This window comes from Vipera ursinii, assembly GCF_947247035.1.
Source record: "Vipera ursinii genome assembly, chromosome: 5".
NCBI classification, from domain to species: Eukaryota; Metazoa; Chordata; class Lepidosauria; order Squamata; family Viperidae; genus Vipera; species Vipera ursinii.
In genome coordinates this window covers 16,598,115-16,742,293 of record NC_139518.1, presented here as the reverse complement: position 1 = coordinate 16,742,293, position 144,179 = coordinate 16,598,115, and the positions used below count along the sequence as shown (strand labels likewise).

General features: G+C 39.8%; 5 protein-coding genes across 13 annotated transcripts in view; 4 read left to right on the top strand and 1 right to left on the bottom strand.

Moving 5' to 3' along the window:
- PHC3 (polyhomeotic homolog 3) overlaps window positions 1-47,599 on the bottom strand; it is a 52,230-nt gene extending 4,631 nt beyond the window's left edge. The window contains exons 1-15 of one of the 5 annotated variants that reach the window (XR_014492625.1): window positions 47,554-47,596; window positions 44,725-44,871; window positions 42,141-42,299; window positions 40,851-40,928; window positions 39,449-39,607; window positions 36,674-36,772; window positions 19,345-19,582; window positions 17,373-18,226; window positions 14,803-14,953; window positions 12,319-12,572; window positions 10,335-10,494; window positions 7,777-7,891; window positions 5,974-6,124; window positions 5,647-5,853; window positions 1-3,741 (exon numbers count right to left, since the gene is read on the bottom strand). The exon at window positions 1-3,741 is cut by the window's left edge and continues 4,631 nt beyond it. Coding sequence is in view for 4 of the 5 variants with exons in the window: in XM_083363521.1 (XP_083219647.1) it covers window positions 3,587-3,741; window positions 5,647-5,878; window positions 5,974-6,124; window positions 7,777-7,891; window positions 10,335-10,494; window positions 12,319-12,572; window positions 14,803-14,953; window positions 17,373-18,226; window positions 19,345-19,582; window positions 36,674-36,772; window positions 39,449-39,607; window positions 40,851-40,928; window positions 42,141-42,299; window positions 44,725-44,850 (2,931 nt within the window). In the remaining variant the exon portion in view is untranslated. Of the gene's footprint in view, window positions 3,742-5,646; window positions 5,879-5,973; window positions 6,125-7,776; window positions 7,892-10,334; window positions 10,495-12,318; window positions 12,573-14,802; window positions 14,954-17,372; window positions 18,227-19,344; window positions 19,583-36,673; window positions 36,773-39,448; window positions 39,608-40,850; window positions 40,929-42,140; window positions 42,300-44,724; window positions 44,872-46,624; window positions 46,733-47,553 lie in introns of those variants that run through there. The other 4 variants (XM_083363521.1, XM_083363520.1, XM_083363523.1 and 1 more) reach the window with 4 other exon arrangements.
- Window positions 24,218-26,614, top strand: LOC310640937 (A-kinase anchor protein 4-like; the record flags this gene model as incomplete). Its single annotated transcript, XM_083363525.1, has 1 exon — window positions 24,218-26,614. The coding sequence occupies one exon, from the start codon at window positions 24,218-24,220 to the stop codon at window positions 26,267-26,269; it is 2,052 nt and encodes a 683-aa protein (XP_083219651.1). The 3' UTR covers window positions 26,270-26,614.
- Window positions 32,390-34,723, top strand: LOC310640936 (A-kinase anchor protein 4-like; the record flags this gene model as incomplete). The annotated part of the gene is made up of 1 exon (XM_083363524.1): window positions 32,390-34,723. The coding sequence occupies one exon, from the start codon at window positions 32,390-32,392 to the stop codon at window positions 34,721-34,723; it is 2,334 nt and encodes a 777-aa protein (XP_083219650.1).
- A 5,048-nt stretch (window positions 47,600-52,647) lies between the features above and the next one.
- On the top strand, window positions 52,648-104,273 carry PRKCI (protein kinase C iota). Its single transcript, XM_083364461.1, has 19 exons — window positions 52,648-52,690; window positions 52,843-53,044; window positions 64,259-64,380; window positions 68,137-68,226; window positions 70,098-70,148; window positions 73,662-73,747; window positions 78,364-78,504; window positions 78,902-78,947; window positions 81,345-81,403; window positions 81,587-81,760; window positions 83,004-83,101; window positions 84,432-84,518; window positions 85,474-85,609; window positions 87,522-87,609; window positions 93,487-93,612; window positions 94,447-94,526; window positions 96,252-96,341; window positions 97,541-97,656; window positions 101,333-104,273. Exons 2-19 carry the CDS (start codon window positions 52,896-52,898, stop codon window positions 101,418-101,420), a joined length of 1,827 nt encoding a protein of 608 aa, XP_083220587.1. The 5' UTR covers window positions 52,648-52,690; window positions 52,843-52,895; the 3' UTR covers window positions 101,421-104,273.
- A 7,165-nt stretch (window positions 104,274-111,438) lies between these two features.
- On the top strand, window positions 111,439-134,017 carry SKIL (SKI like proto-oncogene). Of its 5 annotated transcripts, none has more exons than XM_083363158.1 (8): window positions 111,439-111,463; window positions 116,288-117,393; window positions 126,048-126,145; window positions 128,649-128,754; window positions 128,830-128,896; window positions 128,997-129,235; window positions 131,177-131,401; window positions 132,510-134,017. In XM_083363158.1, exons 1-8 carry the CDS (start codon window positions 111,457-111,459, stop codon window positions 132,663-132,665), a joined length of 2,004 nt encoding a protein of 667 aa, XP_083219284.1. In that variant the 5' UTR covers window positions 111,439-111,456; the 3' UTR covers window positions 132,666-134,017. The 5 variants fall into 5 exon arrangements, with proteins under 5 accessions (XP_083219284.1, XP_083219280.1, XP_083219281.1 ...); XM_083363157.1 differs by lacking the exon at window positions 111,439-111,463 and adding exons at window positions 112,803-112,864; window positions 115,486-115,635 and having other exon boundaries at window positions 128,649-128,896; XM_083363156.1 differs by lacking the exon at window positions 111,439-111,463 and adding exons at window positions 112,844-112,864; window positions 115,567-115,635 and having other exon boundaries at window positions 128,649-128,896.
- Window positions 134,018-144,179: the final 10,162 nt, after the last annotated feature.

Here is a 144,179-nt window from a genome sequence, read left to right as displayed (position 1 = left end):
AATGCAGGGTCTAGCATGCATTCAAATGTTTTGTTGTAGGGTGCAACAGTTCTCATAAAATAATCCTTGTATGTCAAGTTATTCTGCAGACACCCACAGAAGCAGCCTCAGTTTGCCAACATAAAGAAATAACTGATTATCACTTGATGCATTTTTTATGGGGGGAAAAAACTCTGCTGATGCATCATCAAATGAACTTAAGAAATAGAAAACTGTTAGAAAGAGAAGGGGAGGGTGAAATCCCTCAGGCAGACAAAATCTTCTAAAATGTTCCTTCATGCAATTGTCCCCTTTTTGTTTGACAAATCACCTAAAGAAAATTAATAACCCTCCAAATAAGTGTTCTCCCTGTTCGACTGGGTTCAGACAAGTCACCGGGAGTCCAACTTGCACAATTATTTCTATGCAATGTCCAACCAACGCCCAAGGAAACTGCAGTGAAAAATGCTGAAAGCAAACACAAAAGCATCTTAATTGCATGTAGTCCCCAAAAGCTTTCTTCAAGACAGCTCTGTTCCAAGCAGAACGCTGCCTAGTCAGAGGACCACAAATTCTGCCCTTTTGCTAAGCCAGGACTAAACTCTGCATCCAGGGGAAAGTTAGGCTGGGGTTTGGTGGGTTTTTTTGTGTGTGGGTGTTTTTTTTTTGAGCTTTAAGATTATCCCCTCACTCCCATGGATGGCAAGAGGGGAAGGGGAGAATGTATGCAAAAACACAAGGAGTCCTCGACTAATGACCACAACTGAGCCCCAAATTTGTGTTGCTCAGCAAGACTATAGTTAAGTGAGTTTTGTCATATTTTACAACCTTTTTTTGCCAGAGTTGTTAAGTGAATCACTGCAGCTGTTAAGTTAGCAACAAAGCTGTTAAAATCTGGCTTCCCCATTGGTTTTGCTTTTTCAGAAGGTTACAAAAAGTGATTCCACGCCCTGGGACATTGCAACAAATTGTAAATGTGTGCCAATTGTCTGAATTTTGATCACATGACCAGGGGGATGTTGCAACAGTTATGTGTTGTGTGAAAACTGGTTAGAAGTCACTTTTTTCAGGGCCGTTTTAACTTCAGTCACTAAATGAATGGTTTTAAATTGATGACTACCTATATAGTGTCCTCAGTATCTTACAAAAATATTACCCCAATGCAAGAGAATGTCTCAAATTATCCAGATGCCACTCATCTGAATAGTTATGCTTTTGTTCTTTCAGCAGTTGCTTGCAATCACAGACACTGCCCATGTCAAATTGGTTTCTTGGGGATTAAGCAAGAACAAAATCTGTTTTGTGCTTCTCTTCATATCCTGTCTTTTTCAGAGGAACAATACTACTGCTGACTACATAAAAGTAATACCATAATCCTCTTTAGAAAAGTACTGTAAGGCTATACACTGTGCAGCTAATGAAAGTCAAGTATGTATTTGAGAGAAAATATAGAATACTTATCATACTACTATGAATATGAAACCGTGCCCTGCTGATAACTACAGAATATAAAAAAAAATGCTGCAGTATTTAAATACTTAAAAGATAAACATTCAAAGAAAAGTCACTCGCAAAACTAAGTCAACCTGATATTCAACTCAGTAAAATCGAAATCGTTTGCTAAAAGTGATTTACAAATCAGCCTGTGAGTACTCTTAAATAACTCCTTTAAATCCACCCTTAAATTCTTTAAAGTGAATGGGACTGTAGTGGCTTGACCTATTTTTGTTTGAAAGTTCAACATATAGAGTCAGGTTTGTAATTCTGCTTTGGCATAAGTTCCCTTCACAAACCTATCTTTATTTCCAATGTGTTGCTCACAATCTTTGCTTGGCTAAAAACAATTTGTCATTTTGCTATATAGCCCCAAAGCCTTGCTATATGAACAATGCAATCACCCTTTATCTACCATATTTTGATAGATTCCTTCAGTGGAATAACCGTAACCAGGTATCTTTGCTAGTACCAAGGAATTAACTACAGTAGCTTTCTGTAAGTTCTTCCCAAGAAACAAATCTACATTAATTATATTATACTGAAATCGACCTATGTCGGAAATGAATACAGACCTTATGAGACCTTATGGAAGATTTACATTCAATTACGTGAAGGCTTCTCCTAGCCTGGTCATCCTAGCTAGGGCTGAGGGCAAGTTCTGAATTGGAAGAAATCTGCTACAAGGAATTTCTTTTCTACCATAAAAGCTCACCTTTCTCAGTGTTATCTTACACAAGAAAAATTACTGATGTGCCTGGCCGATCAAGCCCTGTCATGGCAACAAGATCTTTTGGTTTATAGTGCAAAATATGAAGCAGATGCAGAGGGCAAACATCTGACCACTTGCTAATAATACTTTGGTGCCAATTAATTTAGGATCCTCATCACTCTGATGAGCAGTTTTCGCAGATAACACTGGGCTGTGAGAAAATGTTAGAGCTGAAACCAATGTCATTTCAACCTGTGCTTCTTCCAATAACATCCCTAACAGCATTCAAGGAAGGAAGGAAGGAAGGAAGGAAGGAAGGAAGGAAGGAAGGAAGGAAGGAAGGAAGGAAGGAAGGAAGGAAGACACAGAAAACAGATGTAAACAAAGAATAGTAGCCATTTTACTTCTTTAAAAACTACTCTATCAGAGTTGCACACTAGCATATGGATGAAGGTGTGCCTCTACTCTAGGGATTGGACAGATGAGCATCAACTCCTTTGGTCTACTTTAACCAGCAACAAAGGGAAAAAGACAGCAACATAATGCCCTCTTCAGTACATAGCGCCATACAGAGATAATGTATGTGCTTTTGTTAACTAGAAACTGCCCTGCAGCTATACTACTGCATGCATCATACTCACTATGAAGCTCCACCCATTCATGCCTCCCCACTGACTAATTTAAGGGGGGGGACTAAACATTGATGGGGGTTCTGCTTAAACTGGCAAGGAGGGCACATGTGATCTGTAAGATCAAAATTTCTAATGGAGGAAGGTTTGCAGAATTCCCAAAATATTCCACGTTTACAGAAAAGCTTCCACACTTAAAGGAAATGGTACAATGGTGGGTGAGCTGTAGGATTAAGAAAGAAGAGAAGGTGAATTACAGGTTCTCTTCAAACCATAGGCTCAAGATTAACTGAAATCCAATGAGCACAATTAAATGCATAGCATTTTACCATAGTCAATGCTTCCACAGACTCTGTGGACTCTTCTGTTAATCCGTATTTGTAAAAGCTTTCTATAAAGGAAAAAAGTGTATAGAAACACAATGTAAAACTGTAATCAAGGTTATATATTCAAAAGAAGCTTAATTCTTGTAATTGCCTTTTTTGGAATAAGCATCACCCATAACATATTACATACACTTCTTAGAGCTTCCCACTGACTCTACCTCACTCAGGTTTTGACTAAATCATTTTAAACCAACCCAGCTTTATGCTTGCTGAACAGCTGGAAAGTTTGGAAGTTCATATTAAAAATGATCCTCCAACAGTTTTTAATGTGGAAAAAAATGCTTAGCAAAGCAAAGCAGAGCAGTAATAGTTGCATCGAACACTGAGATGTTGGCTTGTTACTTTACAAGTCAATTTAAAACTGTGGTTTAAGCCTTGATTTTCCACTACAATTCCTTCAGAGAGTTGATCCGTGCACAGATTTTTAGTGCAGGTCCTAGCTTAATATTCATTGCACTCATGAGATGATCCTCTTTTAATAAGAGAAGAGCCTGCCCATCAATCTCTTGGGCTCGAAATTCATCAGCAATATCTTGACAACCTGCAACAAATAACAAACATTACCAGGAAAGGAAGTCATGGCTGCCTTGAAATTAGGGATTTTCCAGCTTGATTCAGTAACTTTTCGGTACATAAAAAGGATCGTATTTATCAGAATCTAATCTGAATTTAGTAATTGTGCTGAACTTAGTCTGAGTTTATGTTTGCATTTTATAGAATAAATTGCATTTAATTCTTAGGGATTTCCATCCTTTTATGAACTATATAAGAACTGTGGGTGGTGCAGTGGTTAGAATGTGGTATTGCAGGCTAATTCTGCTGATTGCAGACTGCAAGCAGTTTGGCAGTTCGAGACTCACCGGCTCAAAGTTGACTCAGCCTTCAATCCTTCTGAGGTCGGTAAAATGAGGACCCACATTTCTGGGGGTAACATGCTGACTCTGTAAACCACTTAGAAAGGGCTGTAAAACACTGTGAAGTGGTATATAAGTCTAAAGGCTATTCCTATTGCTCTACTTCTATTTCTATCAGTGTACAACTAACTTCTATTTTGATGCTCTCCAGATTTATTAGGACTGCAATTCCTGGAATGTCCAGTGAATTGCAATGTCAATACATCTGTGGAAGGCCAGAGCTGGGGAAGGCTGTCCTAGAATCATCCAAGTGTGGCTTTAGATATAGTGATGATGTATACAATATTATTAAATTTATAACTCAAAGAAAGGCTGAAATAGGCAATTACTGTAGGTGCAACAATGTACTGTTCATCACATATTTCCTGCTAATTAAACTCTGCAGATCTACCTGGTATTCACTTTAAAAAAAATGAAAAACCAGAACCTTGTGTGCTGCAAAGAAAAGCACTAACCTCAAGAACATTTATTTATATATATATATTTCCGCTATACTTTTTGTTTTCCTTCTTATATTCTTAGCTTGCATTAGTTTTTCATCTTTGTGTTTCTAAACTTTAATAAAAAGTTTGTTATTATAAATTATTATATAAAAACAAACAACCTATAATAACGTGCAACCCCATGGGGCTTCACATGGACCACGGACTCATTCTTTTAAAATAAAATGGTGTGGGAATACATTCCAGTGTTTTTGATAAGCCTTACTGTATGGCAGATGAGTTATGACAGAATGCAGAAGATACACACAGTCTGCCATCCTGTTAGGTCACCTGTCACACATGCAAATTATTCTTGTTGAATCTGAGAAAAGAACCAGAAAAAGAGTTTTCATACACAAGCAAGTCTTGTCAAAGTATTCTGAAAATAAATTCTAGATCTATCACATGCAATACGCTGCACATCTGACATTTTCCCAATGTTTCCGCAACAAAGTATGGACCTCATATACAGGTAGTCCTCAACTTACAACACTTCATTTGATGACCGTTCAAAGTTACAACGGCATTGAAAAAGGTAACTTACGACTGTTTTTCATGTTTATGACCCTTGCAGCATCCCCCTGGTCAGGGGTAGGCAACCTTGGCTCTTTTATGACTCATGGACTTCAACTCCCAGGAATTCTGGGAGTTGAAGTCCATGAGTCATAAAAGAGCCAAGGTTGCCTACCCCTGCCCTTGGTCCTATGATCAAAATTCAGACACTTGGCAACTGGCTCATATTTATGACAGTTGCAGTGTCCCGGGGGTCATGTGATCACCCGCTGTGACCTTCTGACAAGCGAAGTCAATGGGGAAGCCGGATTCATTTAACAACCGTGTTACTAACTTAACAACTGCGGTGATTCACTTAACAACTGTGGCGTGAAAAGTCATAAAATGGGGCAAAATTCACTTTAAACAGACGTTTCGCCTAGCCACACAAATTTTGGGCTCAATTGCAATCGTAAGCCGAGGACTACCTGTATTCCCCTCCCAGCATGCCTGCCCTCTATCGTTCTTAGCAAATTGACACGGCTTTCAGCTGCGTACCAGGTAAAGAATGAATGAAGGCCCAGACATCTTCAACGGTCCACCCTGATGGGACCGACTGCATGGCTGGCAACAAATCCATGTTGTCGGCTGTTTTCCGAATTCTCAGTTCCCTAAGCTCACGCTCCCTCTCTCTCTCACTTTGCCTCCGCAGGCGGGTGGTCATGGCAACCGGCACGTTGTCTTCCTGAGAGGCCAAGTCTTCTTCTGCAGATGGATAAGTAATTGGTAGCTGGAAAATGCAGTACAGACAAACCACAGTATAACCATTTTCCTTTGTGACTCGGGTAAAAGGACACCGTGGAGTTCAATTAGCATTCTACAGACCTGTCTAAGGAAGTGTTCCCTTGGAGCTCCATCAGAGCCACTTGGCCGCCTGCCACGCTGCCCAAGACTTGGGTTATCTGGACTACGGCTCCAACGGCTGCTCTTGTCTGAGGTGTACAATCGAAATTTCTTGCCGCAACTCACATTGTACCTAGATGCAAATGGTGAAAGGTGTGCAATCATTATCACATACGCTCACGCTTCTACAATGGACACTATCAAAATGGGGTTAGAAGTGATGGCATAGTGCTTTAGTCTCTTCACAGAAAGATGTTAAGATTCAGAGTAAAACTTATAGTTCAAAGAAATAAATAGTTTGCTTCCAATACTTTGGATGAAATACATACCGACCATTCATAAGCTGGAAGAAATTTACCCTTTAACTATTATGGCTTTAACTGATGTAGTCACTTCATTACAAAATATATTCACAATTTTTTTTAAAAAAGTAAAGATTCGATCTGAAACATTTATATTAAGTGCTGTGTGTGTGCGCGCGCGCGCTCTCATTTCTTTTACAGCTTGCCCAAAGAGTCACTGTGGCTAATACAGTGGTTTTTTATTTTATTCCTGCAATATCCACCCATGAGATAGATTGGGATGAGAGACAGTGACTGGCTGAGGACAAGCTAGAAGATGTATTTCTCCATGCTACTACAATACTACTACAGTTTAAAAATGAGCTGTTTTTTTTTTCCTTTAGTAATTGCTGAGGTTGAACAACCTGCCTCTTTTTTTGTTCTAATTGCTTTTGACTTATAAAGAATCATTTTTCCAATGTATTGAACTTGAGTTCTATTTTCAAAATATTATTTTTCTCTAACGTTTATTGTGTTACACGTTTCTGATTAAATACAGTTGATAAGCAGTTTAAAAATCTGAAGGCACAGAAGAAATCTGAAAAAAAAAATTCAATGTCTGCAAATTCACCTTAGTAAAACGTTGGAGGCAGAAACGAGAGAGGAGAGAGAGAGAGAGAGAGAGAGAGAGAGAGAGAGAGATGAACTATTTTATATAAAGTACAACTTTTTCTTTGAGCTTATACTCCTTTGATACAAGCACAGGTATTAATCTATCTGTTCCAGGGTATAAATAATATTTCTGACTTCCAAGCTTGTCTTAAAATATATATACCCTATCATATTGTTGACATCACCCTGTCAACAAAAGTGCGTATAGTCAAGGCCATGGTCTTCCCAGTTGCAATGTATGACAGTGAAAGCTGGACCATAAGAAAGGCTGAGCGCCAAAGAATTGAGGCCTTTGAACTATGGTGCTGGAGAAGACTCCTGCGAGTCCCTTGGACTGCAAGGCGATCAAACCGGTCAGTCCTAGAGGAGATCAACCCTGACTGCTCTTTAGAAGGCCAGATCCTGAAGCTGAAACTCAAATACTTTGGCCACCTAATGAGAAGGAAGGACTCACTGGAGAAGAGCCTAATGCTGGGAAAGGTTGAGGGCAATAGAAGAATGGGACGAAAGAGAATGAGGTGGCTGGATGGAGTCACTGAAGAAGTAGGCATGAGCTTCAATGGACTCCAGAAGATGGTAGAGGACAGGAAAGCCTGGAGGAACGTTGTCCATAGGGTCGCAATGGGTCGGACACGACTTCGCAACTAACAACAACAACATCATTTAACACCATATCCTTATGGATGGAACCAGCAGATCCTTTACTCAGGATCATCACAGTGAGCACCTATGTTTGGGACTCATTTGACTTAGTACATAAGAATTTGGTTCCAAATCCTGTGCTGTACTCGTGGTTTTTACAATATGTAAAATGATAACTAATGAAGAATACCTCTTAGCACAGGACATGGTGCAGAACCGTTTTGACCTCAGGAATTTGTTCGCATACCCCATTTTCCCACAAAATTCACACTTGAGGAGATCTGTTTCCATCTCATCTAGTCCCTCTAAAGGAAATAGCAGAATAAATGCAGTTAGTTTGAACCATCCCATTGCAGCAAATGTGTTTGAAACTGTCATGTCTTGGGGAATTGTATGCCAAAATGATCTGGTATTTGGCAGCTGTTGGTCATGAGGGAGGCCTTTCTTCATCATTGTACCTTCAGTGATTTTTTTAAAAAACAAGTTTTTTTTAAACAAAGAAAAAAATGAAGTAAATCAAGAACATAGCATCAGTTCTGTCAGATTAAGATCAAATAAAAAGCTATCCATTGTGGACTGCCTCACCTTAGGAACCTCAGCACAATTGTATAATATAGTCACAAATAAAAAAATAAAAATAAAGATCTGATTGAAAATATTTTTGTGCAATCGAAGTATATGACCAGCCCTCCTAGTTCCATCTTCTTAAAATGTCAGTGGCTCAACATCAGAAATACAGATATTACTACGTACTTAATGCTTAATGACAGATATTATTTAATGATACACTAACAACTGTTGGAACTTGCAATACCACTGAACAAGTGGTACTGACAACTTCTTCTCTAAATTCCAGCCGTTGCAGCAATCTTATGATCATACGATCATGATTTGTGACCTTTCCTTCCAACTTTCCAGAAGTAAAATCAATGGAGAAGAGTCAGAAGTTATGATCAAGTGACATCCTCAATTCAACATCCTGTGCAGTCCTCATTCAGCGATGGCAACCAATGACGACTGACATTGTTCAGCAAGGACTACCTGTAACTTCCTATTCGGTAACCAAATGCTTTTAATCTGAAGTTCAAAGTTTTTAATGCCAAGACCATCCATGTCTAGGTTATTCAATTTTACTCTCTAGTGTCTAGTATACAAAAACAGGCACTTTGTGTTGTTCCATGCATTTTAGTTTGAAATTGTACGTCTTTTGATCCTGTAAAAACATATATAATTTAGCAAATAAAAGAGTTCCTACATACCCAGGTTTACAAATTTCAACATTTCGAACTACAGCTCTGTATACAAGGCTCATTAAAATTAAAAATAAGATTGATAACAATATGGCTTGTCCTCCAGATTAATAAATTTAGGACTAATAAGATGTGATATTTTCCAAGTAAACTCCTCAAGAAGTACTCTAATATCAATTTCCATCACTTAAACTACTCAGCCATATATCAAACCTCTGACTTTTATAGAGTGAGGAATAAAACCCTTCCAATACGTAGTAATAACATGGTGGTACCAAATTTAACTATATTATATCCCACAAGCAACTTTAAAATTGAAAATATTCAAAACCTTTAACTCACAGAATTACAGGTAGTCCTCAACCTACAACAGTTCATTAAGTGACCGTTCGAAATTACAAGAGCACCGAAAAAAGTGATATGACCGTTTTTCATACATATGACCATTGCAGCATCCCACTGGTCACATGATCAAAATTTAGATGCTTGGCAACTGACTCATATTTATGACGGTTGCATTGTCCCAGGTTCATGTGATCCCCTTTTGTGACCTGACAAGAAAAGTCAATGGGGAAGCCGTGTTGTTAACTAAACAACAGTAGTGATTCAGTTAACAACTATCGCAAGGTAGGTCATAAAATAAGGCAAAACCCACTTAACAAATGTCTCACTTAACAACAGAAATTAATAATAGTAATAATAATAATAATAATAATAATAATAATAATAATAATAATAATAATAATAATAATAATAAAGTTGGAAGGGACCTAGGAGGTCATCTAGTCCAACCCCCTGCTCAGGCAGGAAACCTTATACTATTTCAGACAAATGGCTGTCCAGTTTCTTCTTAAAAACTTACAGTGTTGGAGCATTCACCACCTCTGGAGGCAGGTTGTTCCACTGGTTAATTGTTCTAACTGTCAGGAAATTAGAGGCTTAATTGTGATTGTAAGTTGATGACTACCTGTATACCATGATAGAATGAATATTGCTTGCCCGTGGTGATAATAATAATAATGTACATTTTAACCTATAAATGTTTGGGTTTTCCACCTTATTCTGTTCAATGCAAGTTGCCAACCACCGTATTTGAATAGATTCTGTTAATATTCAATAAACTCTGGATGAGCTGAAGCATTCACCAGATTACCACTAGCAGGAATTTAACGATGGATTCAAGACACCCATTCATGCAGCCAATGCAACTTTTATTCCCATTTAGTTACAATAGTGCTTCTGATGAAGATGGGGATATACATCTTCTTCCAGAGCCCTTAAATTCATCTAGCATGAAAACCTAAAGGCAGGTATAGAATGTCCCCTTGCAGTTTCACCACTGACACCTTAAAGATGGTTTTGATTTGTAATTTCCTTGAAACAAACTCTCTTGAGAATCTGAAGTCTCAAAAGTTGGAAGGCAACTCAGGATGATATTTAAAGCTCCTGAGAAAATAGAGGAATAAATATTCATACAGATTAAATGAAATACAAAAACCTTCAGTAATTATGTCCTCCAGCTCAGTGTCCGAGGAATTCTCTGCAAGTTTTGCATTGTTCTGAAGCTCTGGTTCGACACACATAATATTCACAACTTGCTCCTCCAACAAGAGTCTCTTTTTTGCAGGTTGGTCAACCAGAAGAGATGAGCAACTTACCTGTTAAGAGAGAAAGATGAAATCATTAACCCCCACCAAAAATATATGGTTTCTCATATCAAGTGTTTGAAGATTTCAGGGCTTTGCTAGTCTAGTTACTGCTACAAGGACGTACAGAGCCATAGATTAGATGCTTCCATCAATTTCAAAGACAGGCACTAATGTAGCCATTTGGGGTCCAGAGGCTATGGGTGAACCAGCATATGGAAGAAAATGTGAAATGAAATATGGAGACATGAAGAGGAAAAATAAAATTTCCATTTGTGGCTTTGTAATGAGATACCACAGGAAAAATAAAAATGTTATTCTGAGCTACTGTTCTATTCCTTTCATAGGAAATGGATTATATTCTGCCATCTCTTTCCAGCCCTGACATACACAGGAAAAACAGAGTGAGAAATACAACTTTTTTGTTATGAAAGAGAGTAACAAACTTTAGGATGAAAGGCCGTAAGTTGAAAACACACATATTTATATTTACAGTGTGTGTGTGTGTGTGTGTGTGTTTGGTATTTTCTATTTGCCTTTGGATGAGCAGCTCTGATGTGCAATTTTGTAAGCTGCGCTGAATGCTTACCGTGCATTTACATTTAATAATACATGTAATAATAAAGGAGTACAAATAATTGCATTTATGAAACAGAATGGTACTGAGCCTTAGTTATATTTGAAAGCTGTCTTCAACAAAAAGGCAGAAGAGTCCATGCTTCCTGCCCAAAGGAAAATGTCACCCTACTTCTACCCTGGTGGCTTATCTTCTTTCAGAAGCAACCTACCCGTGGGAAAGAACTGGTTTTCACTCAGTGAAAAGGACAAACAAAAAATCAACATGAGGAACAACACTTCTCAAACACATGCTGATTATTCCTCAGCTATGGATCTTGTCTCTCTTGAAACCCTGCCTGCAGCATGAGTATTAAAATAAATAAATCTCAAAACAAAAAAACCCTGAAAACAAATCAGTTTTAAATATATTTTAAATGTCACTTAAAAACAGTAAGAGACATTGTTTTTTTTTTAAATCTCCAATCCAAAATTATTGATGGACCAATCCCTGACATCTATGTTGAGGTTATGCATTTTTCTTCCCAGCATCAGCATGGTTTAGAGATTGACAGGGAGTAAATATAGTCATTACTAAGAATTATGGGTTCATCCGAATTTTATTTATCAAATATATTTAGCTATGCAGTTCATCAGAAGTGACTTTGATGAGAATGCTGTTGATGTTCGGGAAAGGAGATTCAGTCTTACGGTTACTCTTAATACACTCAACATGAGCCAAAAGGATGAGGAGTCTTCTCTAAAAAGTTGTATTTTATGATCTCACATATTTTCTTCATTTATGGGGCACCCAACCATCAATGTGGTTAACACATGGATGGTGGGTGCTCCGTAAATGAAGCACATTAATTTCTTATTAATTACCCTATTATCCAATTTGGTGAGTAGGAACATTAACTTTTCCGGCAGAGATTATAGGAAGAGTCTATGATGGCAAATATTCTCGAAGAATCTGGTAGGACCTGTTCCAATCAACAAATTTTATTAAAAGGCATACGTTTTTATGAGTTGTCTCATTTTTTTTTCCTGGCAAAGCTCAGTCTGATTGTAGCCACTAAAGTTCAGAACACTGTTGGGCAGCAAACATAAACTCCACTCACTTCATGAAGACCAGACAATAATTACTAAGAAGACAATTAATCCAAATTATTCAGAATTACAAGGAATAAAGAAACAGAAGCCCCAAATAACCACAGCACATTGCCTTTTAAAAGGAAAATATCACACGTACAAGGTGCAATGATGTATATTTACACTTACAGGAAATGGTTCTAAACCCTCTTGGATCACAAAGCCCTCAATAACATGAGTCAGGATTTGTGGTTTAACGATAGCCTGTGGAAGTTTGTTTTCTATACTAGGGTTTCTATTGGACACTGATGCGCTGTTAGTCCTTGTTGCAATTGCTGGGAGCAAAAGAGGTGGCTGTGGAATAGAGGCATGTGAAGGGTCTGATGGTGATTTAATTACAGATGCGCTGACTGATGAAGCCACTGAAGAATGTCCCTCTTGTTCTGGAAAAAAAGTAATGTATGTTTTTTTAAACAACTCATATATCTTCATAGTTACAGAAAGCATCACTTTTATTCATAACTTGGCTACTACAAAAGTCTCTTCCAATATTTATTGCATGAACTGACATGTAACTTTGGGAAATGAAGTAGGTCTGGGGACCATATGAATGCTTCAGAGAACATACAGTTTCCACACATTAATTCAGCCTGGAGCAGGCAGCCTATGGTTTTATTGGGGCTTTGCTGCCCTCATGAGGCTGCTCATATCTCCCGATTCCTCTCACCTGCTCCAGCAAATTTTATTTACCCATTTGCAGCCACCCCTAGATTTCTGGAAGGTTCTACTTTTGCAAGACCCAACAACTAAATTAGACTTCTTTGACTTGCAAGTCCTGATGAATGTAAAGCATTCTCTGTTACAGATTCTAGAGTATCCAAGGCTCTTGGTTTTGGGCTAAAAGAACTCCATGGTTGTTAGGCTTTGCAAAAGAGGCCTTCAACAAATCAGAAAATCATCAGTGGCTTCGAGATTGACAAGCTAGTAAGGGAGAGCCCAATGTATAAAGAGCAGGATGACTTAATCCCCTTCCATCTAGTAACCTCAGCTCCATCAAGGCTTCCATTATGAATGTACTCTTGACAATCTCCACCCTACCACCAAAGACTTGTATACAGCCCATGTGGACAATAAAGTTTCCCACTACAACTGAGCTACCCTAATGTTCTATCTCTGAAAGCGTTCACCCCTGCTTGCTTTTAAGAAAATGCACAAGGAATAACACAAGTAGTAATTCCCAGCTGGGCACTCTTTATCTACTGCTCTTCTGAGGTTTGCAGAGAGCTTAAGTGAAACAGTTTTGGGACTCAAGTATGCTCTATTAACCTGCACTGCTGTTAGCTTTTCTCCCCCTGTAGCTTAAATATTCCTTGTGTTGAATTCTAAAATAACAGTTCATGACCTCCTTTCCTCTGACATCTCTCTCAATAAAGGAGAATATTTGGAGCTCATGATTGAAATGAGGAGTCCTTGGTGCTTTCTGAGATTGGTGGTTTTCTTGCAGACATTTCATTACCCAAACTAGCTAACATCATCAGTGCTTTTGTCTGAAGGTTACTTACTTTGGGTAATGAAATGTCTGCAGGAAAACAACCAAGCTTGGCAGCAAGGACCACTCTGACATCTCTTCAGGTCTATGAAGAGATCCACTGCATCCCCTCTTAGTCTTCTCTTCTCAAAGCTGACCGTTTCCAGTCCCTTCTCTCTTCCTCGGACTTCATTTCTAGTCCTCTGGTCAGCCTGCCTTTCTCTGATGCTGTTCTAATTTGTCTGAATCCGGCTTCAATTTTAATGTGATGTAATTGCCCCGCGCAAATAAATGCAATAATGGAAGGTTACTTAGCTAACCAAATGAATTAGTGGACTAAAATGGGGGTTGAAATGCAATGTTTGTTGTGGGAATTTAGCAGGCAATGAGAAACAATTAGAGACACACAATATATTTCATGTCAATTACTGACACCTAGCTTGCAGATGATCAGAGTTTTGTAGCTCTAGAAAGTTTTGAAGTTTCAGTTTCTTAATGGTTCCCTTTCATCAGGTAGGGAAAAACCCGCCTCAGGCAATATATATATCTATATAGTCTCATTATTTTCTCTAATTCCTACAGCTCAGCAAGACTCAGTCACCCTACTATCAGTTACTGAGAGCTTTATGTTGTCTTTTCTGTCAGGCTTGCCTCTTACTATTTTCTTCACCTGATTATATGGAGGTTGAGATTACTTTCCAGCTCTGTAGCCCCCATGTAGTTGTTTACATACTACAGCCAGCCCTCTCCTTTGCCTCCAGTATTTTTCAGCTGCAAAAATACAAGTGCCCTATGCCTGAGGTGTCAAGATCAAGACAGATGACATTCTGACATTGGTGACATTCCCCCTCTTCTTTCTGCCTTGCACCAGGGTGACTTTTATGTTCTTAAGACAAGGCAATCTAATCTATGAGGCTCCACATTCTTGCTTTCAATTTACAACAACAAAGCAACAAGCCTGACTTTCAAAATGCCTTCAGCAATTTGCTAAAGCCAAGAAAGAGTTCAGTTATTCAGGACAATGTGTCAGAGTTGTTCCCTTGATCTTACTGCACAGCCCTTAGCTTTAAAGGTGATACGATGAAACAAGAAATCAGAACCAGAAACTAGGCATAGTAACAATACCACAAGGTGTCCTTTTTCACCTGGAAACGAGTCTTCATAAGTAAACTCTTCTCTGCTTCTTAAAGTTATAGCTGGTGGTGACAGCGTTGGTGGGGTGGGAGTCCTAACCATACGGACACCATCTGAGTCCTCAGGCATCTCCTCTTCACATATATCTTGCTCCTGATAAAGCTGCATTGAACAAATCAACCTTCTTTAGAGTCAAGCTTTGTGGGGTATTTTGTTAATTTTGTTAGCTTTCTAGGAAACAATATGAAAAATTATTTAAATGTAAATGCAACTACTGTCAATTTACTATTAAAAACAACTCTCAAGAAATGTATTTAATTTTTAAAGGCAAAACCTTAAAAACAGATTAGATTTGGCAGGCTGGATCAAATTATTAAATAATAATTATTATTTACTAAAGAATATATACATATATGTATGTATGTATGTATGTATGTATATATGTAAGTAAATTTTTTTGGCTTGCTAACAAAGAATAAAGGGAGACCGATATGATCATTTCAAACTTATTTGTTCTCATCAAATAAGTTTGAAATGATCATATCGGTCTCCCTTTGTTAGCAAGCCAAAAAAATTTACACAAATATGAGCTGCCACTGCTGTGGCTACTGCCTGTAGATGGCCTTGGGCTAGGCTGAAACAGGAATAAGATTTGTCCCGTCTCTCTCTCTCTCTCTCTCTCTCTCTGTATGTGTGTGTGTGTATATATATATATATATATATATATATATATATATATATAGAGAGAGAGAGAGAGAGAGAGAGAGAGAGAGAGAGAGAGAGAGAGAGAGAAATAGATAGATAGATAAGATAGATAAGATAGAGATAAAGATAGATAGATGAAGACGTATTGATTTCCAGGACAGAAAATATATTTCACATTGAGCTTTCGTTAGCCGCTGCTAACATTGTCAAAGAGTAAGCTAACATTAGAGAAACATTGTTTTTATAGCCCTTTAACTGTCAATAGTTTAGCCATCGAGTATGTGATAGGTCTGTCGGTTTGCCGCCTGCATGTAATTGGATACACCACCTCCGGCTCAGCTGTATTAGTTAATGTATGCATAACCCTCATTGCCTCGCCCCCCCGCTTTCTAGGCTGTGTGCACCTGTCCCGTGATGTCAAACTGTCAGGCATTATCCCACAATCACTCCCCCTATTGTAGTCCGATTTGCTTCCGCCGCCTGTATTGTCTAAACATGTTTTTTGGAATAAACAAATTAATCAGAAATCTGACATTGCTTTTTAAAATTGGCCACTTTATGTGGAATTATTCTGTGAAGCTGGTTTAGAAGATGAAGAAGCGTCTATTGCAAATCTTTTACAACTGTAATTGTGGTTTTGAGATGTTTGTGTTATTGTTGACTTCTGATCTTATGTTCTGATTATTTAAGAAGCACTGAAGATGCCCACCATCTTGACCTTTCTGTAGAAATAATTTTAGCTAAGGATAATTCTGCAATTTCTTTGATCCTTCCCATCCACCTTGAACATTATTTTACCCTCATGCTTGCCAAATGCTGTTGCTCATGAATTACTTTGTTTTATTTTGTGGGTTTTAAAAATTTAACTCAGACACTGTTGTATTTTTATTATTCCTGCATTTTCTATGCGTGAACCATCCACAGAATCCTGGCAACTCGCTGGACAGAAATATAACAGTACAGAAAAACTATGAATACTGATTATAAACTCTTATTTCTATAAAAAGAAAATACCTAAAACTTATAGGTATATTAAATTTAAATTTGGGATTCATCCCTGATAAAAGTCCCTTGACATTTTAGAAAGGAAACCGTAAACAGACTAAAGAAATCATTCTATCATCAATTACCTCTCAAATAAATAAGTGCTTACTAAGTTTTACTAGGGTTTTGCAAAGCATTAGTAAGGGGGCAATGCCAAGCACACAGGGGCAGGCAAAGGCCTTCTCCTTTAAGCATTAAAATAGCTACTCTCTTTCAGAAGGCTCAGCATAGCTGAAACAATGACGATGAGCTTTCTGAAGGATACAGTTATTTAAACATTTTGAGGAAAGGATTTGCTTCTCCTATGCAAAATGCGCTACCTAAGTCTGCCTTCTATAGCTTTAAAAGGTAAAAGGTAAAGGTTCCCCCGCACATGCGTGCTAGTCGTTTCCGACTCTAGGGGCCGGTGCTCATCTCCGTTTCAAAGCTGAAGAGCCAGCGCTTGTCCGAGGACGTCTCCGTGGTCATGTGGCCGGCATGACTAGACGGCAAAGGCGCATGGAACGCTGTTACCTTCCCACCGGAGTGGTCCCTATTTTTCTACTTGCATTTTTTACGTGCTTTCAAACTCCTAGGTTGGCAGAAGCTGGGACGAGTAACAGGCTGTAACTCTGTTACGCGGCACTCGGGATTTGACCCGCCAAACTGCCGAACTTCTGATCGACAAACTCAGCGTCCTAACAACCCCTATTATAACAGTGCTTACATCGCTTCAAAGCTCTGGTTCCTCAGCAGGAACCTAATGCCAATAAATATTTCGGATTGCTTTGACTTGTCCATCTTTCCCATAGGGTAGTTTTAAAACTAGAAAGGAAGTCGTGCAGAGGCTTACCACTGGGGTGTCAATAGGTACTGCTTGTTGCACTTGGAGGTTGACTGCAACTGTTTGGGGAGGTGGAAGAGTCTGAAGCGGCAGCTGGACCAAAGCTTCAGCAGCAGGAAGCTCCTCTTCAGAAACTAAGGTATTGTGTACCAAAACCTGATCTTGGGACAAAAGTTCAGGCTGGACTTGCAAAGACGGAACAGGAGGAAGGGGCATCTGCTGAGGGTGGGCTAGAGCTGAGGACAGCTGTGAAGCTGCAAGGGGAACCGGCGCTGGCTGCAAAGTTGGGTACTGTTGGTGAGATGATGGCGATGATATCTGCTGGCCGGGAGACAGCACGGAAGGGTGATCTGCGGGTCCCACATGGACTACCGGGGAAGGGGACAACTGGGGAGGAAGAGCAGCGGGCTGGGAGGCTGATTCTGCTGAACGGTTGTCAGCTTGCATGGGGTTATGTTCGGACTGGAGTGTGGACGATGTTAGTGGATGGGACTGAATAAGAGTTTGGGGGTGGATAATTATACTTGGGGACTGGCTGGGCGAAGTGGGCGGTAGTGGGGATACTACAACGGATTGTTGTGGGGATGGGGTTGGGGTTGGGGAAAGTGGAGGAGGGTGGGCATGGACAGGAGTACAGTGCAGGGATGGGGTAATGGCGGGTTCTGGAGTCAGAGGATGGCTCTGAAGGGGGGTACAGTGCTGAGACGGAGTGGCTTCGTGGCTGGGAGGCAGCTGGAGTGTGATTGGTTGAACTTGCTGCTGCTGAAAGATGAGCTGATGGTGAGAGAGCTTGGAAGGTGGTGAGTGAAGAGGGGGCTGCTGATGTTTTAACAGGGAATGAGCTTGCATCGGAGAATATGAGGCTACACAATAAAAACGGGAAAATTTACAGTTAATATCTCTTTAAGAGCACAGAAAGCCATTAAAATATGTTTATTTTCAGAAAAAATATCAATATTTAGGTAGGTAGGTCTACCCATTATATCTGATATGATACCTGAATTTGATAAAGCCTTAAGAGAAAGACATTTGTGATCATGTACAACAAAACTTAGTTTGCATAAAGTAATCCCTAAGATGTTTTGATTTGACTGGTTTTTAAAAATAATTTTAGAAACCTTTAACATAAGAAGCTGTGTCAAAGGATTTATACAGAATTTCCAGGAAAAACAACACATTCAAAGCAAGAAAAAAATCTTGTACCTTAAGTGATATATAATAGATGTCTGGCTTTGAACTTTAACAGCAAGAACTTAAATAAATCCCACTTTATCTTTATTTTATTAAACAATGAAATAAAGCAATGAATATCATTTTTGGGATCCAATGCAGGGCAAGGAAAATATATGTACTGGGTTATTAATGCTGATTGATTTCTACATGTAATTCAAGGGTAGTTTTCAGGTAGAGCTTTGAATCTAACATTTCATGCCCACTAATTTCTGAATTTACTGAATTGTGTACTGAAATACCACATTTCTTCTAATCAGTACAACTAGTTTTGTTAAGTGACAAAACCTTTTCAAATGTTTATACACAGGGGATTTCATTTCTTTCTTAGCTTTCTTTAACAAGTTAAAATATTGTAAATGCTGACTTCCCATATCTAATAATTCAGGCACATCAGATTTCTTCTTTGGAAAAATCTCATCAGTGCTCCTAATATCACAGCTATCTAGTCATTAACAACATCTGAGATACGGGAGAGACAAAGAGACAGCAGAGACTTCAGCTCCCTTTGTCCAAGCGCTTCACATGAAACGAGTTCCCACCAATGAAGAGCCTCCTTTAATTTCATAGAGCTTCAGATTTTGAACCTTAGCCGACGCATTATTGGATGCAAACCAATATGACATAATAATGACTACCGATCAAGTGTTTTTGGTACTTGGTAACTGAGGTGGCAACCAATTGACAAATTCATAACAAAAGTCTGAACTGTAAAAGAACATCCTTAAAAAATGTAATTGGACTGTCCTACCTGGTGCCATTAACTGATGAATACTTGACGTACGGGTAACAGCTGGACTTCGAGGCTCGGCATTTGGGCTGTCTCCTTTCCTTCTGCTTTCTAGATCTGATTGGCTGGCTTTGGCACTGGTTACAGATTTGCTAGGACACACAGCCAACGTCTGGGGTTGACTCGAGCTCTTGGGTGTTCCATTTTGAGAAGCAGACAATACCCCCAGCTTCTGACTACGCAAAGTCAAATTCTGGACCTAAAAAAAAAGAAAAAAAAAGCAAATAAATATTTTTAAAGCTATATTTTCATGTAAATACACGCATTCTCAGTGGCTGTGCCTGCTCTGAGGAACAGTAATTCCTTCCAGAGATTTAGATGGCTTTGATTCTGTCAGCTTTTCATAAGGCTTAGAGGTTGTGATGTGGCTTTTTTGTTTTCAGGGTTATTGTTTTAATCAGGGCATCATGGGGGACATATTGTTAGATGGGTTCAACCTTTGTACGGTGCCCAGAGTTGCTGTTGCGAGATGGGAAGCTCTATGAATCGTTTAAATACACACGCACGTGTACACACCTCTCTGGATTTTTTTTTCTTTATAATACTGGAAAAATTTGGGAAGTTTCAATAAGTGACAGGGAAAAAAAAGCCAGGATCAAGTTTCACAATAACAAGCATTTAATGTCAGACATAGGCCAAATGTTGAAAATAACAAAAGCATTGTCCTAGTCGGGAAAAAGAATATAGTCTAAATTAAACTGACAAGCCTTGCATTGGCAATGGGGAGTGGATTTCACGTAGACAAAGTATACTGGACAGTTTTAAAAAAGCAAACTTTGAAGAACAGGAGAAAAAACTGCAACCAAGACAATGGGCTGGAACAAAACATTTTTCTCAGAAAAATTTAGTGCAAGTCTATTTTTGTGTTTTGTGGCGTTCTGGAAAGAGAGTGAATGCGGAAAAGACAAAAGGAGGAGAAAAAGCAGAGCAGGGCTGGCATGCAGACCTTCTTTCCAAAATGCTTACCACTATGTTAAAAATATAGAAAAACAAATCTGTAGAGAAAAATGTTTCTTGATACAAGGAACATTTTAACACGTTTCATACTTCATTTTTCTCAAGTAGAGGTAGTCCTCGACTTACGACAACAATTGAACCCAGAATTTATGTTGCTGAGTGAGAAATTTGTTAAATGAGTTTTGCTCCATTTTACAACTTTTCTCGCCACATTTGTTAAGTGAATCACTGCAATTGTTAACTTAGTAACACAGTTGTTAAGTGAATCTGGCTTCCCCATCGACTGTGCTTGTTAGAAAGTCGCAAAAGATGGTCACATGACCCTGTGACGCTGCAGCCGTCACAAATACGAACCTGCTGTCAAGCATCTGAATGTGAATCATGTGACCATAGGGATGCTGCGACAGCCATAAGGGCGAAAAATGGTCATTAGTCACTTTTTTAAAATGCCGCTGTAATTCAAACGGTCACTAAATGAACTGTTGTAAGTTGAGGACTACCTGTAGTTTGGGAACGTCTTGGCTCACTGGAAGAGCTAATAGTAGCAAGGAAGAACAAAAGTTCCCTCATGAACTGTTCCAATCAGGCAGTTTGAAGTGGTCCATAAACGATGCAATCTCAGAGAAGGCTCTGTTTTGAGACTGAATAACTTCCAAATCAAAACATTCTGTAATGGAAACTTCCGCATATTCCCCACATGGTATGTGTCATGTTTACAAGAGTTTTTTTTTAAATCTCCTTAAGACTTTCTCAATGTTAATAGATCAAGCCGCAGAGGTGACCTAAGCCCTGTCTATTCACTCCACTGGCGCCAATCACCTCTCTCCACATTTATCAAAATCTCCTACGTTTATAGTTCACTCAAAAGATCTTCTTAGTACATATTCAGTGTTTTTGCTATAATTTGCAGGGTATCTTGTGAAATTTGTCAAAAAAAATAATTGACCAACAAACAAACAGACAGGAAATCCCACTCCCTTCTAGCACTGAAAATTTTACCTATTGGGGGAATGAAATGCCCGTAAGCAAATAACCAAGGACTCCACAAACTACTTTCTGAATTTTTAAACATGAAACTTATTTTAAGTTTCTTTCTGCCTTTCAGATATGCATTTTGAAGTGACTGTTGCCTTGATGCTGTTGGCTATATGTTATCAAATTTATTTATTTATTTATATTTAAATTTATATACCGCCCTATTCCCGTAGGACTCAGGGCGGTTTACAGGGAAAATTTAAAGTTAAAATACATCATATACAATTAAAAATGATTAAAACTAAGATTAAATTAACCCCTGAACTTAACTAAACCCCCATTAATTAAAAATTAAAACCCCTCAGTCTGGGCCAGACAACTCAAAAAACCAAGTTTTCAAGTCCCTATGAAATGAGCGAAGGTCGGGGGCAGTCCTAAGCTCCGTGAGAAGCTGGTTCCAAAGGGCCGGCGCGCCCACAGAGAACGCCCTTCCCCTGGGGATAACCCGCCGGCATTCCTTAACTGGCGGTACCCTAAGAAGGCCCTCCTGTGGGAGCACACAGGACGATGGGAAGTTGATGCTGGCAGCAGGTGTTCCCTTAGATAATCCGGACCCAAGCCATTTAGAGCTTTATAGGTCATTACCAGCAGACCTTTGTAGACATGTTCCCGAAACTAATTTGGTTTAGGTCAAAATCTCATTTATTTAATTGTAATTTATTATTTAAAAACTTCAGACAGCAATGAAACAAACATTAAAAGAAAGAAAAGAGTCTAATCCCCATTCAGAAAAAAGATAAGATTCTTCCACATTGAGATTACAGCTAGTTTTTTTTTAATGATATGGAAATAAATTTGCCAGTGCCTTTTCCTGGGACATTGTCTAATCTTATGGCCTTGGGATTTCTGGGTTCTTTCCTATCCAAATATTAAACGGGTCCGACTCTTTATTTTTGAGAGTAGCTACAACTTACTATGTGCTACAACTTTCTATGGAGCACTATAATTAAAGTATGCCTGATAGATGATTAATTAGACTTACATGAATATAGTCAGTGAAGGATAACCATATTTCTTTGGAAGAGGAGCAAGTGGTTACTGATGCCAGTGTCGAACTTCTGTTTAGTTTTTTTTACTTAAATTTGCCTTCTTACAATTTAATATTATATGTGTTACACTCTTCTACTATAGAGCAGGTCTTGACTGCCATGTATTTGAAAATGTTGTCCCACACTAATATTTTCTTAAAGCTAGATATATCTAGTTCCTTTGCATTTCTTTCTATTAAATTCCTGGCTACTATTTTCAACTTACTGCTCTATTCTATACTATCACTTTTTTTTTATTTCTTCTGGAATATTAGTGATCTCATACACTTTTGGATCATCTACAAATATGATAAACCATTTTTTTTCACCTCTTTGTCCAAATCATTAATTAAAATAGTGAGGAATAGCCCAACTACATTGCCTCCATTTGATACTGAACTTCAGTTTGATGAGAAATCATTGACAAAAACTGAGTACCATTTTTCAAATATTATGTCTAAGCCACGATTAGACATAATATCCAGACCATATTTAACTCCTGGTAGTTGCTAATTAAATTATAATAAAACTATTATACATTTTATGTCAAAATATATTCTACTCAACACCTTCCACAATTTGTACTGGATCTAAAAATGAAATGAGTTGAGTTTTTGACAAATTCATGCTGACTTACAAAAATCGCTGCATCATAATTGAAGAAACCCATTTCTGTTTTGAGTACTTTGGACATCTCAACTGAACAAGTTTTAGCTTTTTTATTAATACCATTTTTACAAACCTGAATTACCTGTATATACCCTTCTTTGAAGATTGGTCCCTCTTATTAACTCCTTTATTTGTCTTTTTATTTTCACTCATTCTGTGTAATAATATTGGCTGTTATTCTTATGATTTGCTGTGATACTGTCATGTTTTATTATTATACTCTTTATGTCTTTTATTCATCCATCTTAGGTTTTTTTCATTCATTTCACCTACCAATTATTTCCAGGTATATAATAATAATAATAATTTTATTTGTATACCGCCCTTCTCCCGAAGGACTCAGGGCGGTGAACAGGGCAAACATATAAAAGTACAGATACAAAAGTTAAAAAAGAATTTAAAAAAATGCCCAAGCTAAAACAATAGGTAAATATCATTATATAAAAGGAAGCAAAGATGATATGAAGAAACTGCAAATGCAAATCATACAAAAACAATAAGAGATAGGAAAAATGAAGATTATAGTACCATAATGGAAAGTGATTCAGGAATAAGTGGGCAGATTTTTAAAACAAGGAAGGCTTAATGGACAAAGTAAGGTTTCCTTTTTTGTTGTAAGGACAGATGTCAAAGACCCTACATTAGAAGAGTTTATGCTTCACTTTTCAAACACATTCAAATCTGCACTATATCAAGCTTCATGAAATGTAATAAAATATAAATTTTGGAGAAATAAAACAACTTTGGGATCAATGTTATTTGGGGGTTTTTTTGATAGCGTTTTAAACAACCATTTATTTAAACAATGTTTAAATACTTTTTCTGTAAATCCTATATCCTTCATAAGATGATTTTATTCCGTTGGTTTTACTCTAGTGCAGGTTAAGCAATGAGAACTACAAAACAATCTACTGTTAACCATGACCAAGGGATGATTGGCTGTTGGATGATGTCACTGCTTTATGATGTCACTGCTGTCATAGAAACAATCTGTGCACACAAATGAATATGCTACCAGCCAGCACAAGAGCATGGAAAGCTAAGAGAGGAGGCAACATCTTGAGTGGGGCAGGGGCAGGGTCAACAAAAACTGAAAGAAGAGCGGTCAATGACCCGGGTTTCAATTCTGGTTCCGTCTAAATAGTATGGCAGATGAGATTGACTGGTTACAAAGTCAATCTGGCCTTTGCAAAGTAGATCTATACAGCCCCGAAGGAGAAAGGGATCAAGACCGTAAAGTTATCTGTTTTGTTGATGTTGCTAACCTTAACATAAAGGATAGAGACAGACGTAAAAGAAGTGCCACTGACCCTTGCCTTGACCTACGTAATCTTGAAGAAAAAGAAGTCATTGTAATTAAGGACAACGAACGCAGTCAGAACAGCAATACCGAAGGAGCGGTCTGCCTTTTCAAACAAGGCTCCTCTGAAGAACTTAACGTTGTGAGCTGGCTCAGCAACGATCTTCAGAAATACTCAGTTGGATTCCAGCACGCGCTAAGGCCCTCAGGCCCTCATAAATCAGCTTACGAAGAATCACCTGCAATTGACAAGATGTCCCAGGGAAGTGACACATCGTTCAGAGGCTCTTGTAGCCAGAGAGGAGATGACCTTTCATATTACGTTAACAAACTTTGTTCCTTAGTAGTTCAAATGGCACACAAAGAAATGAAGGATAAACTTGAAGGCAGTGGAAGATGCATTCGTCAATCAATTAGAGGATCTAATGGCAAGAATGGAGATGACTATGGCAAGCTGTCTCCCAAACCATCCCATGATGACCCCAGAAAGACTTCACTCTTTTATGGTGAGATGTCTAATCAGAGTAAGCAAAATGGCTACAATCAGGGAGCAGACAGACAAATGTTGGAAAGAAAACAGTCAGCACAAGATGATGGTTCTTGTAGCAAAGGACTGATGGTGTATGCAAACCAGGTAGCTTCAGATATGATGTTCTCATTCATGAAAACAATGAAAGTCCAAAAGGGAAAGCATCCTCCACCAGCTTGTGTGGTATTAAAGAAGGTTCTCCTCAAACACACCAGAGACGTCATATCTGACTTAATCGATTCCACCATGAAAAATTTACACAATGTTACAGGAGTGCTCATGACAGATTCAGATTTCATCAATACTGTGAAAAAGAACCTTTTCAACGCTGGGACACAGAAGTCAACTGAGATTCTGGAAGCAATGGTGAAACGCTTATTTAAAGCACTTTCAGGGGACGATAAAAAATCTCAAAGCTTGGCTTTTGCAGCACTCAAAGCTGGTGCTCATTGTGACTCCAGATCTCAAGGACTGCAGTTCGCATCACTTAAGGGTGAGATGCATGGCCCTTTAGGTGGCAGAGGAAATGGCCAGATGAGACCTCTTCCATCCGGAAGCAAGGGTGCAGATAAGCACTGTTCAATGGATGTGTATGCTAAAGACCTTATTGTAACAGCATTAATGTTAATACAGCAACATCTATTAGAAAAAAACAAAGACCAGGGATGCCGGGAGTCAAATACTACATCATTTGGCTATGTCCATGACAGATCTGGTGGCTCCAAATATAATTCAAGGCCAAGTGGAGGAAGGCAGGATAGCCTCGAATCACAAAAATGTGATATCTCAAGTATCCTTTTGTCAATCATCCAGAAAGTACTAAGAGAAGCTGGCTGTTCAGATGAGAGTTTTGACAAAGGCTACAAACAACCTGCTTTCACTGAGAGCAGACCACAAAGGGCCTTACCAAAATCAAATGGATGCCCTGATATGTATGACAATATGGAACAGATCAACAGACAATTTATTGACCAGCTGGTGGAATCTGTGATGAAGTTGTGCATGTTGATGGCTAAAGGCAATGAGTCTGATGGAAGATGCAATGGGAGACCATTAGTAGGTACAGGATCTGAGGTGATTGTGAACAACCAGAACTGCAACAACAGTACACAGAACAGAGAGCTGCAAGCTGTGCTCCAGTGGTTGGTTGCCTCACAATTCAATGTGCCAAACCTGACTTTCATGAATGAGCACAATGGAGAACTAGAAAGACTTCCACAGCTGGCTGATAAAGCAGTCAAGAAAGGCTACAGTGTGGGAGATATTGTTCAGGAAGTAATGAAGTATTACGAGAAACAACAGGTGGATGCCATGTCAGGATGCAGGCCTCAGTGTGGACTGGTCGAATGGCTGCTTGCTAACCTGTAAGAACCAACTCTTCCCTCTCATGTTACTCTCATGTCCCCAGCGTAGGCGCCTAAACCATTCTTTTCTGGCGCTTCAGATACCACCATTGCAACCCAACTGCAAGCAATAATGCACTGAATTGAACCAGGGTAGCTGGGCAAGCTCATCAATAAAAAAAAGAATAAAAAAAAGTGAGGGGGGAGACAGGCTGTTTATTGATCACTTCAAACAAACCTTTACAGATAGCCAAGTCCCAGTTAGCTTTACCATCATATTATCCAAGGATTCCAGAAAACTGCACAATAAATAAACAACTATGCAAAAAAAAAGAGGTGAGGCATGGTTGTAGCCGTTGAGATTTCTCCCATCCCCATAAAGCGGTACTGAAAACTAGAGAAAAGCAAAGAACAAAGAATTGGGGGAAAAAAATCAGGATGATTTTTTTGGGGGGAAGAGGTGCGGTTTATAAATCTACCAGTTGCTACTACTAAAGGTATTCAAATGGTATTATGTTCTATTTAAACTTTGGCAAGCTTTTTGCTTTTAAAAAAGAGTCTGAAAATCCGCAATTGTGGCTATAAGCCATATATTTTTCCAATATGCCTATTTTTCTCTGCAGCTTACATGATTACTCTGATGTATCTTTTTTGCTATAAATTCCCTTAATTTTTTTTTCTTTGCAACTTTCATAATATACTGAATGAAATACCACTTAGATCTAGCATATAATTTGGAATGTGATCTTCCGAACAATAATCTTGTTTATACAACCCTTTCTAGCTCAAAACAATGGGCAACGGAAAACCCGTTGCTACTACATAGCTGTGGCAGAGCATAATATCAAGATCATGGCATTTGAAGATAAATCCACAATAGGTTTTCTATCTTTTAATGGTCTTAATAAGAAAACATTTGAAACTATCCATATCTCCACCACAGCACTTGAGTCAATATAATAATGGTGCCAATCATTTAACAGATTATGTTGAATTGTACAGAGATAGAGAAGCTGTCTTGCGTTCCAAATTAATGGGTCAGGGGAGCCCGCAGGACCCTTCATTTCCTCCCCAATAGTAAAAAAAAGTGTTTTTTTTTTCAGCAGCCTGCAATCATCTGAAGTAGAACTTGTTGTCCTTCAACTGTTATTTTTTGGTTGCCCCATACTTTCCATGATGAGGGGGAGCATAGGACAGCCAAAAATTATCCTCAGAAAAAAGTCCCTTCAAACCATCTTGGCTTCTATCTAGAGCATTTATTTCCAAGCACTTTCATTGGGGACATGGTTTAATCATTTGACTCAATCCCGGTGACATCAGGTGATCCAACGGAAACAGGCTGGAACCAAACCCTGTTGCAGTTTTCCAGTTCCCCACACTGCACCAGTTGCTTAAGAATTTAATTGATAAACCATTAGTCCAGCTATTCATTCTGACATTTAGGAGAAATTTATTCTCGTCTTTACCAAAAGCAAATAGTTTGGCTCCAATCAAACTATAATGGAAAAGATGGAAGAATCATACCGCGTCACATATACTGTAGCTTTTATTCAATCACAGAGGTTATGTTCATTTAACAAATATAAATTAGTAAGAAATTTTCTCAATCATGCACAACCTGAGGAGAAGAAAGAAAGAAAGAAAGAAAACGGGACTTCATCGTGGGAATCATGGACGTTGCTTTCATCAGTCATGGCATCCTGCTTTTAAGCATTAATTTCAAGTGTAAATACCATGAATTAAGATTTCACTGCAGGCTTACCAGGTGAAAGAAGGACTCGATGGCTAGGCTTATACAATGCCGTACACTCTGAATCTGGATTAGCAGAATATAAATGTAGTCATATGAACAGAGCTATCCAGCCCCATTTTATTTAGCGTGTAACACAAAGCTGGTGGTACCTACCAACTCAGCAATAACAATACAATGAGTTAAATTAAGATTACATGAATAGCTACCATGTGCTATGACTAGAACTATGTTAATGCTAAATCTCAACCTAGTAATCTGAATGCCGTTTTTTAGCTTAACACAAACTTTGCATCTGGGTTGCTACAATTAACGGTGGACCTACACCCTAATTATTTTTTGCAGATAGAAAACATTACCAGTTGGAAGAGTTTCACACTTAACCGGGGAGGGGGGGCGGGGGGGGAGGGAGGAGTGCTTCTGTCCTGTAAAATTACCCAGTCTGGCCAACCAATCTGTCTGATGCATTTGTCACAATGCATCTCAACTTTTATATAGAAGGCCAAGATTTTATAATAACATTTGATTTAGTGATTTTGCAATTATAGAAGCATTTTTGCGATACTTAAAAGTATCGGGCAGAATGCAGAACAGAACAAAACCACAAGTTTGTTTGTTCTCACCCCAGGAAGGACACAGAAAGCTAAAGAAAAGCAGATTCTATTTGAATGTAAGGAAATGGCTTCCTAACAGTGAGACAAATTTTACAGCACTTACCAATTACTTAGGTAACAACAGCTAAACATTTCTCCAAAGGCATCAAACTGTTGGCTGCAGAATTATCAGGATTTTTTTAAAATCTGGATTACTATACATGTAGTCCTTGATCTATGAACACAATAGAGCCCAAAATTTCTGTTGTTAAGTGAGACATTTGTTAAGTAAGTTGAGGACTACCTGTATAGATTTAGGCATAATCAGGATAGCCTCAATGGCCCCTTCCCAACTCCATGATTCTATGAAAATGCAGACTTTTCAAGACAAACAGAATTTGCAAGTACCCCTCTCAACTCCTGTATACACACTTTTTATTTGGGATGGAATCCCCACCATCCAGTCAGAGCTGGAGAAGCTTCTCGGATGAGAAGCAAAATGTCTTCAGAGAAAAACAAAGTCCAGTTGCCTCCTGAAAAAGCACTTTGGGCTAAACCAAAAATATTGTACATCTAGAAGGTAGCTGAAATCTATTGAAAGGTGAGTAAAATGTTTTGAGTAGAAGAGTATTTTAAATCATGACATTTTATTTTTGAAATATTTCTATCGTTCTCTGCAAAATTAATGTAAATAAAGGATTACTACCGAGTCTCAGAAATGTTAGGTAGATTAACAATCTTTAAATGACTAATAGATCAGGCATACCCTGAATTCACCTGAGTGGACAATCATTAATACTGAAAGAAAAATACACAGAGTGGATGGGATGTACACTTAAAACACAAGAGAAAGCGAAATAATTAAGAAACCTTGTGAAAAAATATGAAACCACAAGCCTATATTTAAATTTAATTAAAACTGGATGGTGATGCAACTGGAAGACTAGATAGGGAGAGTTGACTGAGCAAATAAATTATATACCAATATAACCTCAACTTTTATTAGATTAAATCTTCCCAAATTTCACATAATGAGATGTATACAGCTTATGTATTCTCTCCCAGTACGAAACTTTTTTTGTGCTAGCTTCAGAGAATATAGTAACATACATAAGGGTGTCAAGCTAAAAGTTTACTACCACCAATTTTTGCTATAGAAAAAGACGCATATGGTATTTATACTACCATGAATTTCTTCAGTGAGAATAAAAAACCTAAGTGAAATCTTCTACATTAATTATTGATTTGTTAGGTTTCCTATCTTTCTTCCAAATGTTCAAAGTTGCTTCCATGGGAATTCATTTCATCCCAAAAACAACTGTGAGGCACATCTGGTTAAGACAGAAAAACTCAACCTGTCACGCTAAAGTCACCCTAATGTTTTAAGGCAGGGGTGTCAAACTCAATTTCATTGAGGGCCGCATCAGCATTGCAGTTGCCCTCAGGGGGCCGGGTGGGTATGGCCTGGGTGGGCGTGGCTAGAGTGCATATGGCCTACTGGGTGGGCATGGCCAGCTCTACATCGTTCGTTATCAAGGGTGCCTATGGGGGCCTGGGCAGGAGTGGGACAGATCTGAGGGTCTCTGGCAAAAGGAGGGTCTCTGGGCCGGGGCCAAGGCAGTGGGGGCCGTTCCCTCACTGTTTCCAGGATGGCTTCGCGGGCCACATGAAACCACTTCGCGGGCCGGATCTGGCCCCCGGGCCTTGTGTTTGACACGTCTGTTTTAAGGGATAAGGATGGATGTGAACCTATCAAACATTCGGATGCAGTCTTTGATATTTTCCCATGGTGTATTTTTCTACTCATATAGTTTTAATTTGTTTTAGTTAATTGAGAAGCAAGAGAATTTGGAGAACCATAAATGCACACCCATTAAAACTTTAAATAAATTAATTGTAACATCAATATTTAGTTCTGGTTTTTCCCCTCTGCTGGTTATTGTTTCTTTTCATTTTGGCATTGTCCCTTTTAAAGTCTGCCCCCATTATATCATCCAAAAGCTGTGTTTCATGATCTCATGAAAGTTCCATGCCTCAAATTTTCAAATTTTATGGCATTTCCAGGTAGGTGATATTTTTGAAATGCTAACAGCACTTAATGTACAGTAAAAGAGAAACTTGAGACAGTATCAGATCTGAAGTTTCAAACATTATATTGGAGGAAAAAAAACCCTTTCCATGCTGATTTTTACTTATCAGGTCATCTATTTTTCTTTCCTCTGAACTTTCAGTGCTCTGTTTATTTTGGTCGGTTCTTAAAAAAAAAATTCATGACTCCTTAAATAAACATCAACTCATAGTATTATTTAATAAGTAGCTGCAGAACTCAGTTGTTGTCCAGTCATTTTTCTATAGTAACACACACACACACACACACACACAATTAAGTGTCTCTGTGTACATATTGCCCTTTGTGTTAGTTGTGTCAGATGCTTGGGAATCTTTTCTTTCCCCACCTCTGTGGCTCTAATACAGGGGTCTTCAAACTTCGCCCTTTTATGACTTGTGGACTTCAATTCCCAGAATTGGGAGTTGGTCCACAAGCCATAAAAGGGCCAAGTTTGAAGACCCCTGCTCTAATACAACTGGTTGTGATTCTCTGTTGATTGACAGGGGCTCCCTTTGGAACCTTGATTGTGGCTGCTCCTGACTGGTTGCTTTATGCTATTCTCCCAAAGAACGGCTGCTCCATGTCCTATAAAGAAAGTAACGCTAGATGGCGTACCTATCAGACTTTTCCACACTTCTGAAGGCTTCCACAGAGCTTAATAGATATTGGTAGAATAACAGCTGCAGGTTGTTCAAAAATAGAAATATAGGTACAATGTACACAGATTATTGGAGAATAAATAACAGAAACATGGGAAGCCATTCCAATACTGTCAGCATCGTTTGACAATGGTTCTTCAAGGTTGCTAACGAGAGGTCCTCCACATTCACCTTGAATGAGCCTGTGACATTCTACTTGCAGTGAAAAATCCTTTACCACTCCATTTCCAAATCTATTAAGGCAGGAGTCTTCCAACTTGGCTCTTTTATGACTTGTGGACTTCAACTCCCAGAATTCCTCAGCCAGGCACACGTGCCTGGCTGAGGAATTCTGGGAGTTGAAGTCCACAAGTCATAAAAGGGCCAGGTTGGAAGACCCCTATGTTAAGGGCTACTAGATAAGCTATCTTTAACTGCCACATAGGGAGTGTCAAAATTTTCACAGACGTCTTCTCTGTATTTTAGTGCTTCTTGCATGTCCCTATTGTGCCAACTGTAGCTCAGCAGCTAAAGATGGCAGGCCTTCCCAACAGATATTTTTTTTTATGTTATGGGAGCTGAGCATGCAGAAAACAACATAAGAATTCCCTAAATGTAAGTGCTTCTTCCACTATTTTAATTTATCACCCTACTTTTGCAGTGCTGTTCTGAAGGACGTTGTAATTAAAAAGCTCCTGTGAGATTTGGTTTAGAAATAAGTTAACTAGTCTTAATTTTCCACTATTATTTCAACAAATGCAACATTAGGGTTTTTTTCCTAATCAAGACAAATTTCTCATAAACCGGGTAGGTGAATGAGAAAAAGTGGCTGAAAAATATATTATCAGAGGGTGATAAGATGCTTCTTTGTGATGTCATTGCTGCCATAGAAACTATGTGTGCACACAAGTGAAAATGACATCTGGCAGCAGAAGAGCATGGAAAGTTGAGAGAGGAGGCAAGATCTTCGGTCTGGCAGGGTCATCAACGCAGTTCAACTGATAAGGAACAACCTTACAGTCTTAGGTACATTTCCACTTCCAAGCCTCAGAAGATGTCTCAGGAAGTTGATTGGTTACACAGCCAAGCAGGTGTGTGTAAGGTAGATCTCTATAATCCTGGAGGAGGAACAGACCAGGAACGCAAAGTGATTTGTTTTGTCGATGTTTCCAGTCTGAACATTAAGCAAACAGATGATACAGATAAAGATGCTGCTGGCCAGTCTAAAAGCAGTGAATCTGCCACAGGACTTGATCTGGGGAAAATGCAGGACAAAGAGGTCATAGTAATAAAAGACAGTGACACGCCAGAACAGTCTAAGACAGAAGGAGCAGTCTGTCTGTTCAAACAAGGCTCAACTGAAGAGCTTAATGTTGTGTCCTGGCTTTTTGACGACCTGCAGAAATATGCATGTGGATTTCAGCATGCACTAACCCCTTCAACTGCCCCTCCTGCACAAAAGCCATCTGCAGCTGACAGGATGTCCCAGAATAACAACAATACAGCTTTCAAAGCTTCTGAAGGACAGAAAGCAGCATCAGATGAAGTAGCAAGCACTGTCCAAAAGCTGTGTACTTTGGTTATGCAGATGGCAAGTAAGGAGATCTCTGAAAATTTGGAAGATGCTGCCAGCAAATGTATACGCCAGGCAATTTATGCTACTAAAGATGGGAAAGCTCTTAATCCCTCTGGTTCTGTAAGTAAGGTTGCATCCAAGATGGTGAATGAGATTATGGAAAATGCTCAAGATTCCAATAAAGATAAGAAAGATGAGGGTAAAGGACTCCCCAAGAAAACATCGCTTTTTTATGGTGAGCTATGTTCCAACGAAAGCGAATCAACACCAGAAGAAGAAGGAAAAACACATGCCCATCTGATACATCCAAGAAAACAGTCGTCTTGCAATGATGGCACTAGTTCTTTTAACAAAGGGCTAATGGTATATGCAAACAAAAATGCTAAGGATATGACGTTTTCATTTGTGAACGCAACCAAGATACACAAAAGGCAACCACTCCCAGCCTGTGTGATTCTGAAGAGAGTGTTTCTCAAACACACAAAGGATGTCATATCAGACTTAATTGACTCTACCATGAAAAATCTGCATAATGTCACTGGAGTCCTCATGACAGACTCAGATTTTGTGACTATGGTGAAGAAAAACCTCTTCAATGCAGGAACTCAGAAGTCAACTGAGATTTTAGAAGCAATGGTATTAAGAATGTATAATGCTTTGATGTCAGATAATAAGGACAGAGGGCATAGTCTTGTATACTCTTTATTGAAAGCAGGATGTTCATTAGACCCCAATTCTCCAAATATGCACTTTGCATCTTTGAAGGGTGGGGTCCACATGAAGGAAAGGGGAAAGCAAGAAGGACAGACATCAGCACAAAGAGTAGGTGAAACGATAATTAAGGATGGAATTAGCATGTTGAGATCAAGAGCAGGAGGCAAAGGTTCAGACAGGGGATGTCATGAGAAGAAGCCAGAAAAAAGTAGCTCTACCACCGAGTTTCTAGCAAAAGACCTCATTTTGACAGCTTTAATGTTGATACAACAACATCTCTTAACGCAGCACAAAGAGCCAGTTTGTGAGTCAAATACGTCTTCATTTGGATTTTATGAAAAGGGAGGCAAACATGGTTCTAAATCTCATAGTTCCAGGAGTGATCCACAACAGCAAGAATACCAGAGGGGGGAAATACAAAGCGCCCTTCTATCAATCATCCAGAAGGTCCTACAAGAGGCTGGTTTCAATGTAGATGAGTGTGAAATAAGCAAGAATCCCAAGCCAAATTCATATGACGACAGATCTAGTCGAAAGCCCCCATCCAGACCGAATGGTTCAGATGTGGATTCTGAAAATATGGAGCAAATAAATAAGAAGTTCATTGATCAGCTGATGGAATCTGTGATGAAGCTCTGTATGTACATGACTAAAAGCCCTGATTTTGTTGTTGAAGATTACTCTGACGAGCAAGGCACGTACATCACAGCAAGGAACAAAGGCATGTCAACTCCAGATTCAATGTCATCCCAGAAACCTCCACGAACTAATATTGGAAAACCGCTTGTGCCGGCTGGTTCTGAGGTGATCGTAAACAACCAGAGCTCTAACACCAGCTCGCAGAACCGAGAACTCCAGGCTGTCCTCCAGTGGATGGCTGCTTCTCATTTCCAAGTGCCCAATCTCACTTTCATGAATGAGAATGATGACGAGCTGAAGAAGCTTCCACAACTGGCTGACAAAGCAGCCAAGAAAGGTGCGAGTGTGGGGGATATTTTGCAGGAGGTAATGAAGTATTTCGAGAAACAACAGGTTGATGCCGCTGTGGGAAATATGCCTCGTTGCGGACTACTTGACTGGTTGCTTGCTAATCTGTAGACAAGTACCAACACCTCCCTCTCATTGCTTTCACCCAGCAAAGTGCCATCTTAATTGTAAGATGGAACAACAATACAGCTCATTTTCCGTAGACAGCGGCTCCACAGGCTGTGATACACAAGCTGGGCAAAATCACCAATAAAAAAATACAAATGTCAATGGTTACTAATTTGTTTATTATTTTTTATGTAGGTACTATAAATAAGTTACAAGAGTAAAATCCTAAAAGTATGTTTTTAATGGATTGTTATAAAAGTAGTTGGTACACTGATGGTATCATTTTTGACTTCTCTTGTGTTTAATGGGCATAGTTAACATCCTTTTACTTCAGGTCTAATTAGAGTTCCTTTGTGCTTTCTTTTTATTACTAACTATAAGCAAATCAAAGTTGGATGTTGACATTGTACTTGCTAGATCTTTTCTTTTGATATTTCCAATTTTTACTGTATTAATCAAAATCAATTAAATTTTAACATCTTCATGAAAATAATTATGCTAATATATTTATTGATATTTAGTCACTCCGTTATATCAGTGCATTGTACTAAAATTAATGAAATATGGTCATTTTTACTATTGACCTGAAAGTTTCATATATGTATTTACAGGTAGGCAAACCATCTCTCTTCCCCTCTTAACACACACACACACACACACACACACACACACACCCCTGTACTGATTTGTCTTTGTTAAAGTTTCTTTTCCTTTTATTTTCTCTCTCTTTGTTGTTTCATTAATGGTCATTTTTAAAAATCCATAATAGTAGTACTAAAGCAAATATATAGAGATATTTTAATCCACAATACAAATTATTATGATTTGTTTCTTCTGAAAACTTTATGTATACCTTTGCAAAATTTGCCATCTCACTCAATCATAAAATCCTTTCTATTTTTCTGATATGAGTTTATTATTTATAATTAATTCAGCCAAAGTTGTGTTGATGTTTGTATAAATAACTGGATTTTACCAATTGTCTATTGCCAATTTTTATCATTTTGATTAAAGACAGAAATATATAGAAACCATGAGAATGGCTCGTGTTACAGGTGATTAGCCAACATTGCTTACTGTGTCAATCTTTAAAAAAAAACGGAGAAAGTTTTTCACATTGGTGTAAAAGACACTCAACCTACTTGTTCTATCACAACTCTTGAACTTGAAGGGGGCTACCGTGAAAGATTATATCACACTGTATACAGTCTATCTCGTTACTATCTAAATGCATGTTTTATTTGCTCAAAGAGGAATTAAAGAAGGCTTAAGAATCTGAACATAAATGATTGCCCTTACTTCTTTTTTCACCTACAGTACAACACACCACCATTGTAACTTTAAATTTTATATCAGGAAAATATGCTAAAGAAAGTTTAAATATTCAGCTGACAGTATTAAACAATGGACAATTTTAGAAAGTAATGCTGTTAGCAGAATACAGATATGTTTTTTAGAATCACAGTCTCTGCATAAATACATTTATTAACTGGGTGCTTAAAAAATGTTAAAAGTTAAAGCAAGTATTCTGCATAACAACTGGTGCATTGTTTCCCAAGTTGTTTTTCTCCCTAAATATGAACTAGCTAAGTGTGACCACATTCATCAGTTCTTTGAGGGCAATCATCCTAAAAAAGAAAAAAAATATATCTCCTAGAAAATACAAATACACAATCTTTACACTATAAAATTTTGCTTATAGATCAAAAATGAACGTGCATCTAGAAACAGTCTGAAGATGTTATATGTGTGTTTGCAAGAGTCTGTTGTCCCCTTAGCATTTAGAACCTCTGGCTTTTTGTGAGGGATTGCACACACAAAAGCACTAATACAATAACATTTTGACAAAAAACAATGCATATAAACACAAAGAGTAAAGTCGCATCCCAGCTGTTCACAATAGTTCTGGGTTACAGGTAGACATACACACGCCCACAATCCATGCAGCCTCACCTGAGTAGCTGCAGACTGACAGGGAAACGAAGATGATGACGACACAACAGGAATGTCAGACTGGACAGCCGCCACAGTGGTAGCAGGCGTAAAAATCAGCTGTGAAGGCAGGAAAAAGAAAAATGAAAGCCACACAAAGCACACATATAGCTGGTCCTCGACTTACAACAGTTCATTTAGCGACCATTCAAAGTTACAGCGGCACTGAAAAAAAGTGACTTATGATCATTCATCTCTGTGGTCATGTGATCAAAATTCAGATGCTTGGCAACTGACTCATATTTATTTTAATTTAATTTTAATTTATTAATATTTCTATACCGCCCTTCTCCCGAAGGACTCAGGGCGGTGTACAGGGCAAGAATAAAACACAGAAATTTACAAAAACTAAAAGATAATTAAATGCATGCCCGATTAAAATACAATTGATACATAGTAAAAAGCCCCGATAAAAATAATAAAAAACCCCACCAATCCCCCCTCAGGCCAGGCCGGCTTGCTCGAACAAGTATGTTTTCAGATCGCGGCGAAAGGAGCTGCAGTCTCGGCATCGTGTGATCACCTTTGCCACCTTCTGACAAGCAAAGTCAAAGGGAAAGGCAGATTCATTCAACAACTGTGTTACTAACTTAACAATTGTAGCGATTCACTTAACAACTGTGACAAGAAAGGTCCTAAAGGAGGGCAAAGCTCACCTAACAAATGTTTCACTTAGCAACAGAAAAACTGGGCTCAATTCTCCTCATAGGTCGAGAACTACCTGTCGTCTGAAAACAAAGCGGCGTGTGTCTTTTCTTTTGGTACAAGACCTACAAATATTTATTCTAATATCTTAGAAAGCACCCTCAGACTTTTTTGAGTCGCTTAGTTATTTCATCTCTTTGAACAAGAATGTCTGCAGCCTGAGGCTTCCCCCAAAATAACATAATTGCATGCTGTTCTTCATTGGTATTTGAAAGTTACTAAAAAGGAAACTGTCAAATAGCCATAAACACCTGGCCAACCTTGGCTGATCTCAGGAGTAGGTACTTGGTTGAGACACCACTAGGAAATATCAGAGTTGAGAACGAGGGTGGGAAAATCAAAGAAATCTCCCAAAAGAAGACAAATCACTTCCATATTATTATCAAAACATGGAAATTGTTTGTCCCTGAGATTTTTCATTAAGTCCTAATTTACTTTCCTCATTTGAGGCCAAATCCTCCACCAAACCAAATATCAATTTGATTAAAGGTATCTAGCATTTGATCTTAGCCTAGATTTTTATCTACCTCAGCACTTAAATTCAAAACCTAGCTATGGCCAAATGTGTTAATACAACAAATATGTACATTTTAAAAGTGTGAACAGTAGCTGTAGTAATGGATAAAGGAAGCCATACCAAAACTTAGAAAAATGAAAAATGTTTCATTGTGTTTTGGGGGGGGGGGAAGTCCTCAACAAGTTGCTGTTTGCATCAGAAAATCAGAGCTGCAGGGAATGTCTACTTCTGGGCACCTTAGGCCTCTAGCTAAACAGCGCAATCCAAAACCTATAAAAAGAGGCAAAGATGCTTCTTCTATACCTATCCAAGGCATTCCTAACAGGAATAGTATTATTCCTATAATAATAGGAATAACACCTCTCCAAACATGTCAAATATAAGAGACCATAAACTTAGAGATGCCACTGTTTGGAGTCAAAGACTATTTATTTATACAGTTTATAGGCCGCCCATCTTGCCTCAAGGTAACTCTGGGCAAATTTTAATCATAAAAAAAAATCGAACGATATAAGTTAAAAAACATAAATAAGTTAATGCAAAATCCAAACCACTACGGCCAATTAAAAGATGGGAAGGGCGAGAGTCGGATGGGGAAGGAGGTGGGATCCGTATTTAATCAACCACCTCCAGTGTGATGCTCCCCAGCTGGAACCCCAAGCTAACTGGGGAGCCAGTAGGATGTTCTAGAACAGACATGTCAAACACAAGGCCCGGGGGCCAGATCCGGCCCGCAAAGTGGTTTCACGTGGCCCGCGAAGCCATCCTGGAAACAGTGAGGGAACGGCCCCCACTGCCTTGGCCCTGGCCCAGAGACCCTCCTCTTGCCAGAGACCCCCAGATCTGTCCCACTCCTGCCCAGGCCCCCAAAGGCACCCTTGATGTGAACGATGTAGAGCTGGCCATGCCCACCCAGTAGGCCATACACACTCTAGCCACGCCCACCCAGTAGGCCACGCCCACCCCGGCCATACCTATCCGGCCCCCTGAGGGCAACCGCAATGCTGATGCGGCCCTCAATGAAATTGAGTTTGACACCCCTGTTCTAGAAGGTCAGAGGGTTGGGGCTGACCTCACACCTGGGGTCAAGACATTCCACAGATGCAGGGCATTTCCTGGATCTTGCCGGTGGGAATAGTCAGGCTGATAAGGGCCCGCAGTTTGTCTCCTCAGCTGGCACGGGTGAGGCAGGCCAATCCCAGTGGGATGAGACAATCCCTCAAGTAGCCTGGACACACAAGATGATTACCAGCACCTTGAATTGCACCTGGAAGCAAGCCTGCAGCCGGTGAAGCTCGTGCAGCAGTGATGTTACATGAGCCATTCTTGGGGCCCTAAGAACTGTCTGTGCGGCAAGCACCCTACCCTGCCCCAGGTATTAGCCTCCGAATGCTCTTCAAGGGTAGCCCCGTATAGAATGCAAGGGCACTTACAACATGCAGCCAAAAGCCATACACAGAGACAGGACAAGACAAAAATCCCCAAAATGGTGACATTAAATTGGCGAGACTTACCATCTGAGCTCGGAGATACATCTGAGCCTGACTAGCAGTGAGATTAGGAGAAGCGCCCCCTAACAGCATGGTCTGCTGCGTAAGACTGCTGCTACTAGTGTTGGAGGTCTGTGAACGGGTTATTAGCTGTGCAGGTGTAGGAGAAGCAGAAAGATTAATCTAGGGAAGAAAAATAAATGATCATTAACTATCTTTATCTCACTCGTCTAAAAACAGCTACACCCAACGATTCTACTCAATGGTCAATGCTACTGAAAACATGAGAGCAGATGCCTAAGTAACGTTCACATTATGCAATGAAATTATATTTTTGTCTACCCTCTCTAGGACAGAGTTTGGATATGATAAAATGCTAAGTCTCAGCTTTCAAAACTATACTTTAGCCTGAAGTCTTTCCTCATCAAAAAGATTACTGGACACAGTCTTACATGTTAACGTTTGCTAACAAAATAATAAGAGAATTTTCCAAGCTTAAACATGGGAATTAAACAGCCATATGTTTGGGGTTTTTTTGCAAGTTTTGCCCATTTTTTTTAGTCAGCTATTTAGAACTGTGGTTCAGTTCTAAACTTGAAAGACTCTGGTTGCAATAAAAGTCCAACGAAAGCACGTAAAAAGGCAAGTAGAAAAATAGGGACCACTACAGTGGGAAGGTAACAGCGTTCCGTGCGCCTTTGGCGTCTAGTCATGCTGGCCACATGACCACGGAGACGTCCTCGGACAAGCGCTGGCTCTTTGGCTTTGACATGGAGATGAGCACCGGCCCCTAGAGTCGGAAACGACTAGCACGCATGTGCGGGGAAACCTTTACCTATACCTTTTTAAATGTTCCTTAGTCTTCAACACTGCCACCAACACTGAAATGTTGCCTAAATAAGCTAATATAAAGGCAGGTTCTCAGCAATTGAAGTCAACCCTCTTAGTGGATTCTTTTCCCCAAGTTCCTATTACCTCTTGTAAATTCTTTCTCCAAAAAAAATCTAGTAAATCCAATATATATCTTCCCCAAAGGTGTGAGCCTCTTTTATCCTTGCATTTAGAGTGAATTCAACCAGGCCATTTGTTCAAAACAAAATAATGTTTAAAGATCTGTATTACAATTTTAATTTTAATTGGGTTTTAGATTTACTTTTGGGGCTTGAATTTAATTAATTGTTTTAATTGATTTTAATTTTTGTATTTTATGGTTTTAACTGCCCTGTAAACCACCCTGAGTCCTACGGGAATAGGGCGGTATACAAATTCAATAAATAAATAAATAAATATTTACAGTATAAGGCACTGAGACTTTAATAGGTCAAGAATTCCATTTTTTTGCTCCTGAAACGTTTTCATAAACAATGTGTAAAGAATAAACATGGAACCTTATAGTTTAAGAGAAATACTTTTGCTAGACACTTACCGAGGTTTCTGACATGCTGGACTGCTGAGTGACACTGCCATTAGGAGAAGCACACTGCCTCCCACCTGAAAGATTTGCCTAAACAGCAAGCACATCTATCAAATGAGTTATTTGCATTGTAAGAAAAGGTGCTTGACTAACAAGAGTATACTCACATTAAACTCAATGGCAGCCCAAAAGCCACAATTCCCAGAATCACTTTTATTTGTGGCCTCCATTCTCTTTAATTCCAGTCAACTTGCTATCTCTTTTGAAAGCTTAGTTAAAGAGTCAGAGGTTACCCTGAACTAACACTCCATCCACCCAGGAAAAATATTTCATAGTGATTTCCTTCAACCAACCAGGTGATGTTGCTGCAATGGTGAGAACAATTTTTGTCCCCTCTTTTTTTCCCCTTTGCTTGGACCTTAACAATAGAAATGAAACAGTAAATCTCTGGGTGGTAAACTGCTCCCATTTGCAAAATTTCCAACCAGGAAAAATTATCCGAAATCATGTTACTGAAGCTCAGCAGCAAAAACATTTTCTTTCATGCACTGTTAACTGCCCGAGTAATGCTGGGAAATGGAAAAATAGGGTTATATTTTCCAAAAAAATAAAAATCAATGAGCTCTAACTTTTTATTGTATTTTGATATGCCACTTTCATTTTTTTTGTTTAATATTGTTGGATGCTTAGAAATCTTCGTAAATGCAATTATTATAGAAAGATATTAAACAAAAAATGATATCAGATTACATTCTCTGATGTGAAAAGAGAGAAATGGAATCCACTGTAAATAACACAAGGGATTAAAATAATCAGATATTCACAATTAAATATTTTGAATTGTTACATTGTTTCAAAATGGAATTCAAATTGGTTCAGTCTCCAGTCTCAGGCTTCTGTTCCTTGATAATAAATTATTTCATTATTATTATTATATATCAACAGACCATTAAATTGCTGGGTTGAAACATTACTTTTTTAAAAAATTACCCCTTCCACATATGAAGATTTCCTTGGCTATCTATAACAGAGGTAGGAAATTTGGGGTCTTTTAATTTTGCCAAGCTACAGCTCCCAGCATGCCACACTACTGCCTATGCTGGTTGAAGCTATTGGCTATTAAAGTTCCACTGCTGTTAGGTACCACATTCTGCTTTAACTACTGTAGACAAATATTTGGGGTCTGGGGAGGAAGGTTGGAAAACTTTCCCTTAAAACCAAATTGTAATATTATATTTTTTATTATTGGAAGAATTAAGGTTAAGTTCCTGATTTTTATTTTCCAATTTACTCCAGACTTACCTGTGGAACACTGGCCAAACTCTGGAACGGAGTACTGCTCAAATGTTGCTGTTGTAAAGCTGCAGTTTGTAACATTAGATGCTGCTGCTGAGCTGCATACATCTGCTGAAGGTACTGTGCAGCTGAGCTGGGGGGACGATGCAAGGCCTGCTGAATGACCTGTGGGGTTTTGAGTAGTGGTAACCAGGCCAAGAACAAGAGATGGGGAAAGATCAGTCCTATCGTAACAGCCATTTAAGCATTAGCAAAGCCTGCACTTCTAAGGAACTACATCATTGCCTTTGTAAAAAGGAACATTTTAGTTCCCTTAAGCAACCCATATCTGAACACTGAGTTCACTGCTAGCTCTATGAACACAGGCTTCCATGTCCAGAATCAGAACATATGGAAGAGATATGTGAGAGATGACGTCCATGGAGGGGGAGTTGGGGGCGGTGAAATGGCAGTTTCTCACAAGAAGAAGGAAGCACATTTCAGAAAGGGAAGGGAGACAAGAGGCAACACAGTCTGGAAAGGAAACAGAGGAAGAGAGTTACAATAGCCACTCTCTAGAATCTCTCTGAATATATCTGTTAGGCTGAAAGCAGTAAGAGTTTAGTCTTGCAAAATTCTGTCCACTATGCGTAAAGAATTAAAGAACTGAACTCTGTCTGAATTGTCCAGTCTCACAAGACATATAAAACAAGTGGAGCCACTGTGCAGTTACCATGACATAAGGCCAAGCACATGTTGTCTTAGTCTGGACCAGGGGTAGGCAACGTTGGCTCTTTTATGACTCGTGGACTTCAACTCCCAGAATTCCTGAGCCAGCATGGCTGGCACAGGAATTCTGGGAGTTGAAGTCCACGAGTCATAAAAGAGCAAAGGTTGCCTACCCCTGGTCTGGACTATCCTATCAGATGCCAACGCTTAAAGTCAATCAACTATATTGATTGTATACTACACGAACCAGAAAGAGGGCTGAGAAAATATCTACAGACCCTTCACATCCTGGTCATAAACTGTTTCAGCTTCTTCCCTCAGGATGCCGCTATAGGGCCTTGCATACCAAAACAAGTAGACACAAAGACAAGTCCCCCTGATGATCTATGTCCTTCCCCTGTAGCCTGACTTATCACTGACCAATTAGAAGCCCCCAAATCTGTGCGGGACCACCACAACACAACGGTGGCTTGCCTGATGTGTCTAGGACTGTGTTTTCAAGCTTGGAAACTTTTAAGAGGTGTGGATCTCACCTCTTAGAATTCCCCAGGCAGCAAGTCTGAAAAGCAATGGTCTAGGCCTCTAGGGCAGGGGTGTCAAACTCACAACGTCACGTGACGTGTCGTGACGTATCAGAGCTTTTTCCCCATTGCTGGAGCTGGGGTAGGGGCGATTTCGGCATGATGCATCTGGCCCGCAGGCTGGCAGTTTGAGATCCCTGGTCTAGGGGGTGGGGAATGTCAAACAGTTGGGAAGGAAGGATTGGAGGGAATTCCCGCCAATAGGATTTTAGCCCATCCCCAGGAGCTTCAGCATCTGAAAGGGCAAAAATTTGCCATGTGAGATTTTGGGCAGTTCAGACAAAATAATATTAGCTCCGCTGCTCAGCGAGGGCCAAATTCTTGGTGCTAGCGCCCTCAGATGAACTTTCATAAATGTGGCTTCTCTCAAATAATTGGAACTGCATTATCTTAAATGGCTTTTCCCCAGTTCTCATTAGTAAGGCATGGGAGTTGCCGTTCCAAGAATTCTCAGCCTCAGGCTATCCTGGCTAAGAATTCTAGATCTAACCCACCTGGAAGGTATCAGGTTACAAAAGACTGTTTCTACTAACATTCCACACAACAGCACAGTATTGTAACCATCAAGCATTTACTTGCCAAACAGAAATAAGCTGTATTAAATAACTTCCAAAATTCTTGATTCTATATGAACCAAATAGGTTACCAGCTGTAAAATTAGGATGAGTTTGGAAGGAGACTGGAAAGAATTAAGAAGGACTGAGACAGAAGTAGAACATTAAAAAAAAAGAAAGTAAGTATGAGATAGGAAAGGATGAGAGAGAGGTATGATGGGGTTTTTAAAAGCTATGCTAGTTACTCTTTACTTTCTCTGGTAAACAGAGGCATCCACACAGAGTCAAAAAAGTCAAGACAACGGCCCCAACCATCCAATAGAAACCCTACCCTATTTTGCATCTATATTCACAGCCACTATCCTGACTTTTTTTTAATCATCCCACTTTAATCATCCCATCTCCCTATAGCTGCCCCTGCTGCTAATTCTGACAAAGGATAGCAAAGGACTTCATTTGGTCTATGCTTTTAATTAATTGAATTAATAGTTCCTAGATTGCTATGTGGATCTGAACACAAATATTCTTAAAACAGCACACTTCCCAAAATAGTTTGCAAGCATTTAATCTCTCCAGAACTCTACACTAGTTGCTAAGTGTGTCTGTGTGTGTGTGTGGGGGGGAACCAAGCAGGAGAAATGGCTGATGAGGTATTATTGAAATAATAGAAGCTGCATTTAATTAGAATCTTTTTAGCAATGATTTTCAATTGTAATACATATCATCAGTGTTTCCTCAGTTAAATACCTGCACAGCATGTCGATCTGAGCCACTGTAGACAGATATCTGGGGTGGTTGTGTACGGGACGGGGACGATGTAGTAGCAATGGTTGTTGTGCTTGTGGAAGAAGTTGTGCTTGATTCATTCTCCATAGTTGTGGAATGATTCTGCCTCTGAACAAAATATTTTTTTTAAAAAAAACATGTCATTCAAATGAATACCATTTTCTTCTACCTCCTAGACTCTAAAAGGAAACATACAGGTTGGTATTATTCTGTATAGAAAACAAGATCAAATTCTACAAAATTCAATAATGCAAGCCCAAATCTCATGCCTGAAGTTTCATACTAGAGAACCAGAATAATAGTCTATCTCAAAATACTGTTGCAGAAATAATTTAAAAAAATAAAGAGAGACTATTTTAGGACTGAAAACAGTGATGTTTCTTTTCTGTTGTAGATGCTCTGCTGTTGCCAATCATAACTTATTTATGCTTTTGTTTTCTATGAAGTTGCCCCTGAAAATTCTGCACAGCTGATGCAAAAGTATGCCAGACATATTAGTACAATTGGGAGCAAACTATACTCAAGATTGCACATGTAGTGTTTTATTTTCAAGGGAATGAAAACAAATGGCCCACATTTAGCAAGTTAATTAAAATGTATGTTTGAGCTGTGATTTGAACTCAAGACCTCCAAGTTTAATAGCAGAAACTGTGCAAATGTACTCAGAATTAAACCCTGCTGTGTTTAATGTTGCTTACTTTCAAAGAAGTGTGCTTGGGATTACAACGTAAGACTAACAATTGTATCTACATCACACTGACCTTTATATCATGGGTATTTAGCTGATACATTTCTCCTGTATATTGTACTATGCAAAATGAACTACCTGAAACAGGAATGTTATAATATCAAATACTTTCAGATAACCCTTATGAGATCAAAAACTGTCCTTTCACAACATTTTAGAGAAAATGTAACTTTTATTCCAGATGGCACATGCTGCTTTACCTGTGAATTGCAAAAATTAGCAGCTATTGTTAAAACAATTGAGACACCTGTTTTATCATTGTCATTTGTCAGATTGCCATCTACCTAGTCATTTTTACATAATCATATTTAACATTTGGATACTTTTAAGGGTTCAGAAACACTTCACCAGCATTATGTATTTTCTATCCTTACTAAAACTCTTGTAAATTGAGTAAAAATTATATCTCCCACATTATAGACAGGAATTGAAGTTGTGATTTTTTTCATAATCTGGATTAGGCTGCAACCCTTTCTATACAAGAGTAGGCCTCATACAGCCATCCAAACGATAATGTCGGGCTCCAAATTCCACCAGCCTAGCCATCATATCAAATGATCAGACATGGCAGGAAATTAAGTCCAATAGCAGGAGCATTGCAGGTTACCTGCTGCTAGCTGATCATATCTGTTCTGCAAAACCCTCTCTACCCTCATGCAAAATTTTGCAATCCAGAAATACCGCAATGGGACTTCTCTAACGGTATTCTCTATACTGGTAATTTCTCAACCTTGGCAGCTTGCAGATGTGTGGACTTCAACTCTAGAACTGAAGGCTGTTGACTCCTACCATTTCAATAACATGTGGCATTGGCATCTTTGCTGGCTAGGGAATTCTGGGAAACTTCCACATATCTTCAAGCTGCCAAGGTTGAGCAACATTGGTCTATACTTTACCTGGGAGGAAATATTATTAAACTCAGTGAGGAGGAGGAGTAATGTCCTGCTCACAATACACCATAATCTAGAGAGAGAGAGAGAGATAGCACTGTGGCATCTTAAAAGATCTTGTGTGTTATTAGGATAGTGAGAGTCAGCAGCCTACAAATTTGACAGACAGTAACAGTAACAATGAATGGTATTTAGGGTGCCACAAGATTTCTTTTTCACTCACCTTGTTACGCCAATAGTTATTTAAACCTAACGGGATCGTAGAAAAAAGCCAGCAAGCGAACAATTTAACTCCATGACCAGCGCAGCAAATATCAATTCAACAGCTGCTTCTTCATCCCATCAGTGAGATTTAGAGAATGAGCCCGATAGGAATTTCAATTTTTAGTCAGCACACACTTCATTTTGATTCCAGGAAAACGAATCAAATCAAATCAGCCTAGCAATTCAGATAAAGGGGTGCACATTGGTGTGTGCAGATTTACCCCCCACCACCACCACCTCTCTCTCTCCCAGGACATCCTACTTTGTTTGGCTAGGTCAGGGGTCGGCAACCTCGGCTCTTTTATGACTCGTGGACTTCAACTCCCAGAATTCCTGAGCCAGCATAGCTGGCTCAGGAATTCTGGGAGTTGAAGTCCACGAGTCATAAAAGAGCCGAGGTTGCCGACCCCTGGGCTAGGTCATTCCACATCAGGCCGTTAAAACAAGGGCAACTTTCATTTTTGGCCCCCCAATACCAGACTTTGTACAGCAGTTGTTTTAAGAAAGGAAACTGAGTACAAGGAAGGGGAAAAAAAACCCGCGGCTCAAGGCATAGCTCTCTACGCGTGTGATTACCCGGGCCAACCTCTGGCCTGGGGTTCACCCTTCACGCAAGGCTGAACCAATGCAACCTTCTCCAGATCGGCGCCTAGGTTAACAGCTCCCGAGTCCGCAAGAGACAGGGAATGCGCGCGCACCCCCGGAGGGCGCCAGGTTGGGGAAAGAGGGGCGAGAGAAGCCCGGGCCCAGCGGCTTCCTCTGCCCGGCCGGCCTGCCATCCCTGCGGCTGGCCGCGTCGAGGATCGCTCTGCGCCAGCCCACTCTCCTTGCCGGCCAGGAACCCCTCCCGCGTCGGGCGGCCGCTCCCCCGCACGAAAGGAAACGCACCCGCTCGCCGTACGAACCCTTCACTCCGCTTCCGCCATCTTCTCGCCTCCCTCATAGGAAGGCAGCGCGCACGCGCCTCGCGGCCGGGAGGTTGCGCTCGACACTTCTGGGGGCGGAATCATGTGTGAATTGGCGGTTCCCGTGTCCTGGTCCTGAATTCTTCCGATTTCTTGTTTTTTTTGGGGGGTGGGGAAGGGGAGAGGGTGTTTTTTTGGTGTTTTTTTTTTGCAGCCCGCTTAGGCTCGTCTTCTTGCAGATGACGGCAAAAGTCACTCCGGGGTGGGGATCTTTTTTCTGGCTCTCTTGGGTTGCTCGGAAGACTGAATAAGGAAAATCCCTCGCGTGTGCTGTCCATCCTGATCTTCTGCCGCAAGATTGGGGAGGGGGAGGCTGCCAGAGGCACGGCATCAGCAGGATTCGGACGTTGCAGGAAACCATGAATAAATCGCGGGTGTCCGGGGTCTTATGCTAAGCCATAAACAATGGTTTTCAAAGAATGGGAAGAAAGCTTTCAAAAACGTTTGCAAGAGACATGGAACCGCAGACCTGCTTTTGGGTATTATACAGTTAGTGATCCCTTTGTGTGAATAGAGACAGTGGGGTTAATTCAATAAAAAAAATCCTGGTGATCTTAACAAGGGATATAAACATATCCTGCACAGGGCTTTTCTTGTAGCCAGAGAACAACATGTTGGATAAAAAGTGGACAACTAGGTTTTTGTTTTCTGTTCAGATGCCTGGACAAGTCCCTGCAGTTTTTCTGGCAACATTTTTCAGAAGTAATCTGCCATTTCTTTCTTTATGGGACTAAGAAAGTGACTGGCCCAAGGTCATCCAATGGCTTTGTGCTTAAGACAGGACTAGACCCTTAGGATTTCCTGATTTCTAGCCTGATGAGTTAAGCACTACCAAACTGGCTCTTGAGTGCTCTTCAAAGTACAATTTTTGTTGAGATTTACATTGTAGCTGAGGATTTAGTTCTATTTAAATTAATCCAGTCCACACATCTTGAAAGTTGTTAAGATTGGGAAACACTGGATTTGAGTGAGTGTTCCTGCTCCTAGTGCAACTATTATGTAGAATTTTAGGGTTTAAGTTTAAGAAAGCATGTTTTGCTTGGAGCCAAAGCAATTTCCTTTGATGTGCAAAAACTAGCTTTCTCAGCAATAAACAATAGGACAGTATTCGAAAGTCCTTGATCAAAGCTAAGAAAGAAACAAACCTGGCTGGGAAAGAAGGAAGTGCTGCATATTTTACAAAAGATAAAAGAGGTTCCTACAACCCACAGCTATCTATCTCTAGACACATACATTTGTCACTTGAGGAATTTTCTCTAAAGTGGTCTTTTCTCACATTTATTAAAAACAAAGCTTTTATTGGCCATCAATGATTTGTTGCTTTTTTAATATCATACACTAAATGTATATAATCATTTGTTTCTGTACTTTATAATAAGCCTTGACTTTCCTTAACATTGTAAACACTTTTTTGTTTTACCGGAAGTTCTTGTGTTTTGTATTACCAGGGAGCTAAAGTTACTTGGCAAAGGTATTGTATTTCTTTCAAATTCTAATTTGGGGAGATATGTTCCTTTTCAGCTCCACACCCAATTTTTATGCCTGAGGTTTTTATACGCAACACAGTATCTTAATCTTCGCACTGGCTTTCATGAGCAGAATCTGATGTGACGCCTGGGACAGCCTCTTGTAATGTTATCTCAACTCTTTGGGGCCTGCAGGGAGGAAGCTCTCCAGTGTGCCCTCTACCATCTAGCTCCAATTGATGCTTTTCTTGGTTCCTTTAGGATAGTAGGGAGACTTAACAGGATCCATTCAAAAGGTGGCAATGCTTCTCAGAGGTGTTACCTCCCGCTGTGAAGGAGATACCTATTGTTGCCCAGTCTCTCACCCTATTTAGGGAAGGTTGTCGAGAATGTGGTGTGGATTCTTAAGAAGAATCCAGACAATGTTTCTTCCAGAACTGGGCATGGGACAGCCAGGAATTTGCAAGTAGAAAAATAGGAACCACTATGGTGGGAAGGTAACAGCGTTCCATGCGCCTTTGGCGTCTAGTCATGCCAGCCACATGACCATGGAGATGTCCTCGGACAAGCGCTGGCTCTTTGGCTTTGAAACGGAGATGAGCACCGGCCCCTAGAGTCGGAAACGACTAGCACGCATGTGCGGGGGAACCTTTACCTTTACCTTTACCATTGGAAGAGTGCACCCCTCCAGTTATCCTTTGACTACTTAGAGGCATGTGAATACTACGGTATCTACTACGGTATCCTCTGAGCAATTTTTAAGACTTGTTAAGAGCAACATGCTTCAGCTGCCCACTGTTTCTTAAGTGGGTTGTTACAGTATCAGTGGGAAAAGAGCAGGCAGCCTAATGGGTGATCTTGTACATGATCCTCTCTCCAGTATTAACATTTGTAAGGGACGCGGTGGCTCAGTGGGTTAGGACGCTGAGCTTGTCGATCAGAAGGTTGGCAGTTTGGCAGGTCGAATCCCGAGGGCCGCATAACAGAGTGAGCGCCTGTTACTCGTCCCAGCTTCTGCCAACCTAGCAGTTCGAAAGCACGTAAAAATGCAAGTAGAAAAATAGGGACCACTATGGTGGGAAGGTAACAGTGTTCCGTGCGCCTTTGGCGTCTAGTCATGCCGGCCACATGACCACGGAGATGTCCTCGGACAAGCGCTGGCTCTTCGGCTTTGAAACGGAGATGAGCACCGGCCCCTAGAGTCGGAAACGACTAGCACGCATGTGCGGGGGAACCTTACCTTTTAGAAACCAATGAGAAAGGTAATCTGTCAGTGCAGGTCATGATACCACAAATACGATGATGATGATGATACACAGCTTGGTATTTGCACTCTAATCTGAGCCATGAAAATGTATTTATTTAAAACAAATTATGTGCTGCCAAGTCAATGTCAAGTCTCAGTGATCATACAGATATGACTTTCCTCTAGAATGATTTATCCTCAAGCTGGTTTTTTAATGTCTTGTAATGTGTGCATCCATTTCTGTTATAATGCAGTTCATTCATCTTGCTGCTGATCATCCTCTTTGTTTCTTCTTTCATTATGGATTTCTCAAGAGATCTGTATCTTCCCAAAATATGATTGAGCCTGATCAATTGTTCCTCAAGTAATAAGTCTGTATTCATTTGTTTTAAAAACTATTTGTTTCCCTGGCTATCAATGGTATTCTCATGAATCTTCTCCAACATCAAACTTCTAAAGCATCAATATTTTTTGTCTGGCTCTTCAAAATCCAATTTTTGCATTCACAGAGTGCTACAAGCAATACTACTGTCTGCACTATTCTAGTAATTTTAGACACAGATAAATCACAGTATTTTGTTCAGGACTTTCATTGCTGGGCTCAAATAACTAGTAAAACAAACAAGTTTACCAAATATGCTACTCTGCTTCAATATATATCATAATTTCCTCAAACCATGTTGTGGTTTAAAGCTCATGGACAGGTGTTTACAATATGCTGAGATAATGGCTGAGTTTCCACAATGCATGGAACTAAACAATCTAATCCCATTTTGGTCTAGTCTAGCATGTTCAGCAACCTTATTACAGGATGCTGCCAGAAGCATCACCATGATGCTAAAAGCCAACGTGCTAACATTTTTTCTTTTTCTTCCTAATGAAAAACAAAACATGGAACCAATAGGGAAAATAAGGTGAATTTCAACATCTGGAACTCTAAACGGGTCAAAATTCCATTAATTCCATGACTAAACGGACAATGAAAAATTCCACATCTAAAATCTACATTCTCATGCAGAAGCAACCTTTTGTTTTTCAGTAAATCACGCTCCCATGTTTTAAAGATCGTGCTTCTGCTACAGCTCACGTGTCGCAGCTTTATTCCTCTACAAAAATATTAAGAGTTTTCGAATTGTGGAAGTACAGAAATGTGAGAAGTACTGTAAGTACAAGGCAGAAATCGATGCCCGTTTGCACAATCTCTGCAGTGCACTGATCCATACTTTGAAGCCTTCTATGCATTCTGCGATTTGTAGCGTTCCCGCTTTAGAAATGCCCAGTTTGTACCAGTAACATGCATCACAGTTTTACACCACGCTTTAGTTTCGTAAGCTGCGATGAACGAAAGCCGCCGGTTCTACCGTCTTTGGCTTTCAGCAACGCTAGGTCTGAGTAAGGCAGGGGTCTTCAAACTTGGCCCTTTTATGACTTGTGGACTTCAACTCCCAGAATTCCTCAGCCAGCCGGGCTTGAGTTTAGGGCTATATTTTTTTTAAAAATAATAATAATAAACCTTTATTGTCAAAGTACAACATGTGTACATTGAGATTAGCTGAGCCTCCCCCCCCTCCCGTGCTCTCTCCCCCCCACAACACAGTGACAACAAACCCTCCATCCCACCACACCGTGTGAGCCAACTACACCACGCACCGGCCTCCCAAGTCAATTCTGCATAAGATTATGTCCCATTTAAAAGCCTAACAGCCCAGGGATAAAAGCTGTTTTTCAGCCTGTTGGTACGGCTGGCTATATTCCTGTATCTCCTACCGGATGGTAGGAGAGTAAAGAGATACCTCTTTGCTTTCTAACCATCTACGCTAGGGGTCTTCAAACTTGGCCGTTTTATGACTTGTGGACTTCAACTCCCAGAATTCCTCAGCCAGCTTTGCTGGCTGAGGAATTCTGGGAGTTGAAGTCCACAAGTCATAAAAGGGCCAAGTTTGAAGACCCCTGGAGTAAGGTTATGCCAAAGTCTCCTCTCTATGATCTATTCGTCAGGTCCGCAGGCAGAAAAAAGGGGGAACGGCAAAAATGCTGACAAGCCATTCACAGCCTCTTTCCTCGAAGGGAAGAATTTGGCGTCCTTCGGCCTTGTGAAAACAACGCCTCGGAGAATTCATCCGTGCGGCCTCTCGCCCGCCGCCCCCCCCCTCTCTCCGCCTGCTTCTTTTGCGCCCTTCGCTCCCCTCTTACGCCCGGAGAAGTGGTTCGCTCCACAGCCGGCACGAGCGCCCCTCCTCTCCCCTGCTCCTTCTACCCTTCCGCTCCGCGACTTCGGCTGGTTCGGCGAAGTCCGACGGCGTACCCTGCCCGCGCGGGCTCGCTTCTAGCGCGCGACCTCGGAGCGGGTGGGAGAGGAGGGGAAGGATCCGGGCGTTCGTTTACAGCGGCGGCGGCTGCCTCTTTGGGGATAGGATAGGCGTGGGAGGGGACGCACGCACGCACGCACGCACGCACAGTCCTCCCTCCTTCCTTCATTCCGCCCCCCCCCTCTTTGCAGGTCCGGGGTGGGGCCGCCAGGGAGGCGGGCGGGCGAGGCACGGCGGAGAGGCGATGCCGACTCAGCGCGAGAGCGGCAGCAACAGCATGTCGCACCCGGGCCCCGGAGGCAGCGGCGGCGGCGGCGGCGGCGGCATCGGCGGCCTCGGTGGCCTCGGAGGGGACGGCGCCCATCAGGTCCGCGTCAAAGCTTATTATAAAGGGTGAGTCGGAGAAGGAAGTGAGCGGGGAAGCCTGCCTTCGGGCTTGGGCGAGAGCGGCGGATGGACGGCGTGCAGCGCGCCGCCGCCGCAGCGGCAGCCTCAGCCGAGAGACAAAAGGAAGGATCGGCTTCCTGGTGGGATCCTCTGCCAGGGCTTCCTAGGAAAGTGGGGCGGGGGAAATGGAACTGCTCTTTCAAGGCCGGCTCCCCCCCCTCGGCAGCGGCGGTCTCGGAACCGACTAAGCTGCCTCCCCTGGCCGCGGCCATCGATTACGCCAGCGTTTCCCAACCTTAGGAACTTGAAGATGCGTGGACTTCAACTCCCAGAATTCCCCAGCCAGCTATGCTGGCTGGGGAATTCTGGGAGTTGAAGTCCACGCATCTTCAAGTTCCTAAGGTTGGGAAACGCTGGATTACGCTAACTCGGGGCGAGCTCGGTTTGCCTGCTGTACTGAGCCAGCCACTGCGATATATATATATATATATATATATATATATATATATATATATATATATATATATATATATATATATATATATATATATATATATATATATATATATATATATATATATATATATGTATGTATGTATACACACACACACACATACGGAGAGAGCAGTTTGTGCACCCAGTCATTACAGGAGGCTGGTTCTTGAGGAGAGGTTGGGTTAAGGGTCAAATTGCTGGGCAGCCTCCTGCTATTCCTGTGCAGGGCCTTAGAAGCTGGCTATCTCGTTGGATCCAGGTTAATATGCTAGCTTGAACTCTGATTCTGCTTCAGAGGAAGCACCCTGATATAATTGCATAAGAAGAAGGGAGAATGGCATGGGCAGAAGATACTCTGCTGGTAGTAGCCCTCCACAGAGAGGTTGGGGAATGGTTGATTACTTTGAGCCATTGAGCTCGTGCTGATTCAGAATGATTCAGATTTATTAAATTTATATGACTTAATTAACTCACCTAGGACAGCCAGTTTGGTACAGTACCAGGCTAGAAACTGGGAGACATGAGTTCTAGTCTTGCTGTGAAGGCACAAAGAAGGAATGCGTAACCTTGGGCCAGTCATTCTTAGCCCAAGGAAGAAGAATGCAGTGGCAAACCATTTCCAAAAATACCTTGTCAGGGACTCAAGTCAAGCAGCTACCAGGAGTTAAGGCTGATTTGAAGGCACAAAAACAAAACCACTCACCTACAGATACCAAATAAAAACAGGCTTTTTCAATGGATGGTGAACAAGGGTTAGTACTGATAAGGGATGTTTATGAGATTGATAGGGAGTTGCAGGCTTAGATGGTTGCATTTTCATACATTCCTTAGCAGCAGTAAGAGGATGGCATCCTCACTGGGCCTTGTGGTTGTAGATGAGATGGGTACTCAGGATTTAATTGTTAAGGGAAGAATGCTGTGGACCTTTGGGAATGGGTAGGGATGAGAAATTTTAATATTCCACACATAGAAGCAAGTAATGATGTTGTGGAACGGCAGCTTTAATAAAGTAAATTAGTGTTCATGGTGTAAAGGAGGAGGGAGAAAAATGTGTGTGGGATGCAAATTCAAGGAATGCCTGTGCTGCTAGGGAAGGGGGCAGGGAGGGAATTCAGGAAGAGAAAGCATGTCAAGGTCAGAATCTCAGGAATGAAGCATAGTGAAAGTTAAGGAATATATATGCAGTGAGACTTCATGAATGATTGGTAAAGCTGAGATTTGAGCTCACTCTTGAAATAAAACAACAAGCATAATAGCAATATGGTCTAAAGTATGTCAAGCCTGAATTACCACTTTATGCATTTTGTGGTTCTTTGTTTATGTTTCATGCCAGTTGCAGATAACTATTTAGATTCATGGGGCGTGATATAGCATTTATTGCATGGAATTAAAACTTGTTTAATGTGTGACACACACATGGTGGGCGAGAGGGAGAGAGCGAGGGAGAGAGCTTTGGATTTAGACAACCATCAAAATTAAGTAAAATGACTAGAAGAAACACTGGCTGATTCTTCAAATATGTATTTTATATATAAAGAGGAATTCTCAGCTTAGTGTTCCTTCAGACAACTTGGACTACAATTACCATCATAGTCAAGTAGGTTTGGTAATTGAAAGGTGATAAGAATTCATAGGCTAGCACATGAAACAGGATCAAGTTGGGGAAACTACAGTAGACCAGGGCTAATAATAGTCCATTGAAAATGAGTTGTGAGAAATTATTTGTTAGGCAAGGATGTAGTTCTGCGAGTGTAGTGTGGATCCCAGATTAATTGAAGAATGTCATTTTGTTTTGCTGGTTTTACACCTGGAGATGTGAAAGAAAGTACTTGGACCTGCCAAAGATACTTGTTCATCATGTTGGACAGAAAGAACTTTACGTTTTGTTTTATTTTCACCCTTGAATCATAACATTTTTTTTAGCAAATGTTGGGCAACTTAGTTGGGGAATTAAGAATTCCTTACAGAATCTTGGTTTGGGGAACTGACAATATTTAAAGAAATATTTATTTGCAATTTGAAATGACTTAAATTATTTATCCAACTTTGTGAAGTATTTAGCAACTAGGGACAGATTAGAGTTAAATACAATATTACCTCTTCTTTTAGATCCCGTTTAAATAGTATCTTACAAAGTCAGTGGGGAAGCCAGATTCACTTAACAACCTTGTTATTAACAGCTGCAGTGATTCATTTAAGAGCGATGGCAAAAATGGCCATACAATAGGGCAAAATTCACTTAGCAACCGTCTCGCCTAGCAACAGAAATTTGGGGCTCAATTGTGGTTGTTAAGTCGAGGACTACCTGTATAAGTTCATGCAACTTCATGTTTATTTGTATCCCACTTTTTATTACTTTTATGAATAACTCAAGGTAGCCAGTATATCCAACATCTCTTTCTCCTCCTGTTTTCTCCACACCAATAACCCTGTGGTGAGTTGGGCTGAGAGTGAATGATTTGGCCCAAGGTCATAACTTATAGATCCTTGTTGAAGGAATTCCATGTAAACATTTCTGTTTGCAAATAATTTGTATGGGAAATTACCAAAGGGAAACCAGGGCTACAACTAGACTAGAAAGTTGAAAAACATGTTGAAAATAACAGACCATTCCATATTCTTGCTAGGGAAAACTGCATGGATATGTCCATAAAATCACCAGGAGTCGAACTTGTATGAAGTGTGATTTTTTACCTAGTAATTTTCAGGGATTTATTTTAAGGCTGTGTTTTATGTTTTCCAGTTTTGAATTAAATGTACTGTTTATTATTAATTAAACAAGTAAAGCAGCATTTCTAAAAAGCGTCCTTTGATTTCATCATAGTGCTTGTATGAATTACACCAGGTATATTTCTTTTTGGAAAAGGAACATCTCTTTTTACTAAGTATAATATTTTAAGTAGTTCCCATTTTCTCATTGGGATGCTTTAGATTTAGTAATCTATAAAGACAAGTCATCGACTTATGATCGGAATTGAATCCAGAATGCCTGTTGCTAAAAAGGTGGTGGTTAAATGAGCCACACCTGATTTTACAACCTTTTTGCCGTGGTTGTTGAGCGAATCACTCTAGTTGTTCATGAATCACAAAGTCACTAAGCGAATCCAGATTCCCTTATTGACTTTGTTGGTTGGAATCCAGTTGGGAAGGTCACAAGTGGCATTCACATAACCCAGGGACATTGCAACCATGCTAGTTTCCAAGCACTTGAATTTTGATCACGGGACTCTGGGATGCTGCAACAGCGTAAATGCAAGGACCAGTTGTAAGACACGGTTTTCAGTGCTGTAACTACAAATGGCCACTAAATGAATGATTGTAAGCTGAGGATATCCTTTATGTGTTAAAACACCCTAATGTTGGACACTTAGAACTGTTTTTATTATGGAATTGGGGGAGGCAGGTACGTGTCTGATAGCATATTTAAAGCTTGAAGAAGAATGTATGTTGGGGAAGGGGGAGACAGCACTCAAAATCAGCTTTCATGGTCTATTTTGAAAAAAACAAAGTGGTTTTCTTCTGAACAGTTAATGACATTTGGTTAGGTTGTATTCAGTGACTCTCTCCTGCCAGTGTCAGGTTTTATCATACTGCTGGTAGAATTACCCAGGGTAAGAGAGAAATAACTAGGTAAATCTTACATTTCTGGTCTTACTAAATAGGCATTTTCCCCAGATTTTTCTATTTTTAATATTTACATTTCCCTTTTCCCAGTGTACTCCAGTGCAGTATCTGTTCTGTCAATCCAAACTAAAATAATAGTGTATGTCTCATTCGCTAATACAGAACTTAATACCGCAGAACCGTGGTGGTGAACCTATGGCAGGCGTGCCACAGGTGGCACGCAGAGCCTTCTCTGTGGGCATACGCACCATCGCCCCAGTTCTAGGCCTTCAGCTGGCTGTTATAAAAATTTTTTGCTTTAGGCCTCTGCCACTGTGTGCAAAAAAAAAGGTTTAATAAATCAACCAATTTCAATTTCTCGCAGGAAAAAAAAAGAACTCACAAAGTTGGAATTGATTGAACTTTTTAATCTCACTCAGTCTTCCATTACCACCGCAGCCACGCCCACCCAATTGGCCACACCCACCCAATGGGCTACAGCCACCCGGCACCCGACAATACATAACTGAGTTTTAGGTTGCAGTTTGGGCACTTGGTCTCTAAAAGGTTTGCCAACATTGCCGTAGAACAAAGTGTTAACACCAAATTGAGAAAACAAGAGAACAGCTAAATATTCTGTTAGTATCTAGTATTTTTGTAGAAAAAAAGGATGCATTCATTGTTCATCTTTTCTGTTTTGTCTTAATGTTTAGACGCCATTTGGAAGCATTACATTTTTAATAATGCATCTTGAGAAAGAACAGAGACATAGGATTGTAAGGGACCTTGGAGGTCTTCTACAGTAATGCAACTCCCTGCCCAGGGCAGAAATCGTCAAACCATTCAAGAAAAATGGTTGGCTATCTTTATTTGAAAATTACTGGTAAAGGACCATCTACTGTTTGTAATAATTCTCAAAGTCAGGAGATTTCTCCTTATTTCGAGGTTTTCTTTGTACAAAGGCTACTGGTTCTTGTTCTGTCCTTGGGACACCGCAGAGAATAAACCCAGAGCCTCTATGACAGCCCTTCAAGTATCAGAAGACTGTTGCATGTTTTCCCTCAGCCTTCTCTTTCACAGGCTAAGCATGCCCAGTTCTTTTAACTTTCCATAGAATGTATCCTTAAAGCCCCTCAATGTCCTTGTTGCTTTTCTCTGTATGCCATCCAGGCCTTCAGTTTCCTTCTTGTATTGTGCTGACCAAAACTGGACACTGTATTCTAGATGCAGTCTGACCAGCACAATCTAAAGTAGAACTATCACTTCTTGTGATCTTGACATTATATGTCTTTTGAGACATTATATGTCTGTTGATTCAGTCCAAGATTGCATTGGTTCTTTTGGCAGCTGCTGGCTTATGCTTAATTTGTGGTCTGCCAGGAAACCGAGAGCTTTTTCAGTAGTACTGTGCCAAACCGCCTGTATAAATGAGGACCCAGATTGTTGGGGGCAATTAAGCTGACTTTGTAATAATGCCGCTTGTGGGGGGGCCGAAAGCCCTAATAAGCAGGCATATACATAGAATGAAGGCTACTGCTAGGCTTGTAAGCCGCCCTGTCTCTTCGGAGAAGGGCGGGATATAAATGGAATTTTTTAAAAAGAATTATACCTGTACATCGGATTTTTCCTGCATGAGTGCAGATTCATTTTTTTTCTCTGTTGAATAGCATTTTGATGGATAGGGCCAAGGATCCTTTTGAACCTTAAGCCAGTCTTCTGAGGTCTTAGCAGTCTACCCCAATTTTGTATCGTATGCAGATTTAATGAGCATCCCTTCTATTTCCTTGTCTAAGTTATTTATAAAAGTATGCAAAAGAATATTATAGGCAGTCTTCACATAACAACTTCACCTGGGGCTGGCAACTCTTGTTGCTAAGCTACAAGGTTGTTAAGTGAAACATCACATGACCACACCTAACTTATGAAGTCAGTTCTGCAGTGGTTATCAGGTGATTCACTGGCAGATATTAAGCCTGAAATGCGAACCAACTTGCAATTGCCTGTTGGCTTCCCCACTGACTTTGCGTTGGGAACCAGCTGTGAAGATCACAGATGGTGATCACATGAGTGCAGCTGCAAAATGCTTGAATTGTGGTCATATGACAGGGTGGTGTAGGGGGAGTGGATGCTGTAATGGCGGTATGTTCAAGCACTGGTCATAAATTTGCTTTTTCAACATTGTAACTTTGAGCAGTAACTGAATAAGTTGTTGTATAGTATGAGCTCTTATAATCAGTGACTGATATAATCAGATTTGATTATATCAGAAAGAGGGTATATAGATGAGCAGTCTTGCAACTGAAGGATAGAAACTGTTTTCAAAATTTAAATCTCCTTCCTTTGACATTGCCTTGTTCAGTTTGGCTATAGGTTCTCAGAAGTGGTCTCCATATCACTAGCCTTTAAAGAACCTTTATTTTTACTATCCTGCTCAGCCTTCCCACTTGTTTGCTGTATATTATTCTTTTGAGTTGACAACAGCTATGGTTCTGCTTCATCTTAGAGATAAATAAAATGTTGTCTGAAACAGTCATAAACAAATGTTCTTTTAGCCATTTGCTACAGAAGTCTAAAAACCAAAACTTTAGGTACAAACTAAATAATTAGAATTTGCTATCATAAATGATATTTCTCTGGTACAGAAAATATCCTGTTTGTACATGTTCAGGCATCCATTGCTGTATTTGTACAAGAGTAAAATCTGACATGTTGAAGAACCTGCAATATTTATTCTGTTCTCTTGATTGACTAAATGAGAAGAGTAACTGCCAGTAGAACATGAAAGGAAAAAAATCTAAATCTATTTGGTTATTAAAAATCTCTTGTGTCCTGTAGATGTTTTCAAAGAAATTCCATTAAATATATCAGGATGTCCAGGTAAAGCTGGAATACATTTTGAAAATACATATTAATCTCATAGAATTCTTGTACATTCTTGCTTCTGAACATAATTCCAGCTTGGTGATAAGCAAAGTAAGTATAGGATGTCCTATTCTTTAATGTTCTTTAAGAACTAAGGTTCAAGATAAAAAACACTGTGTGTAAGAAATCTCAGTCAATGAATTCCTTTTATTGATAGCTAGTTTCTAGTGCTCATAAAAAGATGGTCTCCTAACTTTATTGAAGTAAGTGACATAGGTACAAAACTATTATTCCCTACGCTTTTGGACTGTCTTTCCCAGGTATGGATAGTTGCCTACTTGCCTTCTCTTAACTGATGAAAAGAGAAAAGCAAGTTGTCTCCTGTTTTTAGCTATTGACGCTGAACATAGTTCAGATCAGGTGTGTCGAACCCATGGCCTGAAGGCCATGTCTGGCCCTGGATAGCTAGTAATGCAGCCCCAGAAGAGCATAAAAATATTTTTTTAAAAAGGATATTTTTAATTTATCTACATTAACTATGTTAATATACTTTATATACAACCAAAGACAAAGGTTGGATATCCATGGTTTAGATACTGTTTTAGTATCTAAACTACCCCCCTTTCTAATTAAAACTTAGTATAATTTGCATTTTGGCATAGATCTAACATTTCATATGTATGAGGATCTGTCTAAGGCTAAGCCAGGGGTAGGCAACCTTGGCTCTTTTATGACTCGTGGACTTCAACTCCCAGAATTCCTGAGTCAGCTGGCTCAGGAATTCTGGGAGTTGAAGTCCATGAGTCATAAAAGAGCCAACGTTGCCTACCCCTGGGCTAAGCCATTCCAGCTATTGTGTGTGTTTCATTTAAGAGCAGTGGTGGCACAGTGGTTAGAATGCAATATTGCAGGCTGACTCCATTCACATTGCCAGGAGTTGGATTCCTTTGATACTGACAGGGCTCAAGATTGACTCAACCTTCCATCCTTTTGAAGTCGGTAAAATGAGGACCCAGATTATTGGGGACAATATGCTGACATTGTAAATCGCTTAGAGCAGGAATGTCAAACTGCCAGCCCACGGGCCGGATGGGATACATCACGCGACGACACATGACGTCACGAGTTTGACATGCCTGGCTTAAGAGAGTGCTGTAAAGCACTGTGAAGCAGTATATAAGTCTAAATGCTATTGCTCTTTAAATGTGTGGTGAACTTTATACATTTCAGGGTGATTCTTAAATGTATTGTAAAAAACTGATTGAAGAAATGTTATCATTTGTCCAATAAGGTAGAACGGTGGTCTTGTTCTCTCTGATGCTCTGTTAACTTTTATGTTAATGTTGAAAGTTAATGTGTCTGCAGCTGATTATTACATCTGGAGTTTAAATGAGTCAGAGGGAGTTGTTTCATGATCTGGCATAAACAGGTTAGCTAACTGGAATTACTTAGTCACAATTAAGGTATCATAGCTGTAAAGGTTGAAGACTACCTTTTTCTTTACTCTCCTATTAATTTTTTAGAGAGAAAAAACCACTGTTAAAGTAGACAAACCTTCAATTGCAGAAGAGTATTTGTAATACTTGGGCAGTGGTTGATTAAGAAAAAGAACATTAAAGTTGATTAAGATAAATAACATTGGAAAACATTTTTTTCTACCTAGAAAACGTTATGAGATGTTGTGCTTCTGAAAATCCTTTGGGGGATTAATTTTCTTATTTGTAATAGGTTATTCTTAATTTGAACAGTGAAACAAACATAGGCAGTTTGAAGTTTCTTTCACGAAGGAAATGTCTTTAGCATGTTCAGGTTGGACTGTAAGTCTGTAAGTTGTTTGTATAATCAAGAACATCATTTCTTCTCCTGACTCCTTTTTCCTTGCTTGTTTTTGTTGGCAAGAATAAGCTTTTCTATGTTTAGTGGCCAAATTCTAATATATGGCTACAAAAGTCCAGAAACAATGGGTTAGTTTGGGAGGGATGTTGAGCTGTTTTTTAATTGATTGAAGATTCATTGAGATACTGCTGAGGGAAAGAAGGAATTTAATTCACAATATGTCTGTACAGCTAATGGAAGGAGACTTCCAGATGCAACTAAATGTATTGCTATTGAAAAGACAAAGTAATGTGACGCAAACACCTCCCCCCCAGCATTCCTGTTGCATTATTTGTTGGCTAGGAATCATGAAGAATGTGATAGCTATGTCATAAATCGGATGACGCTTGGTTTTAACCAACTTTTATTGTGATGATTCCATCAATAATAAAGCTTCAGGAAACTTCACCTTAACTGCTGTAGAACCATATTTATCTTCTCGTAAGCATGAGCCTTTTATTACACAGGGCTTTTAAGTAATGGTGGTAATTCAAGTTTAAAAGACTCGTAGCCCGAAGAATTCATTGCAGAGTGGTATATTTCAGAAATATTTCTGAACTCTTTATTAAGTCCTCGTTTAATTTTCTTTTTAAAAAAATCTAACAACATAATCTCAACGTGACTCATGCTCTTGTCATTTTTTTAATTAGATTACTGCACTGTATGGGGTTGCCTTTGTAACCCCCCCCCCCCGGAGGCAGTGGTTAGTGCAGAAGGCAGTGTGGCCTTGTTAGTGGCAGATGTTAACCAACCAAGAGTGCATAATTTTCACCTCAGTCTCTATTCGTAGGGTCCCTGAGGCAAATCAGAGTGCTATTTTTGGTCATAATCCCTTACGGCATGATCCCCAACCCCCAGTCCATGGACTGGTCTGCAGCATGCCAGAAACCGGTCCGTGCAAACAAGTGAAACCCCATCTGTAGGATGCAGGCATCATGCAAAACTATGCCCCATCCAGTTCGCGAAAAAACCCTCTGTCCACGAAACCAGTTCCTGGTGCCCAAAAGTTTGGGGATCTCTGCCTTATGGCCTGGCACCTAGGTACTTGCAGAATCTGCCTTTTACCTCAATCAGCCTGTCCAATAAGTTCTTTTGGTCATGCCCACTGTCACGAGAGGAGAGGAATGAAGACCAGAAATTGTTTCCTGGTTGCTTTTCTCTCATTGTGGGATGCCTGGCCTATAGAATTAAGGCTGGCTCCGTTTCTTTTAACAATCCAAAAATTACTGAAGACAGAACTTCTGCAATACACACACACAAACAAACAAACACACACACACACACACACACACACACACACACACACACACACGGTTGAATAGTTTGTTATCATTACATTTGAATTATCATATTTAATTCCTGCTATTTTTCATTCAAAATTCTTTTATTTATTTTTCATTTTCAGCTGTACTGTAATTTATTCTTGTATGGGCTGTCTTCAACTTTCGATCACAGTTGGGCCGAAAATTTCTGTTGCTAAGTGCGACAGTTGTTAAGTGAATGTTGCTACAGTTGTTAGGTCAATCACTGTAGTTAATAGTATGATTGTTAAATGAATCTGGTTTCCCCCTTGACTTTGTCAGAATGCTGCAACAGTGACTCTGGGACACTGCAACCATCATATATGAACCAGTTGCCAAGCATCTGAATTCCAGATTCAGCCATAGTTTCATTCCATACAGCGTTAACCGTGTGAACTCTCAGGCTTCCTCCTTCTGTTATATATTCAAGATGGACAGTATTTAATATTTTATTTGTTATGTGTATATGTAGGGGTGTGGGTCTATACATATGTTGTATGTAGTATGTTTTAGGTGTGTGTCACGTATGTGTTTCACTTTGAGAGCGGGCATCTAAATTTCATTTTTGTTGTGTGCTGTTATGCCCACAGTAAAAAAATGACAATAAAGGTTATCTTATCTTATCTTTGATTACGTGACCGTGAGGATGCTGCAATGGTCATAAGCATAAAAAATGGTCATTAAGCCACTGTTTCAGTGCTGTTGTAACTTTGATCGGTCACTAAATGAATGACTGCAAGTTGAGGGCTACCTGTATTGTTGAGGATTTGGTTAGTCATTAGTTGTTTTGATATATTTGTGTTTACCATGGAATATTTTAACCGTTATGCATGCTTTTAATGATTGTTTTCTAAACTAGACTGCTTTGATTTGGAGATATATAAAAGGAATAAATAAATAAATCTTGTATACCCTTTGTTTCTGGAGAAAATAGGGGCTCATGCACATTTAAATCAGCATGAAGTTGTTTTAAAGAGTTGAACATACAGGCGGTTTCATGTTAACTGATTAGAAGCAAATAAAATAGATACAATTACAGATGGATTTTCAGCTCTGAATTAATAGTCTGTTGTATTCTTTTCAGGGACATTATGATAACTTATTTTGAGCCTTCTATCTCCTTTGAGGGACTATGTAATGAAGTTCGAGATATGTGCGCCTTTGATAACGAACAGTTATTCACTATGAAATGGATCGATGAAGAAGGTAAGTTAGCACAAAGTAAAACTATTTCATAAATTACTAGAATATTCCATCAAGTGCCTCTGTGACTTTTTGCAGTTGTGTAAAAAGTCACAGAGGCAATTTGTGATTTTGTGGTTTTGGTCTTGACTCTAGATTCAATTTTATAATAGTATAGGGGTTATCAAATGATATTTGCATTGCTTTAGCTTTCATGATCATTGTACGAATGACCTTTTTTATGTTTGAATCTTGAAATATTAGAATTTAGGCTTCTCTGTCTCATAGATTGTTAAGTTGCTTAGTCTTCTTCAGTTTACTTTCGAATTATGTGGGAAATAGATTGAAAAAGAAAACAGGAATTGTTTTAATATATGTGGAAATTTATATTTTTCTTGTTCCTCTCAAATGCTTTTGACTGTGTCTTACTGCATTTCCAGTGGATTCATACAGAAAAGATAGTCCAACAAGCTGGCCAAAACCTCAGAAAATATTAGCTCACGCAGCTGGTACAGTTAAGTTGAAAATATAAGAAATAGTTAACTGTGGAAATAGATGCAAATAAAAGTATTGAACTGGAAAGTGGCAAGACAAGTTCTTTATTGTATTTCATTTCACATGACCTGCAGTGTAAACTTCCTCATATTTAATCTTAATTCAGAAAACTGGATAGGGAATTTTAAAAGTTAATAATATACAGATAGTCCTTGACTTACAACCATTCGTTTAGTGACCATTTGAAGCTACAGTGGCATTGAAAAAAGTGACTTAGGACCATTTTTCACATTTATGACCATTGCAGCATCCCCATGGTCATATGATCAAAATTTAGATGTTTAGCAACTGGCTCATATTTACAATTGTTATAGTGTCCCGGGGTCATGTGATCCACTTTTGCGACCTTCTGACAAGCAGTCAATGGGGAAGCCAGATTCTTTTAACAATCATGTTACTAACTTAAGAAATACAGTGATTCGCTTAACAACTGTACCAAGAAAGGTAAAATGGGGCAAAATTCACTTAACAACTGTCTTGCATAGCAGTGGAAATTTTGGGCTCAATTGTGGTTGCAAGTCGAGGACTGCCTGTACTGCATTTAATTGTTAAAAAGTTACATGGTGATATAGATAGGAATCAGTAGCCTGCTGGCCACTTCCAGCAATCTAATTCTAGATCCACATTTTTTGTGTGTTTTGTATATTGATCATGATTCCTTGTATTCACACTAGAGTTAGAAATCCAGTTTTAGTTATTTCATTGTTCCAGTCTTTTTCCAGCTAATTACATGATGATAGCAGGAAGGACTTTGTAGCGATGGTTAGATAGAACAGGAAAGTTTTTAAAACTTTGGCATGCATAGAAGTATTGTTAAAGAAAATAAACATTAATTCCAGAAGGATTATAGGCATTAAATTCCCTCAGGCATATCTGAGAACATGCCTCTTGGATTAGCACTGTGTTTTTTTAAAATTGCTCTGCAGTTCTGTTTGAAGAAGAACAGGTTTGTTCTCCAAACAAGTCCTAATAAAAGTTCTTTTTTTAAAAAAAATCTGCAATTAATTATGTTATTTGCTTCAGTGCGTGCTTTAGCTGGTCTTGTTTAATTCCTTTTTAAGAGCTTTAAAGAAGGAAATCTAATCCTTGAATTTTGAATGGTAAATATCTTTCAAATGAATATCCAAGTGCTTGTTTAAAAGCAGGAGCCATTTGGATATGTTGGAAGGAAGGAACTCAGGGTATAGGCCTACCCTACCTTCAAACAAAAAAAAAACCCACTAACACCCAAAGAAAACAAAAATGTTTTAACATCCACAAAATATTTCATTTCTTTACGTTATGCCCATGAAATCTGGCAGAGTGGACATTTATTATTTATTTTATTTTAATTCTATTTATATCCCGCCCTTCTCCGAAGACTCAGGGCGGCTTACAAGCTTAGCAGTAGCCTTCATTCTATGTATATGCCTGCTTATTAGGGCTTTTGGCCCCCCCAAGCGGCATTATTACAAAGTCAGCTTAATTGCCCCCAACAATCTGGGTCCTCATTTTACCTACCTCGGAAGGATGGAAGGCTGAGTCAACCTTGAGCCTGGTGGGACTCGAACCTGCACTAATTGCAGGCATGCTTTAGATCCCTGGCATTTTAATCACTAAGCCTAACCTTTTCTTCACTAATGGCCCCTTTTAAATACCCTTTGTGGCCACAGACCATGGCCACTGACCCCCAACACTTAACATTTAAATCATAGCATTTCTTCAAGCCTTCTTGGACCCCATGTGATGACATCGCGGTCCCCAGGGGTCCACGGACCACAGGTTGAGAACCACTCCATTAAGCAACGGTTGCAAACCATAACATTGTGTAACTGCACTGCTTAGTGATGGCAGTTCTAGTACTTTTGGTTGCTGTTGCTAAGTGAGTCCTGCAGAGTTAAGTGCAATAGCCCGGGGTTGCCATTAAGGGCCTCCTGCTATCTTCCTCATAAACTTTGCTTCTCAGAAGCCAGCAGTGAAGGTTGCCAATGGCAATCATGTGACTGGCATTCTGGAATGTCGTAACTGATCTGGGTGCCTGGATCGCGTCATGTGACCGCTGGAATGCTGAGATAGGCAGAACTTTGAGGACCCTAAGTTCTACTTGTCCACCGCTGCTGTAACTTCAATTAGTCACTGAATGAGCAGTTGTTAAAGGAAGACAACAGCTGGTAGCACCAACACTCCAGAGAAGAAGATGTAAGACATCATTGTTACAAAATGGTGAGGAGAAAAGGACCAAGAAAGTAATTATTATGAACAAGAAATATGTGATTCAAATACCGTTTCACTGAAATATGACAAACGATTCTTAAAAATTAAGCAATAAAGACTGTAAAAAAATACTGAAAATTCAAAAACTCAGTTTAATTTGCAAAATTAAAATGATACATTAATAAAAACATTTCTAAATGGTCTGAAAATGTTATGTTTTATGATTTCTTCCCAAGCCAAGAATGAATTAGGGGAAGAGGCTTAGGATTATGTCCCATCTTTTGGAAGGCTAAGTATCCAAAGTCCAAAGAGGTCCGAATGAGGCATAAAAGGGAAAGCTGCCAGAGAAAGATTAAGTTCAAAAATGGACAGGGACTGTGGAGAAAAACAAAATTAAATGTTCATCACCATTATTTACCATGTGGTAAATATTCCTGAGAAGAAGGCTTGCTGGCAAGAGAGATTGCTGATTGTTGAAGAATGAATCTTGTGATCTTTTTGATGGATTTTTCATTCATAATTTCATGCCCATCTTGTGAAATAGATAAAACAGAAACATTAGTATAGCTCTGAGAATTCCTATAAACTTCCTAAATAAAAAAGTGCTGTCATGAGAAGCTGTCATAGAAAATATCCAGTGTGACACATTAATCAATTTATAAAACAAATATAATTGGAGCAACAGGTTGGTGCACATTTATTTTATTCAGAAATAAGGGTGTGTATTGCAATAACAGATTTAACATTGAAGGACAATATTTCTAAAATAAATACTTCATAAATTTCCTTAAGTTGTGCAATTACCCTATGAAATTGCAAGATTAAGAACTTTAAAGAAAGTATATTGATGGAAATTATACTTGTCTGTGGCTATAATAAAGATTGATTTGATTGTTTCTGGAAAAAAAGATAATTTAAAAGCACCTTGATTTAAATTTAGTTGTATCACGAAAGCTTCTCGGAGTTGGGATTGCAGCAGGATATATATGTGGTTAAATAAAAATAACTAAACTTGAATTAACTTTTTTTTAGGGGATCCATGTACTGTTTCTTCCCAGCTGGAACTGGAAGAGGCTTTTCGTCTATATGAATTAAATAAGGATTCTGAACTTCTAATACATGGTAACATGGTATAATCCAAAGATTAAAGAGATGGCGTTGAATATTGTAGATAATTCTTTCTGGAATAGAAAGTGGTTCAAAATGTGGAGATGCTTGAAACCCTTTTCTCTTTAGCAGTAATTCTAGGATTTTATTTACCTTTGTAATAGGGTGTTAGTAGACAGAACATGTACAATTCCTTAATTCTACTATGATGACTGATTTTATTGGATTAACTATGATCCATATAAGGGCTCAAATATATTCTTAAAAAAGAATACTGGAGATTGCTACTTGACATGCAGTGTATATATTATGATCTAGAGCAGATCTAGGCATTTTACGCCCACATCGGGCCCTTTGGCTGTCCCTGTCCAGCCCATGTGGATTGCTTTTATTTTGAAAGCGACTTTTAAAAAATATATAGTATGTGAATGCGTGTGTGAATATGTATTACATGCGTATATGCCTACGCATTTTCATAGCCTTATTGCTTCAGACCTTTACAACCATCCCAGTTTCTCATGCGACCCCATGGGAAAATTAATTGTCCACTCCTGGTCTAGAGCAATGGTCTTCAAACTTGAGATACCTGAGGAACTCTTTTCAGTGTGAAAAATTAGTGTACAATCTACTGATAAATCATTTCATATAATACATTTTATTAAGCAAAATTTTACAGTTAGCATGGCGATAATGCGGTGGCTCAGTGGGTTAGGACGCTGAGCTTGTCGATCAGATGGTCGGCAGTTTGGCGGGTTGAATCCCGAGTGCCGCGTAACAGAGTGAGCGCCTGTTACTCGTCCCAGCTTCTGCCAACCTAGCAGTTCGAAAGCAGGTAAAAATGCAAGTAGAAAAATAGGGACCACTACTGTGGGAAGGTAACAGCGTTCCGTGCGCCTTTGGCGTCTAGTCATGCCAGCCACATGACCACGAAGACGTCCTCGGACAAGCGCTGGCTCTTCGGCTTTGAAATGGAGATGAGCACCGGCCCCTAGAGTCGGAAACGACTAGCACGCATGTGCAGGGGAACCTTTACCTTTACTTTTTTAATAAATTTCACACAGTGTGAACAGCAATTGTCATGTTGAACCCTTGGATGATTCTCACAAAACCTTGGGGTTCCAGTAAACACAGTTTGATACTATCTTGTGTAGAAGGATGTAACTCTAGATCAGGGGTCAGCAACCTGAAACAGTGAAAGAGCCACTCAGAACCGGTTCCCTCACAAAAGGAAAAACTGGGAGCCGCAAAAAATGTGTGCACATGCGCGTACATGCACGCATGCGCAGAACAGGGTTTGACTGAAGAGTGGAGCCAAGGCGAGATATGCACCTACCCTGCATATTTGAATTGGTTGAACTTTTTTAGTCCCACTTTTTTGTTTTTTGGACTGCACATGGCAGAGGACTGGGAGCCGCAGGAGACGGCTGAAGGAGCCGCATGTGGCTCCGGAGCCTCGGGTTGCAGACCTGTGCTCTAAATACTGCAAAGTTTTAAATTGTTTTTCAGATGATTTCTTTCAGTTTCCTGTAGGGGAAAAACTGATTTATAGTTACACAAATTATCTCACAAATCATGCAAGTTTGATCCTCTTTAATGATGCATCAAACCCTGAGCTGTGGTGGCACAGTGATTAGAATGCAGTATTGCAGGCTGACTGCCCATTGCTAGGAGTTTGATTTTGACAGTCTGAAGTTTTACTCAGCGTTCCATCCTTCCGAGGTTGATAAAATGAGGACCCAGATTGTTGGAGGCAATATGCTAAACTGCTTAGAGAAGGCTGTAAAACACTATGAAGCAGTATATAAGTCTAAGTGCTATTGCTATTATTGTTGCTTCCCACATCTTTAAATTAATCACTAATCTAATATTACTACTTTCTTCTCTAGTGTTTCCTTGTGTACCAGAAAGGCCGGGAATGCCCTGTCCGGGGGAAGATAGTAAGTATATTAAAGTTAATAAGTAACACAACTATATCATTTAAATTGATGCTATGATGTAGCCTTTGTAAATGGGTGCATGGCAGCATTATTCTTATAAATTGAAACTACTTATTTTAAATGGAAATAAAAGGATCCTAAAAGTATATCAAACAAAAAGAAAAATAAACAGGTAATCCTCGACTTATGACCGGTTATTTAATGTTTGTTTGAATTTACAGTGGCCATTGTAAAACGTCACACCATGCACACACGTATCTGCGGTCACATGACTGCATTTTGGTGCTTGGCAACCAGCTTGCATTTATGTGATTTGCTCTACGCTTTGTAGGTTTCTGGCAAAAAAATTGCCCATTTCTGAGGATGGATTTGCTTAATGAACGAGTGATTTGCTTAACAGCTATGGGATTCAGACTTAAAATTGCATGATTTGGATTTAACGACTGCCTGATTCATTTAATCAGCATTGTAAAAACAATCAAACACATGGGTGTCTTAATTTATAATCATAATAATTTACGACTGAAATTCCAGTCTGAATTATGGTCATAAGTTAAGAATACCAGGTTTGCCATAGAAAACCTAAAATATAAATAATATTTACCCCCAACCCAACAGAAACACTGGATTTTTTATGGCATCTACAGTCATGGCCGAAATTGTTGGCACCCCAGAAATTTTTCCAGAAAATCAAGTATTTCTCACAGAAAAGTATTGCAGGAACACATGTTTTGCTATACACAGGTTTATTCCCTTTGTGTGTATTGGAACACAACAAAAAAGGGAGGAAAAAAAGCAAATTGGACATAATGTCAAACAAAACTCCAGAAATGGGCTGGACAAAATTATTGGCACCCTTAACTTAATATTTGGTTGCACACCTTTGGAAAAAAATAACTGAAATCAGTCGCTTCCTATAACCATCAATAAGCTTCTTATACCTCTCACCCAGAATTTTGGACCACTCTTCCTTTGCAAACTGCTCCAGGTCTCTCTTATTGGAAGGGTGCATTTTCCCAACAGCAATTTTAAGATCTCTCCACAGGTGTTCAATGGGATTCAGATCTGGACTCATTGCTGGCCACTTCAGAATTCTCCAGCGCTTTCTTGCCATCCATTTCTGGGTGCTTTTTGACATATGTTTGGGGTCATTGTCTTGCTGGAAGACCCAAGATCTCGGACGCAAACCCAGCTTTCTGACACTGGGCTCTACAGTGCGACTCAAAATCCTTTGGTAATCCTCAGATTTCATGATGCCTTGCACACATTCAAGGCACCCAGTGCCAGAGGCAGCAAAACAACCCCAAAACATCATTGAACCTCCACCATATTTCACTGTAGGTACTGTGTTCTTTTCTTTGTAGGCCTCATTTCATTTTTGGTAAACAGTAGAATGATGTGCTTTACCAAAAAGCTCTATCTTGGTCTCATCTGTCCACAAGACGTTTTCCCAGAAGGATTTTAATTTTCTTTTAACTTCTGTATTATTGTATGTTATTGTTGTTAGCCGCCCTGAGTCCTTCGGGAGAAAGGGCGGCATATAATTCCCACTAATAAATAAATAAATAAATAATAAATTTTGGCTTACTCAAGTACATTTTGGCAAACTGTAATCTTGCTTTTTTATGTCTCTGTGTCAGCAGTGGGGTCCTCCTGGGTCTCCTGCCATAGCGTTTCATTTCATTTAAATGTCGACGGATAGTTCGCGCTGACACTGATGCTCCCTGAGCCTGCAGGACAGCTTGCATTCCTTTGGAACTTGTTTGGGGCTGCTTATCCACCATCCAGACTATCCTGCGTTGCAACCTTTCATCAATTTTTCTCTTCTGTCCACGACCAGGGAGATTCGCTACAGTGCCATGGGTTGCAAACTTCTTGATAATGTTGCACACTGTGGACAAAGGCAAATCTAGATCTCTGGAGATGGACTTGTAACCTTGCGATTGTTGATATTTGTCCACAATTTTGGTTCTCAAGTCCTCAGACAGTTCTCTTCTCCTCTTTCTGTTGTCCATGCTTAGTGTGGCACACACAGACACACAATGCAAAGACTAAGTGAACTTCTCTCCTTTTTATCTGCTTTCAGGTGTGATTTTTATATTGCCCACACCTGTTACTTGCCCCAGGTGAGTTTAAAGGAGCATCACATGCTTGAAACAATCTTGTTTACCCACAATTTTGAAAGGGTGCCAATAATTTTGTCCAGCCCTTTTTTGGAGTTTTGTTTGACATTATGTCCAATTTGCTTTTTTTCCTCCCTTTTTGTTGTGTTCCAATACACACAAAGGGAATAAATCTGTGTATAGCAAAACATGTGTTCCTGCAATACTTTTCTGTGAGAAATACTTGATTTTCTGGAAAAATTTCTGGGGTGCCAACAATTTCAGCCATGACTGTATTTTCACGCTTTAGTACAGGAGTGTCAAGCTGCCGGCCCATGGGCCGGTTGTGTCACAACGAAACTGCACCTACCCCATTGCCAGCAATGGGGGAAAAGCTGCATGAGGCCTGTTATGCAACTACTGCATCTTCTGTACATGCCAGTGTTGTTATGGGGCTGGAGATTAGCTAATTTGGGGAGATGTTTCTCTTTGGGTAAATACCCCACTCTTAGAATAATAGAATAATAATGGGGCAAGGATTTATCCTTATTTAACTTAGCTTCCAGTTGCAATGTTTCTGAGAGATACCATATTAAGTTACACTTTCCCATGAGATTGGTATTGTGACTTTGGGTTTCTGCAGTAAAGATTTTCCTAGATATTAGGTGGAAATCCTGCTTAAAAATGACAGAAGATAGTGTTCAAACCTGTTTTAGGTTATTGTTTTTGAATTGGAGGATTAAAGTATTAACTGTTATATAGAATGTGTGGACCTGATCCAAAGCCTGCCTGTTTTTCTGTCAAGATAATCTCCTAAAATATTATCTCAGAGGTGAAGACTCGTCTCCCACTTGGAAGGTTGAGAATTCAATCTTAGGCAGCAACAGACGTTTCTATAGCAGGGTGCAAAGAGAAAATATCTGCTGCAAACTCCATGTAAGCGTCAGGAAGGATATACAGCCAGGAAAAGCTCAGCTTCATTCAGTTGTCCTAACTCCAGCCCAAATTATTAGATTTATGGGGTTATAAAAAGAGGGGAAAAAATCTCCTAAAAAATTATCTGAGCTGTTTAAGCTAGTTTTTAAATATATATATATATATATATATATATATATATATATATATATATATATATATATATATATATATATATATATATATATATATATATATATAAAAACAGGAAAAGCCCATGTTAATGAAGACATTGTTTTCAGTATATCTGTTCTTTTGTTTCTTAGTATATGCAAATTGTTCTCATTTACCTGACTTGTTCAGTCTTTGTGAAATCTATATATAAACGCTTGATTTGTGCAGTTTTTGAACAAGGGCTCAGCTTAATTACAAGATTGTGATGAAACGTACACTTTGTTATAATTACTAGTTTAATTTATTTATTTTTTTCCTTTAGAATCTATTTATCGTAGGGGTGCACGGAGATGGAGAAAGCTCTATTTTGCAAATGGTCATACGTTTCAAGCCAAGCGTTTTAACAGAGTGAGTGCTAATAAATTATTTCATTGCTGCCTTCACTTTTCACAATTGGACTTTGATCTTTTGTGGTGTCACATAACTATTTCTTTTTATTCAAGTACTGATGCTAAGAAAATAGGGTTTAAAAGCTTACATTTACTTTATCAGCTTTTAACTCAGAAATTATTTACATTCACTATAATACAACTTTATCAGTAAGACTTTCCTTTTGATAACCTTTCAATTTTCAACCAACGGCATTACTTCCAAATTATCCTTTGTCCTTAAAAGGGAAGAAATACCTTGCAAGTAGCCTACAGTTGTCCTTAGCAGCTATAAACCACAAAATGGGTGGGAAATTTTCTCAAGAGACCACATGAGAAACTGGAACTGGAGGACCGAATCAACAGACTGAACTTAATTCTGCTCAATATTATCACTTAATATAAAGCAGAAAATTATGCGGCTTTGATTAGCTGCTACTGGTAAGAATACACGCCATATCTTACATTTGATTTCTAATTTCCGGTTGATTTCAAGCAGGCTGGATAGGGACAGCCAAAGGATCAGATGTGGCCCAGAGGTGGTAAAATGCCCAGTTCTGTCATGAAGGATTGTGGCAACTAAAAACATACAATGCTTTGGAAGTATCAAACTGCTTCATGTAGAGTGATTGCATATGGATTGCTTATTTGTTCATGCTGTTTGCTCCCGCCTTTGCAACACGAGCAATCAGATCAGGAAGCTTTTAGTAGTATTTTTTGCCAAATTGTTCCATACCATGTTAATCAATTCAATTAAAAAACAACACCATAATAGTCAACTGAACTTATAATTGAACATCATAAGCTGGGAAGTATAACTTCCTGCTTTGGAACATTATGGCAAAGTGGTTAATTGGAGATTTATTTATTTAAAATATTTACCTAGCTGCCCATCTTTTAACCAGTTCTGGGTGGCTCCCACTCAAAACTTAAACCAACATATAAAATCATATTAAAACTATAACACTAAACAGATTAAAACATTAAAAGTCAAACTTCTAATGTGCAATTATCCAATTCTATCCTCACTGGGGGAAAAGCCAGGTCTTCAAAGCTTTATGAAAGGCTCAGAGGATAGAGGCCTGCTGAACTTCAAGGGGCAGAGTGTTCCATAGGGCAGGGGCTGCCATGGAAAAGACATACTTCCTAGGTCCTGTAAAATGGCAGCATTTAAGGGAAGGGACCAGAAGCCTGCCCACTTTATCTGACTGGTAGGATAGGTAGATGCCCTTAGAAAGACGGGCGATAGCCTGGCCGTGTATCATCTAGGGTTTAAAGGTGATGACCAGGACCTTGAATTGTACCAGGAAAGAAACTGGAAGCCAGTGCATCTTGCAAAACAGAGGTAGCATATGGGCAAACCTAAGATCTCCATTACTGTGTGCCTTGCTGCATTTTGGATCAGTTGAAGTTCTCGGCAGGTTTATATAGAGAGCATTGCAGTAATCCAAAACTTTATCTTAAGAAGGACCTTTTTGGTTCAAACAAAAGAATTTTTCTAGCCTATCATCCTATTCTGAGAATATTCCATCTTCTAGTTCAGAGGTCCCCAACCTTTGGGGCACCAGGGACCAGTTCCGTGGAGAAAAGTTTTTCCACGGACTGGAGAGTGCATGGTTTTGTGTGCTGCCTGCATCCCACAGATGGGTCTGTGCTTGTTTGTGCAGACCGATTGCTGGCATGCTACAGACCAGTACTGGCCCACGGACTGAGGGTTGGGGACCCCTGCTCTAGTTGTGTATGAAAGCCCCAGAGCAGAGCATTAAACTCACACATTCAGAGAAATTGATATTGAGAGTCATAGTTTTCCAAATGTAGAACGAGCGTAGTCATTTTAGTAAAGGTTATCAGTACTATTTTCCACCACTAGAAAGAAGAAGGATGGAAGGATACACACTCCTATCCTAAATATTTGCATTTTTAAAAATGTGATACAAACCTAGAAGTTAGAAAACTGATTCAGAGAAGAGATTGAAAGCCAGGGTTCCTTGGTAATCAGTTCAGTCTGTTAACCAGCAGAGAAAAGCCATGACTACATAAGGTGCAAAGATAAAGCAACTGTATTTCAGTCTTTTTTCTCAAGACAATATTGTGGGAAGTATTTTAAATTGCTGTCAGTTGCCAAATACACCGTTGGACATAATTGAAACTAGAGTGAAGTCTTGTGATCTCCCCAAGAAAAAGGTACTAGTAATGGTACTAGTAATGGTGTTTAAGGCAGGGGTCTGGAGTACCTTAGGGAACACCTGCTGCCGGCATCAACTTCCCTCCGCCCTGTGCGTTCCCACAGAGAGGGCCTCCTCAGGGTGCCACCGATCAGAGAATGTCGATTGGTGGCCCCCAGGGGGAGATCCTTCTCTGTGGGCGTCCCGGAGCTATGGAATCAGTTACCGGTTGAGCTCCGGATGGCGCCCGATCTTCGCTCCTTCCGCCGTGATCTAAAGACATTCTTATTCGAACAAGCCGGCCTGGCCTGATGGGGGATTGGTGGGGTTTTTTATTGTTATTTTAATATTTGTATTTACTGTTTTTAGTGGGCATATATTTAATTCTTTTTTTAACTTTTGTAACTTTGTATTTTTATTCTTGCCCTGTTCACCGCCCTGAGTCCTTCGGGAGAAGGGCGGTATATAAATATTATTAAATAAAATAAATAAATAAATAAAAAGAAAGTGATATTGTTTTCCTTGTGCTAGCAATTTACAAGTCGAGAAATCTTGATTGCTCCTAGTTTTAAGTTTATGCCATAATCTTTTGGGTTCTGCAGGATGTCTTGGTGTTGATGCAACACATTGACACTGCTGTCAGTCTGGAAATTAAATTATGTAAACATATTTCTAAGCTATACTCTGATTTCCCCCCCCCTTTTGTTTATTATTTATTTTATTTATTTATTTATTTAATTAAATTTTTATACCGCCCTTCTCCCGAAGGACTCAGGGCGGTGAACAGGGCATATCTTAAAACTACAAAAGTACAAAAGTTAAAAAAGAATTAAATTATTGCCCACAATAAAAAACAATTAAAAAATATGTATAAATATTAAAACCCTAAGTGATTCCCCATCAGGCCAGGCCAGCTTGTTCAAATAAATGGGTCTTTAACCCGCGCCGGAAGGAGCGGAGATCCGGTGCCATCTGGAGCTCAACCGGCAGCTGATTCCACAAAGCCGGAGCGCCCACAGAGAAGGCATGATGTTTAGCATGATGTTAAAAACATAGTCATTGTGGTATGTACTTATAACAGTAATGAATGTGTAAATCTGACATTGTGGTTCAGTCAACAAACTGTCCTTTCTCATATTGTTAAAATAATCTAATATACTTTTTTATGACTAATTTTTCACCAACTATATACTGAGTATCCCTACGGTACTTTTCAAAAAGCAACTGGACTGAAGAAGGTTCTTGGATGAGAAGTGCAACATTTTCAAGGAAAAAACAAGATCCAGTTGCCTTTTGAAAAGCACCTTTGGGACAACTATGACCTGGATGATTGAGAATCTCCACGGACAATATACTGAGCACTAAATAGTCAGGCTTGCTAATTTTTTTGCTATTTTTTTGCTATATGCATCGGCTATTTGTTTTTTGTTTTTTTCCATTTGCTCGTTCATTCACTTTATCCCCCCCTTTTTTGAAGTGATTAATATTTTAAAACCCTACTGTTAACCCCATATTACACCCCTCCTGCGTGAGCTGCATTGGCTACCGGTTGCCCTCTGGGTGAGATTTAAGGTGCTGGTACTTACCTTTAAAGCCCTACATGGCTTAGGCCCGGGATACTTGCAGGACCATCTGCTGCCGGGAACAAATTCCCATCGCCCAGTACGCTCACACAGAGAAGGCCTCCTTAGGGTACCGTCAGCTAAGCAATGTCGGCTGGCGACCCCCAGGGGAGGGCCTTCTCTGTGGGAGCGCCAGTCCTATGGAATCAGCTCCCCCCTGAGCTTCGGATGGCCCAAAATCTCCAATCCTTTCGCCGCAGCCTCACAACACTCCTTTTCCACCAGGCTGACCTGGACTGACAGGCATTTTAATTAATTATATTTACAATTTTTAATTTATTTTTAGTTTTTAATTTTAATTTATTGCACAGATGATTTTAATTTTATTTTTATCTTAATTTCTGTACTTATTATATGTTTTGTTGTTAGCCTCCCTGAGTCCTTCGGGAGATAGGGCGGGATATAAATCCCATCAATAAATAAATAATAAATAAACTATAGGTTAGAATGCTGTATGAATATAATGTATTAAACGGTAGGCCTTACACTATAGTCAACCTTACATATAATGGGGGAACCTATTGATATTTTGACAAATGTTCAAAAATAAGAGAAAATAAGCGCTTGTAGAATTTAGGATGCTTAGCATAGCTATAGAATAAAAGGGGTGCTATAATCTGGAAAAAAAACTCAGAAAATTAAGTTGAACGAAACAATGCTTAGTGAAGAACAGATATTAGGAGTTATATGGTAGACTTTTGTCATGCTTGCTATGTAATATTTTACAAGTAAAGCAGAGAATAGGAATTAAATGCAATTAAAGATTGAGAGCTAATATCCAGATAACTATGTACTTTTTTCCCCCCTAGAGAGCTCATTGTGCCATCTGTACTGACCGAATATGGGGACTAGGACGCCAGGGATATAAATGCATCAATTGTAAACTTTTAGTTCATAAAAAATGTCATAAACTTGTCAGCATAGAATGTGGCCGTCATGCTTTACCACCAGTAAGTAAAATTCATAGTTGTACTTTTCTCAAATGTATGTGTGTTTTCATGTACAAATATAATTACAAATAACAGTACACTTCAGTAAGAATCGAGGCTTGAAATCTGATTTTTTTTGCCTGCCTACAAAAATCCCATTTGCTGATTTCTCCTATTCTATTAAAGCATTTTTATGCGCATTGAAATATTTGAATGAAGTCAGTATAGGGTTATTTTATTTTAACTAAACCATTTCTAATGAAGGCACCACACAGCTTGATTTCTTGCATGCTTTCAAGTTTGCTTGGAAAATAGTGAAATTTATCCCCAAATAAACGTAGAACCTCTTTCCAGAAATGGTAAGTGATTCAAAAATTATGATCTTACAATTTTCCTTTTATTTATATATATTTTGTAGGAGCCTATGGATCATTCCTCAGTACATTCTGATAACATTGAACCAGGTAAGAGCATTGCTCACTCTTCTCATATAAAAAAATGAAGTCAAAAATCTGCACAAGTATTTCTATGTTTACTAACTTTTAATTATTTTATCTGAGAAGTTATTTTTTTTTGCTTTATTGCTGATGTTTATGTATGTTTATATACAGGTACCTGAAAGGGAGTTTAAAATATAATTTGGAATAGAAATCTAATAAAATAATAACTTTAGAAAAAATAGCAAGAGGTTCTTGCCAGCCATTCTTCTACTTTCTAATTTGGTTCAACATTCTTTACAGCTCCCGGTTAATTCTAAAAGGTGTCCTCACAGTCACAGAAAACCAAATAAAATTATTGATTTATTTATACAATACACTTATAAAGCTGCCCACTCGATATACGTGATTCTGGGGGGCTAACAATTAAAACAGAATAAAAAGAGAATAAAAGCATAAATATCATAGCACAGTATGAAATAACAGCCAAGATCTGTCACAATGTTTCTCCATCAATATAACCAAGAAGCATGTTCACTCACACTTTCTGGTTCTAGGCTTGAGAGCAAAGCCAGCCTTTTAATGTCTTGCAACAGGCTAGCAGGTTGGGGTAAGGCTGATCTCAGAGGAGAGGGAAGTTGCACAGGGCAGGCACCACAACTCTTCCTCTTCGTGAGATGACAGGATCCAGAACACACCTCTCCTCCTGAATCTAAAAGATTGGGTAGACAATACAGTATTGGAGAAAGATGGTCTCATAAATAACACCAGCTCCAAGCCATGAAGGAATTAAAGGTAACCACCAATACCTTTAATTGCAACCAGAAACATACAGGTAGTCTTCAACTTCATACAAGAATTGTCCAAAATTATGACACAATGGTTAGATTGCAGTATTGCAGACTAACTCTGCCCAAAGCCAGGAGTTCGATCTTTACTGGTCAAGGTAAACTCAGCCTTCCAGCCTTCTGAGGTTGGTAAAATGAGAATCCAGATTGCTGAGGGCAATATACTGACATCTGTAAACTGGTCAGAGAGCGTTGCAAAGCACCATGGAGAATATATTAAGTCTAAGTGCTGTTGCTATTGCTTATGGAAGCCGTGGGAAAGTTGCACCCATAAAACACTTCCAGCCATTGCAAAAAAAATGCACCATCACTCCTGCAGTCACATGATCGTGGTCTCAGTGCTTGGCAACCTGTTTGCCCTTATGACCAGTTTGGCAAACGCCCCATGATCATGGGATCTCCATTTGCCGTCTTCTCTACTGGACTACCCAGAAAGTAACGAGAAAACTGACACAGAAAGTTGCAAGCTGTTGCCCATTTGCCAAGAGGACTCCCTCTTATCTCTGGGAGCTGTCTGAAAGAGCTGCCTCCTGAGGGGAGCTGAACTCCTTTGGTGGAGTGCAGAAATAGAGCCAAAGTTCTGAAGATTTTGGCAACGTTCCTGCACCCAGCCAAAGGTGTTCCCTTCCGTGCGTCAACAAGAGCTGAACTCCTTCAACAGGCAGCTCTTGCAGCCAGCCCCTAGCCATAAAAGTGAGCAATGAATCCAAGCAGAGAGCGGATATAGTCAGCGTGGCAAGGAAACAATTGTGGAATGCCCCAAGCTGGTGGGGGGAGGCCCAGTATAGGCCACCTACGAGTATCTCTTCCTTCAGGAGGCTGAAAATCCATCCTGGATGTCTCCCCCTGCCTCTATGGCACTTTGTGCTTTTATTTATTTATTTATTTTTATTTTTATTCCATTTATATCCCACCCTTCTCCGAAGACTCAGGGCGGCTTACAAGCTTAGCATTAGCCTTCATTCTATGTATATGCCTGCTTATTAGGGCTTTCACCCCCCCCCCCAAGCGGCATTATTACAAAGTCAGCTTAATTGCCCCCAACAGTCTGGGTCCTAATTTTACCTACCTCAGAAGGATGGAAGGCTGAGTCAACCTTGAGCGTGGTGGGATGCGAACCTGCAATAATAATTTACTTAGAACTTCTCTTAATGACCTGTGAGATTGTTTAACACCCACAGTTGATAGTGCCAGAACTGCAGTCTTAGAATAAAGCAATTCTGGGCAGTCATGTGACATTTTGTTTAATGATCGCTTTGCTCAACAATAGGAATTATTGGCGCGACTGTGGTCATAAATCAAGGGCTACCAGTACCTGCAGCTATTGCAGCTTGCAGGGTATAGGTGTCACAGGTGCTGAGTGACTAGTACGTATAGGTCCCTCCACCATTGCATTTTCCAGTTGTTGAATCTTCTGAATACTCTTTAAGGGCAGCCCCATGTAGAGCTAACTGCATCAATCCAGTCCAATTATCCAGTTTGACACGAACCTTTAAAAATATTTTAAATATTTTTTAATTTTTTAAAAATATTTACATTTATCTGGAAATATGAGTTTTTTTCCTTTTCCTTTTAGTGATTCCATATCATCCTTCAAGTCAGGAAAGCTTAGACCATGTTGGTGAAGAAAAGGAGGTATTCTCATTCTTTTTCTACTAAAATTGTTGATGCCTTACTAAGGCCAAACGTGAAAATGCCTTTGATTGGCAGCACTACTTCCTGAGGTTACTTTATCACAAATTGGTAGTATTGCTGTTGGCTGTAAGAATGATCTAGCTTTGCATCCTCACCAATTAAAGGACTCTCTCTACTTTACAGGCAAAGAGCAGAGAAAGTGGCAAAGTATCTTCCAGTCTAGGTCTCCAAGATTTTGATCTACTTCGTGTTATAGGGAGAGGAAGTTACGCAAAAGTACTTTTAGTTCGATTAAAGAAGACAGAGCGCATTTATGCCATGAAAGTTGTGAAAAAGGAATTGGTTAATGATGATGAGGTGAGCGATACTTACACTGTTTTAATTTTTACATGCTGCCTTATCTCTTTGGTGGTTTTATTTTCTGCCTTACTTGCTGAAATTGTTCTATGACTGCAGTCCAATCTACTCTAGTAGAGTACCCTCTCTTTCTTGAATGGACTGTTTCGTAGTGCCTTATGCCACTTCAGGGAGCTGCTGTACTCTTTGGAGTAGGAGATTGTTTATCCAATGACTGTTCGACCCACAACACTTATTTTGGATAAGCCTGCGAGATGTTTAATGAAGCTGCCAGTAGATTAGACAGTTAATAATTTCTTGAGATTTATGACCAGCTTTTGTTTCTTTTAGAGCTTTACTTCTGAACTCCTATTACGCATAGCTACTTTTTCCATTAACAAAAATGCTGGAAATGTTGTAAACACAGCTGAATTTTTACAGGAAGAGCACTTAAAGCCAGAAATCTTGGAACATTTTAAGTGTTGTTTCTTTGTATTTTTTTTACCTATTCAGCCTGAATTTACCCAATAATACATAAACTTATTTGCAAATCTCAAATCATTGTGGAGTTTCAAGAGATCTGATTGCATACGATGATGGAATGCAGTGGATGTAAGGACTGTGGGAATGTAAGATTATCATAAGAAAGGCTGAGCGCCAAAGAATTGAAGCCTTTGAACTATGGTGCTGGAGAAGACTCCCGCGAGTCCCTTGGACTGCAAGGCGTTCAAACTGGTCAGTCCTAGAGGAGATCAACCCTGACTGCTCTTTAGAAGGCCAGATCCTGAAGTTGAAACTCAAATACTTTGGCCACCTAATGAGGAGGAAGGAGTCACTGGAGAAGAGCCTAATGCTGGGAAAGATTGAGGGCAAGAGAAGAAGGGGGCGACAGAGAATGAGGTGGCTGGATGGAGTCAATGAAGTAGTAGGCGTGAGCCTAAATGGACTCCAGAAAATGGTAGAGGACAGGAAAGCCTGGAGGAATGTTGTCCATGGGGTCGCGATGGGTCGGACACGACTTTGCAACTAACAACAACAAGAAGATTATCATGAATTTGCACTGATTTGTAATGTTGGAAACTTAGAGTCTTCTCCAGCACCATTCTTTAGCACTCGGCCTTTCTTATAGTCCAACTTTCACAGCCATACATTGCAACTGGGAAAAAGATATCACTGCTTTGTTCCTGCTTGATAGCTAGCAGGTTGATTGGCATTTCCCAGAAAATATTTGAAAGACAAGTATTCTGTGTAATTTTGTTAACAGGATATTGATTGGGTTCAAACAGAAAAGCATGTCTTTGAGCAAGCATCAAATCATCCTTTCCTTGTTGGTCTTCACTCGTGTTTCCAGACAGAAAGCAGGTAAATTATGCAGTAAGATTTTTTTGCATATATTCTTCTATTCTTTTTATAAGGTTATTTATATATTTTTTAAAAATAAATTAATGCTTTCATCTTTTAAAAATAATTACATCATTACTTATTTGCAAAAATGATTTTTAGAAGAAAGATAAACAAGGAATCATCTACAGAATTAAGAATATTATCACATAAAGCAACATTCATAGAGTTTAAGCAACGTACATGGAGAGATGAGAATAAGTGTTTCACAAAAGACGATAGCCTTAAAAAGTAGGAGGAAATCTAAATTATGAAAAAATATTATTTGACTGTAGTCTTATACAAGCCTTATACAAGGATAATTTGAGGAGAATTCTAACTAGGGTTGAGTTTGGTTTTACATAATAATATTTGGAAATTTCAGCTACAGATCTACAGTATGTAATCAGGCTATATAAAATGGCTTTGAGTGTGGAAAAACAGATCAAGGAGCGATGATGTGAACAAAATAATGTAATAGTAAATAACCCTTTGAAAATATGTGGAACAGATGCAACTCTTGATAGGGTGAGAAAACCTGGTAAGACAGAATGAAAAACAATTTAAAAAGTAGATCAATTTGCAATGAATTAATCTTTAGTAATTTTCATATCTGCTATTCTACTTCCGTGCTGGTGATGAATGAATTCTCACTGAAATTCTCTAAGGAAGACTTAACAAAAGGAAACAATTAGTCCTGAGGTGTTTAGGAATGATTGGTGTTCTCCCTACCTTCTGATGTTATCAAACAAAAATAAGAGGGAAATTTATAAAGCACAGTTATATGGGGAAAAAAAATCTTAGGAATTGGCAAAGAATAAATGAATAGTGAATAAATGAATAGTGAGGAAGTCATATTGTGAGAACTACGAACCCTTAAGATACATAAATGAAAAGGTGAATAACTGGGTATGTAAGAGTTATCCATTACATCAGACATGTCAAACACAAGGCCTGGGGGCCGGATCCGGCCCACGAAGTGGTTTCATGTGGCCCGCGAAGCCATCCTGGAAACAGTGAGGGAACGGCCCCCACTGCCTTGGCCCTGGCCCAGAGACCCTCACTCTGCCAGAGACCCTCAGATCTGTCCCACTCCTGCCCAGGCCCCCATAGGCACCATTGATGCGAACGATGTAGAGCTGGCCACGTCCACCCAGTAGGCCACACGCACTCTAGCCACGCCCATCCAGTAGGCCATGCCCACCCTGGCCATACCCACCCAGCCCCCTGAGGGCAACCGCAATGCTGATGCGGCCCTCAATGAAATTGAGTTTGACACCCCTGCATTACATAATCTCTCTTTGTGATTTAGGCTATTTTTTGTTATCGAATATGTGAATGGAGGGGATCTCATGTTTCACATGCAGCGACAAAGGAAATTGCCAGAAGAGCATGCCAGGTGTGTACTTCTTTGTTGTGAATTTTGCAGACCAGCTAGGAGTTAAAGAGAAAACAAAAGTATTTGCATGCAGCATATTGTTTTTTTCCCCTCTGGGTATCAGCATGTTTTCTTTGTCTGTCTGCTTTTTGTAGGAGTTGAACGGCTCTAATTCCAGCATCGACTCTTCTGTTTATTCTTTCCAGCTTGGCTGAGTAAAGGAGAACAATCTCTTTCTCTCACTCTCCCAGTTACATATTCATTTTTTTTCCTCCAGATTAGTTTTCCTTGGCTTTCCAAGGATATGCTTTTAAATTTGTCAAGAGCCACGGATTGGTTTCTCCAGACCCAGTGGATTCAGTTCTGCCTCAAAGAGCTTCCAAAACTGTTAAAGCATTGATAGTAAACTACTTAACTTTTTTTGTCACTCAAAGCCAAAAAAAGTAACAATTACGGTTAATGTGGAATTAACAATAATTACCACTGCTACTGCTCTGTGCAATTATTGGTGCTCAACTAAAACAGGGTGGCGTCTGGCTGGTCCTAGTAATTATACCCATCTTCTTCCAGCTTCCTCAGATAACGACACATAAAAAGCAAAACCTAAAAAAAACAGCAAGATGCGCTGTAGAAGTAAGCTATAGAAGAGGCTTAGAAGTGAGACTGTTAGTAAGGATTAAATCCAACTAAGCACAAAGCTGATCTGACATGAAACAGGAAATTTATTGTGGTTTTAAACAATCTTGAGATAGAAAGCAAATGTTTACCTTGCCCTGTTTCTGATTCAAAATATTTCATGGAGCTTCCCCATCCGATAGCTTGTTCAGGAGCGATGCGATACCATGTTGTAATAAAAAAGCACAGTGAGAGAAAATAATAAGTGCTTTCATTTGTCTGGGAAAAATGACTTTGTAGGCGAGGCAGGGATCTATCCAGATTTTTCGAAGTGTATTTTTAAATACTGATTTCATTTTAGGTTTTACTCTGCAGAAATCAGTTTAGCTTTAAACTATCTTCATGAACGAGGAATAATTTATAGAGACTTGAAACTGGACAATGTATTGCTGGATTCTGAGGGACATATCAAGTTGACTGACTATGGCATGTGCAAGGTGAGAAGCAAAATCTTTACAGGTTGAAATCTGAACATTTCTTGGTAAATGCCTTTTGATCAGAAATTGCTAATTTTGAAAGCTTAAAAATCATTAAAATGCATTAAAACCTTGGTTTTCTGGATCTTCATTTAGTGGGGTAGACGACAAAATTTTCCTGAGGACTTGCCCCTTAACGTTTTTACTGGTTGATGATAGTTGACATAATTTAGGTATTTTATATCACTTACGCAATGCTTTATTTATATTAATTTATGCCTTTTGTATCGATGAAATAAAAATGTCAACACTGGACAACACATTTTTTCAAAGGTTTTGCTTCCTGAAAACTTGGTGATTATAATAGACACCCTTCAAACTGAACACAAATATATTTCAGAATAACTGTATCAGTAGGAATCTTGAGAAATATGAAATTAACTTTTAATGACTATAATGCATTTAATTGCATAGTAATTCTGACATGTTGCATGTTCAATAGGGCTAACACAGACATGTCAAACACAAGGCCCGGGGGCCGGATCCGGCCCGTGAAGTGGTTTCATGTGGCCCATGAAGCCATCCTGGAAACAGTGAGGGAATGGCCCCCACTGCCTTGGCCCTGGCCCAGAGACCCTCCTTCTGCCAGAGACCCTTAGATCTGTCCCACTCCTGCCCAGGCCCCCATAGGCACGCTTGATGCGAACGATGTAGAGCTGGCCACTCCCACCCAGTAGGCCATATGCACTCTAGCCACACGCACCCAGTAGGCCACACCCACCCTGGCCATACCCACCCGGCCCCCTGAGAGCAACCGCAATGCTGATGTGGCCCTCAATGAAATTGAGTTTGACACCCCTGGGCTAACATGTTTTGCTGCTGATTTTCTTTTGTACTTGGTGTCCAATGCAGCTGAGTGCAGTGTCCAATAATAGTCAGCTGATATTGATGGATTCCAGTTGCCCTGATACTGTTTTTCCATTGTGGCAATGATTTTTCATCATGTTTGTCATTGACTACCTAGAATTTCAAGAAAGAAGTACAATTGTGAATGTAGAAAACGAATCTTCAGTGACATATTGCACTTCATGGTCTTGTAATGCTATAAGAAGTTTGTCAACCAGCTGAATGTAGTTTGTTGCTAGAGGCAAAAATATATTTATTAGGTCAACAAGTGGTTCACATGCCACATTTTTCTGTCTTGAAACCAAATTCTTTTTGAATGGCCATTTCTTTTTAGTATATTGCAATTTTAGATCTCCACAGATATTCCAGTTGTACAGTAGATGTTCTTCAAAAACAGCTCCATTTTCCCGTATGTTTTATGTGTGTGTAGTAAGCAACAGGTTCTGAAGAGCATTGCCATTGTGTAAAAACAAAAGATTTCTGTAAAATGGTATGTGATAGACTACAGATTATTTTCATGATCAGCAATTCAAAATCCATAAGTTTCACCCAAAAGTGTTCAGGAAGCAAAATCTTTGTGTTATGTTAGTCACATCTAATATGTCAGATAGATATATTTGGTTTGAACTGACACTTCTTTGCCCCAAAGGATTGGTTCAGGTCATGATTTATTTTATTAGCAGACTACAGGTATCTTGATTAAACTATTGCATTCTCAGGTTATTCATAAACAATATCAAATAAATACTCCTATGCTGAAAGAAATATAAGCTTATTCCAGTCTGGTTATTCCAATTTAAAATGATGAAAGTGTCCATACTAGGCAAAGAGGAAATTAATTACAGATCATTAGGAAATTTGTCAGCATGACTTACATTTTTGTTTACAAAAAAGCAACCAGAATGTCTATATCCTAAGTCTTGGCCTTGCTAGAAAGTAAGTGGTTTTTATATTCCTAAGATGAAATTGAAACAGAAAACGTATTTGAACTGTATAAGACACTTTTTCCTTGTTTCTATTTTAAAAGGAAGGATTAAGACCTGGAGACACCACCAGCACTTTCTGTGGCACTCCTAATTATATTGCTCCTGAAATTTTACGTGGAGAAGATTATGGTAACTTTTACTATTTTGTAAAACGTGTAGTTAATATCCTAAACAAGCAATGCTTCAACCAAGCAAGTGTTGTGCTTTCCACGATCAGTCAGTGCCATTCACTTTAGAGACTATCTCTGAATTTTAATCTTGCCATCAAAGAATACAATATACTTTTCAGAGAAATATGTTTTGATTCTGCTTTTATTTATCAGTTACATTTATATCTCACTTTTATACTAGGAGCTCAAAGCAACATACACGGCTCCTATTTTTTCTTTATAGTACTCTTGTAAGATGGTTTCAGCTGATTCTACTAAATATTGTGGAATCTTTTGTAGCTTGTACTTACTAATTTAATTTTTAAAATCAATCATGTTCTAATTTGATCTTGCTTTTTTGGGATTCCGAGATATTTGTGTTATGACATCATCTGTAATCCATATGGTCAGAGTTTTATTAAGTTGTATTTATAAATAAATTTGCTTAAACTACAAGGCATCAAACCATGTGCTGCATTCCGGGTTTATTGAACATGCTGAGCCAACATTCACTGTCTTTTTTGGGAAAAGTAATGAAATACTAGGATGAGCAGCTCCTTTGAATAGACTGTCTAATCATTACAAGGATAGGCAGTATAGTTCCTTCCCTGTAAAAGTGGAATCAACTTTTCATGATAAAGATCTACGGAAGTGAATTGTGGCTCAATCAGTTGTCAATTCTAATGAATTTAATTTTAATTTAATTTATTAATATTTCTATACCGCCCTTCTCCCGAAGGACTCAGGGCGGTGTACAGGGCAAGAATAAAACACAAAGCTACAAAAATTAAAAAGTAATTAAATACATGCCCAACAATAAATACATTAATAAAACCCCAATAAAAAGATAGTAAAGCCCCACCAATCCCCCCTCAGGCCAGGCCGGCTTGTTCGAACAGGTATGTTTTCAGATCGCGGCGAAAGGAGCGAAGATCGGGCGCCGTCCGGAGCTCAACCGGTAACTGGTTCCATAGCTCCGGGGCGCCCACAGAGAAAGACCTCCCCCTGGGGGCCACCAATCTACATTCTCTGACCGGTGGCACCCTGAGGAGGCCCTCTCTGTGGGAACGCACAGGGCGGAGGGAAGTTGATGCCGGCAGCAGGTGTTCCCTGAGGTACTCCGGACCCCTGCCATGTAGGGCTTTAAACACCATGACTAGTACCTTGAATCTCACCCGGAAGACAACTGGCAACCAATGCAGCTCACGGAGCAGAGGTGTAACATGGGAGTATCGGGAAACTCCCAACACAACTCTCGCGGCTGCATTCTGTGCCAGTTGGAGCTTCCGGGTGGTCCTCAAGGGCAGCCCCATGTAGAGAGCGTTGCAGTAGTCTAGTCGAGAGGTCACGAGAGCGTGAGTGACTGTGCATAGATAGGGCCGCAACTGGCGCACCAGGCGAACCTGGGCGAAAGCCCCCCTAGTCACAGCTCCTATGTGGTCTTCCAGGGTGAGCCGTGAATCTAGGAGGACTCCCAAGTTGCGAGCCCTATCTACGGGGGGTAATAATTCGCCCCCCATAGAAAGAGATGGAATGTCCGAATAAACCCGGGATGAAGGTATGCAAAGCCACTCGGTCTTGTCGGGGTTGAGTTGAAGTCTGTTCCTCCCCATCCAGACCCGAACCGCCTCCAGGCAACGGGACATCACGGTGAGGGCATCACTGGGGTGGTTTGGGGTCGAAAAGAAAAGCTGGGTATCATCAGCATACTGATGATACCCAACTCCAAAACCACGAATGATCTCACCCAGCGGTTTCATATAGATGTTGAACAGGAGAGGCGAGAGGACCGACCCCTGAGGAACTCCACAAATGAGAGACCTCGCGGTCGACCTCTGCCCTCCTGCCAACACCGACTGCGAGCGTCCCTGGAGATAGGAGGAGAACCACTGTAAAACCGTGCCTCCCACTCCCAATCCCCTAAGACGCCGCAGCAAGATACCATGGTCGATGGTATCGAAAGCCGCTGAGAGGTCTAATAGGACCAGAACAGAGGAATGCCCCCTGTCCCGGGCCCTCCAGAGATCATTCACCAGCGCGACCAATGCCGTCTCCGTGCTGTACCCGGGCCTGAAACCCGATTGGTACGGGTCTAGATAATCCGCTTCATCCAGGACCAGAGGGAGCTGATGTGCCACCACACTCTCAACAACCTTCGCAAGAAAGCGAAGGTTGGAGACAGGACGAAAGTTGTTCAATACAGCTGGGTCCAAGGCAGGCTTCTTGAGGAGAGGCCTCACCACCGCCTCTTTCAAGACGGCGGGGAAGCTACCCTCACTCAAAGAAGCCGATATAACTGCCTGGAACCAGCTGCGTGTCCTCTCCCGGGCTGCATAGACCAGCCAGGAAGGGCACGGGTCCAATAAACATGTGGTGGTGCTCAGCCTCCCCATGATCCTGTCCACTTCCTCCGGAGTCACAGAATCAAACTCCTCCCAGGTGATATCGACAAGACCACCCGTGTCCTGCTCGACAGACTCTGCCCAGTCAGAGTCCAGACCGACCCGAATCCGAGCGATTTTGTCCGACAGATGCTGGTTAAACTCCTCGGCACGACCCTGCAAGGGATCCTCCCTCACCACCTGATTCAGGAGGGAGCGAGTCACCCTAAACAGGGCGGCCGGGCGATTATCTGCGGACGCGATAAGGGTGGCGAAGTGGTTAGACCTCGCCTCCCTTATCGCAGCGAGATAAGACCTAGTATAGGTTCTTAGTCGCAATCGATCGGATTCGGATCGGCTGGATCTCCAACCGCTCTCTAGGCCCCGTCTCCGACGTTTCATCTCCCGGAGCTCCACGGAGAACCATGGGGCTCGACGGGATCTGCACCGGGTCAGGGGCCGCAGGGGTACAACTCGGTCAAGAGCCTCAGTGGCCGCCCTTTCCCAGGCTTCCACTAAGGCGTCTGCTGAGCTGTGAGCAAGGGAGGCAGGTGGGGACCCCAGCGCCGCCTGGAACCTCTGGGGATCCATTAAGCGTCTGGGGCGGTACCATTTGATAGGTTCCACACACCCACGGCGGGGGGTGGCAAAACGGAAGACCAGCCGCAGGAGATGATGATCGGTCCATGACAGGGGCATAACAATTGGGGAGCCCCCACCAAGATCATCTAACCACCGTCCAGATAAGAAAACTAGGTCAAGGGTGTGGCCTCCCTCATGAGTCGGTCCCGAAATTACTTGCGTCAGGTCCATGGCCGTCATGGAAGCCATGAACTCCCGAGCCAACTCAGATGATCCTCCCAGAGATGGTAGATTGAAGTCCCCCAAAACTATAAGTTTCGGGAACTCAATCACCAACCCAGAGAGGACATCGAGAAGCTCAGGCAGGGCTGCTGCTGCGTGACTAGGCGAAAGGTACACCAGCAGCAAGCCCAACTGCGCACCAGGGCCGCATCTCAAGAAGAGAGACTCACACCCGACTATCTGGGGAACGGTGGCCTCCCGTGGACACAAGGTCTCCCTCACAACAACAGCCACTCCCCCACCCCTACCCTGAGCCCGAGGCCGGTGTAGCACCCGGAAACCTGGTGGGCAAAGATCAACCAGAGGAATACCGCCCTCTGGGCCCAACCAAGTTTCCGTGATGCAAGCCAGGTCCGCCTGCTCACCCTCGACCAAGTCACGTACGAGAGGAGCTTTATTAACGACAGACCTGGCATTCAAGTACACCAGCCGGAGCTCAGGAGGCTGCACATCCTCACTCCCGGGACCTCGGGGCGGGGCCAGAGGGTCGGAGTGCCTCACCGCTTGTAAGCAGCGGAGAGACCTTCCCAGAGATCGATACGGCCCTCTGTTCCTACACCTGCTGCCATTCCCTAACGTCGTGGGAATAGGTAATCCCACGACTGGCCCTGGAGCCCCAGAAGCAACCGACCCCCGCTCCTCCCCCCCGCGATCCGCCTCAGCACTGGCCTGAACAGAGGTTGTTGGACTGCCCCCCTCGTCCAAACAACCAAAAGAAGTACCCTCCCTCCTCCCTAACCCCTGAAAAAATTTCGATAAAAAACAAACCAGGGGCCTCTTATTAGGTTTACGTCGGAGGCCCCTACCCGTGCCCAGCCATCTCTCAGGGTCCGAACAAGTGGGCCCTTCCTCGAGATTGTACGTGGCTGGAAAGGCGGGTCGCCCCCAGGAAGGGGGAGCACCCCTGAGGGCGAGCAAGTCCGTAGAAGAATACCTAAGATAAGGCATAAGAGCAGTCCAGATGCAGGCAGTCCATAGTCAGTAAGGAGGGTCTAAGCAGAGAACAAATAGGTGTCCCGGCCCTCCACCCAGCCACTGCCACTAAGCTGGGTGCACCCCCAGGACAGGCCAACCACCGTCCTCTCACGACAGTCGCCGAAAGGTATACTAAACAGCTCGGTACATAGTCAGGGGGATAGTATTCATATGAGAAATCTACAGCATTGTGATTTGGGATTGCTTGGCTGCCTCCAGATCTAGAAGTTTCTGGTCATTTATGCAACAGTTCATTCTCAGTTGTACCACTATATTTTATAGGATAGTCGTATACATCTGTGAGCTGAAACTTAAATAAACGTGGCTCATTTCACAAAGAAGGTGAAAGCTGGTTGTGTTCAATAGTCAGGACACAGGACTGTTTTGTATAGCATTTCTTTAACCAAAATCTCTGTATCTGTTAATGGAGCTTAAATGAAGCTGTGGTCAATTATACCACATACAGGATTCTTCTGGATAATTCTAAGGAATTCACATGCTTTCTACTATCATTGTAAGCCTTTATGCTCTAAAACTTTATTACATTATGCAAAGAGAAGCATATTTGGCCTTTTATTGAATTCAACTAAACTCAGTTTAGGAACAAAAAAATAACCAGTGCATGAATTAGCAGAGTGCATGAATTAACACAGTGTGTGTTAGGCTAGGTTAAAATAAAGTCAGTAGTCAGATTCAGTTTTATTGGGAAATCCAGCAGTTGTTTTACTGTCACTTAATCATCCCTTGGACTGCAAGGCGATCAAACCGGTCAGTCCTAGAGGAGATCAACCCTGACTGCTCTTTAGAAGGCCAGATCCTGAAGTTGAAACTCAAATACTTTGGCCACCAAATGAGAAGGAAGGACTCACTGGAGAAGAGCCTAATGCTGGGAACGATTGAGGGCAATAGAAGAAGGGGGCGACAGAGAATGAGGTGGCTGGATGGAGTCACTGAAGCAGTAGGCGTGAGCTTAAATGGACTTCAGAAGATGGTAGAGGACAGGAAGGCCTGGAGGAACGTTGCCCATGGGGTCGTGATGGGTTGGACATGACTTCACAGCTAACAACAACAATCATTGTCTAATCAGACATTTGATTGAGTCATAATATAGTTTATTTGGGAAAGCTATGTGAGCCCAGAGCTGCATTTGTTAACCTAAATGTAACATGTTCTATAGCCCCAGTTTATGACTTTCATGAAGTAACATGTAGGCCTAGTTGTCAATATAGATATTTTTTTTGCTATATTGTACTATTTCAGTCTATAGGCAAGAGAAAAACACCATTTAAAAATGTTTTGTGTATATAAAATGTTAGTCTAGCTTTGTTTATAAGAACACTGGCTAAAATATCCGCTGCCCATGATTTTACATTTTATGATTTTACATTTTATGGGGATTATCTTCTGTTAAAACAGAATCGGCTTTGCTCAGAATTTGTGAGAGAATCAAAAAAACAGGTAGATGAGTTTAGAAAACTTTAGAATTTCTTAACATGTATGTTACTTCAACTTCTTTGTGATCAGGTCTAAGCTCTTAATTTAGCTATATTTATTGCATTATCATAATTTTTTAAAAATAAATATTTTGATTGGATTATGCTTCTTAACGTGTTACACTGTCTTCTTCTAAATCTTAGGTTTTAGTGTAGACTGGTGGGCTTTAGGTGTCCTGATGTTTGAAATGATGGCGGGAAGATCTCCCTTTGATATTGTTGGAAGTTCGGATAATCCTGATCAAAACACAGAAGATTACCTCTTCCAAGGTTAGTTAACTCTTAAGTGTGTAGTAGTCAATGAAGAAAAACCACCTACATGGTAAAACTGAAGAGTGTAGCACAGGGGTGTCAAACTCAATTTCATTGAGGGCCGCATCAGCATTGCGGTTGCCCTCAGGGGGCCGGGTGGGTGTGGCTTGGGTGGGCGTGGCCTACTGGGTGGGCGTGGCTCGAGTGTGTATGGCCTACTGGGTGGGCATGGCCAGCTCTACATCGTTCGCATCAAGGGTGCCTATGGGGGCCTGGGCAGGAGTGGGACAGATCTGAGGATCTCTGGCAGAAGGAGGGTCTCTGGGCCAGGGCCAAGGCAGTGGGGGGCCGTTCCCTCACTGTTGCCAGGATGGCTTCACGGGCCACATGAAACCACTTCGCGGGCCGGATCTGGCCCCCGGGCCTTGTGTTTGACATGTCTGGTGTAGCAGATCTTGCCTCTCGATTTTCGTTTCCATTCATGTTTGCTGAAAATATATCTTTAATTACATAATATACTTAAAGCACGATAGGAGATGTAAGTAAATTATTTGTTGCTGGGGAAAATGTATTCCATGGATAGAAATTAATAATTAACAAAAAGATGTGTGGCATTAAAAACTTGTTTGGTTTAGCAGAATAAATAGATAGGAAAGATTACACTACTGTCTCTTTGAGAGAAGGCAGTGGAAACCCCCTTTCATATTCTTGCTGAAAAAAATCCCTACAAGTTGTGCCCATGACGTCACCAGAAATTATACTCAGTTTGAAGGGCACTTGGTCTGCAGTCCCCAGACACATGTTGAGATTGCTAATTTATGAATTTTCAGTGCCCCTAATTATTTCTTCTAGTTATTCTGGAGAAGCAAATCCGTATCCCACGGTCCCTCTCTGTGAAGGCAGCAAGTGTTCTAAAAAGCTTTTTAAACAAGGTGAGAGTTTGTGCCATATATAGTTTGGAATGTACATCTTGCAGTTACAATGTTGTGAAAGAAGTCTTTAGAATGATCGAAGCCATTTTGTTACGAGATCTGCTTAAAAGTATTTGCCCAGAGTTTTTATTTTATTTTAGTCTGGGTTTGCGTGCAGGCAAAACTCAGTGGTGGAATCTGCTCCCAGTTCAAGTGTACGTAAGACTTTAGCTTTAGTTCTTTTTCTGGCTGCTTAGAGCCCAGCTGAGGATGATGCTTGAGTTTGCGTGAGTGATTTTTTATTTAATGGTGTCAGGTAGAACAGGGCTTTTCAATCTTTTCACCCATTGTACCACTTTTAGGATATGGCAATATCCGAGTACCACCAGTCGCCTAGCTCCAGCCATCTCTCGATTAGGCTTGTGCGGTGCTACCACCGGTTCAGCTCATTCCCCTCCCCCGTTACCACTTTTCTAGGATTGTTGCATACCACCTGCCAGGTGCCAATGTACCACAGGTGGTACCCGTACCACTGGTTGAAAAGCCCTGAAGTAGAAAGCTTGCTTTGTCTGCATGCTGTTGCCAAAGGAAGAAATTTCTCTTTGATCTTAGTTTTTAATTATTTCTCTAGGTAAGGAATCAATTAGAGAGGCCTCCATAACCATTTTGATAGCATCACCTATTTCTTGGTGCAGGAGAAATACAGTATTTTAGAGAAGAGATCTCAGTACTATCGCAGATCAAGTGGGAATGGCTAGTGTATACAGGTAAACTTATGGGATGGAGGTTCAAGGTCTCTGGGTACTTGTACAGTTTCCTAAATTGATACAATTCTACATAAACTAGTAATTAGTTATTGGGTTAGCACTAAAGGTGAATGATTTTAAAAGAAGACACAGAAGCTAAAAAAAATATCAGACATCTATCATTTATATAATTAATCATGAAAGCATAACGAAAATATCTCAGCTCCAATATCTCAGGAGCTGCCACAAAGAAGAGGGAGCCAAGCTATTCTCCAAAGCACCTGAAGGTAGGACAAGAAGCAACGGATGGAAACTAATCAAGGAGAGAAGCAACCTAGAACTAAGGAGAAACTTCCTGACAGTTAGAACAACTAACCAGTGGAACAACCTGCCTCCAGAAGTGGTGAATGCTCCAACACTGGATGTTTTTAAGAAGAGACTGGCCAGCCATTTGTCTGAAATGGTATAGGGTTTCCTGCCTGAGCAGGGGGTTGGACTAGATGACCTCCAAGGTCCCTTCCAACTTATTATTATTATTATTATTATTATTATTATTATTATTATTATTATTATCATCATCATCATCATCATCATCATCATCATCATCATCATCATCATCTATACAAGATCTCCCCTTTGCAGAAATTGTAATTTTTCCAGACTGTTTTAAAAGGAACATTACTTAGCTAAAAATGCAAGTACAAAGATGACATGGGGTAACAGCTGTAAACTAAATGAATTTGCCTTTACATGATTGGCTTATAATTGAGACATAACTTTAATCTGCAATTAAATGATAGAGATGTACCAGCTGTGAAGCTTTAGCATAAAAAGAGTAAAAAATAAAGTTGTCATTCAGGGCATTGTCCATGTGAAAGCATGTGATGCTACAGGTTTGCTAAAAGTTAAATGGATTTGGTCATAGTAGCTATGCATTATCCACTTCAAAAGTATCCACTTTTATTATTCAAAAATATGCTTATTTTTCTTTTATTCATAGGATCCAAAAGAACGTTTAGGATGCCATCCTCAAACAGGCTTTGCAGACATTCAGGGACATCCATTTTTCCGTAATGTTGATTGGGATATGGTAAGCATCTGTGTAAATACTGCATTTAATAACTTCAGGTACAGTGGATCTTTGTAGTATAATTAAATCAGTCAGTTTCTAATACTGATAGGACAAAGTTGTTAAATGCTTTATTATTTCTCCTTATAATTGCTCTTTGTAGAACTCTGTAAGATTCATGCAAATCTTTTATGTAAAAATCTGAGGTAAAAACAAATTCAGGGGAGAAGAATTTGGTGTGTGAGGTTGCTTAGATTTTTAAAAGAAGTAAGAAATACTGTCTTTTTAAACACTGAATAAAGTAACTATGACAAAAGATTAAAAGTTTAGCTTTTCAAAATCATTTCTGAAATCTGGGCACTACATAATTTTTCTGCTATTAGAAGCATGATCCATTCTACAAGCAAGGAAGGAAAATACCATGCTTTCTTTGCTTGTGGCTTTCTGGTTTACATTTGGAAAGGCTGATAGATCTTCTGCTCTTAGAAGGCCTAATGTACAGTTGGTTGGGTAGCAGTACTTTTTAGAGTTTAAATTAGAAATAAGGAATAATTTGTCCTGTTTGCTTAAGAGTATAGAGAAGGACTAAAAGTCTTGGAAACTGAAGGGTTTCTTGGGAATGTAAATCAATTTTTAAAATCCACAAATGAGTATTGCTGCCCAAAGAAACTGAAAAAGCTCCATATTGAAAGATAAGCATGAGTTCCTATTTTAGCTATTATATCACATGTTCATGTGTTTGAATCTTAATAATCAGATATTTTGCAATATTATTTGCCAACCAAACCTGAAAATATTTTAATATACCAAGGATGTGAAAAATAAAATTATACATGATATATTTTATGTTTCTGAAATAGGACAAGTTTAGATTTGTAAAGTTTTTTAAAATTATTTTCATTTCTTTGAAATGTCTTGTTTTTCTGAAAATATTGGAAAATATTCTTTCCTCTGGAATTTGTACTTCCTCTAAATTAAGACCTATGGATTCTGAGTGTATTGCTTATTTGCATAATCCAAAAGCACAATCAAATTCAAAATTCAGTCCAAATCAGAGGTTTTGTCATAACTTACTACCATAAGTAAGAATCTGAGTTAAATTTGTGAAGCAGTCAAAGAAATGATAAAATTAAAGATCGGATAAAACTTCTTGGCATCTTGGAAATATTACCCATTATTTATAAAAAGCTATATTTTAATGCTGAATGCTTTATTCCTAGATGGAACAAAAACAAGTTGTTCCTCCATTTAAACCAAATATTTCTGGAGAATTTGGTCTGGACAACTTTGATTCCCAGTTTACCAATGAACCTGTACAACTCACACCTGACGATGAGTAAGTAAATGATTTCAGAAAAAAATACTCTCGTAAACCTAGCAGCTGTCATGAAACCATGTTCTGTGTAGTGTAAGAGACCTATGTATAACCTTCATGTTCATAAAGTTTGAATGTTGGTCAAGGCAAATACCTTCACTGGCTTACGAGCATCTTGAATGATACAAAAACATAGAAAATTCACAGCAGAAAAAGACCTAGTGGTCCATCAAGTCTGCCCTTTGAATTTATTTGGTTTGTTTGTTTATTATTTTCAATAATTATTTTTTTATTATTTTTTATTTTATTTTTAATTTTTTGTCAGATGATGGGCATGTGTGTATCCCAAGCAACTTTAAACTCAGTTACTGATGATTGACCCTCTATCTTCTCTGGAAGTTGATCCCAAGCTTCCATTACTCTTTCTGTGAAGTCATACTTTCTAACATTACTTTTGAACTTACTTCCTGTCCGTTTGAGGTTATACCTTCATGTTGTGATATGATTGACCACTTAGAAGCAGGTTATTTGATAGCTCCATACTACTACTACATTTGTGTCAGGAACACTGAAGTGCTTCCGTGATGAAAAGATTAAGCGGTGAAATCACCGTTGTCTGGAGATGCCCGGCTGGGGCTTCTTTCATGTCCCCGTTAAGTTGCCTAACAAAGTGGTACCTATCTAGCTACTCGCAGTTGCCCACTTTCAAACTGCTAATTTGGCAGGAGCTGGAGAGAGTGACAGGAGCTCACTCCATCCCACAGCAGCAACTGGGTCTCGAACACAGGCTTGCTGATTGTCAGCCCAGTGTCCTAACCATGAAGCCAGTGAGCTCCTACGATGATAGATCCATGGTCTGATTGAACATGGACCATTCTTCATCAGAAATGACTTTCTTCATGTAATGAATAGAAAGCCTGGTGATAAATTGGAGTATAAAAGTCTAGTTACATTAATTTATGAAATTTAAGGTCAGTGAGGCCGATCTAACCTCTTCTGATAATTCAGTATGAGAAACTGACACACGTCCAAAATTATCTGGCATCACTTCGTGCACTCCTTTGGTTGAGGATCAGCAGCTACCGTGTCATTCCAAGTGAAGATGCCACAGATTGATCCTAGTGTTTCCGCATTTGCCCTATCAACTGAAGTAACTGAGTCACATGGTGCAAATCAGAAAATGCTAACCAAGAGTAAAACCACGCAGGTTCTCTTCATGTCAAGAGTTCTTCAGGTATTGCAGATTATAGCAAAAAGCTACCAAGCAATTTTTAACTAGAAATTGATTAACTGGTAGCAGTGAAACCTTCCTTTTCTGCCATAAAGTAAATTTGACTGTTTTTGGATATCTGAAACAAGAAATACACAGAAAACTAATATAGGAAGGAAACAGGACTTTTGCGCTAGAGTTAATAAATAGTTAATAAAGCTGGCATTTCTTGAGCATTGTTATATTTCAAGGGTTATACATTTTTAATTAAGCATTTGAAGAGAAGGAAAGATTAAAGAAAAACACACTTTGCTATATTTTACATTACTACTACTATTATTATTATTATTATTATTATTATTATTATTATTATTATTATTATTATTATTATTATTATTATTATTATTAGAGGAGAGATGTTACCTCCCATTGATAGAGCACGCAATCTGGGCGTCCTCCTAGATTCACGACTCAGTTTTGAAGATCATATTGGAGTCGTAGCTAGGGGGGCATTTGCCCAGATTCACCTAATATACCAATTGCGCCCCTTTCTGGACCGAGATGCCCTACGTACAGTCACCCACGCACTTGTTACCTCCCATATAGACTACTGCAATGCTCTCTACATGGGGCTGCCCTTGAAAACCACCCGGAGGCTTCAACTGGTGCAGAATGCGGCTGCACGGGTAGTGATGGGAGCTCCCCGATACTCCCATATAACACCTCTGCTCCATGAGCTACATTGGTTACCGGTTGCCCTCCGGGTGAGATTTAAGGTGCTGGTACTTACCTTTATAGCCCTACATGGCTTAGCCCCGGGATACTTGCAGGACCATCTGCTACCAGGAACGAATTCCCATTGCCCAATACGCTCACACAGAGAAGGCCTCCTCAGGGTACCTTCGGCTAGACAATGTCAGCCGGCGACCCCCAGGGGGAGAGCCTTCTCTGTGGGAGCGCCAGTCCTATGGAATCAGCTCCCCTCTGAGCTTCGGATGGCCCAAAATCTCCAGTCCTTTCGCCGCGGCCTCAAAACACTGCTTTTCCACCTGGCTGACCTGGACTGACAGGCATTTTAATTATATTTACAATTTTTAATTTATTTTTAATTTTTAATTTTAATTTATTGCACAGATGATTTTAATTTTATTTTTATCTTAATTTCTGTACTTATATGTTTTGTTGTTAGCCGCCCTGAGTCCTTCGGGAGATAGGGCGGGATATAAATCCCATTAATAATAAATAAATAAATAAGTAAATAAATATTATTATTATTATTATTCCATATTGAATCTTGGCACTTTACAGCGCAATAAAAGCAAGAATATAGAAACATAAAAAAACATTACAGTTAACAAGGATTGAATAAAACTAGGAACCAGTACATGCGTGGTACAAAGATGGGATCATCTTTTTAGTCCATTAGGCACATCCAGGTCTCATTGGGGGAACCAAGCCAATAGGCAGAATTAAGTTTTGAAGCCCTTTCTGTCAGGCAGGAAAAAAACAGGTCCACAAACAAAAGTTTCAAATTACTGATTTATTGTTAAAGCCTATGTACAAGAATCTTCTCAGACTAACAGTTAACACCTGGCTAGAACTACTAGATAAGGGTCATCGATAAAAGTTCACTTGTGGCTACGTCAGGATTCTAAACTGTTGCCTCTTTAACGCTCCTCTTTAACTCCCCCCCCCCCGGGTTCTGCCAGTCCTCCTACACTGAGAGAACATTGAGATCCACGCCAACAGAATGGAGGTGGATCTTAGTTAAAAACAAAACAGCCTGTAGTCTGTATTTCTGCAGGTACATGTTTAGGAGGAGTGATGCAGAACGATGGTGAAATGTTCAGCCCAACGTGTCCATTCAAGGATTTTATTATCTGAATCTTTCCCTGTCAACAATGAGCAAGCTTGATCCTTCTACAGTTCATTATTTATGATTCGTGGAGAGAAGAGTACCCGAGGACTATGTATTTCTGACATTTAAGATCCTCATCTTAATGACCATAATTGAGCCCAGAATTACAGTTGTAAGTTATGCTGGTTATTAAGTGGGTCACCGGGTGACCACGATCGATTTTACTACCATTTTTATGGCAGTTGTTAAGCGAATGCAGCAGTTGTAAAGCGAACCCCACAGCGGATGGTCATGGTTGTTAAGCGAATCCATTGTCTGCAATGGGTGGTTTTTGCTGGAAACCGGAAGCAGATGCCAATTTCTGGCCAAAAAGAAAGTCATAAATCATAATCACGTGGTCCAGGAAAGGGCAAAGGGCTGTAAACATGGCCTGGCTGCAGAGCGTTAAAAATGCAGTCATGTTACTATAGGGGTGTGGCATTTGGAACTTGAAATCTCAATCATAAGCAGTCCTGGGAAGGTCCATTATAACTTCCAACTGTCACTAAGCAACTAATCTTAAAATGAGGACTACCTGTCTTATTTTTGGAGTAGAAACTTAATTTTGGTATCCTTATTCGTATTTTCAGTGATATTGTAAAGAAGATTGATCAGTCCGAGTTTGAAGGATTTGAATATATCAATCCCCTTCTGATGTCAGCCGAGGAATGTGTCTGATCTCCTACGTGTAACCTGTGCCATCTTTTTTATATATATATATTTCCTGCATGGGTGAAAAATGTTTCTGTTGGGAAGCAATGGATCCAATGCATTTGTCATCTGGTATGAACTTTATCATAACATATCATTAACTTGCTGTAAGCGGAATACTTCTTCATTGATATAAAAGGAAACAAAAGAATAGTAACAATTATGCCAAAATTGGAGTCTAAGACAAGGTAATTGTTCTAGCCAGAAGTTGTCTAATATGAAATAAAAGATTTTGTCAGATGTTTCTGCTTCACATGTAATGTTAGTTTGTGTTTTATAGATTTGCTGTTGCATTAAGTGATGTTTAGCAAATTGTATATAGAGTGTGGTTTTCTGACAACTAGGTTTAGAGGTATTCCATAAAACTGCATCTTTTTTTTCCTCCCTCCATCTTTACTTACCACATTGTCCAAATTAAACTACCAAATTAATTTTGAAAACTAATTAAAAATAAATCGCAAAGTAAGAAGTATCCCGGTACTGAATGTACTAAATGTTATGTCCAAACAAGTTAGGGGCTTACAGATAGTATTAAAACCTTTTTTCATTCTGTAAACATTCTGAATATACTGTGAATTGACTTTGTTATTGAGACCCATTGAATTTGGTGGGATGTGCTTCTGATTAAACCTCCCTAGAATTACTCTCTTGTTGCATTTGGGACTTTGAAACATCTTGTGTATACTTATTATCTGTATCCCTTAAGAATTATGAATGAAGCCTTCATTCTGCAGACTAAATAAAAGTGGAATAGCATTTCCTGTAACAGTGGTTGAACCGTGGATAATAGATGCAATGACATTAATGGTCCTGTTGTAAAAGAGAATTTTCTTATTAAGCACATGTACTTCATTGCTTTTAATTTTTAGCGAAATCTTTTGATAACTTATGCTATATAAATGAGTGCCTTCCTCAGCTTTTTGATAGTACAAAGCTAATTTAAGCAAAAAAAAAATTCAGTTGTTGGGTCTTTTTGAGGAGAAATAGGTAGATAATGTTCCAAAAGTAGGTCTCAGTGGCTATTTTATAATCTTAATGGGGACCACTAATTACTTAAAACAATGTTTTTAAAAAGCTAGTATACTCCAGCTAATTTCAGGGTTAATGAAATCCAAAGCAAAATATATAAAACAATATTGAAGAATGCTTGCAGGAATTGGGTATGGCCAGTCTAGAGAAAAGAAGGACTAGGAAAAACATGATAGCATTATTCCAGTATTTGAGGGGCTGCCACATAGAAGAGAGGGTCAATTTATTTTTCAAAGCACCAGAAGGCAAGACAAAAGAAATAATGGGTGGAAACTAATCAAGGAGAGAAGCAACCTGGAATTAAGGAGAAACTTCCTAACTGGGAAGACAATTAATCAATGGAATAACTTGCCTTCAGAAGTTGTAGGTGCTTCATCACTGGAGGTTTTTAAGAAAAGACTGGACAGCCATCTGTCTGAAATGGTATAGGGTCTCCTGCTTGAGCATGGGGTTGGACTAGAAGACCTCCAAGGCTCCTTCCAACTCTATTCTGACTGATATATCATGTTTAGCATTCTATAATACAAATCAGAATAAGCAATGGGAAAGAAAGGGGCACCCAGTTAGTCACATCAGCCAAATCAGTCTGGCAGCCAATGGGGTGACAGATGTCCCAGTCAAATCCTCACAAGTCCAAATTACTCTTTTTGCTGCACTGAGGGAAATTTGTTTATTTGAATAGTATGAATTATTTTGTACTATTCAAATAAAAACACTAACTCATTCTTGTACTTTCATTATAATGCTAACAAGCTGTATCATACTCAGGGTACATCTAAACACCTTTTTGGTCCTTAGATCTGGTAAGTTATCTTCGGCAATCTTTTGAGGGCGGCAGCAATTATTTCCTTCCAAATGTTTTGACTCCTTCCCTCTTCCTTTTCAGATTTCTTCATTACAGCAAATAAAATTAGGCTACTTACAGTGGCCTTGGTACAAATTGGTTTTCTAACAGAAGTACTTTGTCTGACTTGCACAATTCTAGAATAAATTTTTTAACATTCAAGAATTCCAAGCACAAAATTGATGCACTTACAGACAAGAGTTGCTTCCATACCCATCCTGTAAATGTGTCTTGTCTGTCTGTGTACATGTGTAGTGTATGTTTCATTTTGTGATGTCAACTTTGAATATTAAAATGTATTTTGAGGGTTTTTGTTTTCATATTTGTTTCAGGTAAATGCCATGATATTAAAGTGTTAATTTTTAAACCTTTTTATTAAAATGTAGAAGCTATTTTAAAATAATTGAACTAGGAGTTCAAATATGGACAGCTAGTACACATGATGGGATGTAACTGTTTTGTATAAAAACTGTGTTGGTGGATGTTTTCCCTGAACTAGTTCTGTTCTGTTGTGAGTTTCCTTTTTTTGTTGCCTTTGATATTTGTGTAACCATCTCCTGAAATTTCTACATACTTTTTAAACTGTCATTTTTAAGTTTCAAAATAAAAAAGCAGGGCTTTTGTTTATATACTATGTTGCAATTCGTCCTTCTCTTTTTCACAAATTCCCTTTGAATGACTGACTATGTTTGCTACTTTTCATGTAAGAGTAGTATAAACATTGTCTTTTGCTTATGGGTAATTCTGCTTTCTCTGTCAAGAGGCAGACATTAGTGATGTGTATTGCCCTGGAATGCAGACAGGATAATCGCCCACTTCAGAGTAATCCCATCCATGTCTGTCTATGTCTTATGCAGTAACCAAAAACCCAGCATAGGAGGAGTAAAGAGGCATCTGATGGTGTCCACTGGTATTTATATTTTTGTTTTTTTCCTGATTCATCAATAGCGCAGCAACCTCCTTCAGTGAGCTACTCAAACTGCAAAAAAGAGCCCTCATTTGTTGACAACGGTCCATTGCATCGTAGGATATGATGCAGTGAGAATCTCTGGTCCAACTTAATAGTTAATGCCACACCTAACTAAGATAAGCAGAGAACTCATGCTTACTCACAGCTACACTCCTTCATTTGGCAGAGGAGTAAACAATGATAAGTTGGGTAGTTGTCACACCAGTGCAGGATATAAATTCCATTGCTATATTCTCTGGTTGGTTGAAGCTGCAAGTCCCATATTCCCTTCATTAATTAACAACAGCCTTATGTGAAGGTTAGCTTTGTTCCAAAGTACTGTTTTTGCACTTGGAGTTTTATGTTTTGGGGACATGGGGAGGACTTAGAAAGTGCCAATAGCAAATCTGCTCCTTGTTCCCCTAGAGGTACTATGAAGCTTGCCAACACCACACAGATCTTTCATACTGACAACTAATGTGTTAAAAGTATACTTCATTAAGAGAAAGTGCATGCTACATCACTCGTGGTGTGTGAGAAATTTATTTTGTACAGAAGTGAGAACTATGCACCAAGGAAAAGAGAAGAATACAGAACCGTGAAGTATGTAATCAAATGCCTATGCATTAGCCGCTAAAAACTGAATACGACATATTTAAAGAGATTGCAGGATGGGGAACATGGGGCGTGCACAACTGACCTCCAAAAAGGAAATTATAGTAACAATGAAGAAATGTTATGGTAAAATGAATGGCTTGAAAACTGCGAAAACAGAATTTAGGCTTGGTTGTAAGTCTAAGGAAAACAGTCAAGCATTCATAACTATTCATCATCTCCACTAAAGCTTTTCAGGTATTACTGGGAGGAGAGAGCGTTTACAAAATCCAGCAAGTAAGATCCTACGTTATTTCATGGCACTGGTGATGCTTCTGTGATAAACCATTGCCTGTGACTAAAGACATAACTTTCTTATCATTTAACTCATCTTTCAAAGTTTGTTTGTGAGAGGGCTCTCCTTTGAGGCCATTCCTTCTGACCACAATACATGCCTACTCTACGTCTGGTAAGGTATTAATAGTAGCGAGATGAAAATTGCTTTGTATGGTTGCTATAATGATCCTTATCTGTAAACACATGATGCTATTTCTTGGCAACCATACTGTTAATAATAGGTAAAATTTAGAATAACTTCCCTTTCTTAATAATAAACTGGTTTTCGTTAAAATTTGGCCAGGAAACAGAGAAGGAAGATCTGTTAACAGATAGATACCAAGAATTTCACTTGGCAAGAAAACTGATTTCTACATTCATAGTTCTTTTTGTTCATAGGTTTTTGAAGCACAATGTTCAGAAATTCCTTTAAAGACATTCAGTAAAAATGTTCATCTGTGGGATTATAGTAGTTACCCGTGTTTCCCCCAAAATAAGACCCGGTCTTATTATTATTATTTTTGCCTCCAAAAGAGACATTAGGTCTTATTTCCGGGGGATGTCTTATTTTTTTCCAGGAGCTGCCCCATGCCCTCGGCACCCGCTTACCATGCTGCAGGGCTCCTGCTGCCACCGCTACAAGGCTGGTTGTGCTGCAGCTGCCACCGCTGCAAAATATGTCCTGCTGCCATGGTGAGGTGTATCCCATGACGCACCTCATGGCAGTGGTGGCAGCAGCGGGATGCACCTTACAGTGGCGGTGGCAACATTGCAACATACCTCACGGCAGCAGGATGCACCTTGCAGCAGCACAGTGCACCCCAGGGTAGCAGCAACAGCAGCACAACACGCCTTGGAACAGTGGTGCGATGTACCTCACAGCAGCAATGGTGGCTGCAATGGCGGGATGCATATCTCAGCAAAGGCAACAGTGTTGTAATGTGCATTTTGGTGGCTGCAGAACCCCTGCAGCATGATAAATGGGTGTGGGGGGTGTGAGGCAACTCCCCCTCCCCCTGCCTCACCTCATGTCTTAGCAAATTAGGGCTTATTTTTGGGGTAGGCTTATATAAGGCCCACTTCTTCCTCCTCCCCAAAAAATCAAGGTAGGGCTTATTTTTGAGGTAGGTATTATTTTGGGGGAAAGACGGTATCTATTAGGTGTGGATTAATAATATATTTGAGCCTTAGTAACTCAACACCCATCTGCTAGGAACTGATGAAGAATTGGTTATAAATATTGAGGTAAAAAAGGTAAAGGTTCCCCCGCACGTGTGCTAGTCGTTTCCGACTCTAGGGGCCGGTGCTCATCTCCGTTTCAAAGCCGAAGAGCCAGCGCTTGTTCGAGAACGTCTCCGTGGTCATGTGGCCGGCATGACTAGACGCCAAAGGCGCACGGAACGCTGTTACCTTCCCACCGGAGTGGTCCCTATTTTTCTACTTGCATTTTTACGTGCTTTCAAACTGCTAGGTTGGCAGAAGCTGGGACGAGTAACAGGCGCTCACTCTGTTACGCGGCACTCGGGATTCGACCCGCCAAACTGCTGACCTTCTGATCGACAGGCTCAGCGTCCTAACCCACTGAGCCACCGCCTCCCTTATTTGAATATTGAATGAATAAATAAAAAAATCATTATTGAGCAGTTACAAACTATTTAAAATCAAACCACTTTTCATGGATTATGGAATTTTTAATAGACATTTTTCTTTCTGCCCTTATGTTTTAATCATGTACTCGGTTAATGTAGGAAATCACATCTTTTTTTTTTGTATGACATGTTTACAACGGGCACGGAAAATTAATTCATAAAACAGTGTGATAAAATTCTGTATCCATTTTAGCAGTTTGAAAAAAACAGGCTTGGTGTGTGTGTTAACCAGTTTGACAGGAAGGTTATTTTTAATCTTTTTGTACAACCCTAGTCAACACCTTTCTTTTCAATGTGAAGCAATTTGGGAGAGCAATTTTCACTTGTGTATTAAAAATGCAGATCAGTTGTCTCACTTTTTCCTTCATGTGTGGGTGAGAGAGACATCACCTATCAAAAACCACATTAAAAAATGTGAAAGGTGAGCTATAAAGAGACCTTAAAATTGCCCTATGGAATTTTCACACTGTGCCAGATAGAAAGCTCCTTAAAAGAACTTGTTACATTTATTTTATCTTGTATGAGAACTCAGAGCTTTACAACTTTGCTAGCAATCTTCTGGACGTAATGAAAGTTGTGGATTTGGTGTTCTGATTATATAAATTACATTGCTTCCACCATCCTTTTTCCTTTGCTCATTCCCAGTCTAAATGTCTTAAATTAAGCTCACCACCCAAGGCTATTGAGAGAAGAAGCTTGGGTGGGGGGAGTGTGTTTGGTTTTTTTTTAAAAAAATTAGAACCTGATAAAGTTGGTCCTCGAAAGCCCAAAATTTCCATTGCTAAGTGAAACAGCTAAGTGAGTTTTGCCCCATTTTATGACCTTTCTTGATGCATTTGTTAAGTGAATCACTGCAGTTGTCAAGTTAGTAACACGGTTGTTAAGTGAATCTGGCTTCCCCATTGATTTTGCTTGCCAGAAGGTCGTGAAAGGCGATCACATGATCCTGGGACACTGTATCCATCATAAATAGGAGCCAGTTCCCAAGCATCTGAATCTTGATCATGTGACCATGGGGGATAGAAGACTTAAAGATTTTAAATATTACATGGGAAGATGCTGAAATTCTCACTCAAAACCGAAAATGTTGGAGAACTCTTGGTGCCCGATATGCTACATAGCATAGGAGGATCTAATGTTAATGCTAATGACTATGGAGATGCTGCAATGGTCATAAGTGTGAAAAACAATCGTAACTCACTTTTTTCAGTACCGTTGTAAGCACAAACAGTCACTAAATGAATAGTTGTATTCAAGGACTACCTGTAGAAACACATTTGGTACTGGATGAAGTTTTAAGAGATTATTATTAAGCTACTTCTTGCAAGATATTTTGCAAGAAATCCTCTGTATTTCTCGTTGCCATCCCATTCCTATTGGAGTTCATTTTCTATTGTTTCTTATGCACTTCTCTGTTCTCTTACCAAGTGATCTGAATTTCATCTTTTGGCTGAATCCAGCTGACAATTGCACATCTAACTAACCTAACGTCAAGATTCATATTAGTCATAATACGAATCTATTAGCCATAATATTCCACCATGTTGTCTGTCTGCTTTGAGTAAGTGTGGTGTGAGATGTGAACCTAGCCATTGTGATTTGAAAGCAATGCTTTATGGCTGAGCATAGTCCAGGGGTGTCACTCGCAATGTTATGTGACGTATCGCGATGTATCGTGACTTTTTTTCCCATTCCCGGCAATGGGGTGGGTGCGGTTTTGCCATGATGCATCCGGCCAGTGGGCCAGCACTTTGACACTCCAGAGACAGTCTGTGTGGGAAATTCAACTTTGCAAGCAATGGCTGTTTGCACTGAAGAACATACTATCACTGGGGCCAATTGAAACTGGTAGTTAGCAGAGCATTACATCTCCTTTTTTTGAATGACTTAGTTTGCATATTACTATTTAACATGCCCCTTATTAGTAGAACTGGAATTTTTAGAGCTTTCATCACCTTCCTCTTTCCATTCAGCTTGCTTTTTTGCCTGACTATTCTGCCTTGTGAAGCTTCTTTGCTTGCTCTCTTTTGGTAAATAATGAGGCCATACTTCAGAAGTATATATTTACCCTACAGGATTTTCTTATTTTTTATCTATTTATAAATATATAATATACTATAGTAATTATAAATTAAATTACTGTTATATAATTACATTACTAATGTGTGTGTGTATGTCTATGTGTGTGTATATATATGTATATGTGTGTGTAGTATTAAACATACATTATAAATAAAAGTAAATATTACATAAATATATACTATATATTTTCTTATAAAAGTTTTATACCGAGTGTCAATGTTTCTCCGTGCTGTCTGCTATCCGAAAGCTCATTATGTTTTACTCAGCAAATCACTTTGTACAGATTGTGACTGATCATAATTGTTTCTATTTTAGAATGATCTTAATGTGTCTTTAACACTTGCTTGTTTGCACCAAGAGTTAACACAGCAATTTCTTTTTCAATGAGCCTTGTAAACTCAGACAATATTGAATTCATTGCAATTGTATTTCTTCAAATTCAAATGTGTTGCCTCTCTCTTTCCTTTGTTTTCACCCTTATCAGAATTTAGAGGACTAGATTCTTAATTCAAACATTTCTTATTTTTGCTTAGGATACACACACTGCATCTTGTTTTAATCATTCTGCCTTAGTAATTGAGACTTTGAGTTTTAGGCATGAAGCTAGCTGGGTAAACTTGGGCCAGTCACACTATCAGTTTAAAAAAAAGTCAGGGCAAACCACTTCTAAAAATAGTTTCCCAAGAAAACTGACTAGTCCAGATAGTCACTAAGAGTCAGAACTGACTTGAAGGCAAACACACTTATTGTGCATTACTTGAAATTCCTGGGTTACGTGCACCCATACATTTAATTGTGATTGGAGGTTACACAGATTTTGAGAAATATACAGGAAGTATCCTTAAAGGAGAGAAAACTGGTTAACAATGACCCTTCCCCATATTAAAAAGTTTTGCCAGATAAACTTTATAACAGTTTTGACGGAAAGCGATATTATGTGAAAAAGAAAACTTGTTACTAGTAAGTTCCAACTTTATAGTCAGAATATATATGAAGAGGTTAAACATGGTTTGTCAATCTCAGCTACTTTAAGATGTGTGGACTTCACTTTCCAGAATCCCTGGCTAGTTGCTGGGGTTCAGAAACTCTTCAAACTACACCAAAGAAAATAATGTGGTTTTTGACCAGACAACCTAAAAACAAGCACATCAAGACAGTTTATCATGAGATAATGTAAATTCCTCATCCAGTGACATCTAAGTCGCAAAGCAATCCAGAGGGAAGTCTGATACCTTTAGGTAATGGAAGTGGGAGGGGAAAGGCGTCATTTGGATTTTCTGCTTTAAGCAATTTATTGCACGAACGTTTCATTTTCTAAATGGCAGTAGAGAGCCTGGTTTAGCTTTGCCCAATCAGGTGAACTCCAGATGTGCCAGAACTGCAACTTCCAGAATTCCTAGCCAGTAATTAGCATTTAGACTCCCATTGCTGGAATCACCAAACCCAATAAGCCAAGATGCCGATATTTGTAGGTTCGTAAATCCTGGGATCTAAAGTCCAGGAAAATCCGGAGGGGGCTAGTTTCTCTGATCCACAAATACCACGTAAGATCAGTCTGCCCCTCCCCCCTCCTCCGCAAAAGGCAGCCTTTTAATCGTGAACACGAAACTCATTTTGCACACCCACACCCTGCACGAAGCACCGTGCAAAAACTCTGCGGCACTCTCGCCTGGGGGTTTGCTCTTCTGAAACGACCCCTGCGAAGGCAAGAGAGGCTGCGCATTCGTAAACACGCTATTTGGCTCGGGAAGGAAGAGATTCTGGGGAGGACGAGATGGGAGCCAAGGGAGTTGAGGCAGCGGAAAGATGGGTTTTCCAGCCACCTTAGATCTGGAAGACTTATGGCTGGCATACCTTGCAGTAATACGGAAGTGGCTGCCACATAATACTTTTTTTCCCCCCATCTCCCTGGCAGCCTGGGATTTCCTGGTGGTCTCCTCTCCCGCGCACTGGCGCGAGCAGACCCGGCTCAGGTTTTCGAGGTCAACCAAGGTCGGCTCGGGATCCTACCAGGTCGGGGCGGGAGAGTCGCCGGGAAATCACGTGGCCCCAGGCACGGCACCTTAACGGGGTTGGGGGAAATCTAATGACACCTCCACCCACCCACTCACCCACCCACCCCAGGTGGCGGTCTGGCCCACGCGTGGAAGGAGCCGAGCGGCGTTGAAAACGGCGCAGCAGACGGGGGTTCCCTCGCTCGCCCCCAAGGCCGGGAGGAGGAGGAGGAGGAGGGAAAAAAAAAGCAGGATGACGTCTCTTCGCAGACACACACGCGCGCCGCAGCGCAGCGCCGGCGCCGGCTGGCCCAGACAGGGGCGGGGCTTGGCGAGACGCGCGAGCCGGGCGGATTCCTGCCCGTGCGCCTCAGCCGCCGCCGCCGCCGCCGCCGACGTCACGGTGGCTTCCCACCCTCTTCCTCCTCCTCCTCTGTCTCCGCAGTGAGGTCACGGGTGGGCGGTACGTCGGCGGCGGCAGCCGCTTCCCTTCCACTCTTTGGGAAGAACCGGGGCGCCCGCTGGGATGTGCGGTAAGGAGAGGACGTTTCCCTGGGGGGGGGGGGGGAAGGGAGTCTGTGGAAAAAAAAAAGAGCGAGCGGAGGGGGAGCGAGGGTGGGGGGGGTGTGGTTACGCTGAAGTAATGGAACGGCGGGGAGGGGGGAGAGGTGAGGACAACCCCCCGCGCCCCGGGAGGGGGCTTACAGTGGGGGGGAGGGGGTTACAGTGGGGGGAGGGGGCTTACAGTGGGGGGAGGGGGGTTACAGTGGGGGGAGGGGGTTACAGTGGGGGGAGGGGGGTTACAGTGGGGGGGAGGGGGGTTACAGTGGGGGGAGGGGGTTACAGTGGGGGGAGGGGGGTTACAGTGGGGGGAGGGGGTTACAGTGGGGGGAGGGGGGTTACAGTGGGGGGAGGGGGGTTACAGTGGGGGAGGGGGCTTACAGTGGGGGAGGGGGCTTACAGTGGGGAGGGGGCTTACAGTGGGGGGAGGGGACTTACAGGGGGGGAGGGGACTTACAGGGGGGAGGGGGGCTTACAGTGGGGGAGGGGGCTTACAGTGGGGGGGGGAGGGGGCTTACAGTGGGGGAGGGGGGCTTACAGTGGGGGGGAGGGGGCTTACAGGGGGGAGGGGGCTTACAGTGGGGGGAGGGGCTTACAGGGGGGGAGGGGGCTTACAGGGGGGGAGGGGACTTACAGTGGGGGCAAGGGACTTACAGTGGGGGGGAGGGGGCTTACAGTGGGGAGGGGGCTTACAGTGGGGGGAGGGGGCTTACAGTGGGCGGGGCGACGCACATTCAGGACTCGTCCTCTCTCTCCCCCCCCCCGCCCCCCCCCCCCCCCCCCCCCCCACCCACACACACACCTGACCCTAAGCCCCGACGCCGGTGCTGCCCGGATCGGGGTGGCGGGAGGAGAAGGAAGATGGGAGTTGTAATCCAGCCGCTCGGCGGGGACAGGGGCTGGGAGTTAGGGAAGGCTGCCTAGATCGCCCGGGGGGCTGGGAGGCAGGGACAGAGGGAGGGTCCGGGAGTGGGTTTGGGGCCGCCGCCGTGGGCTGGGAAGCAGGGCTGCGGGGAGGAATAGAGCTTCCTAGGGGCGGGGGGGGCAGGAGCGGCGGGGAAGGGGCCTCCCCGGGCCCTCATCCTGGGGTGGGGGGGTGGGGGGAGTGGGAGACAGGGCCAGGAGCTGAAGGAGCAGCTTCCAGGCTCCCAGCCCCGCGCGGCGGCGTCGCCCTCCCCGCCTCCGCTGCTAGACTTCACCTTCCTCACCCCCGCGGGGGAGGAGCGTCTGGAGCAGCAGACGAGCCAGCCCGTCTGGCTGAAGAAAGGGGAAGGAGGAGGAGGAGGAGGAGGAGGAGAGTTGAAGGCAGGGCAAGGAGGGGGGGAAATTCCGCCCGCCAAAGCAGCAGCAGCAGCAGCAGCCTCCAGCCCGGGGTACAAAAAAAACAAAAAACGGGGCGGGGGGGGGGAGGAGGAGAAGAGGCGGCTTTCTGGAGGAAAGATCCGGGTTGGTGGGGGGGACGAGGAACCTTCGTAGCTTCAGCAAGTGATATTTGCGGGGGGGGAGGAGGAGCAAATTCGGGACCCGAAGGAAAGTGGGGTCAGGGACAAAAGAGGAGGTCCCTCGCTTTTCTCAGGGGGGGGCGAGCAGCTTATTTATTTGGAGAGGGGGGCTTATGAGATGAGCGACGGCCATCCCCCCCAAACACCACCCCCACCCCCCACCCGGGAAGCCCGCAGGGGAGGGGGTTGCGTTTCCCAGCTCCAGGTAATCTTTATTCAGGTGAACGTATCTGCTGGGGGAAGTTTGGCGTGTCTGTCTGCCGGGTGCAAGGATATTCCCAGGCAGAGAATATGGTGGTTGGTTTTTTTTGTGGTTTTTTTTTTTTTTTGCAGTGGATTGGGCCCAACTTTTGTTCTTTGGGCAAGGGCAGACAGCAGACCTTAGAGCCCCTCAGCCGATCCAGTGGTGGTTGCGATCTGCGGACTGGTGGCTAAGTCAGCCTTCAGGAAAGCTTTGCCTGCCATTTTCTAACTCTTGTTTCTTTGAAAATAGCTGCTGTCAGAGGATAGGCTCGCTTTAACTGCCACGCCGCCGCCCGCCTGCCCGAGACTTCAGATAGCTTTCTTAAGGACACCGGCATTGTGTGAAAGGACAAGAAGAGGTTGTGCAAAATAAGCCATGAATTATTAGAATGCCTAGCTTGAGAAAGATTTTGTGTGAGGTTGCTGCAACGTGGGAACTTCATGTGGCAATTAATAAAAGGAGCTTTTTTATATATAATTCTGAAGGCTTCACTGCTTTTATGGGAAAATAATGCGGGTTTTTTCATTGAGTGAGGAGGAGAATGTGGCTAGTAAGTAGGAAGCTTGGATGATTCCGTTTAGGAGTGAATATATTATTGCAGCATGTATTTGAAATTTAGACAAAGTATGTTGAATGTACATACACAGTCATAGGAGATGATTTACATTTTTTTTTACATTAGTTCACGAGAGAGAGTGATCCTCTAGAGCTGAGGAGATAGGTTTTGAGAAATATGCTGAATAATAGAAAACGGGAAGAATATTGGCTGTTCATGTTTTGTAATACAATCTGCATTGTTTAAACCTCATTATGTTTGAGTTGCTTTATGTAAAACAATAGTGACAGGGTTTGTTTTTGTTTTTGCACAACAACTGGTATACAACAGAAGTTTCCATAATAGGAGGCTCATCTAACTTTAGTTTTACATTGATTGGAAAAGGCCAAAGTTGCTCTAAATATAGAATGTAATTTTAGTATTTGACTGTAGTTTTAGTGTTTTTAAAATATACTTACGATTTTAGTGTTTTGAATTTTTTTATTCTAATGTTTTCTGGTAGAATGTGCAGTATAGAAATACATTTTAAGCATGAGTATGGTTGGAGTGTTGCCACCATCATTAATCTTAAAAGACTGAGGTCTCCTCCAGATCCATGGAAAACATTACTTACTTAGGAAGAATTTGTGTGTAGACAACAAACAATTTATTTTCTAATTGTATGTGTTAATGTCAAAGGCAAGATATGTAGCTCAGGATTAAACTGGAGTCTCTGGTGCTCTCTAAACTCAGAATGAATTCCAAATGAAAATGGGGAAACAGGAGTAGGCTTCTAGTCAGAGGAAGTCTACAGCCTTGAAGCAAAATTAATGATTTAGAGAGGAAAGAAGATATTTTTTAAAAGAAAATTGAGGAAATGTGGCACCATGTACGTGTTTATGATGAGTTCTGAAATCATGCACTAGTAATTGAGGGCTTTGTGAAAGTGTAAAATTTCTTGTTGGGGAAGGAGAAAATTTGGTAGAAGCTTTCCTTGTGTTCTCCTTTCTTTCAAAATAGGTGTAGGCTTCATTATTCTGTTGTTATCATTATGTTAGTATTTGTGTCTAGCCGTAGAGGGAAAGTTTCCCTCTAAAAACGGGGAAAGAAGGTCAGGATATAATGTAATCAAGTTGCCTGAATTGTATTTTAAATGACACATTTACAAGAACTGAAAATCACTGGAGTTTATGGATGCAACTGTCCTTTTTCAGCATGCACAGATGAATAAATGTAATAGGAAGTATGAGAGTAGAATGGAGAAACCCCCCACCCACCCTCCAGGGGAGAAAATAGCAGCTTGGGGAGAGGATTATCATGTACAGGGGAGCGGGGAATCTAAAACACATTTTGCTTTTTGCTGCTACTCTATTTTTATGGCTGATTTGTGCTTTACAAATATTTTGCAAGATTGATCATGGATCTTTCTTGCAAGAGAAATTGTTTGTATTCTAAGAGGATAAAGGTTTTGTATTAGTCTGTTAATTAAATAGTTTCAAAGACATACCTAGAATCTTTATCTTTTAATCCAGAATCTTAAAGTATAAATTATATTCGTTCCTGAACAGTTGCTATGTAAGTATTTCACGTGCTTTAATCTCTGGGCCCAATATAGTAATATCTCCATTTAGGATGTGTCCTATTGTATTTGGAGCTTTTTGATTTTAACCTATTCCTAGCTGTAAATTTCCTATTTTTATTCCCTCTGTTAAGATTCTCCTAATGGATGAATATATGTGAAATAGTAGCTCTAGAAATTATGCTGATGCCTTAAACTTACTTGTCTTGATTCAGTATTGTGGTTGGAACATTGGAATTCAGAATGGCCTTTATTTCTGTATAGATATACTGCCACCTCGTCAGGTACATATAGATAGTGTTGAAACCGGGACTCTGGGATCAGATTTCTTTTGGCTTTCTTTTAGAACAGGGGTGTCAAACTGCCAGCCCGCAGGCCAGTTGCATCATACGGAGGCCATGCTCCAGCTGCAGCAATGCAAAAAAAGTCACTATAGGTTGCGTCACGTCACGTGACGTGTGTTTGACACCCGTATTTTAGAAGAACAAGTGTCAAAGTGTTGCTTCTGATACTGGGAATATTAGAATTCTTCTGCATAAAGCTATATCCAACTAATCTCTCAGTCTAGTTTGAAATTGGCATGCTTTGGATGTGAGAATAGGTGCATTTGTGTGATTCAGGTTCAAATGGAAGGAAATATGATCCTTTATTTCTATAAAAATAGAAAATTTCAAAAGTAGTTTTTCTATTAAATTACAGTTTTATGTTGGGTTATTGGATAATTTTAAAACAAAATGGTCTAAAGCCAACTATTTTGGTATGATATTGAGTTATACATTTTATATTGTCATTTTGAAAGAATCCTTTATTAAATGTCAGAAATTTTATGTAATTCATTATATTTACCTCAAAATAAAAAACCATATTAGTTTTGCAACTAGGTTAACTGGAAACTGAGATGTGAAATAGTTATCTTTGTTCAAATTTCAAATTTAGCTATGGAAGCTCCAAAGAAAAATTTCATCTTGGGACATCAATCAAAAGGGACTGTTGCACAGGAAGATGGTAGCCCTCCATCAAAAAAAGTTATGACAGAAATCCATGTAAAAGATAAAATACACACAATGGTAGTAAATAAGTTGCCAGTAATTAAGAAGGAACATTTGGATGAATGTGAAGAAAGTCTTATGCACGACAGAGGAGAAGAAGACGTTAAACCAAATATTGCTGCAGCATCAGAGCCTTTGAACTTAAATCCTGGTTTGAAACATACATTGGCACAATTCCATTTAAGCAGTCAGAGTTCACTTGGTGGACCAGCAGCATTTTCTGCTCGCCATTCACAAGAAAATATGTCATCTGTTTTTGTACCTCTTCCATCACCTCAGATTCTTCCTGGCCCATTGCTTGTCCCATCAGATAGTTCTACAGAGTTGACTCAGACTTTACTGGAAGGGGAGTCTATATCTTGTTTTAAAGTTGGAGGAGAAAAGAGACTTTGTTTGCCTCAAGTTTTGAATTCTGTCCTCAGAGACTATTCTCTACAACAAATTAACACAGTGTGTGATGAACTTTACATCTATTGTTCTAGATGCAGTTCTGATCAGCTTCACATTTTAAAAGTTTTGGGCATTCTGCCCTTTAATGCTCCTTCTTGTGGACTTATCACTTTGACCGATGCTCAAAGATTATGCAATGCATTGTTGCGCCCTCGTACTTTTCCTCAAAATGGCAGCCTGCTTCATACTAAAAGTTCACTGCCCCAACTAAAGGAGACTGGAAGTGCCTTTGAAGTAGAACATGAATGCTTGGGCAAGTGTCAAGGTTTGTTTGCTCCACAGTTTTATCTTCAGCCAGATTCCCCATGTATCCAGTGTTCAGAATGCTATGGTATGTTTTCACCCCAAACCTTTGTGATGCATTCCCATCGATCTCCAGACAAGAGGACTTGTCACTGGGGCTTTGAGTCAGCAAAGTGGCACTGTTACCTTCACATTAACCAAAAATATTTAGGAACATCTGAAGAAAGAAATGTGAAGCAACTCTTAGAACAAATGAAAGAAAAATTTAGCACGAAGAGTCAAAAAATACCCCAGTCTAAGGTAAGTCTGTTTATAAAATATAATATTTGAATAGATTGGTTGTAAAGATTGCTTTTACATGCATTAAGTGTATACTTTATAGAGTTGTTTCTTTATAGTTTTGAAAAAATGTGAGCACAAAATACTGTACTGGAATAGTTATTTCTGATGTATGTCTACAACAAGGCATAGAATTTTGTTGTAAAATGTCAAGTGATTTTGCTTCATGTATAAAACCTGAATGCCTAAAATAATCACAAATTGTGCACTGATAAAAATAAAGATGGAGCTCAGTTTGGATGTGCAGGAGTATGTGAAAAAAGGACACACAGGAGTGTTACTCTAAAAAAAAAATACTCAGGAGATTTTCAAATACTGTACTTACTTAAAGCCATGGCTAAATGGTATCCGACATGGAAGAATACCATTGATTAGATAGGTTCCATCAAGTCTGGTTTGAGTTCTGATAATTGCATAGTTAGATAATAACCATTTTGATCTGTCTGCAGTAGTATGACATAGCTGTTTTTGGCCAATCCTGTAATCATCTTGAGTTTGTCTTACCTACTTTTTTAGTTCTTTTGTACTCCATCATCCATCTGCAGGATTAGAGTGAGTTTTTGCTGATTGACACTGCCTTAAAGGAGCAATGAATTTGATCCAGGATTGGCTAATTTATTTTTCTTGTGATCCATGTTGTTATTAATAAGCATCTCCAGAGCCATAATTCAGAGGAACCTTATCTTGTTCGGTTTCAATTCCCAGCTTTCACAGCTGTACATTATTACTGGAGAGACCATTGCTTTCACTATAGTGATACCAGAAAGACCAGTGCTTTTACTATAATGGTTTTGTTGTAGAAATATACTTATTCTTCAAAATCTTGTTTATGCTTGTAATTGTGTCCCTCCCTACAACTGATTCCTTCTGTATTTCGGTCCGGTTCTATAAATTATTGATCCTCTCTCCCTAATTCAGCCCCCCTCCCTTATTTCTTGGTTGTCAATTGTAAGTTCACTAATTTAATTTAATTTAATTTAATTTAATTTAATTTAATTTAATTTAATAATATTTATATACTGCCCTTCTCCCTGAGGACTCAGGGCGGTTCACAGGGCAGAATAAAATACTAAATACAAACGTTAAAACAAGATTAAATAATTGCCCATATTAAAACAGTTGGAATAAAATTCTAAAACACCAAGTTAAAATTAAAGCACAAAATTAAAAAACCCCACCAATCCCCATCAGGCTAGGCCGGCTTGAACAAACAGAAACGTCTTGAGATCGCGACGAAAGGAGCGAAGATCGGGCGCCATCCGGAGCTCTACCGGTAGCTGGTTCCACAGCTCCGGAGCGCCCACAGAGAAGGATCTCCCCCTGGGGGCCACCAATCGACATTCTCTGATCGGTGGCACCCTGAGGAGGCCCTCTCTGTGGGAACGCACAGGGCGCAGGGAGCTTGATGCCGGCAGCAGATGTTCCCTAAGGTACTCCGGCCCCATGCCATGAAGGGCTTTAAACACTGTTACCAGTACCTTGAATCTCACCCGGAAGACAACTGGCAACCAATGCAGCTCACGGAGCAGCGGTGTAACGTGGGAGTATCGGGAGACTCCCAACACAACTCTCGCGGCTGCATTCTGTACCAGTTGGAGCTTCCGGGTGGTCCTCAAGGGCAGCCCCATGTAGAGAGCGTTGCAGTAGTCCAGACGAGAGGACACGAGCGCATGAGTGACCGTGCACAAATCATCCCGGCTAAGATAGGGCCACAACTGGCGCACCAGGCGAACCTGGGCGAAGGCCCCCCTAGTCACAGCTCCTATATGGTCTTCCAAGGTGAGCCGTGAATCTAGGAGGACTCCCAAGTTGCGAGCCCTATCTTCGGGGGGTAATAGTTCACCCCCCATAGCCAGAGGTGGAACATCCGAATAAACCCGGGATGAAGGTATGCAAAGCCACTCAGTCTTGTCGGGGTTGAGCCGGAGTCTGTTCCTCCCCATCCAGACCCGAACTGCCTCCAGGCACCGGGACATCACGTTGAGGGCATCACTGGGGTGGTTTGGGGTCGAAAGGAAAAGTTGGGTATCATCAGCGTACTGATGATACCCAACTCCAAAGCCACGAATGATCTCACCCAGCGGTTTCATGTAGATGTTGAACAGGAGAGGCGAGAGGACCGACCCCTGAGGAACTCCACAAATGAGAGACCTCACGGTCGACCTCTGTCCCCCTGCCAACACCGACTGCGAACGTCCCTGGAGATAGGAGGAGAACCACTGTAAAACTGTGCCTCCCACTCCCAATCCCCTGAGACGCCGCAGCAAGATACCATGGTCGATGGTATCGAAAGCCGCCGAGAGGTCTAATAGGACTAGAACAGAGGAATATCCCCTGTCCCGAGCCCTCCAGAGATCATTCACCAGTCGATGGTAAAGTGGCCCGAAAACGGCCCGGGAACAACTAAGCACGCTGGTTAACATTACCTTTTAATATTTAACATTAACCCGAGCTTCCACTTTCTGGTTTACTTACATAATGAGCTTTTCCAACATTAAGCTACAAAGTGGTGATTTCTGCGTATGTTTTGACCTCACGTTTTGAGCCTGTAATTTCTTCCAACCCTGCCATTCTTATAATATATTCACTGAAGACATTTAATAGACTTGCAGCTAATGTCCGTCCTTGACTCTGCTTTCCTTTTCTGAAATATTTCTTAATTCTCGTTCTTTTGTTATTTTCATGTATAGTTTTATATGCTTTAATTGAGATATCTGGTCCAAACTTCAGGTTTCTCCATTTCTTCTATACTGCATTCCATCCATCCATCCATTAGTAGCAGTATGTATTTTCTTGAAGTTGCATTTAGTATCTTTTGCAATTTCTCATAGAATTTTTCAGTGTCTTCCACCACTGCAGTTACAAGTTCAAATATTGTGTAACATTGATATTCACTAATTCACTAATATTCACTGTTTCCATGTTTTGTACGTCTGACATCATGAATATCATATAATTTATCTGGATTAAAGTGGCTCATTCAATCTTATCTAAATTCCACTTATTTGTAAGTCATCCAATTAGCATGGTTTATTTCACTTTGACAGTTTCAGTTTTCCTTGCTTTCATATTCCATGTGCCAATTATGTGCACTTTGAGAAACTCTTCTGCCGATACTGGCACATTCTTTTCAGCTTTGACTTGTCCATTTTATCTTCAGACCTAATTGTGAAAACAGAGTATTCTCTCCTAGTAATTTGAGAACTTGAAATTCAGACCTTGGGATTTCTCATCTCACATTCAAACTTGTCTAAATTGTTGAGCTGTATACATATGACTTTCTTTGCAATAATACAGAAGTAGTTTGCCGTTTAAAATACAAATATATGTTTTATAGTTGCTAGGTCTTATTCAGCATAAACAAATAAACAGGCCTTGATAGCCTCCACTTTAGTGTTACTAAGTGTCTTAAAGCTTAGCTTGTAGACCATCTAACTAAAATATACAACCTGTCACTACATTCTACTATGGAGAAGTAGCTTGAAATGCACAGGGAAATGTGAGATAAATATCTATTTAATGTAGAATTTGTTAGAAAAAAGGGACAATTAATTACCATGAACCTTGGTTAGAATGCAGTATTGCAGCCTAATTCTGCTAACTGCCAGCAGTTCGATTCTCACTGGCTCCAGTTTGACTCAGCCTTCCATCCTTTCAAGGTCGGTAAAATGAGCACCCAGGTTGTTGGGGGCAATATGCTGATTCTGTAAACCGCTTAGAGAGGGCTGTAAAGCACTGTGAAGTGATATATACGTCTAAGGGCTATTACTGTCAGGGGTCCAGGAGACCACGAGTTCTAATTTGGGCTTAGGCACACAGCTGGCTGAGTGACCTTGCACTAGTCTTTCCCTCTGAGCCCTAGGAAGGAGACGGTGCAAATTACTTCTGAAATCTTGCCAAGAAAACTACAAGGGCTTGTTCAGGCAGTCGCAAGAGTCAGCAGTGACTCCAAGGAACCCCCTCTGCCCAATCTTCCCAAATCCTCCCCCCCCCATTATTAGTACTGCTAAAGCCTATATTCTGGGCAGCAGTTAACATATTTTTTGCATAACAAAAAACAAAACAACAGGATTGATCCTGACCCAAATCACAATAAGCTGTCACGGATTCTTTAAAATGGTAGGGGCATTAGGTCTTTCATGAAGAGCATCTGTTTGGTCAGAATCATATAGAATGCACAAATTCTACATGTACATGTACAAATCAAGCTATTATTCAACAAGCATGTTTGTAAACCTCGCCATTTTATATTCCTGTTCCCTGAACAATTCAAAAACTTTCTGGCATGTGCCAAAGATATGTTGTAGAAAAATCATCTTATGTTTTTTTCATAGGCAGGAAGGAAACTGAAAATTCATAGCTGGAAAATGCCCAGATCGTGCCTCAGTTTTTTCACTTAGAACAAGGGTGTCAAACTGCTGGCCCGCGGGCCAGACGCGTCACAAAGAAACCACACCCACCCCATTGCCGGCAATGGGGGAAAAGTTCCAATACGTCGCGCGGCGTCACGTGACGTCGTGAGTTTGACATGTCTGACTTAGAACATTAAGGTTTTTGAGGAGGAAAATTTGCTCCAGAGAGGATTCCATTTTCAGTAACATTGATTTCTCAGATATAGAATCAAATTCATTCCAGGAAAAGAAGGCCTAGTTTGCTTCTTGCTTGCCTGCACATTGGAATGTTAAAGTAAAAGTAAAATAACTAAAGCAGAGAGAAGTAGAGTTCACTTAAGGCTATCCAGGATATGCTGACTGGTAATAATATGTTTTAAATTAGTCTTGTACAGATCAGTTATTAAAAGATTATTTGATTAGCTGTATGTAAATAGGATACAGCTCAGCATATGGAAGCTGAAACTACATTTGTAAGCTTAACATGATTTATATACTCATTAATGATGTAGCCAATTTACTTGTTTGCATTCAGTTGCAGTACTATAGTTGCCTAAATTACATTTCATAATAGTGTTGCAGTCTTATAGATATATGATCTCTATGTGTTATCAAACTATTGTGTGTGTGTATGTGTGTATGTGTGTGTGTGTGTACACACACACACACACACACACACATATATATATGTGTGTGTGTGTGTGTGTGTGTGTGTGTGTGTGTGTGTAGATCTACAAAATCTACGAAAACATATATATATATATACATACATACATACATACATACATACATACATATGAACTGTTTGGAGCTTTCATAATACAGATTCAAGAAATGATTTTTAGGGAAAAACATTTTAATAAAACCAAGAAATGAGATATTGATTCAGTGATTTAATATTTAATATAATATTATTAAATATTACTAGAGTCTATGGTTTCTTTTGTTTTGAATTTCTTCTTCTGATTTTTTCCTGTCTTGCAGAATGAATATACATACCGGTACATACATACATACATACATACATACATACATACATACAAACAAATATGTAAATATATAAATATTTTGGGGGGCCCATGTTTCTCCTCTCAAATTGTGGAAGGGATGATCTCTAGTTTTGATTTGAATTCCTTCTTAGGCTCATTATAAGACAGTTGCTTGTGTACATTAAAAATACAGATTGTCCTTGCTTAATGACCATTATGTGGCCCTTCAAACTTATGGTGCTAAACAAGGATTTATGACTGGTCCTCTAAATTGTAGTGGGCTTTTGGCAATTGGATCACATTTAGGATGGCTGCATCATTCCTCAATCATGTGATCACCACTTCTCCTGCACTAGCATCACAGTGCCCACCTATGGACCCCCATTGCACTCATGCACCCCCCATTGCACCCACTTCCCTGCTGCACTTATGACACAAGGCCCATCCTGCCTCCCTACACTCCATAGCTAGTGCCAGTTGACTGTTCTGCTTCCAAGTCACCTAAGGAAAAGCTTGTGATTGGGACTTGTAACTTCTTGCTGCTTCCCCATTGGCTTTGTTAGAATTTGGTAGGAAGTCGCAAGTCTCAGTCAAGTGAGGTCTCATTTAATAAGCCACAGTCCTTTTCTGGCAACAGAGACTGCTAGGATTGGTATCACTATGTGACACAGTCATGTGATGCTACACTTTACAACTGCACCGCTTAGCCAGGGAAATTCTGGTTCCTATTACTGTAGTTAAATGAGAACTACATGGAGGGAATTGAGGCCACAGTGAGTAGAGCCATTGTATAAAACTTACACATTCACTCATGGTCTAAGGCAGACATGTCAAACTCGCGATGTCACATGGCGTCGTGCAACGTATCAGAGCATTTTCTCCATTGCCGGCAATGGGGTGGGCACGGTTTTGGGATGACGCATCCGGCCTACAGTTTGACACCCCTGGTCTAAGGCAAGACATACATTTCAGCCATAATTTCAAACACATTTTTTAGTTGATTTACTTAGCCTCCTTTGTAAAACAAATGTGATCAACATTTAAAGTAATTGTATATGTTTTTCCTTTTAGTCTAACTGCAGAACTGTGGCTCTTGCCCCCCCAAATTAAAGTGGATTTAGAAATAGAATGCAAAATATGCAAGGTTTTTTAAAAGTAAAAACCTTCAATTGTTCCTATTATGTATGCACTAACAGAAAGTGCAGAAACACTTTGCTGTTTCAGCAGTGCTTCTAACACTTCTGATTTGTGAACAGCAAAGTAACAAGTGTTAAAATGCAGAGTACAGGGGAATCTTCACATTTTGAACAGAAGAGGAAAAACTAACTGGGTTATGATGTGGGCAGGGATACCCTTCTACTAGTATGAAGTAGTCCTAATTCTGAAGAATTGTTGAAAAAGCATGAATGGAAGAATCACAGCCATTCAAAAATAAAATACATTATTTTAAATTATATAATATTCTATTCATGGGAATATTTTATTCATGTGCAAAAAAGCTTCTTTGGGCCCAAATAAAAGTATTCACCTAATTATAACTCTTAAAATCAAAGTCTAGTTATCATAGTAATTAACTTTATTGTCAGCCATTCTGATTATTACTTTTAATTTTATTTACTACTTTTAATCTGTTGCAAAGTGAAATTTGGTAATGATAATAAATAGAAACAGAACCTGCAAATAGAAATAGACGACTGTGGCAAAAGAAAGAAAAGATAGTACTGATAGTAATAGGCATCTTGAGTGCCCCATTTAACATGATCAACATTGACAAAATCACCACCAGTCAATTGCAAAAGGCAGCTTTGCTCAGAACACCTTACATCCAGATACATACCTTTAAGACCATCAATAATCCAGATTCCTTGGGAAGGACTCGATAGGTGGAGAAAGGGCCAAATGTAGCCTGAACATTTGACTGACCATGCGACAAACCGAAATAATAATATTTACCTCTCCCAGGTACTTGGGAAGGATTCGATAGATAGATAAAAATGCCAAATCCAGTCCAACAACAACAACAACAACAACAACAACAACAATAATAATAATAATAATAATAATAATAATAATAATAATAATAATAATAATAATAATATGATGATGATGATGATGATGATGATGAACAGGGATACAAAATGAAACCGATTTGTTCTTGTACTATGCCCACTGGCCTTCAAATGTTTATCTGGTTGTCTTAGGTGGCAGAAATTGTAATAGCATAATGACATAAAGTTAAGCAACTTTATGGCTTGAGAGAAAGGTGGAACAAATCTGTATTCTCTTAACAGGTTTGCTAGGTTTTTGTGGTGGTCCTACGAAAACTTACTTTCCCTCCTTCAGTTTGAAAATGTAGATGTATTGCTTTTAAGTAGATGCATAAAAATAAAAACTATAAGACTACAAGAAAACACTGATTAAAAAAAATCTTTTTGAAAAGATAAGGCTATATGAATTAATGAATGAATTAATGAATGTGTAAGAGTTCCTGGATCTATTAAATATCTATTTATTTATTTAAAATAGCTGCCTGTCTTACAACAAACTCAACAATATAAAAACCATATTAAAACTATAAAAACTGAATGAATGAAAAGCAAAAGCTGGTAGCAAGTCAGGTTTCCCATATGGAGTCAATCTTGCTTAATATTAGATTGGTCACCTAGGGCAGGGGTAGGCAACCTTGGCCCTTTTATGACTCATGGACTTCAACTCCGAGAAATCCTGAGCCAGCCAAGGTTGCCTACCCCTGACCTAGGGAGTGTGCTTGTATTGCTTCATGTTGGTTTTGAATTCTTGCTTTTTCACTTCTTCCATGTAAACTTTGATAGGCATGAATAGATTTGTGTACACAGTGTACTTTATTCATGCTTACAATTTTCTTAGATGTTGAGTGAATTGCCTGACAAAGTCAGTTTCATTTCTTAAAATAGGCAATATTAAATCAAATTAATATTAATCGACCATTTTATTGAACAATAATTAATTGATATTAATTATCAAAATACTGCACAATATTTCTTTTGACTGAAAGGGAAACATAGAGCATTAGCTGTCTTACAATATGAAAGCTGCTTATGATTTTATTTACAGTATAGTTGAGTAGGGAAAATGGAAATGATGCTGATTTATATTTGTGATCTATTTTTTTTATATAACAAAATTGATAAAAATTGCAATTTGCTTTAAAACTAGAATGGTATATAACAAATGTAAATATTTTCTCCCTCATTAGGCAGATTCCCATTATAATGTAGAATTTCAGCAGTGGTATCCGGTTATAAAGCAAGAAACGGATTCTACAGATCAGCCACATTCATTTATACATCCCAGGTAAAATTCTTCCGTTAATAAAAATGATCAGATAATCTTATTTTAATTATTTCATAAGCCAGCTATAAATACAATTGCATGGCTTACATAATTTAAATGGATATTTTACATAATTTAATTACACTTTCTGGGTTTGTATGGAGAATATGCTATGTCTTTTACATACTGTTGGATCTACATAAAAAAATCTAGAGCAAAGCATTGTTAGATGTAGCTTTTGCACAGGAGATTCTCTTCTTAATTCCATTCTTTGAAATAACTGTTACCAGTATCTTTGCTAAGAACTTATTTCCACTTCAAAACCTTTAAACTTTCCCCTGGAGACTTTTAGTGTTTCCCATTCTCTGATGCTGCTTAACGCTTGGGACCTCTACTTTATTAGCATCATAAGGACCACGTTGTTTTATTCCAGATATAAAATATGGTGAATCCTGGAATTTCCATATGTATATATAGTGTCCTCAGGGGGTCTAATCAGCTGATCTTTGAAGTTCTGCACTTAATCTGATTTACATCTCTGTGAATCAAAGCTAAGTACCTCCCATTTGTTCTGGAAATTAACTGCATAAGACATTGAATCCCAATTTGCTCCATTTTTGGGACCTCCTCTATGATAGAACTTACATTATTAGTATGAAATGGGTGTCAGTGTTATATCATCAAAACTTTGTGAGTAGGAAACAGAGTCTTCAAGTACCTTGGGATAATTTATGTGACAAATCTACTAGCAGCTTATTAATAATAGCTTTGTAGTAGTTGTTTTTCATTCTAGTTATTGTTGCATTGAAAAAGAATAGCAAGTTCAGCCCATGTTCAAAAGTTGTTTTAAAAATAAAACAAAAATGCTGGTTACTTTCGAAGTGCTCTAGAACTCTATGCTGACTCAGGAATTCTGGGAGTTGAAGTCCATGAGTCATAAAAGAGCCGAGGTTGCCTACCCCTGCTCTAGGCCTTTAAAATTTTGAGTATCGTACATTTTAAAAACCTTTTGTGCTTTTACATATTTATTTACAGGCTGCTTATAGGCTGATTCAATCTGCCTGCTCTGAGTGGCAAACAATTCCTAGTGTTATGTAATTGGGATTAAAATCATATAGACAGTTGAACAAACAATAGCTAGCAATGTTCCTATGGAAGTGAAGATTGTAAATAAAACAATTAAGAAACTGGGAGTCAATTGCAGCAATCCTTGTTTTGGTGAAGCAACCAGGTTTTCACTAGTTTCCTAAAAGACCAGAAGAAATCACAGATTGGGGGAGGTGGGGGGGGGGCTATCCCAGAGAGGAGAAGTGGCAACTGAAAAGATATGCTTGTTTGGTTCTTGAGGGTGACATTCTGTAATTGAGGGGACATGGAGCAAATCCACCCTACCGGATCATATTTGGTGGATAGATACTGCAGGGTAAAGCCAGTCCTGCAGATATTCTGGCCTCAAAGCACAAAGGACTTTCAAAGTTCAACCAGCACCTTGAATTGCTCACCAAAGCCAACTACAGTAGCAACCAGGGCAGATCTCAGTTATGTGGATGACCTGAGAGTGCTCTTGCTACCCGGGTCCCTGCATTCTGAACCCAGCTACTGCTTTTGAATGCTCTTCAAAGATAGGCACGTGTGTATGGAGCATATTGCAATACTTCAGTCAAGACATACAGTAATTAAGGCATGAGTCATTGTGAGCAATGCCTGCCATTCCAGGAAAGGTTGCAGTTGGTGTGTGACATGGAGCTTTGCAAAAGTCCTTTTGGCCACAGTTGCCACCCGCTCTTTGATCTGCCCAGAATCTTTTGAGTGGGCTGGCATAAAGGTAAAGGTAAAGGTTCCCCCGCACATGCGTGCTAGTGGTTTCCAACTCTAGGGGCCAGTGCTCATCTCCGTTTCAAAGCCGAAGAGCCAGCGCTTGTCCAAGGACGTCTCCGTGGTCATGTGGCCGGCATGACTAGACGCCAAAGGCGCACGGAACACTGTTACCTTCCCACCGTAGTGGTCCCTATTTTTCTACTTGCATTTTTACGTGCTTTCGAACTGCTAGGTTGGCAGAAGCTGGGATGAGTAACAGGTGCTCACTCTGTTACGCGGCACTCGGGATTCGACCCACCAAACTGCCAACCTTCTGATCGACAAGCTCAGCGTCCTAACCCACTGAGCCACCGCATATATAGTTATAAAACATATATAGTTATAAAACAAATACATTAAAGTGCATAAGGGGACTAATAAAATCAGGAGTGTTAAGATACCTTTGAAAATTAAAATGGACTTTCATTTTCGCCAATAGATTTTTGAATATACTGATGGCAATATATTTTCTTTTACTTTGTAATTGATTTGATGGTTCCTATGCTACACAAAATAATGATTATCTACAACTGCCGTGTAGCAGGCTGGGGATTAAAGAGTTGATTTTTGTTTGTTTGTTTCCATGGTTTTCTATTTTGTGCTTGATTTGGTATACTTTAACTTATATATATATATTCTAATAATTTTTCAATTTTGTTGTTTCCAGCTATTTCTTTTACATGTGTGATAAAGTGGTTGCTCCCAATGTATCTCTTAGTACTTCAATGCCACAGTGTAAAGAAACCACGAAAACTGTTGAAAAAATATCAGAGGTATATAAATCATTTCCGGGGACGTCCCTGAAACAGCAAAATGCAGGCAAACACAAAAAAAGTGTCTTTTATCAGGACATCGCTCTCGAAGGACAAGAGAAGTTTGACTTAAAGCCCAGATCTGGAATATGTGCCAGTATAGGTGAGTAAAAAAATGACACTGTTTCGTAATGATAACATTAACGAAATTGTTTTTGTAGAAAATCAACAAGCGTTGCTTTCCTGACTTTTTGATTCTGTAGAGCAATCCATCCCCATTAAGCCTGCAAACAGAAGGAAAACAGAGCAGGTCAGTTCCAGGGAGACTACAGAAGATGAGATGGAAATAAATAGTGATGCCCAATCCTCATCTCAGGCTCTTACCGATGGTATTGGATCTGATGATGATAAAGGGAAAATGATGGAAGAAGTAATGAAAACGTATATTAAACAACAAGAAAGGCTCCATACAATTCTGCAAAAGAAGCAGCATCTTCAAATGGTATGAGGTGAACTCGATTTTATTTTTGTCTGCCACCCAAACGGTGTCTTCCCTTTTTTTTGTATTAGTTCCCATATTAAGATGAAAGTTTATAATTATGAATCATACCATGACAGGGTTAAAAAAAACCCCAAACTTTAACCTCTGTTTCATTTAATATTTACTTGTATTAAAAGCTGACTTTCATCCAAGAATGCAAACCTGAAAGTTGGACTTCAGCTATTATCAAACGTAACTTTGATAATACGTTGTCCCTCTGCTTAATGTCCCAAAGGTGCTTTTTCAAGAGGAAACGGGACTTTTTTTTTTGAAGACATTTCGCTTCTCATCCAAGAAGCTCCTTCAGCTCTGACTGGATGGTGGGGAATAGAAAGTTTTATATTCCTTGCAGACAGCTGGTCATTTCCATTCTTTTAGAGAGTTGTTGAAGCCACTTGGAGGTTTGTCTGTATCTTCGGGGTCACCTGAGTAATGCAGATGGGTGTGGAGCCTTCTTGGAACTGCTGAAAGGACTGTGTTGTGGAGCTATGTTTTTTATAAGATGTCTGCCCTGTGTCCCTTTGCTGTTGAACAGATACGCAGTCTGTGTTGTCTCCATTTCAAACTGAAGCGCAAATGGTTCCTGTAGTCTGCAGTTTTTCTGTAAATCATTCATACTCTCACACCAGTGAAAGGACACCGGGCAGAAAACATCCTGCAGAAAACACAGCTCCACAACACAGTCCTTTCCGCAGTTCCAAGAAGTCTCCAAACCCATTTGCACTATTCAGGTAACCCTGAGGACACAGACAAACCTCCAAGTGGCCTCAACGACTCTTTAAAAGAATGCAAATGACCAACTTGTCTTCAGGGAATATAAATTCTTCTATTCCCTACCATCCAGTCAGAGCTGAAGAAGCTGCTTGGATGAGAAGTGAAACTTCTTCAAAGAAAAAGCACCTTTGGGACAACCATGACCTGGATGACTGAGAATCTCCGTAGTAGATCTCTGCTTAATGTTTTGCTGCAGTAGGCTGGCCCATTTCAGCCATTCTCTTTGCATTGGTGGAACTTTCCCACTCTGGAGTGCATGCAGAGAAGCCCCTTTTAATATCTGGGTCAAAAATGGGGTGCTGCTCTCATGTAGTGCTTTGAAGAGGAATGCCCCTTTGATTCTGTGCTTTGCTTAGAGACAGTGCTTTGATTAAAACTTTGTTGAATCACACACACACAAACACACACACACACACACATACACACACATACCCTCTTTGAAGATTGAAATTCCTAATAACATCTTGTATTACATTGGCATCTGTTATGTGTCCACTGGATAATGAGCATGGTTAAACTGTGTTCCCTAAGGTTACTATGATGAAAATTGCTCAGCACTCGTGTCTGAAAAAAGGGTGTCCAGAAAGTCAGGACTATTAGAAGATAGCTAGTAGAAATAAAATTAGGGCAGTTTCAGATTGTTGTAAGCTTACATTTGTGATTAGCATTTTAATTGGAACATGGGGAAAAATTCTTTATAGTATAATATTTAAAGGCAGAGGGAAAAATTTCTCAACATTTCATATGGTTTTTTTACTTTAAAAAACTGTATCTGAAATATTTTCCCCCAAATATCTGAGAAGATATTAATGGAGAATGTTGAAGTAGAAATACTGGTGCCTAATTGATGTTCATATTTGTCTGTGTGTGTCTAATGTGTGTGTGTGTGTGTGTGTGTGTGTATTGATAGAGTATATATAGTAAGTGTACATACACATATAAGTACATGCTTAACAACTACCGCGAGTTACATTTCTGAGAGAAGAAATCTTAAAAGGACAAGATGCATATCCATATTAAGTCCTATTTCAAGTGAAATAGAGCCTGAGGGCTATGAAATTTGAAACATAATTTTTTTTTTGTAATTCTGTGTTTTGAAAACTATATATAATTGTCATTTCTTCATAGGAAGTTGAAATGTTAAGTAGTTCCAAAGCCATGAAGGAGTTGACAGAAGAGCAACAAAATTTACAAAAAGAACTTGAATCTTTGCAGACTGAGCATGCTCAAAGAATGCAAGAGTTTTATGTTGAGCAGAGAGATTTAGAGAAGAAGCTAGAGCAGGTAATAAAGCAAAAATGTACCTGTGATTCCAGCTTGGAAAAGGACAAAGAAGCAGAATACGCAGCCCAGGTGAGCAGCAAAATTGAGTTTCATTTGGGACTGGACTATGTTTCTTTGATACAAGTACCCCTCAGCTTAGGATCACAGTTGGGATCAAAATTTCCATTATAAGTCATTGTGGTCATAAATTGAATCTGGCACAATCTTATGTTAGTTTTGACAGCAGCAAGTTAGATCACCACAGTCATTAAATGCATCATCTCATCATTAAGCAAATTCAGCTTCCTCAATGGGTGATTTTTGCCAGTAATTGACAAAAAAGGTTGCTAAGCACATTGATTTGTGCTTAGATTGTAAGCCGCCCTGAGTCTTCGGAGAAGGGCGGGATATAAATGGGTTTTTTTAAAAAAATCATCACAATCATGTGACTACAAAATGCTGCAACTAGTTGTAAATATGAGCTGGTTGCCAAGCACCTGAATTGTGATCACATGACTGTGAGGGTAATGCAACAGTCATAAATGTGAGTACACGTAAGTAATTTTTCCTGAGGCTGTTATAACTTTAAACCATCGTTAAACAGTCATAAACCAAGAGTTACATGTAATGCTGGATTGCTGGTAAAAATATGAAATATACACTCTTGCTAGTTCTGCCCCTCAGATGCCCGAATAGCTGCTAACACATTGGAGCTCCATGCATTCAAGTCTGCAGCATATGGATTGCAGCTTTATTTATCTTTAAAAACAGTTTCATTTAACCCTAAAATATGCCTTACTTTTCTCATGCCTACACTATTTGATTTTTCCTACATTGTTTACTAACTCAGATTGCTATTTCAGTTCTATCCAAATATTTGGGTGTGGTTTTAATGGATGAATGTTTTTTCTGGCAATTTAGTAACATCTACTTGAAAGAAGTAAGAATATTTTCACTAAAAATGTTGCAATAGCAAAGTGGAAAGAGAACGTATAGGAAGTATTTTAAATTTGTATTGTTTTTTTTTTTATGTATTTGCACATATTTAGTGTTCCAGTTTGGTATTTCTTTATGGTATGATTACTGACAGATGCTTCCTTTTGGAACAGCATGAAATGTTTGCATATTTACCAGGATTAAGAAACAAGTGAATGATATAGCAGCTGTTTTAACTTGTCTTTACTTTTCAAACTTGCAGTTAGCAGAGCTGAGGCAGAGACTGGATCATGCAGAGGCTGATAGACAGGAGCTCCAAGATGAACTGAGGCAGGAACGAGAAGCGAGACGGAAGTTAGAGAAGATGATCAAAGAATTAAAACTTCAGATTCAGAAATCTTCAAAAAATGGAAAATGAAAATGAAATACCATCCAGAGTGCATCTGCATTTTCTCAGCAAGGCTAAAAAAAAATTGCCTGCCAAGGAGAGGTCAAGCCATGGAAAAGTGAAGGTATTGGGCACAATTATGGAAAACTTTTCCTGTGCATCCCACATCAGTAGCAGAGGTGTTTGGAAACTCACAATCATTTCTATGGTGATCTGCACAAGAAAAGTTCTCAGTAGATTATGTCCAACATGTGCGTAGAAATCTACAATGATATGTATATTTATACAGCTTCCAGACTGACCAAATCTGTATTTGTGCTGCTTCTTTTATAGTTATGAGCAACATTGAAATTTTATTTTACAATGGTCGGTGTGTATCTGTTTATTTTACAAAGTGTCTTGAGGACTCTCACTGAATGCAACATCCTTGATTCAAAATACACAGTACCTTTTTTGCATGCAATTCAAGAATCAAACTGAAAAAATATATAGTTTTATATTTGCTTTGCTCCAATATTTCATTTGATGATGCTGTATCAAAAGAGAAACTGTTAATTGGAAATCACTAAACAGTGAAAACTTCTTTAAATGCAGATTTTCATGTTGAACTTTTACACTAAATGTTAATTATTAATGGTTAAATACCAGTTTTTAGTACTATGCTGAGTGCTGTTTTGAAAAGGGGTTGCTGAAACATTTTATTTATTCACTCTAGTGGGTTAGGGTAACAATTCGATAGTAAATAATTTCATATTTAATATTGTTCTTTGAGCATTTCTAAACCCCAATAGGGCTTTATAATGTCAGTCTTATTTTGTGGAGAAGCATTTTTAATTATCACGTTACTTCGGTAGCAATAGCATTCCCACATATGATCTTTGAGTGCATGAAAATAGGTGATCTTGTCATTTTAAAAAGTGTTACAAAGCCAGTAGGGAACAAATGGTGTCAGATATTGGGAAAGTTTGGTTATTCTTTTTTTTTAAAAAAGCACCAAGTTAAACCATTAACATTTTTCAAAAATAACGCTGTTACTAAAACTTTATTTCTTTGAAAATACTAAATCTTTTTAGTATTTGACATTGGTGTGGGAAAATGTCTGGTGCTAAATCATAAGCCGTTCATTCCAGAATTTATATAATTGGAAGTCAGAAAGATAAATGACTGAAAGAATTTCATGACGTGATTTTTTCCCCTAAAAATGTTGATTAATAAAAAGTTTCATCGCACAAAGACTAAATAAACAATGCTGCACAGAAAAGGAAATGCAGTGCTTGACTGTACAGAAGGAAAGAAATAATATGGTTTTATATTGTATATAGATTGACAAAGTTTTAATTGCTCAGAATGTCTTGTATTAAATATTTGCCAATTGTTGGCTATGCCTCCCTATTCAGATCATTGTACATACATAGCAACGTTACCTTTTATTCACAAAAGTATTAACTTACTTTTATCATAGATTTGTGTGACTGATGGTACAAGAACGCTTGTGGGAAAGTGTTCTGCAAAATTTATGGAAATGTGCCTTTGCAGCAGTAATTAGGCCGCAGATTTGTATATCCGATGGCCGTCTACATTCCTTTCCCTTCAGCTGGAAACCTGTAATGTAGATAGATATACAACGTATTTATGGGAAAGGATTAAACATATTTATGTATAAGGATTATTTCACATATACTTCCATACAGGTAGTCCTTGACTTACAACAGTTCACTTAGTGACCATTTGAAGTTTACAACGGCGCTGGAAAAAAAAGTGACTTATGACGTTTTACTTAGGTCATAATCAATGCAGCATCCCCATGGTCAGGTGATCAAAATTCAGATACTTGGCAACTGACTCATATTTATGATGGTTGCAGTGTGCCAACACTGTGCTGCAACGCTGCAACCTGATCACCTTCTGCAACCTTCCGACAAGCAAAGTCAGTAGGGAAGCCAAGATTCACTTGTCAACTGTGTTACTAATTTTAACAACTGCAGTGATTCACTTAACAACTGTTGCAAGAAAGGTGATAAAAAAACGGCCAAATTTACTGAACTGTTTTGCTTAGCAATAGAAATTTTGGGTTCAATTGTGGTCGTAAGTCAAGCACTACCTGTATACATCAGTTTAAATTGATAAGGGCAGATCATTCCATAAGATATATAATCAATAGGGAAACTGGGCTAAAAGAAGGGGTTTTTTTAAATAAATGCCTGCAGTACTAAAACGCTAAAAAAACTCAGCTTTTTCACAGCCGTATAAAGAATTTTACTTGTAGGTGAAATATTGTCATCTTTGCAGCAGCACCTATAATAATCTGATTTCGTGGTCAATTCTGGTGGGTCAGTGGTTTATGCAGGCAGAGAAGAACCTTCCAAGTATCCTAGGCCCAATCTAGGACTAAAAGTCAGAATCAATTCTATGAATTTCACTGCAAATTAATTGGAACCCAATAAAAATGCTGCAGAATCATGTAAAGCCATAATGTGGTCACTTAATGTCGGCTTAGCATGTTGTGCAATCTTAAGCACTAAAACCCATGGCAGTGTGTTAGGAAAATTACAATAGATTTTGTGTGTGTAAGACAATTCAGCTATTTCAGTTGAAGCTGGCTGAAATGTTCGTCAGAGGCAACTCCTGTAAAGCACGTAATTTAATCATTTGCTGTTGGGTGGACTTTAACCTCAAAAGAATGTGCCTAACCACAACTGAAGTTCAAAGAGTACATCAAAAGTGCATGTAAACTTGCATTCCTTACATTGGATTAGTGTGGACTCTTTGAAACAGGTGAATTCAACATTTCCTGAGTCATTCAGTCTTCCAAAAATAAGGTATTATAGCTTATTCAGAAAGGTAACAGAACTAATCCGTTATTTCAGTAAAATCCCTATAAAACTTTTCTCAGTTAGTTATGCTGTCCTTTGAAATGGTGGGAGGCAGGAAGGGAACTGACCATGTGGAAAGTACTGTTTTGCTGTTTCGTTATATTTTGATGCTGTAAGCTCCCCATTAAATACCAACAACATGGCAATCCTGATGGTCTGCAAGTAATCCAAGATGATGGTCTGCAAGTAATCCGTAAGCATGTGGCTATGGAACTGACCAATTATATAAGGGTAAGAGCACTCAAAAAGGTCACTTCATCAGTTTACATAATTGGCTGTACACCTTAAAAGAAATGTTGCCTACAATGGTAATAGATCAACAAGCATAGTCATAATCAGACTTCCTAGGTGTGTAATATCTAGTGACTACAATTCATTCCAAAATCAGATGCGTAAAGTGTCGAGCTGTAGTCATTGGATATTGGAAATCTTGATATAGTAGCCTGCTAAGGTGATTATTGCAGTATTTTGTCATATGTTGACAAAACTGGTAGGATGATTATTACAGTATTCTATCATAAATTGAAGGCCAGTTTGAGTATCATAAGTCACTACTTATGCATGTTGTTTCATCTTAAAATATATACTCATGTATAAATACATGAAATGGTACTTTTTATTGTTCACCAGTAATAGTACTGATTTCAGTGGTTGGTAGTTAATAATTATCTAGATGGTTGAAGGTTCGTGAAGACAAATATGTTTGACCAGAGCATGAAAGAAAATGTATAAGTAGTTAACATTCAAGCAGTATCTTCCTCATACTCAATATCAGAATAATGCAAACACAACTAGTTCATTGTTCGCCACTATTGCAAACAACTAGTTCATTTAATAGAGTAGATCATGTTTTTACTTTTGAACAGGGATACCTTTTTGAATGTGGATGCAAGAGAAGGTTCACTCTTGCATATGGAGAAATATATTTTTAGAATGTATTTTAGGATCTCAGCAATAGCTACAGTGTTGTCTCTGTGTATGCACAGTGCAACAATGAAGCTGCAAAAGTAAGTATATTAAATGTTTTTGTAGTCCCAACAAATACTGGAGCTGAGCTAGTGAGGGCAATTCTAACTTTATTTTAGAAAAATAGTTTTACGGTTATAGTAAGGGGTAGTGGTGAAAGAAAGTGAATAGATTTTAGATTATTATGTTTAAAAATACATAAGACCAAATCTCCACATTCATAATTAAAATCATAAGTATAATTTCTCTGCACAATAATTTCAGCTTCTTTGCATAAGTTTTTTCTGCAGAAGTTAAATAGCCTGTACATAAAATTGTGCCATAAATGTCCATAGTAAAAGTTAGTTTTATAATAAACTACATATGTCATAGAGCAAGTAATTTCTTATGTTGATCTCTTGGCACAATGTGCTTGATGAATAATTGATTCCATTATCTATACAGTTTGATTTGATATAAGGCTGCTCATTTTAAGGGAACAAATAATCCTGTCTGTTTGAATTTATTTTAATGTGCTTATAACATTAATTATTAAGTCACATATACATTGATGCTTATTTCTGTTTTATTCCTTTCATGCTTTTCTCAAAGGCTGCTTTAATTCTTAATTAAGGACTAACAGCAAGGCTGCCAAAAGGTCTTTAAAAAGAAAAAAAATCAACATTCTTGCTTTTTTTTTAAAGAGACGTTTTACCAGGAAGAATTTTAGCTCAGTAATGTGCAGCAGTGGTGGTACTGATATGAAATTAAGTTTTGTACAATAATATAATGTACCTCGATCCTTAAAGAAATCAGAAATATGTCCAAATTTCTTAAGACACAGTCTCAGCCATAAATAACATTTCAGAATATAAAATAGGCACATAAGTATCACAATATAAAAATATATGAGTATTAAGAATGGTGATGCAAGTTTGAAGTCTAGATTTCTGGGAACTGACTTCAGTGTGATTCACAAGTGGCTTGCCATTTCTATTATTAAGGATACTTTTTCAACTTCCAGTCTAACCTTCATAGAAATTTCATTATTTCCGAAGGGTGTGTCAATTAAACCAAAAATAATGAAAGGTTTTGTGGTATCTTAAAGACACAAATTACAGCATATGCTTTAATGATGAGTCAAATTCATGTCTAGGCTAAAGTATTCACAAAACCTGAAAGCTAGAATTTGTATATCTTTAAGATCTCCAAAGAATCTAGTTAATTTTATAAAAAAATCTTTTTAGTAATAGTGTTATTAAAAATAACAATTACAGTGATAAACTAAAACTAAAATGATAAACTAAAAAATAAAAATAGGTACAGAGAAAAGGAAGAATATAGAAAATCGTGTGTGTGTGTGTGTGTGTGTGTGTGTATTAGTCTTCCCTCTTCATTACAAGTATAAGCAATTTTAATAACTTATACCTCTTAAAATACAGCAAATGATCTCTTCTTCCCATATCCATCTTTTATTTATGACAAATCCTTAAAGTCATCATTTCAGTCCTGATCAGCAAAAGTCTATTAAGGGTTTCTAGAGATAGACAGTTTGTCTATTTAACCGTGATAAATAAACCAACTTTATATTCATTTCTTTTACTTTTGACAGTCTTGGTCTTTAGTCTCTTCAAATGTCCTAAAATTTAGGTGTTTTTTTTCCCTTTGTCTCCTCACAAATTTTTCAAAGCCTTAACAAGACACTTTTGTAAATCCAATATAGGAAGATTATGGTTTGTTATTTGTAGATCCCTTTCAATTATTAAGACATCAACCAATTTCCTTGGTATATCTGGTGTAACCTTTTTTTCTTTCTTTTATCATTCTTGTAGCTTGATATTTTTAAATCCATTTTCAGATCAGTCTCAATCTTGTCCAATAAAAATTGTTCCTGTTTCATAACTTGTTTTGAACAAAGTGCATATATAGACACAGACATTCTTAAAATTTATTTCTGGGACCCTTGATCAAAAATATTCTTCAACATGTTGAATGTTAAAACTGTTTTGCTCTGTTTGGTATTAGTAAGTCAAATTTAAGTGCTCTTCTCCTTTAATTGTAATCTTTAATTTCTTCTAAATTCCTCTAATGCCTAACTTTCAAATCCCATCTTATGTTTTTTAGAGAATTCAACGCAAAACATTTTCCCATTGGAAAGATTCTCTACAATTAATTCCAAAATATTGTTTCAATTTTTTTTCTGGATTCTTAGGTTGTTTTTAACTTTTTAAAATCCAAGGTTTTAATCACCCTTTTCCTATTTTTTTTAAAGTTCTTACACTTGCCTTTAAAACTCCTTTCACTAATAATTGATGGTACTATTGATCCAAAGGTTCCTATTAGCTGAAACACAGTTAACCAATTTCGGAAAGTGATTACAAAAGAAACATGGGAATGCTGTGTCCTTTCAAAGGCTCCAATTTAGCAAGAGGGCTATTCCCTTGTCTCCCACAGCTGTATGGAGCAACTGTGTGGAGCTTTGGTGGGCAATCTGAAATTTTCTCCTTGCCCAGGGAGGAATTATGAGTTGGTCTACTTATTGGTTTTTTGTTCTGCTGTGTTGCTTTTAGTTCTCCATTTCTTCTCTGGAGGAATTTTCTAAACGTTTCTGTTTATAAAGGGTTAAATACCGAAACCCAAAATGACAGTGATTAGATAAGCTAGGTCTGCACTGTCAAATAACTAGGCATGACAGGGTTAGTTTCTGCTAGAAATTTGCAACTGCTCTCTTAACCAGATTGGCAGCACTAAAGACTTCAGACTTGAAAAGATTGGCTGTTAAGGTATTTCAGCAGATTTGGCTTACATTTTGGATTTATATTACGTAGTTTAAATATTTCAGGTAAGTGTGATAGCTTTACATTTTTGGATTAATGTTAATTATGTATTTAATATATTGATAGTTGTATGATAATTTGTACATAGTGTATTTTAATGGCACCCTTGGAATAAAATATACTAGGGAAGGAATCCAGCCAAGCAATTCGTTATCTCAGTGTTGGCTTAGCTTTGCATCCTAGAAACCTACAATGATTACACTTCTATATTTAGCTTCAGTTTCAAAATGCAGAATTTTCAGTGCGATGGGGTGGGGCTAATTTGCAGTTATAGGATTATCTGGCTGACCTCAAAACAATCTCCAAGTCAAAAATTCTTAGGAAAGTGTAAATGCTTATTTCTTCTTCTTTTGCACAGAATATGGAACAATATGTACTGTATTAAAGATCTGATTGCGTAATACCAGAACACACCATTTGTAATCTTAGACTAGAAATGCTTCAGTGTATATTGCCACTGTAAAATAATTCAGTTCTGCAAGCAACAACTTGATATTTTAATTATAACTTTCTATTGGTTCTTCAATACTTATCATAATGTAAGACAGTCCATAATTTCAGAACAGGAATTACTTTGATTAATACTATTGCAAATGTTCTCTGTTGTAAAAGCAAAAGTCCTATCATTTACAGATCGCACAAGCACCAAGACTCTCCCTGCCACCCCCAAATGTCTCTTTTTAAGGACAGCAATCCTGTAATTTTTTTCAAATACCTCTGATTAAGAAAAGGGAAGCACAGTTGTAAATGCATCTGTTTTAATGAATACACAGAATTACTGGTTTAAATGTTCTTGATGCAATTAGATTACCTTCACAATAAAGCAAATCAACAAAGAACTAACAAACTTCTATTTTCTTTGTATTCATGATGCTTTTGAAAATGTTTATTAATCTCAATTGTTCCACAGTGTTGAAAAATATATATTTTGAATACTCAGTGGGATCTCTGACATGTATCTTGAACAGAATTTCTCCCTACTATATATAGTTGTACGGCATGTTGTTTTATCTATCTATCTATCTATCTATCTATCTATCTATCTATCTATCTATCTATCTATCTATCTATCTATCATCTATCTATCTATCATGTTCAAATGGTCACATGAAAACTCTTAAACTAACGACCTTCTGGATCACAATGAAAACATTTAGAAGAGTTTATAACAATTACTGTAAGAAGTTGTACAAGGAGTCAAGACCAGAAGTAGTTTGGTCAAACAGGTCTAAGACAAAATGTTTGGTGCAAACCAAGAGTTTTCCGTGTTTTGCCAATGATGTACAGTTTGAGTTCATCTTCTGATACACAAAACTGTCCTCTACCTCATGTGATTCAAAATAAGACAGAACAAGAGAGAGATTTTGTACAGTTTTAGTAAAACAAAAAATGCATTTAGCTGTTCACTTAGTTTACAGATTTTGAATTCTATTTATTAAAATATAACATACTGTGCTTTTTGCTTATACCTCAAATGTATTTTGTGCAGTTTTCCATTTTTCATGCATTGTAAATACCTTGTATAGTTTGTGATCCACATTTAAATAAACAATTCAAATATCAAAGACTTCCTCCCTTTCTATTCTTTGTACATATAGCCTTGTGAACTGAATGTTTGTTCCAATTATTTCTCAATGCTAGTTTTGTACATTGACAGTGTGCCATTCACTGTAGTCTTTATAATGGCATAAATCAGGAGACCTCTATGGCTACCTAAGTTGAAAAGCATTGCTTTCCATTGTATTTACCCCGTTTTTTTTAAAAAAAACAAACAGATATCTGAAATAATAACAAAGCCTCTTATACCAATCACCCCTGGATTCCCATCATTTTGTTTGCAAAGCCAGGAAAATGAAATGTGGTCAACACAGTGACAATTCAGCCCATAATTCTGAACATGCCTTCATCCCTCATAATTGTTTAGAATATTTGAACATATAGCCCTGAACAGAAGACAAATTATGCAGTCTCCTCACTCCAAGCAGTTAAAGATTGTTTTGCCATTTATCACCAAGCTTTGATGATAAAAGTAGCTCTCACTTAATGACAGGTCGCTCAGTAGTCCGTTCTAAGTTATACTGGGGGGGGAAAAAAGGTACTTAAGACCCAGATTTGAATTTCTGACATTCAGACCCCCTCTCCCATGGTCACACAATTGCATTTTGGGTGTTTAGCAACCAGCCCATAGTTGTGGCACTTTGTAGCATTCAGAGATCATGTGGCCACAATTTACAATGTTTTTTGCTGGAAACTGGCATGCATGTCCAGTTCCCTACAAAAAAATACCTTCATTAAGCAAACAATGGGTTTGCTTAATGACCATGGCATTTGCTTTACCGCTACATTCACTTAATGACTGTGACCAAGAAATTTAAAAACAGGTTGATCACATGATGACCTTAATGATTGACATGATTTTTAATCACAATTTTGGGTATCAGTCATGGTCATTAGCTCAAGGACTAACAAAAGCATCTGCTTTCCCTGGCTATGTTATATCAACTCCTGTTGAACCAACATGCATCAAAAGTCTTCTGCATGCAACTGGGATGATCAATCTGATTCACAGAGATAGATAGATGCAGATAGTCTTCACTGACTGCCTTGTACAGCGACCATTCAAAGTTATGACGGTGCTAAAAAAAATAACTGAGACCAGTCCTTGCTTTTATCACTGTTGCAATGACTATCCAGAATGACTAGTCTAAATATTGGTCTAATTATATTGCCTCCACAATAAAGCAAATCAGCAACGAACGAATTTCTATTTCCTGTGTATTCATGATGCTTCGGAGACTGATACTGATATCAATCTTAATTATTCCACAGTCTTGAAAAATATATATATATATATTGCAATCATGACTGTCATTCACGTAATTCACAACTGTCACATATTTCTGCTTGAGACAGCCAGGATTAATACTGTAAGTATGAGAGGCAGAAGTGAAATGGTAAAGCATTTGTCAAGCGATTTTTCACTTACCAACACTGAACTTAGCAACCAGAGTAAGTAAAATTGTAAGCCCATTTGTAATAATGTGATTTCTCTGCTCAGTGACTGTGTCATTGGTCCCAGTTGAGACTGCTAAGTGAGGATTACCTTTGTATATATAAATCGGCCTTGGCACATTCAAGATGGATGGACAATTTTCAGCAGTGGCCATATTGTTGGGGAATTCTAGGGCGTGGAGGTCCGGAGACCTGCCGACGTTTGGGGAGGTTTGGGGAGGTGCGCGCGCACCTCCCCAAACCTCCCCAAACTTTGGCAGGTCTCCGGACGGCGGCGGCTTGGGAGAGGTGTGCGCGATCCTGGAAGCACCGAAGCAAGTCCTCGGTAAGCTCCGGGCGGTCACTTGCTTCGCGTCTCCTGAGGGAAGGGGGGGCGACTGGAGCGGGCGTGTTTCCTCGCCTGCTGGGCGCCGCAATTTGCCCGGGGAACGCGCGGGCCCCGAATGGCAGCGTGGAGCGAGGAAGCGGACAGCCAGGGCTTCCCCGAGAGCCGCGGCCACACAGGGTATTCCTGTGTATTCAGGCTTGCAAAATGGTGGATCGAGCCTCTGCTGGCGGCAGAGGCTTGCAGAGCGCAGATCCAGCCTCCGCCGGCAGCGGAGGCTTGCAGAACGGCAGATCGGCTTATACTCGAGTCACCAACTTTTTCCAGTTTTTGGGGGTGAAATTGGGAGTCTCGGCTTATACTCGAGTCGGCTTATACTCAAGTATATACGGTATACACCTTTAGTTCTACGCGGGGAGAAACCCGAAAAACCAAGGATCCACATACAGGCACCCGCGAAAACCTCAGAAAACATATATATATATATATATATATATGGACAGGATTATGGGGAGGCTGAGCTCCTCCACATGTTTGTTGGATCCGTGCCCTTCCTGGCTGGTTTACGCAGCTAGGGAGAGGACACGAGGCTGGCTCCAGGCGGTTATATCTGCTTCTTTGAGTGAGGGTTATTTCCCCACCGTCTTGAAGGAGGCGGTGGTGAGACCTCTCCTCAAGAAGCCTGCCTTGGACCCAGCTGTATTGAACAACTTTCGTCCAGTCTCCAACCTTCGCTTTCTTGCGAAGGTTGTTGAGAGTGTGGTGGCGCATCAGCTCCCTCTGGTCCTGGATGAAGCGGATTATCTGGACCCCTACCAATCGGGTTTCAGGCCCGGGTACAGCACGGAGACGGCATTGGTCGCTCTGGTGAATGATCTCTGGAGGGCTCGGGACAGGGGATATTCCTCTGTCCTAGTCCTATTAGACCTCTCGGCGGCTTTCGATACCATCGACCATGGTATCTTGCTGCGGCGTCTCAGGGGATTAGGAGTGGGAGGCACGGTTCTTCGGTGGTTCTCCTCCTATCTCCTGGGACGTTCGCAGTCGGTGTTGGCAGGGGGGCAGAGATCGGCCCCGAGGTCTCTCGTTTGTGGAGTTCCTCAGGGGTCGGTTCTCTCGCCTCTCCTGTTCAACATCTACATGAAACCGCTGGGTGAGATCATTCGTGGTTTTGGAGTTGGGTATCATCAATATGCCGATGATACCCAACTTTTCTTTTCGACCCCAAACCACCCCAGTGATGCCCTCGCTGTGATGTCCCGTTGCCTGGAGGCGGTTCGGGTCTGTATGGGGAGGAACAGACTTCAGCTCAACCCTGACAAGACTGAGTGGCTGTGCATTCCGGCATCCCGGGACATTCAAAATGTTCCATCTCTTTCTATGGGGGGTGAGCTCTTACCCCCCGTGGATAGGGCTCGCAACTTGGGAGTCCTCCTAGATTCACGGCTTACCCTAGAAGATCATGTAGTGGCCGTGACTAGGGGGGCTTTTGCCCAGGTTCGCCTGGTGCGCCAGTTGCGGCCCTATCTGGACCGGGATGCCCTGTGCACGG

Coding starts and splice junctions, on each gene's coding strand:
- PRKCI (XM_083364461.1), top strand. CDS start 52,896: ATGCCGACTCAGCGCGAGAGCGGCAGCAACAGCATGTCGCACCCGGGC. Junction 84,519..85,473: donor TTGCCAGAAGAGCATGCCAG/GTGTGTACTTCT, acceptor ATTTCATTTTAG/GTTTTACTCTGCAGAAATCA. Junction 85,610..87,521: donor CTGACTATGGCATGTGCAAG/GTGAGAAGCAAA, acceptor CTATTTTAAAAG/GAAGGATTAAGACCTGGAGA.
- SKIL (XM_083363154.1), top strand. Junction 117,394..126,047: donor AAAAAATACCCCAGTCTAAG/GTAAGTCTGTTT, acceptor CTCCCTCATTAG/GCAGATTCCCATTATAATGT. Junction 129,236..131,176: donor AGAAGCAGCATCTTCAAATG/GTATGAGGTGAA, acceptor ATTTCTTCATAG/GAAGTTGAAATGTTAAGTAG.